General features: G+C 45.0%; 1 protein-coding gene across 5 annotated transcripts; it reads right to left on the bottom strand.

Annotated features, from left to right (window-relative positions):
• Window positions 1-69977: 69977 nt before the first annotated feature.
• TSC22D3 (TSC22 domain family member 3) lies at window positions 69978-132058 on the bottom strand. 5 transcript variants are annotated; one of them, XM_059679814.1, is made up of 4 exons: window positions 131914-132058; window positions 130893-131309; window positions 72641-72692; window positions 69978-71500 (listed from the first exon to the last, which is right to left on the bottom strand). In XM_059679814.1, exons 2-4 carry the CDS (start codon window positions 131201-131203, stop codon window positions 71270-71272), a joined length of 594 nt encoding a protein of 197 aa, XP_059535797.1. In that variant the 5' UTR covers window positions 131204-131309; window positions 131914-132058; the 3' UTR covers window positions 69978-71269. The 5 variants fall into 5 exon arrangements, with proteins under 5 accessions (XP_059535797.1, XP_059535796.1, XP_059535795.1 ...); XM_059679813.1 differs by lacking the exon at window positions 131914-132058 and adding an exon at window positions 131662-131818 and having other exon boundaries at window positions 130893-131312; XM_059679812.1 differs by lacking the exon at window positions 131914-132058 and adding an exon at window positions 131662-131817.
• Window positions 132059-141046: the final 8988 nt, after the last annotated feature.

Below are 141046 nucleotides of genomic sequence, written 5' to 3'. Positions count from 1 at the left end.
TAAAACTGGCCCTGGCCAGGTAGTTCAGTTTGTTAGAGTGTCATCCTGATATGCCAAATTGTGGATTCAATCCCTGGCCAGGGCACATACAAGAATCAACTAAGGAATGCATAAGTAAATGGAACAATAAATCTCTCTCCTTGTTCTCTCTAAAATCAATTTAAAAAGAATAAAACTCCTATGAACATTGATATACAGATTTTTGTGTGAACATAAGTTTTGACTTCTCTAAGATAAACACCAAAAAATGCAGTTGAGTCATATGGTAGATGCATGCTTAGTTATTTTAAGAAACTGCCAAACTGATTTTCACAGTGGCTGTACTATTTTACATTACTACCAGCAGTGAATTAATGGTCCAGTTTCTCCTCATCTTCACTAGCCTTTGGTGGGGTTGCTGTTTTGTTTTGTTTTAGTTTTTGTTACGCCATTCTGATAGGTATATTGCAATCTCATTATAGTTTATTTGTATTTCCTTAATAGCTGATGATGAACATTTTTTTCATGTGTTTATTTGCCATCCTTTCTACCCTCTTGGATAAAATGTCTGTCAAATGTTTTTGGATATTATTTAAGCCTTTTGTTTTAGCTGGTTCCCTCTGACACCACTCCAGCAAGGGAAGGAGGGGTGGGGCAACACCTGATATGCCAAATTGTGACTACCAGCTTGGGGTCCAAAATTAAAGGTCCCCACTCAGCCCCCATTGACAACTAAGTTAGGAACCTCCCTGTTACTGCTAGGAGAGGATGGGAGTCCCAGACTCCACTAAGCCTCAACTGATACTTCCTGTCTGGGAGGGGTAGAAGTTCCTCATTACTGCTCTCCACATGGCCTCCCCTGACACCACAGGGTGAGGAGAGTACGGCTCCATTACTGCTGGGTGATGATGAAAGTCATAGCTCCCCACTAGATCTGACACCACCCAGCCAGGAAGGGAAAAGTCACCTTGTAACTGCCTAGTGGGGGTGGAAGTCCGAGCTTGCCATGTGGTCTCCAATGACACCCCTGTGGGAGGCCTTGAGACCACTCAGCAGGGATGAAAGTCCCAGCTCTCTACTAGGCCTGCTCTAACATTCCCTGGTAGAGGACACAGGTAGGGAGCTTGGGGGCAGGGTGTCCTTTCAGCCTGAAAATGAAGTATCTGCTCCCCAATAGCAACTTTGCTGGCAGGGGTGGGACCATAGTTTTTCCTGTGGTGTTTAAGTTACGGTAGAGAAATTAGTATCTACAGTTTTCTGACTTCCTAGGCTGCCCCTTTTCTAGAGAGAGAGAGACGACTTTTGCTGGAGCTTTTTTCTGTCTGCATTCATTGGCATTTCCAGATTGTCAGCTTCTTCAACCAAGTCTGGAATATATGAGGCAAGAAGGAAACCCAGGGAACTCACCATCATATTATTCCTTGAGTCTGCAACCCCTAGTCAGTCTGCTTTCTCTCTACTTTTTAGAGCCTTCTATGGTTGTTTCATATATACTGTCCAGAGTTTTCTGTGGTACTTAGCAGAAGGAAAAGGCAAAAGTATGACTTACTCCATCTTCCCAGACTCAATATGCTTTTGAAAAAAACACAAAACTTTTTATTGACATAAAACACACAAGAAAGTGCATATTTGATAATTATATAGCTCAATAAATTTTCACAAACTGAACATGCCTAGACTCAGATCCAAAAACAATATTATCAGCACCCCAGAAGTCCTTTTTTACTCCTTTCAGCCACAACTCTCCACACTAGAGTAGTTTCTCCCTCTTAGAAGAAGGGCATCGAAAGCTTGCAACCTATTCTGACTGGCCTAAAACTCTCTCCAGTGTGTGTGTGTGTGTGTGTGTGTGTGTGTGTGTGTGTGTCTGCACGTCTGTGCGTGCGCATGCAAGCAAGCTTGTGTGCACATACACCCTTGAGCATAGGCCTGTGATTGTTGGCAAAAAACTATCAATTTGATTTCCTTGCCTAGGCACCTTAGGCTTGAAAGTTCTGGACATCCAAGTTCAAATTTCGGTTCCATTGTTTACCAAAAGTACACTGTAGTGACTGAGAGCATGGGCTTTGGAGTCAAACCTAGTTAAAATTCCAGTTCTATCATTTTTCGCTATGTAGCCTAGGAAAAGGTGACAATAGTACCAACCTTGTGGTGTTGTCATGAAGATTAAATTAACAACTCGTGAACTTTTTTTGTTTGATTTGCTATTTTTATTAAATCTTCCTTTAAATTCAGGTGATTCTCTCTTTTTTAATAAGTGTGTTTTTTAACTGATTTTTTAGAGAGGAAGGGATAAGGATAGAGAGCTAGAGACAATCTGCTTCCTCCTACAAGCCCCCAACAGGGGATCAAGCCCACAACCCAGCATGTGCCCTGACCAGAAATTGAACCGGGAGCCTTTTGGTTCCTGGGTCAATGCTCAACCGTTGAGCTACACCATCCGGGCTCATGTGAGTTGTTTAAATGGTGCTGAATACACAAGCCAACCCTCAATCAATGGTAGGAATTGCTGTTACTAGTATTACGACTCTTGTGAATATTAAGTGATATAAATTATGTAAAGTACCTGATACAGCTCCTGGCACTCAATCTTTTTTAAAAAATAATTCTTTATTGTTGAAAGTATTACATATGTCCCCCTTTTCCCCCATTGACTCCCTCCAGCCTGCCCCTGCCCTCTCCACCTTCCCCACACCCCAAGCCTTCAGCACTCTATTGTCTGTGTCCATGGGTTATGCATATATGCATACAAGGTTTTTGGTCAATTACCTCCCACCTAGCCATCCTCCCCCACCTTCCCTCTGAGATTCCCCACTCTCTTCCATGCTTCCATGTCTCTGGATCCACTTCGTTCATTAGTTTATTTTGTTACTTAGATTCCACATATGAGCACGATCATGTGATACTTGTTTTTCTTTGACGTATTTCACTTAGCATGATACTCTCTAGGTCCCTCCATGCTGTCTCAAAGGGTAAGAAATTCTTCTTTTTTGCCACTGCATAGTATTGCATTGTGTAAATGTTCCTGTGGGGGGGGCTGTTTCTCTCTTTTCCATGTCCCGCATGGAAAAGGAAACAGTCCATTTGCTGAGTGGAGGAGCTGGGGATTAAGAAATTAAAGAAAGACCAAGACGCAGAAATAGAGTTTAAGCTGGGGCCAGGTGGGCGCCATCCTCTCTGATGGAGAGGCGGCAAAAAGCGGGCTGAGCCACACAGCAGGTTTATTTTAAAGGCCTAGATTTACATATCTAGTTCCGCCCCTGCCTGATTAACATGTCCACCCTTATTGGGGAAGCATGTTCCCAGGGCGTGGCTCTGCCTATGCTCTGAGTTCAGCTGACAATAATTATAAGAAAATACCTAGGTGCCTCCCAGGCAGCCCTCTACATGTTCCAAAGCTTCTTTTTCCATTCATCTACTCATGGGCACATGGGGTTTCCAGATCTTAGCTATTGTAAATTGCCCTGGCACTCAGTCTTTGTTCTCTTCTTTCCTACCTGCAGGGGAACAAGAGGTTTTACCAATTGTAACTTTAGCCTATGGATTGGAGGGACGTCGAGAAAAGCTTCAGTGGGGAGAGTAGCTGTGCTTTAGTGTCCTTCTCAGGGCCTTCTGGGAATCTGCAATGTGCTTCCTTTTGAGAGATTCCCTTCCCTTGCTCAGGAACAAGGTCAGCTCCCATTGTCTTCATTTATGCCCCTACTGAGGACTCTTATTAGTGAAGGACTACATAGAGCAGAAAGCAATGCTGATAGGAAAGCCAGCTTCTCTTCATGGCCAGTAGCTCTAATACTATTCTACTTTCCTCTTAGTTTGGTGAAGTAAAATTCCTGGAGAGTCCTAGGCTAATATAACTTCATGTCCTAGCTTGGCCTCTATGAATCCTTTCCTCTCTCTGGCAAATGGTATCAGCTGCCTTTGCCCAGGCCTGCCTCAGTGAAACCCGAAGGTGGCTCCCAGTACCCTAATTTAGGGATTAAGGAGAGAGTTTGTCACTAAATATCCAAAATGTGATTTGATATCACCTTCATTTTTATTTATTTTTTTAAAAAAATACATTTTATTGAGTTTTTACAGAGAGGGAGAGGGATAGAGAGTTAGAAACATCGATGAGAGAGAAACATCGATCAGCTGCCTCCTGCACACCCCCTAACTGGGGATGTGCCCGCAACCAAGGTACATGCCCCCGATCGGAATCGAACCTGGGACCCTTGAGTCCGCAGGCCGATGCTCTATCCACTGAGCCAAACCAGTTAGGGCAATCACCTTCATTTTTAAACTATGTTACCACACATTATTGTGAGGAGAGCAGGAAATAGTATCGTAAAGATAAAAACAATTAAGGCATCATAGCTCCCCAAAGTTTGGGGGTTGGCTAGCTACTCTCATGTTAGAATGTAATTTATGAACTCCCAACCACCTTGTGCTGCTGAGAAATTTGCTATAACCTCTAGATTTAAGGTGTTGCCCTTCTCTCTGCAGACAGCAGAGGGCCTCATTAGAACAAACTCAATGTCACTGGCAAATACATGGGAAGGGAAGTTTGCCAAGGTTCTAGAAGCTCAATAAAATTTTGATTAACAGAAATGTGTAAGCAAATTGGTTATTCAGCTTAATTCCCTTAAAATTTTTCTGAGTTAATAGAGGTTACACAGAACCTTCTAAGTGCTCCACTCCTTGTGGTTGAACATTCATCCAAAATTCCCAAGTCATCTTCACTGCCTGAACTCGTAATAGGAATCCTGAGTAGGGTTACCAAATTTAGGAAAGAAAAATACAGGGTATCACTCAAAACCATAAAAATCCCAGAAGAAAACATAGGCAGTAAAATCTTGGACATTTCTCATAGCAATATTTTTTTCTGATATATTTCCTCAAGCAAGAGGAAACAAAAGAAACAATAAATAAATGGGACTACATCAAACTAGGATGTTTTTGCACAGCAAAGGAAACCATCAACAAAATGGAAAGACAACTCACTGAATGGAAGAACATATTTGTCAATAATACATCTGATAAGGGGTTAATATCCAAAATTCATAAAAAACTTATAAAACTAAACACACACACACACACACACACACACACACAAATCCAATTAAAATATGGGCAAAAGACCTGAATAGACACTTCTCCAAAGAAGACATACAGATGGCTAATAGACACATGAAAGAGGCTCAATGTCACTAGTCATCAAAGAAATGCAAATTAAAGCTATAATGATTGGGCAAAGATGGCGACTGGCAAAAAGGTAGGGAGGGAGAGTGTGTGAGAGAGTAAGGGAGCGATAGAGGAGTGTGTGGACGTGTGGGGTGTGTGTGTGTGTGTGTGTGTGTGTGTATGTGTGTATGTGTGTGTGAGAGAGAGAGCTAGGGACAGTTAGATCCTGCATGACTTCCAAGGGGCTGCCAAACCTGGCAGCCATAGATGGCGAAACTCCATTGCCACCATGGATACTCCGGGAGCCGACAGCGTGGGCACAGAGACCACACCATCTTGAAAAACAGAACTGCTTGAGACTAGGATCCTAGCCTCACCACCATCCAATCTGGTCTCAGACACAAACCAGAACCCTATAGCCACTAGGGACAAAGACCTGAGACCACAGCTACAGACCCACAGACACCAAGAATCCAGACATCCTGGCCGCAGATTTCTGTTAGTAACAGAGCCCATCCCCCTCCCCGCAGGCTCGCTGCAGTGCCATAAGAACTGCTAGACCCACCCTGTGCCAGCAGGCCTCCTGCCCTCAAAGGGCAGCTCCAATACTGGAATTTGAGCATGGGCGTGCGGACATTGGAAGGCTACTTCCCGCAGAGGGCACTCTCGCGACCAAACCCCAGGCCCACACAGGGCGGCTCTGCTTCCTGAATTTGAGCCTGGGCATGCGGACATTGGGAATCTGTTTCTCACAGCGCCCAATAGCATGACCAGACCCCACACCCACACAGGGTGGCTTTGCTTCCTGAATTTACGTCTGGGTGTCCGAATACTGGGAGGCTGTTTCCCGCAGTGTGCACTCACGCAACCAGACCCCACTCCCACACAGGGTGGCCGTGCCACCTGACTTTGATTCTGGGCAAGCGCACACGGAAGTCTGTTTTCCATAGCACAGGAGTGGACCTCCTGCCGACACAAGGTGGCTGTGCAACCTGGTCCCCGAAGCAGACTGGAGACCCTGATTCTTCACACGAGAGGTAGCACTGAGCACCTGTGACTAGACTTTGTTTCTCATCGCACCTGCCTGGGATCTCTGACTCCCAGTGCACGCACACTAAAAGCCAGTGACTCCAATTCTTTGGGCATGAGCACACAGAGATCCTGATTCTCAGCATGAGGCCACACCAAGCAACATAGACTCTGATATTCGATTCTCAGCACAGGCACAGGGGGACTCTGACTCCTGGCATGTGCTAGGGGATTCTGATTTTTGGCACACACCAGTGGGGGTCTCATTTTCAGCATGGCACAGGCAGAGTCCCAGATTCTAGTGCACACACGAGGCTGCATGGAGCACTAGTGACTCTGATCCTGGGTGAGCGTGGCTTCCACCAACCCATGGCAGCCACATGTCTTGGTGTTGAAATATATATATATATATATATTTGATTTTTTTTCAGAGAGGAAGGGAGAGGAATAGAGAGTTAGAAACATAGATGAAAGAGAAACATTGATCAGCTGCCTCCTGCACACTCCCTATTGGGGATGTGCCCGCAACCAAGGTACATGCCCTTGACAGGAATCGAACCTGGGACCCTTCAGTCTGCAGGCCGACGCTCTATCCACTGAGCCAAACCAGTTAGGGCATGGTGTTGGAGCTCTTTAGTGACACTCGGGTGGCACGAAGCTCCCACTGTACACAGCCCAGGCCCCCGCAACTCAGCGTTTGAACCTTCTGGTGATAGTTAGAATGGGGAGACAATGAAACAATCCCCAGAGGAAAGAAAAATAGGAATCACCAAGAAAGGAAATAAGTGTAACAGAGGCATGCAACATGGCAGAAAAAGAATTCAGAGTAATGGTTGTACAGTTCATAAACCAGATGGATGAGAAAATCAAAAACCTATGCAAAAATCAGGAAGAAATCAAAAGTGATATAGCTATAATCAAAAACGCCATGGAAGGTTTCAGCAGTAGACTAGAAGAAGCAGAGGACCGAATTAGTGAGTTAGAAGGTAAGGTAGAGAAACAAACCCAATCTGAACATCAACTAGAGAAAAAAATTAAAAGGAGGAGAACCTAAGGGAGCTTTGGGACAATGGAAAATGAAGTAACATATGTATAATAGGGCTGCCAGAAGGACAAGAAGAGCAGCAAGGACTAGAAAATATATTTGAAGAAATAATGACAGAAAAGATCCCTGATATGGGGAAGATAAAAGTTACACAACTACAGAGAGTCCCAAGCAAGATATCCCAAGAGAACCACACCAAAACAGGTCAAAATTACAATGACAAATGTTAGCAAGAAAGAGAGAATCTTAAAGGCTGAGAGAGAGAGATACCTACAAAGGATCCCCCATCAGATTATCAAATTATTTCTCAACAGAAACACATAAAGTTAGAAGGGAATAGAAGGAAGTATACAAAGTGATGCAAAGCAAAGAACTGATTCCAAGAATACTCTATCCAGCAAGACTATTAATCAAAATTGAAGGGGAAATAAGGAGCTTTGCAGACAAAAAAAAGTTAAGGGAGTTTATCACTACCAAGCCAGCAATGCAAGAAATGCTAAAGGGAATGCTGTAAAAAGAAGAAATAGAAAGGAAGGAAGGAACACAGGCATAAAGTACAGAAATGGCTACAAACAAGTACCTATCAATAATAACATTAAACGTAAATGGATTAAATGCTCCAATCAAAAGACATCGCATGACTGAATGGATAAGAAAAACATGACCCATATATATGCTAACTACAGGAGACCCACCTCAGAACAAGAGACTCACACAGACTGAAAGTGAAGGGATGGAAAAATATCTACCAGGCAAATGGAAAAAAAAAAAAAAGCTGGGGTAGCAATACTTATATTTGACAAAATAGACCTCAAAGTGAAGACCATAACAAGAGACAAGAAAGGCCACTTCATAATTCTAAAGGGATCTATACAACAAGAGGATATAACTCTGGTAAACATTTATGCACTCAACGTGGGAGTACCCAAATATACATAAAAACTTCTGTAAGATATCAGGGGAGAGATTGACAACCATAGTAGGAGACTTTAATACCCCATTAAAAAAACTGGATAAATCCTCTAGACAAAAAATTAGCAACAACAACAACAACAACAAATCAATCCTAAAGGACTCCTTAGACAGATGGACTTAATTGACATCTTTATTTTTTTTTTAAATATATTTTATTGATTTTTTACAGAGAAGAAGGGAGAGGGACAGAGAGTTAGAAACATCGATGAGAGCGAAACATCAATTAGCTGCCTCCTGCACGCCCCCCACTGGGGAAGTGCCTGCAACCAAGGTACATGCCCTTGACTGGAATCGAACCTGGGACCGTTGAGTCCGCAGGCTGACGCTCTATCCACTGAGCCAAACCGGTTCGGCTTAATTGACATCTTTAGAACATTCCACCCCCAAACTACAGACTATACATTCTTCTCAAGCGCACATGGGACATTTTCAAAGATAGACGACATATTGGGACACAGGCAAAATCTATCCAAATTCAAGAGGATTGAAATCAAATCAAGCATCTTCTCAGATCACATTGGCATAAAATTAGAAATCAACTACAGTAAAAACAATCTCAAAAATTCAAACACTTGGAGGCTGAATAACATACTATTAAACAATGAGTGGGTTACTGAAGAAATGAAAATACAAAGAAGAAATAAGAAAACATCCTGGAAAAAAATGACAATGAAAACACAACAATCTGAAATCTTTGTGACACAGTGAAAGCAATCCTGAGAGGGAAGTTCATAGCATTACAGGCCTACCTCAAAAAACAAGAAAAACTGGCAACAAACCATCTAACTATGCAGCTTGAAGAATTAGAAAGAGAGCAACAAGAAAAGCCCTGTGTGAGCAGAAGGAAGGAAATAATAAAAATCAGAGTAGAAAAATGACAGAGACCAAAAAAACAATACAAAAGATCAACAAAACCAAGAGCTGATTCTTTGAAAGGATAAACAAGATTTATGAAACTCTAGCCAGGCTCACCAAGAAGCGAAGAGAGAGGACCCAAATAAACAAAATCAGAAAGAGGTGAAATAACAACAGACCCCACAGAAATACGAAGAATTGTTAAAAAAAAATACTATGAGCAACTCTACTCCAACAAACTGGTCAATCTAGAAGAAATTGACATATTCCTAGAAAAATATGGCCTTCCAAAACTCAACCAGGAGGAATAAAAAAATCTGAATAGGCTGATAACTATGGAGGAAATTGAAGCAGTCATCAAAAAACTTCCAACCAACAAAAGCCCTGGACCAGACATCTTCACAGAGGAGTTTTATCAAACATTCAAAGAAATAAAACCTATCTTCCTCAGACTATTCCAAAAAATTCAAGAGGAATGAGCATTCCCAAGCTCTTTCTGTGAAGCCAGCATTACCCTAATCCCAAAACAAGATAAAGACAATACAAAGAAAGAGAATTATAGGCCAATGTCCCTCATGAAGATAGACACCAAAATCCTCAACAAAATTCTAGTAAATTGAATCCAGAACTACATTAGAAAGATCATACACTATGACCAAGTGGTATTTATTCTGGGGATGCAAGGATGGTACAATATCTGCAAATCAATAAATGTGATACACCACATAAAGAAACTGAGAGATAAAAACCATATAATCATATCCATTGATGCAGAAAAAGCATTTGACAAAATCCAACACCCTTTCTTTTTTTTTTTTTAAATATATTTTATTGAGTTTTTACAGAGAGGAAAGGAGAGAGATAGTCAGAAACATCGATGAGAGAGAAACATCGACCAGCTGCCTCCTTCACACTCCCCACTGGGGATGTGCCCGCAACCCAGGTACATGCCCTTGACCGGAATCGAACCTGGGACCTTTCAGTCCGCAGCCGACGCTCCATCCACTGAGCCAAGCCGGTTTCGGCCAACACCCTTTCTTGACAAAAACTCTCAGCAAGGTGGAAATAGAAGGATCATACCTCAACATAATAAAAGCCATATATGACAAACCTACAGCCAACATCATACTCAATGTGCAGAAACTAAAACCATTTCCCCTAAGAACAGGAACAAGACAGGGATGCCCACTCTCACCACTCCTGTTTGACATAGTACTAGAAGTACTAGTCATTACAATCAGACAAGAAGGAGAAATAAAAGGCATCTAAATTGGAAAAGAAGTAAAACTGTCCTTATTCACAAATGACATGATATTGTACATAGAAAACCCCAAAGACTCCATCAAAAAACTACTAGACTTAATAAATGAATTTGGCAATGTAGCAGGATACAAAATTAACACCCAGAAGTCTATGGCTTTCCTATACACCAATAATGAACTCACAGAAACAGAAATTTAAAAAACAATCCCATTTACCATTGCACCAAAAAAATTAAGATACCTAGGAACAAACTTAACCAAGGAGACCAAGGACCTGTACTCAGAAAATGTCAGGACGCTAAAAAAAGAGATAGAGGAAGATATGGAACAAATGGAAGAATACACCTTGTTCATGGATTGTTAGAATTAACATCATTAAAATGTTCATACTACCCAAAGCAATCTATAAATTCAATGCAATTCCCATTAAAATACCAATGGCATACTTCAAATGACTAGAACAAATTCTCCAAAAATTCATCTGGAATAAAAAAAAAGACCCCCGATAGCTGCAGCAATGTTAAGAAAGAAGAAAAATATTGGAAGGATCACAATACCAGATATCAAGCTATTCTACAAAGCCACTGTTCTCAAAACTGCTTGGTACTGGCACAAGAGCAGACATATAGACCAATGGAACAGATCAGAGAACCTAGAAATCAACACAAGCCAGTATGCTGAATTAATATTTGACAAGGGAGGCAAGACCATACAATGGAGACAAGACAGTCTCTTCAATAAGTGGTCTTGGGAAAACTGGACAGATACTTGCAAAAAAATGAAACTACCAACTTACACCATACACAAAAATAAACTCAAAATGGATAAAGGACTTAAACATAAGATGGGAAACCATAAAAATCTTAGAAAAAGCCATAGGCAGCAAAATAGCAGACATTTGTCATAGCAATATCTTTATTGATACAGCTCCTAGGGCAATGGAAACTAAAGAGAAAATAAACAAATGGGACTACATCAAATTAAAAAGCTTCTTCATAGCAAAAGAAGCCATCAACAAAACGATAAGAAAGCCCACTGCACGAGAGAACATATTTGCCAATGTTATCTCCAAGAAGGGTTTAATCTCCAACATTTACAGGGAGCGCATACAACTTAACAAAAGGAAGGTAAACAATCCAATAAAAAAAAAAAAAGTGGGCAGAGGAAAACCAAGATGGCGGCATAGGTAAACACTGGAGATTGCTGCCTCACACAACCACTTCAAAAATACAACTAAAAGACGGAATGGACATCATCCAGAACCACAGGAAGGCTGGCTGAGTGGAAATTCTACAACTAGAAAGAAAGAGAAAAGCATACCAAGACTCAGAGGAGGTGCGGTGCAGAAGTAAAATAGAAAAGGTACAGAAGTGCATGCGGAGAGGGTTGGCGGCTGAGGACAAGGTTGTCTTTTTCAATCGGGAGGGAGTCTCAAGCTCTGAGCTCCAGTTCCAGGCAAGTCTCTGGGGACCCAGACTCATATGGGAGAAACTGGGCTGTCTGGCATCGGTCGGAACTCAAGGGCAACTTTCTCTCGGGGGTGCTTGCAATGATTGCCGGGACACTGAGAAGCAGGGCATCTGAGGGCAGTAATGAGAGCAGTCATAACTGCTCGCTCCACCCTGTTGATCCCCTGGGACCCCGCCCCACCCTGCCCAAGCCATGAGGCTTTTGCATATGAAAGGCCTGGCCCTTTGCAATCTGATAATTACCTAATAAACTGCAGCTGGCCCAAGGCCCCAGGGCAACTTGCATTGCATCACAGCTGGCTCCTGCTGGATAGCCTCAGGCAGAGGCTAGATTAGCACCTCCTTAGAGATCCAGGATCCAGTGTGCCTGGTGGTCGGAGTGGGACCATCCAGATTGCAGCTCCTTGGATTCATAAAGGACACACTCAGGGGGCAGACTCAGTGAGCACCAAAGCCCCATTGAAGCAAGTCTTGCCCTGGAGGGGTGTCTCCAGCACAGAAGTTCTCCCACTGCAGACACAGCTGATTCTCACAGACAATTGGCCTGGAGGTCAATCCCTCCCAGAGTTACCTACAACAATCAAGGCTTAACTACAACAAGACTGTGCACACAGCCTACAAAGGGGTGCACCAAGAGTGTCCACCTCAGGTAATTGGGGAGGCTGAGCCACTGGGCCCTATAGGACACCTAGCACAGAAGGCCACTCTATCGACACAGCGAAGCATAAAAAAATGCGGAGACAAAGAAACAGTACACAAATGACAGAAATGGAGGAAAGCAAACTACTGGATATAGAGTTCAAAACCACACTTTTAAGGTTTTTCAAGAATTTTCTAGAAACTGCCGATAAACTTAATGAGACCCTCAAGAAATCTAATGAGATCCTCGAGGTTGTGATAAAGGACCAACTAGAAATTAAGCATACACTGACTGAAATAAAGACTATTATACAGACCCCCAACAGCAGACTAGAGGATCGCAAGAATCAAGTCAAAGATTTGAAATACGAAGAAGGAAAAAACACCCAACCAGAAAAAAAAAAAGAAAAAAGAATCCAAAAATATGAAGATAGTGTAAGGAGTCTGTGGGACAACTTCAAGCGTACCAACATCCAAATTATGGGGGTGCCAGAAGAAGAGAGAGAGCAAGATATTGAAAACCTATTTGAAGAAATAATGACAGAAAACTTCCCCCACCTGATGAAAGAAATAGACTTACAAGTCCAGGAAGCGCAGAGAACCCCAAACAAAAGGAATCCGAAGAGGACCACACCAAGACACATCATAATTAAAATGCCAAGAGAAAAAGACAAAGAGAGAATCTTAAAAGCAGCAAGAGAAAAAAGTCAGTTACCTACAAGGGAGTACCCATATGACTGTCAGCTGATTTCTCAACAGAAACTTTGCAGGCCAGAAGGGAGTGGCAAGAAATATTCAAAGTGATGAATACCAAGAACCTACAACCAAGATTACTTTATCCAGCAAAGCTATCATTCAGAATTGAAGGTCCGATAAAGAGCTTCACAGATAAGGAAAAGCTAAAGGAGTTCATCACCACCAAACCAGTATTATATGAAATGCTGAAAGGTATCCTTTAAGAAGAGGAGGAAGAAGAAAAAGGTAAAGATACAAATTATGAACAACAAATACATATCTATCAACAAGTGAATCTAAAAATCAAGTGAATAAATAATCTGATGAACAGAATAAACTGGTGATTATAATAGAATCAGGGGCATAGAAAGGGAGTGGACTGACTATTCTTGGGGGGGGGGGAAGGGTTTGGGGGATGTAGGAAGAGACTGAACAAAAATCGTGCACCTATGGATGAAGACAGTGGGGTGGTGGTTCGGGCGGAGGGTGGGCTGAGAACCGGGTGGAGGGGAGCTATGGGGCGGGGGGGAAAGAGGAACAACTGTAATAATCTGAACAATAAAGATTTAATTAAAAAAAAAAAGTGGGCAGCCCTAACCTGTTTGGCTCAGTGGATAGAGCATCGGTCTGTGGACTGAAGGGTCCCAGGTTCGATTCTGGTCAAGGGCATGTGCCTTGGTTGCGGGCACATCCCCGGGGGGGGGGGTGAGGGAGGCAGCTGATCGATGTTTCTCTCTCATTGGTATTTCTAGCTTCTATCCCTCTCCCTTACTCTCTGTAAAAAAATCAATAAAATATATATTTTTTAAAAAGTGGGCAAAGGACCTAAATAGACACTTTTTGAAAGAGGACATTCAGAAAGCCAAGAAACATATGAAAACATGCTCAAAATCACTAATCATCCAAGAGATGCAAATCAAAACAGCAATGTGATACCACCTCACACCTGTCAGAATGGGTATCATCAAGAAATCAACAAACCACAAGTGCTGGTGCAGATGCACAGAAAAAGGAACCCTGCTTCACTGCTGGTGGGAATGTAGAGTGGTGCAGCCACTGTGGAAAACAGTATGGCGTTTCCTCAAAAATTTAAAAAATGGAACTGCCATTTGACCCAGTAATACCACTTCTGGGAATATATCCCAAGAAAATTAGAAACACCAGTCAGAAAGGATATATGCACCCCCTATGTTCATAGCAGCACAATTTACAATAGCTAAGATTTGGAAACAGCCTAAATGCCCATCTGCAGATGAAAGGATTAGAAGACTGTGGTACATCTACACAATGGAATACTACACTGCTGTAAAAACAAAGGAATTCTTACCATTTGCAACAGCATGGATGGAACTGGAGAGCATTATGCTTAGTGAAATTAGCCAGTCAGTGAAAGATAAATATCACATGATCTCACTCATTTGTGGAATATAAAGAACATTGTAAACTGTTGAACAAAAATAGAGGCAAAGAAGCATCGAACAGACTGTCAAACTACAGCAGGAAGGTAGGGGAGGGTGGGGGGTGTTTAAGAGATCAACCGAAGGACTTGTATGCATGCATATAAGCACAACCAACAGACACAAGACACTGCAGGGGGGGGGGCAAATACGGGGAGCGGGGGGGGGGTAAGGGAGGTCAGAGAGAAGTCAATGGGGGGGAAAAAGGAGACATATGTACTACTATTTGTAATATCTTAAACAATAAAAACGTAATAAATAAAAAATAAATAAAATAAAAAGGAGAAAAAAATCTATAATGAAATATCATCTCATACCTGCCAGAATGGCTATCATTGATAAATCAACAAACAAGATGTGCTGGCGAGTATGTGGAGAAAAGGGAACCCTAGTGCACTGTTGGTGGGAATGCAGACTGGTGTAGCCACTATGGAAAACAGTATGAAATTTCCTCAAAAAATTAAAAATGGAACTGCTGTTTGACCCAGTGATTCCCACTTCTAAGAATATATCCTGAAAACCCCCAAACACCAATTGGAATATATACGCCTCTATGTTTATAGCAGCGTTATTTATACTAGCTAATATTTGGAAACAGTGAAAGTGCCCATCTGTAGATGAATAGATAAAAAAAAGCTGTGGTTCATTTACACAATGGAATACTATACAGCTGTGAAAAAGTAGGATCTCTTACCCTTTGAGCCAGCGTGGATGGACTTGGAGATTATGATCTTAAGTTAAATAAGCCAATCAGAGAAAGACAAATATCACATTATCTCACTTATCTGTGTAATCTAATGAATAAGATGAATTGACCAACAAAATAAGTTCTGAAGCTTGGAGGCATGGAACAGACTGACGTATCTCAGAGTGGTGGTTGGAGGGACGAGAAGAGATAAACCAAAGAACTTATATACTTACTAGTGACCTGGTGCACAAATTCGTGCACATCGAAAGGAAACTAGAAGAAATATTTTAACTTCGCTACTTGTCCTTTCTCTATAACAGAAGTGTCAACCAAATTCACAATCGACAATGACAGATCAAAACACACGCGTGCGATTGGCACCAGTGAGAGCTTTATATGTATCGCACATATGTGAGTCAACAGCCTTTTATAGATACAGAACAAACTTGCTTAATTAGACCTGTTTTCTAATTTAGCTAAACTTTTTCCAGCCCAGTGAAGTGCCCCAACTTCTCTTTCAGGCAGTTGTCAGCAACACAGCAGGAAATATCAACACGAAGCAGATTATTATTGTAGATCACATAGGGAGAACAAAGGGTAAATATTTAACTGTAGCAGTGTTTGCACAGTGAAAAAACCTGAAGTCACTGTCAAGGTCCACCATTTCTTACTTATTTTCAGTTGTGTCAAGTTTCTAAACTTTCTAAATCTCCATTTTCTGGCTAATGAAAAGAAAATAGGATTCTACTGAGTCTCCTATCTACCTACTCCAGGACTTCTGTGAGGATCAAATGAGATGAGGCATGTAAAAATGCTTCACAAACATTTGGTTAAATTGTAAAATGTTTATACCTGGCTATAAAGCAAGTCATGTTCCTGGGCTGAAGAAACACCAAGGAGGCTAGTCTCTAGGGAGAGGAAGCTGGGCATTGCTATATGATGTCATTACTTGGCTGGCTGGGCTTTGGGCCAAATTTTGCACCATGGAATCTTGGCAGCGTTGGCTGTGATTTGGTGGGCTGTTGCTCTGGGGTGGTGGCAGGGCCTGCGTCTCACTTGGGGGAAGCCGAGGGTCTGTCAGCACCAAGTCTGCGATGCAAATGGCCAGTGCGCATCACGGCAGTTCCTGCATTGAGCATCTGCCTCCTGGTGGTCAGTGCACATCATTGCGACTGGTCAGAGGGACGCTTAGCATATTAGCCTTTTAGATAGATAGATAGATAGATAGATAGATAGATAGATAGATAGATAGATATGCATAGCCCATGGACACATACAATAATGTGGTGAAGGCCTGGGTGGATAGGGGTTGGACAGAGGGGGATAGAGGGGAAGAAATGGGGGACATCTGTAATACTGTCAACACACATGTATCTATCTATCTATATACAATAAATCAACAAATAGCAATTTTTGGAAAGAATGTGGAGAAAGGGGAACTCTCACTGTTGGTGGGAATGCAGAATGGTGTAGCCATTGTGGAAAGCACTATAGAGTTTCCTCAAAAAATTTAAAATTGAGCTGCCTTATGACCCAGAGATTCCACTTCTGGGAATTTATCTGAAGAAACCCAAAACACTAATGTGAAAGAATATATGCCCCCCTATGTTCATTGCAGTGTTATTTACAATAGCCAAGATTTTGAAGCAGCCCAAATGTCCATCAGTAGATGAGTGGATAAAACAGCTATAGTACATTCACGTAATAGAATACTGCTCTGCCATAAAAAGGAAGAAAATTTTACCCTTTGTGATAGAATGGATGGACCTGGAGAATATTATGCTAAGTGAAATAAGTGAGTCAGAGAAAGATAAGTATCACATTAGCTCACTCATATGTGAAATCTAATTAACAAACTGAACTAAAAAGCAAAATAGAGACAGACTCATAGAGAGCAGGCTGATAGCTCTGGTGAGGGTAGTGGGGGGATTTAGCAAAAAAGAAAATAAAGAACTCATGGACACGAGCAACAGTGTGGTGATTGTGGGAGAAAGGGTGGAGGTGGAGGAGGGTTTAGGGAGGATAAATGGTGATGAAAAAATGATACATGGTGTCAAATAACAACACTGCACATTATATCTTTTTAAAAATAAGATAGATGGAGTGAGGAAGGCAGACCAGCTAGGGTTCTAAGGACCTGAGAAACAGCATAGCAGTGAGTTCCCTGGATTTTCTTTTTTCCTTATAAATCCTGGACTGGGTGCTAGAAAGACAGGCCACCCAGGAATGCCAATGGGCACAGACAAAAAGGCCCTAACAAAATCCACCTCTCTCTAGGTAAGGGAGCAGTAAAAAGACAGCTTAAGATGACAGAAAACATATAGACAATAATCATTCTATGACAACCAAACACCATAAAGAAAGCCTGCCCTGCCTGCCCCATGCCAGCAAAGACCTAGTGGGAAGCCAAGATGTCCACTCTCACCAGGCTGTAAGGAGGTTCCAAGAATCCCCACTAGAGTGGATTCAGAAAAAGCCAACATAGGGCTGGGGCTTTCATTACTAATAGGTGGTAAAGAGGCCTCTCACCCCATAGTGTCAGTGGAGGCACATCCCATCCCTCTCAGTAGGGGCCTGATGGGGAGCCCGAACTCTCACCCTTGCTCGACCTCTGGGTGTCAACCAAGACTGAGTGGGGACTCTGGACTTCCATCTCATATGGCTGTTATGAGACCATGCCCCTTTCTTCCACCAGCAGTGTGTCTGAGGAGGCTGGCTAAAACAGAAGGTTTAAAGAAGATCCAGATTCTCATATACCCCAAATGTCCAAGCTGCAAAAAAAAAAAAATATATATATATATATATATATATATATATATATATATATATATATATATATATTTTTCCCAAGAGCCAGGGAGATCTCAAATTGATTGGAAAAAAGATCATCAATAGATGCCAACACCAGGATAACAGATGTTAGAATTATCTGACAAAGATTTTAAAGCAGCCATCATCATAAGAATGTGTCAGTGAACAAATATGAACATACATGAAACAAATGGGAAAAATAAAAAGTCTTAGCAAAGAATAAAGGTATAAAGAGACAAAGAGACAATTGGAAATTTTAGAACTGAAAAATGCAAAAACTCAATGGATGAGCTAAACATCAGAGTGGAGGGTCCAGAGGAAAGTGTCAGTGAACTCAAAGATAAAACAATAGACATGACCGATATGACCCATTCTGAACATTAAAAGTAGATGGGAAGTGTAAAAAGGAACAGAACCTTGGGGACTTGCATGACTATAACAAAGGGAGGAGAGGGGAAAGAGGATGAGGCTAAAAAATGTACCAGAAGAAATAATGGCTAAAAACTTTCTAAATTTGGCAGAAGACATAAATGAACAGTTTCAAGAAGCTGAGTAAACCCCAAATAGAATAAAACCAAATATAATCCACACTAAAACACACCACAGTCATACTTCTAAAAACCAAGGATAAAAAGTCTTAAAAGCAGGGAGAGAGAAACAATACCTTACCTATAGAGGAAACACAATTCAAATGACAACAGATTTCTCATTAGAACCTTGGGGGTCAGAAGGGAGTGCTGAAAGGAAAGTACTGTCAATCTAGAATCTAGTGAATATATCCTTCAGGAATGAAGAGGGCGGGGATAATAAAGACATTCTTAGATGAAGGAAAATTTAAAACTATTTGTCATCAGCATATCTACTCTGGAAGAATAGCTAAAGGAAATTCTCTATATAGAAAAGAATTGTTAAAAGAAGGAATCACATCTCAGAATATCAGAAAAGAGGAAAGAACATGGTTAGCAAAAATATGGGTAAATACAATAGGTTTTCTAAATTATGTTTGATGGTTGAAACAAAACTCATAGCCCTGTCTGATGTGGTTCTCAATGTTTGTAGGAATAATATTTAATACAATTATATATGTGTCAATTATACCTAAATAAAGTTGGAAAAAAATTAGAATATAAGAAAAAAGTATATTATAATTGAGGAGAGTAAAGGGACCTAAAGGGAGATACGATTTCTACACTTTACTCAAACTGGTAAAATGTCAACACCATTAGTCTGTGATAAATTATGTATATACTAGAGGCCTGGTGCACGAATTAGTGCACTGGTGGGGTCCCTCAGCCTGGTCTGCGCGGATCGGGCCAAAACCAGCAGTCCGACATCCCTTGAGGGGTCCCAGATTGCGAGAGGGTGCAGGCCAGGTTGAGGGACCACACCAGTGCATGAATCCATGCACTGGGCCTCTAGTATGCATATAAGAACTTTGGTTAATCTCTACCCACCCTCTCCTCTCCCCTCTTCCCTCTGAGTTTCATCAGTCTGTTCCATGTTTCCATGCTTGTCTGTGTTGAGTGTCTGCCCCTGGTGGTCAGTGCATGTCATAGCTACTGGTTGAACAGTCAAACAGTTGCTTAGGCTTTTATATATAGAGATTACATATTGTCTAGAGCAACCACTAAAAAAGTTATGCAAACACCCCAAAGCAATATAGGTAATTAAAATCCTATCTAATAAAGAGCTAATATGCAAATGGTCATCACACCCTCGCTCCCTCACACCCTTGCACCAGGGCCGGGGGACCTGAGGCTATGCTGGGGAACCTGAGGCTGCGCCCCCCACCCAGGCTGGGGGATCTGAGGCCACGCCCCCAACCCTGTGGGGTTTGACGGGGGTGGGGCCAGCCGGGTCTGGGTCTCATGAGACTTCAAGGTGCATGCGGGTGGGCAGGGACTTGACTCTGGGTCCCATGGCATGCCCCAGACTCTGACAGGGGGGAGATTTTCATATACATTTTACTAATTTTCTTTCATCTCTGACACTTCTATTACAGAGAAAGGGCAAATAGCAATATTAAAGTATTTCCTCTAATTAATTCCCTTTTAATGTGCACGAATTTTGTGTACTGGGCCACTAGTAAAATTATAAAAAACAGTACAAGTAACCCACAGGAAGTTAGGAAAAAGAGAACAAAGAAACAAAAAAGAGAACAAATAGGAAAAAAAACAATGAAATGGTGGTCTTGATCACAAGCATATCTACTAAATAATTATATTTGATGAATAGGATATAAATACAGCAATTAAAAGTCGTAGATTGGCATAGTGGATTAAAAAACATGAAAAAATACTGGCTGGATGTTAACTAGACTTATTGAGGTGATTATTTCACAATATATACATACATTGAATGATTATACTATACACTTGAAACTAATATAATGTCATATGTTCATTATATCTCAATTTTTAAAAAGTTAAAAACTGGACATCCAGCTAAATTCGAATTTCAGATAAACGATGAGAATTTTTTTTAATATAAGTACGTCCCATACAAGTGCTATCTTAAATTCCCCATGACTGCTTCTTTTCTTCCCAATTGCTTATTTCTCCTAAAAATCAGTAGCAGGAAGAAAAATAAGCAGTTATTTAATACATGTGTCTTCTTCAAGGAAACTGAGTTGATTGTCTATGAGGTAGATTTCTCTCACAGGATTATTGTGTAGATTAAATGAGCTAATAGAAATGACAGCCCTTAGTACCCAGGAGTTGCTCAATAACTGTTACTCTCCTTTTTTCCTAAACATCAAGGAGAACGTTCAAACATCCACAGCCTATCTGTAGCTCAGAGATAAAACCCAGCTCACCCCCTTGAACTTGGAATGTCATTATCATTTTAGTAACTAATGCTTTTATTGAAAGTATAAGATATGGTTAACAAAAACTGAGGCAGTACGAAATGGTGTATGATGAAAAGGAAGTCTCTCTCCTATCTCAGGCCACAGTCCTCCACTTCCTCTCCCTGGAGGCAACTGCTGTTACCAATTTATTCTTCCAGAGGAGTTAGATGCATATGGATGCCTATATATAACTCTCATTTTTCCCACCAATGCAAACATACTGTACACACTATTTTTAGCTCCTAATTGCCTGGCTGCAGTGGGATACAGGCAGTTGATCCTGAGAGTACTTATGAAAAACAGTCCTTTGAAACTTGTTGCTACCGCTATGTAAGGATGTTGTCAAGGATGTAGTTCATTGTGTCCCACAGCATCCTCTCTGAGGACCCCCAGGGAGGAATTCCTGTCTGATCTTACTACTAAGAACAGTTGCCTTTCTGAGCAATGTGTTTGTTTTTATCTCCTGAACATTGTGAATTGCATAATAACAAGGTTTCCCCTTTCCTGTTGGCTGCTAGAAAGCTTAGAGTCAACTTTTGGGTCCACCCTTAGTGGAACAAGAGGTTGTTGTTTTTAAAATATTTTTATTGATTTTTTTTAGGGAGAGGGAGAGGAAGAGAGTGATAGAAACATCTATGAGAGAGAAACATCAACATTGATCAGCTACCTCCTGCATGCCTCCTGCTGGGGATTGAGCCAGAAACGAGGCATGTGCCCTGACCCGGGGAATAAAACTGGCAACCTCCTGGTGCATGGGTCGATGCTCAACCACTGAGCAATACCAGCTGGGCAGAATAGGTTTTTATGATATGCATTTCTATCCTTATTCTTGTTTTTCTACCTTTAATTTATGCTACCTTGACTTAGCTTATGTATCCTTGTAAGCTACCTGATTTTTTTCTTTAGAAAGGTAAAGTTAGAATATTAAATAACTGCCTGGCTTTACTCACTCACTGCCTCCAGTCTCCACCCCTGTTCACCCCCATCATATTCTTTCAGTGGCTTCCTGGTACACCCCTCTGGCCTGCTTGGCAATTATTCTCCCGCCAACAATTTATCTCAGTCACACTTTATTGCTTTGGGGCCTTAGGGGGGCTCTCTTGCTGGTCTTTGCCTCACCTTCACCCCTTGCCACAGTCCTCACCTTCATATGCATTGTGGGCTGCCTTTCAATGCTTGATTTGATCATTATAGGACTGAAGATTCTGGTTCCTAGCCACATAGTAGACCATTGTCTATCTACCTAAGGTTTGAACTTGTACCCCTGACAGCCAAGCCTGCATTTGGTAATGTGAGTAGTGGGTGCTGTCTTTTTCAAGAACAGAGTTTTCACAGGCTCATGTTACCTCTCTGGACCACTCTGGGCAAAGCTTCAAGGGAGGGCCCCAGAGAAGAGATGAAAAATTTAAAATATATTTTTATTGATGTCAGAGAGGAAGGAAAAGGGAGAGCTAGAAACATCAATGATGAGAGAGAATCATTGATCAGCTGCCTCCTGCATGCCCCGCCCCCACCCCGGGGATTGAGCCCACAACCTGGGCATGTGCCCTGACCAGAAATTGAACTATGACCTCCTGGTTCAAAGGTTGACACTCAACCATGAAGCCATGCCAGCCAGGCAAGAGATGAATTTTTTAAAAAGTTATTTTCAGAAAGACAGGAAGTGGGGGAGATACACACACACACACACACACACACACACACACACACACACACGAACACACACAGAGATGTTCCACTGATTTATACATTTATTACTTGATTCTTGTATGTGTCCTGATCAAGGACCAAACCCACAACCTTGGGGTATCAGGACAATGCTCTAACTAACTGAGGTTCTGAGCCAGGGTGAGAAGAGATGGATTTTGAAGGGCACTACATACCAGGGCAGCTAACCTTGTTTCCCAGGTGAAGGGTTTGAAGGGCCAGGAAGGCAGAGTGGTCCCTGGAAAAGAGCACAAAGACCCTACAGGCTCTAGCCAGTTTGGCTCAGTGGATAGAGTGTTTACCTGAGGACTGAAGGGTCCCAGGTTTAATTCCAGTCAAGGGCACATACCTCAGTTACAGGTTTCTCCCTGGCCCAGGCCCTGGTCAAGGCTCGTGCAGGAGGCAACCAATCAATGTGTTTCTCTCACATCAATATTTCTCTGTCTTTCCCTATCTCTTCCACTCCCTCTGAAAAAATACCCTCGGGTGAGGATTTTTTTTTTTTAAAAAATGACCCTACAGAAAAATTAGGAACCATGAGTTCTCTTTCCATACCTGCCACCAAGTGGTTAGTAAATGATGGATAAGTTCTATCCCCTCCCTGGGTCCTGGTTTCTTAACCCATAAAGATAAAAAGATTAGATGATTTCTAAGGGCCTTTCCAGCTTTGTCAGTTCATGGTTATATGCTTCCTACCATTCTTTTTATGGTCTCTACTAGAGGCTCGGTGCACAAAAATTTGTGCACTTGGGGGGGGGGTTCCTCAGCCTGGCCTATGCCCTCTTGCAGTCTGGGACCCCTCGGGGGATGTCCACCTGCTGGATTAGGCCTGCTCCCCAGGGGATCGGGCGTAAGCTGGCAGTCAGACATCCCTCTGGCAGCCCAGGAGCCCTCGGGGGATGTCCACTTGCCAGCAGGGAGCAGGCCTAAGCTGCAGCCGGACATCCTTAGTGCTGCTGAGAAGGCGGGAGAGGGTCCCGCCACCACCCCTGTGCTGAAAGTAGTCAGCCTGGCTTGTGGCTGAGCAAAGCTCCCCCTGTGGGAGCACACTGACCACCAAGGGGCAGCTCCTGCATTGTACGTCTGCTCCCTGGTGGTCAGTATGTGTCATAGTGAACAGTCATTCCCAGTCGTTCTGCTGTTAGGGTCAATTTGCACATTAGTCTTTTATTATATAGGATAGAGGCCTGGTGCATGGGTGGGGGCCGGCTGGTTTGCCCTGAAGGGTGTCCTGGATCAGGGTGGGCATCCTGGTGGGGTGCCTGGCCAGTCTGGGTGAGGGCCTGAGGGCCGTTTTCAGGCTGGCCACACCCCCTTCAGGGAGGAGGGTCCTACTGGGGTGCCTGGCCAGCCTATGAGTGGCTGATGGCTGTTTATAGGCTGGCCACAGCCCCTTCAGGGTGGGGGTCCCCGCTGGAGTGCCTGGCCAGCCTGGGTGAGGGGCTGATGGCTGTTTGCAGGTTGACCAAGCCCCCCAGTGGGGACCCTCACCCCATGGGGATGTGGCCAGCCTGGGTGAGGGGCTAAGGGCCATTTTCATGCTGGCCACGCCCCCCAGTAACCCAAGTTCCCAGCCTCTTCTTTTGAGCTGGAAGCAGGTATCTGGGATTTATTTATCTTCTATAATTGAAACTTTGTAGCCTTGAGCAGAGCCCAGGGCTGGCCAGGGCAGGCGGGAAGTTTGACTTCCTCCATCACCAAGGGGCAACCCAAGCCTCCTGCTCACTCCAGCTCAGTGGCTGCCGCCATCCTAGTTGGGTTAATTTGCATACTCACTCCTGATTGGCTGGTGGGAGTGGCTTGTGGGTGTAGCAGAGTGACAGAGTGATGGTTAATTTGCATGTTTCTCTTTTATTAGTGTAGATTCCCTCCCCTGGGAATTTTCCAGCCTTTGTTAACCAGTCTACATATCTAAGCTGGTTTGCCCCCATTTGAAGAATATGCTCATTCCCTCTGGTTTGCTGCCAGTTGGCCTACACTGGGCTTGCTCATAAGATACTTCTACTCCTTGGCCATAGAAGAGAGGTTCCTGCAATTACCAATCTTCTACCATGGCAGAAATGCTCCTATAGACTAAGTAGTCTGAGTTTTAGTTTTATATAGTAAGACGTTCAAGGGAAGCCAAGCTGGAAAATCTGATGGGTTCACTGCTTAGCTAGTTGCATTTTCTTTCAAAGCATCTACAGTATTTTCCATTTTGTACTGTAGCATTGCAGTTGGTAGATTGTGTGGATCATAGTGAGTGTCATTTCACTGTGCTACTAATTAGAACAGTGATCGCTCTTATCAGAGCTAAAATTGCTCAGAAGTTAATAGCTGTCTTTTTCCATGGAGTAGAAATATATATTTCTTAAATTCAGAAACTTCTAATATACAGAAAAATAAAGAAACAATAATAGTTGATTCTAATAATTCATTTTTACGGATCAACTCATTCTTCACAACAATCCATTTAAATTGGTACCACTACAATAAACACCTATGTAGCCATAACTCTAATTTAACAAATGTTTACTTTTTTGCTATATTTACCTTAGATTATGTAAACAAAAAAAGAAAACATTCCAGAAGCAGTTAACATTTTCCCTATTCCATTCCTCTTCTACTCACCCAGTTGGCAACCATTATTCTAAAGTTGGTGGTTGGTGAGGAGCTATTTATGTTTTTATACTTTATCACATAGTGTATATCTATAAACATTCTGTAGTATTGACTTCTTGGGGTTGTGGGCTCGATCCCCAGTGGGGGGTGTGCAGGAGGCAGCCAATCAGTGATTCTCTCTCATCATTGATGTTTCTATCTCTTCCTCTCCCTTCCTCTCTCTGAAATCAATAAAAAATATATTAAAAAAATAAAAACTAGGTGCCCATGGCATACAGAGGTAAGTAGAGTAAGATCTCTTCCCTCAAGGCACCCAGGCCAAGAAAATGCAAGGCTTGAAGAAGGCCTCCCTAAATAGTAGGCTCTAGATCCTTTAATGTTTACCCATGGCCCTATCTATCACCAATTTGAATAATTGGTGACATCATGCACATTTCCTTTTGAAACTTGAGTGGTTAATTTTATACTTCGTTATACTGGACAACCTTGTTCACGAAGTTTCCAGATCATAAAATGTCAACAATTAGGGTCCATCTAGACTCCCTTTTGCCATAGAACTCCTAATTCCCTCACAGCCTTGGGTTTCAAGAGGTCTTCCATGAAGTAGGTTTATGCCCTTGACAATAGGACCAATCTAACTTCCAAACTGACCCCACCAAATGGTCTGTATCTTTATTCACCACCATAACCCTTTTTTTCCAATCCCCAGAATTTCTATGAATGCCTCACAAATCTGTATACAGATCCCCAGGACCATATATCCATCTGCCTAACTGGACACTCTGGATATCTTGAAGGCACCTCAGATTCAAATTGCCTGAAATAAAAGTATGTCCACCCTCCTCTGTAACAAAAGCACAACTTTTTTTTTTAAAAAAAATCTTCACCCAAAAATATGTTTATTGGCAGAAAGAGGAGAGAGAGAGAGAGAGAGAGAGAGAGAGAGAGAGAGAGAGAGAGAGAGAGAGAGAAAGACCCTGGGAATGAATCCACAAAGTAGGTATGTGCCCTGACCTGCAATTGAACCCACTGCCTTTTGGTGTATGGGATGATGCTTCAACCAACTGATCCATCTGACCAGGGCCAAAGCATAACTCTTGAAAGAATTGTCTACACACAGTTTCAATGTCGTACTTCCTACTCACTCGTCTTTTTAAATTTAATAACTTTTCAACGTATTTCCATCTAGCTTCCATCCCCACCACTTCATGAAAACTGTTCTTGTCAAGGTCCCTGGTTCTCTCCAAGTTATCAACATGAATGCTCAATTGTCTGTCCTCAACTTACTAGTTCTCTCAGTACTAGTTGTCTCATCGATCACTCACTCCTCCTTGAAACTCTTTCTTCATTTTGTTTTTTGGGATTCTTCCACACTTCCCTGGTTTTCCTATCTCACTTCTTACTTCTTAGTCTGCTTTGAAGGGCCCCTCTCATGGTTGTGATCTCTAAACACTGGCATTCCCAGGACTTAGTCCTCAGAGCTCTTTTCTCTACCTGCATTCATTCATCCTCATTCAGTCTCTTTGCTGATGAACCCTGAATTTGCAGCCCCACCTTTCCTCTGTACATCCTACATACATCCAACCATTTACAAGGCATTTCTGCTTGGGTGTTTCATAGATAGTCCTAACCAATGTAGTTGAAACTGAGCTTAAGTAGTTGCTCAAAGAAGACTTCTCCACCTCAGGACATAGACTTAAGCAGAAACCTAGAAGTGATTCTTAACATCTTCTCCCCAACTTCCCACACCCTATCTATCACCAAAACCTGCATATTTTTCTTCCTAAACTTAGACCTATTCCCACCAACTCTCACCACTTCTACAGCTTCCACCCCAGCCTGAGCCACCATATTCTCTTTCTTGGGCTTCTAATTGGTGTCTCTATATCTGACCCTGCCCTCCTATAAACCATTCTCCACACATAAGAAGATATTAAAACTATTAAATATTTGAAAACCACTCTAGGCTCTAGATCCTTTAATGTTTACCCATTGTCCACAACAGTAGCTTTCAAACTTATGTGTCAGTGATGTTTTGTCTAAAACAGTGGAACTCTTTGTTTTGTAAAATCAAGCAAAACTTTTTAACACAGGTAAAAGTGGAGCTATTCCGGTTGGAGAGGGGCAGAGATCTTACAGCCCCATCTACTCAGTGTCCTCCTTGCCTCTTCCTCTCCTCTCACCTCCAGCAGCTACTTGGATAGCTCCAAATAGGCCTCTTTGCGGAACTTTAGTACTCCAGGAAATACCGTTGGAAAACCTGCAGGATAAAGTCCAAACTCTTACAAAACAGAAACCACCAACAACAGAAAGTACTTCTTCATGCTCTGGGTCATGCTCCCCTGCCTGAGTTTCTTGTCTTGCCACCCTACCTTGCTCCTCATGTTTTGGCCACAGCCATGGCATGGCCCTCAGCACAACCGGCACTTTCAGCCCTTAGTACACAAAGGTCCTGTCCCTGGGGAATGCTCTGACCTTCCTGCCATGCCTCAGTCTGACAAACTTCTCTTTTAAATGTCAACACAAACATCAGTGCTGCCTCTGCAATGTCTTGCCTCACTCCTTCAGGAAGATTTAGGGAGGCCTTCTTCAAGCCTTGCATTTTCTTGGCCTGGGTGCCTTGAGGGAAGAGATCTTACTCTACTTACCTCTGTATGCCATGGGCACCTAGTTTTTATTTTTTAATATATTTTTTATTGATTTCAGAGAGAGGAAGGGAGAGGAAGAGATAGAAACATCAATGATGAGAGAGAACCACTGATTGGCTGCCTCCTGCACACCCCCCACTGGGGATCGAGCCCACAACCCGGGCATGCGCCCTTGACCGGAATCAAACCTGAAACCCTTCAGTCCACAGGCTGAAGCTCCATCCATGGAGCCAAACCAACTAGGGCAAGCACACCCAGTTTTTAATAGGTGAATTGGAGAATGGCCAAGTAGACTGAAATGATGGTCTTGCCCCTATTAATAGACCCTGTTGATATGTTGCTTTAACCAACAGGACTAACTAGATAGGGATATCTTATAAGCATAAAATACACTGAGCCTGGTTTCTTCTCTTCTAGCCTGGACTCCATAAACAATGTATGTACCCAGTCTGTCACATGTTCCTGAAGGGAAAGAGGTTTCTTAGAGCCAGCTGCTGTTGGCAGCTTTCCTGAGCCATATTTGGCCTGAATAGAAGCCCAACTGGACCTCCAGGTTATCATGCACACAATGGCTACAATATGCTGGGTTGCAGGAGTGAAGAGAACAATCTCTATAGTCTCTATATTGTTTACACTAACTTAACAAAAGCATTTCACACAAGTGGAGGAGTGCCAGACTGAGAAGCCTATCAACACAGGGAAGCAGTGGGGAATGGTGAAGAGGGAAGTCTATCAATTCAACACCAACTCTCCCCAGAAGACATACTGAGGTGGCTCCCACTATTGCCAGGATGTGTGTTTTTCCAAAGAGTCAATGAAGGGGAGAAAGGAAACTTACAAATAATAGCTCCCATTTATTTATCATTTACTATGCACCAGGCATTTCACTTATGGCTTTCTGTATGTTATATCATTTAATTCCTCATAATCCCTTGAGATATGTATTATTATTGTCCTCATTTTACAGATGCTGAAACCAAGGCATGGTGGGGTCAACTAGCTTGCCCAAGTTTACACAAGGACTAAGCCAGGATTCAAACATCAGCGGTTTGGTCCCAAAGCCCTTAACTACTGCACCACACTGTCTCTCACTGCTTATACAAAGGACATTTTGGGTAGCTGAAAAAGAGGGCAACCAAAGACTGACATGATCTTCAAGGGAGAGACTATGACCAGACATACATAGGGCAGAAAAGGAAAATGAAGTCCAGAGAGGCTAACCAGTCAGAGTTGGTGCTGGGGATTATTGGCAACAGGGTGGGAGTAGTGTGGGGTGAGTAAGGAGCTTTCCCTAGAGTGAGGGCAAAAGGCTGCACAGGCAAGTTTACTTGGAAGAAGGTCAGGCCACTAGCCTGCCACGAGGAATGGGCAAACATCCCCAAACTCCACTCCAAGGTACTTATACCCAAAAAGTGAAAACAGAGACTCAAACAGACACCTGTACATCCATACTCACAGCAGCACTATTTACAATAGCCAAAAGGTGAAAACCCAAATGTATATCAATAGATGAATAGATAAACAAATAATGGTATACTAGTATAGACTCAGTGGAATATTATTCAGCCTTAAAGAAGAATGAAATTCTGACACATGCTACAACTTGAATGAACTTTGATGACATTAGGCTAAGTGAATGAAACCAGACACAAAGGGATAAATACTGTATGAGTCCACTGATATGAGGCAGCGGGAATAATCAAATTCATACAGACAGAAGGTAACATAGTGGTAACCAGGGACTGGGGAGGAGTGGGGAATGTTTAATGGTTATTGAGTTTCAGTTTAGGATGATGAAAAAGTTCTGGAGATGGGTAGTGGTAATAGTTGCACAATAATGTGAACATACTTAATGCCACTGAATTTGTACACTTAAAAATGATTGAACTGGTAAAAAAGAAAGTAAAAGCAGGCCCAGCAGCAGCCTTCTCCACTGAGCTTACAGTCCACAGGGAATGGTGGTGGGTTTTGAGGTCCAGGAACAAAGCCTCAGATGGCAGAAACCCCATGACAGTGAGTGTGCATTGCCTGAAGAGGGTGCCAGAGAGCTCCCGGATGGTGAGTTTGTTCAGGCACCTCCTTTGCTCACCCCACCCAACCTCTGGGTTAATGTGTGAGTGTCTGTACAAACACACACATACACACCCACCCAACTACCCCACTATAAAGCAGACATTGCCTGCCAGCCCAGCAGAAGCAGCAGTTGGGTGTGGTCTGACTCCCAGGGAGTCCTGTGGAATCCCTATAATACTGAGCAAAGTGTGTGCCTGCTTCTCCCAGCTTCTCCAGTCAGCTGTCCTTTTCTCTGAGGCCTGAGCCAGCTTATTCTCTAGCGAAAATGTCGCTAAGAGGTGCTGCACGTCCACTCCTCAGGATTGTCGTGGGGGGGAAAGGAGGGAGTCCAGTGGAAGGATCATGGATTCTGGAGTGCACCAGTCTTGGGTTCAAATCCTGATTCCTACCACTTGGTAGTATAGGACCTTGGGCACAGTATTTAACCTCTCTGTGTCTTAGTTTCCTTTTCTATAAAATGTGGTTAATGATAGTACAAGCATTTATCTTACAACTGATGCGAGAATTAATGAAATATGACAAGTGCTTACAGTAGTACCTACACATAGTGAGTGTGTCTGTGATGGTTAAATAGGAAAGGTTGAAAGCACCCAAACCATACGGGCATTCAAGTTGTGGTAGCTAATAATAATAATAATAATAATAATAATAATAATAATGTTAATAACAGAGATCCAGGACCTTGGGCAATCAGAATCATGGCTGGAGGAATATGGAGATGCTTAATGCTGCTAGAGAAAGGAAAGCCATGATTTCTGGTCTCCTGGGAAGACAGTGATAGCCAGTACCCAAAGAGTTTACCATGCACCTCCCTTCCCCCTCCCCCCCACCCCCGCCGCATGATTGTATAGTGGCTATTTAAGAATGCATGGGGAGGGAATAAAAGAAACGGCAGTAGAAACTTTTGGCCTTCCCTGCATGGGATGCCTTCAGGGAAGGGGAAAGGAGTGGGTCCATCTGGAGTCTTCAGGGACCAGCTGTACAGTAACAGCATCTTTTTCGATTCCTCCCCTCTTGGTGTCTAAGCTTGTTTTTGTGGCTGGAGAGCAAAGACATGGGCGGGGCTCTGCTGTACTGCACCAGGAACCACAAACCCGCCCCCAGAGTAAGGGTACAGAATGTACCCAGACAGCAAACCACACCCTGTGGCTTGGGGAGGCCCCTGGGGCGGGCTGGGGAACTGTCACACTACATTGTTTGAGAGCCCTGTGCCTAGCAACTGGCCTGGGATTCCGTAGAACTAAGACAATAAGATGTCTCAAGGGGCCAGGGCTGAGTTTAAAAACTTCCTGCCAAAGGGTATCCTAGAACCAAGGATCCCTCTGGGCTAAAGAGCAGTCCACAGAGCCCTGGCACTCTACTGGGGCCAAATTAGGTCTGGAGCTGGCCTAGGAGAGTTTCCAGCCTGAGGCCACCATAAGGGGACACTCCCACCCACAGCCAGACCCTCCTCCACTCTCAAAAAAATTTAGGGGTATAGATTTGGCCTCCCTCCTGTCTGCACCATTCCCCAGGAGCTTCTTGAGGGTTCCCAAGGCAGTGAGAGGAGGGAGAGAGATGGGACACTTGCAGAATGTGGAAACAGTTTCCCCAGGTCTGAAGTGACTTAAAAATGAAAGAAGTTTGGGAGGTGGCCTACCCCACAGGAGATGGAGGAAGAACTTCAAGTTGGATGTTTTGGAGGAAGAAGGTGCTGCAAAACCAGGATGAAATTCAGTGGGAACAAGCACAAGAGGTCTGTTAGTGACAAAACCTAACAACATAATTTGGCTCAATACAAAGAAACAAGCACAACACCAAGTGAAAGAGGAAACTGACCACAAGTTGAATATGAATCAGCCTCAAAATAGAGCAGTGCTCACTTATGTTGGCCATATTTTCCATACCAAAGGTTAGGACATATCTGACAAGGATGGATGTAGTAATTATGGAGAAACTAGAGGCCCGGTGTATGGATTCATGCACATTGAAAGGAAATTAATTAGAAGATGGCTGGTGGCGCGGGACTGGGTGAGATGGACTGGACACGCCCTGGAGCCAACCTCCCACGGTCCCTCCCCTGTCAGCCACACCTGGGGCAGCGCCTGGGCTCAAAGGGTGTCTGTGGAGTGAGCGGGGTCTCTCCAGCAGGTGGGGTCCCTTGGCCTGGCCTGCACGGATCGGGCCGAAACCGGCAGTCCAACATCGCCCAAGGGGTCCGGGAATGTGAGAGGGCACTCTGCAAAGTTGCTGTCACTCGGCAGCTCCTATGTTGAGTGTCTGTCCCCTAGTGGTCAGTGTGCATCATAGCGACTGGTTGTTCTGCAGTTCATTTGATTGGCATATTAGGGTTTTAGTATCCTATACTAGAGGCCCGGTGCACAAAATTTGTGCACGAAGAAGGGGGGGGTCCCTAAGCCCGGCCTGCACCCTCTCACAGTCCAGGACCGCAGGCTCCAAACTGCTTGCCTGCCTGCCTGATTGTCCCTAACTCCTCTGCCTGCATGCCTGATCACCCCTAACCACCTCTGCCTGCTTGATTGCCCCTAACCACCTCTGCCTGGCTGCCTGATCACCCCTAACTGCTCTGCTGCAGGCCTGATCACCCCTAACTGCTCCCCTGCCTGCCTAATCACCCATTACCACATCTGCCTGCCTGATTTCCCATAACCACATCTGCCTGCCTGCCTGATTATTCCTAACTGCTCCACTGCCGGCCTGATCGTCCCTAACTGCTCCCCTGCCAGCCTGATCAACCCTAACCTCCTTTGCCTTGGCCCCCACACTTAGGACCCAGGATTCCTTCCTCTGGCCAGCCGCAGGCACCTGTGACCCAGGCTGGCTTTGCCCAGGCTGGCCACAGGCGCCCAGGACTGGGGGCAGCTTCACCTGGCTGGCCACAGCTGCAGGCACCTGGGACCACGGGTAGCTTCACCCAGGCCCAGCTTTGCCAGGAAGGACATCCGGAAGGTCGTCTACAAGACATATGGTCTAATTAGCATATTACCCTTTTATTAGTATAGATAATAAAAGGGTAATATGCAAATTGACCCTAATGGCAGAACGACTGGGAACGACCGGTCGCGATGATGTGCACTGACCACCAGGGGGCAGACACTCAATGCAGGAGCTGACCCCTGGTGGTCAGTGCACACCCACAGGGGGAGCTCTGCTCAGCCACAGGCTGGGCTGATGGTTATGAGCTGCGAGCATGGTGGCAGTGGCAGGGAGCAGGCCATAGCTGGCAGGTGGACATCCCCCGAGGGCTCCTGGCCTGCCAGAGGGATGTCTGACTGCCAGCTTAGGCCCGATCCTCCAGGGAGTGGGCCTAAGCCAGCAGGTGGACATCCCTGGAGGGGTTCCGGGCTGTGAGAGGGCACAGGCCAGGCTGAGGGACCCCCCTGAATGCACAAATTTTCGTGCACTGGGCCTCTAGTCCTATATAATCCTATATAATAAAGAGCTAATGTGCAAATGATCATCACATCCTCATGCTGTCATGCCATAACAGCTCAGACACTCAACACTGGGGAGAGAGGATGGGGACCAGCCAGGCACAAATGAGCTCACAAGAGAGGAATGGGGACCAGCCAGGCTGTGGCTTGGGAGAGGGACAAGCCGCACACTCTGCGGTCCTGGGCACCAGCGGCTGTGTCTGTGCCTGCAGCCCAAGAGAGGGACAATCTGCATGCCCTATGGTCCCCATGGCCCAAGGCACCAGCGGCTGTGCCTGTGGCCCGGGAGAGGGACAAGCCGCCCACCCCATGGTCCCAGGCGCCTGCGGCCCAGATGAAGCTGGCCTGGGTCCTGGGTGCCTGTAGTTGGCCAGAGGGAGGGAAGCCTAGGTCCTGGGTACCTGTGACCAGCTGGAGGAGGGAATCCTGGGTCCCGGGTGTGGGGTGAGGCAGAAGCGGTTAGGGGCGATCAGGCCTGCAGGGGAGCAGTTAGGGGTGATCAGGCCAGTAGGGTAGCAGTTAGGGGCGATCAGGCAGGCAGGCAGAGGGGTTAGGGGCGATCAGGCAGGCAGGCAAGGGAGCAGTTAGGAGCCAGCGGTCCCAGATTACGAGATGCAGCTGTACATCCCCTGCAGGGTCCCGGATTGGAGAGGGTGCAGGCCAGGCTGAGGGACCCCCCCGCCATGCACAAATTTCATGCACTGGGCCTCTAGTATAGGATAAGCCTGGAACTGAAACTCTTTCCCAGATAACTTAGTACCTAGGCTCTCTGAGGCCATGCTCTGTGGCAGTTTAGTCTTCGCCAGAGAGATATGGCCATAATCTGGAGGAAATGAAGAAAATTCAGAAGAAAAAAGAGATGAAAATGGGGCCTCTTGGCAATGACCAGTAAAGTGGAGGCTCCGTGATGGGGTGGAAAGAGCTTAGGCCCCAATGTCCAGGAGTTGGACACAGCCACTGTGCAACATCAGGAAAGTTACTTAACCTCTCTGTGCTACAGTTTTCTTGTCTTTAAAACTAGGATAATAATACCTGTCATAAAGATTGTTGTGCCCTCACACCTGTCAGACTGGCTATCATCAACAAATCAACAAACGACAAGTGCTGGAGAGGATGTGGAGAAAAAGGAACACTTGTGCACTGCTGGTGGGAATGCAGACTGGTGCAGCCACTATGGAAGACAGTATGGAGTTTCCTTAAAAAACTGAAAATGGAACTCCCATTTGACCCTGTGATCCCACTTCTAGGAATATATCCCAAGAAACCAGAAACACCAATCAGAAAGGATATATGCACCCCTATGTTCATAGCAGCACAATTCACCATAGCTAAGATCTGGAAACAGCCTAAGTGCCCATCAGTAGATGAATGGATTAGAAAACTGTGGTACATCTACACGATGGAATACTATGCTGCTGTAAAAAGGAAGGAACTCTTACCATTTGCAACGTCATGGATGGAACTGGAGAGCATTATGCTAAGTGAAATAAGCCAGTCAATAAAGGAAAAATACCACATGATCTCACTCATTCATGGACAATAGAGACCATTATAAACTTTTGAACAATAATAGATACAGAGGCAGAGCTGCCTCAAACAGATTGTCGAGCTGCAGCGGGAAGGCCGGGGAGGGTTGGGGGGCAGGAGGTAGGGGGGTAAGAGATCAACTAAAGGACTTGTATGCATGCATATAAGCATAACCAATGGACATAAGACACTGGGTGATAGGGGAGGCTAGGGGACTGTCTAGGGCGGGGGGATAAAATGGATACATATGTAATACCCTTTGTAATACTTAAAGCAATAAAAAAAAAAATTTAAAAAAAAAAAAAAAAAAAAGAAAGAAAATTTATGGCCTGCAAAGCCAGAAATATTAAAAAAAAAAAAAAAAAAAAAAAAAAAAAGATTGTTGTGCCCTAGCCAGTTTGGCTCAGTGGATAGAGTGTTGGCCTGCAGACTGAAGAGTCCCAGATTCGATTCCTGTCAAGGGCACATCCCCAGGTTGCGGGCTCAATCCCCAGTAGGGGGTGTGCAGGAGGCAGCCCATCCATGATTCTCTCTCATTATTGATGTTTCTATCTTTCCCTCCCTCTCTGAAATCAATAAAAATATGTTTTTTAAAAAAGATTGTTGCCAAAACCGGTTTGGCTCAGTGGATAGAGCGTCGGCCTGCGGACTGAAGGGTCCCAGGTTCGATTCCGGTCAAGGGCATGTACCTGGGTTGCGGGCACATCCCCAGTGGGAGATGTGCAGGAGGCAGCTGATCGATGTTTCTCTCTCATCGATGTTTCTAACTTTCTATCTCTCTCCCTTCCTCTCTGTGAAAAATCAATAAAATATATTTTTTTAAAAAAAAGATTGTTGTAAAGATTTAAGTAATTCCAAAATTGTGAAGCACCATCATAAGTCCCCAGTAAATGTATAGTTATTGGTTTGGAAAAGGGAAGAATAAGACTTGAGAGGATTTTATGAGGTGGCTACTAAGTACTTGTTTCTCAACCTCCATGGGACCTGGAACAAAGAGAAATGGACTCCAGTTGGAATAGGAAGGATTTCTGAGGGCATGGGTGAGAACCTGGTGACCATCAGGAGTTGCAAACTGGTAGCTAACAGGCTGAATCCAGCCCTCTGGCATGTTTTGTTTGGCCCAAACAGTGTTTTCCAAAAATTTGAATTAATTGCCAACCTTTTAAAAAGTGGAATATTTCACATAAAAATCCAGATTTCTGGCTTCTCTTGAAAAAGCAGGAAATCTAGCAGCCCTGGACCCATGTGTCTGCATGACAAGGATGTGGGAGGGAGCAAGGGCTGCTTCTTTTAGAAGGTCTCTTACATTGGTGCTTCTCAAACTGTAATGTGCAGGGGAGTCACCTGGGAATTAACATACAGAATAGGCAAATACATGGAGACAGAAAGTATAATAGTGGTTGCCCATGGCTGCAAGGAGGAGGGAATGGGGCGTGAGATTGCTAATGGACATGGGGTTTCTTTGGGGGATGATAAAAATAGAACCAGGTAGATCAAGGTGGTGGTTACGTAGAATTGTGAGTATACTAAAAAAACACAACACTGAATGTACACTTTAAAGGGTTGCATTTTGTGGTATGTGAATGATATCTTATGAAAGCTGTTACTTAAAAAAATTCAGGTGCTGTTTAGTGGGGCTGAGGTAGAGATGGAGATTCTGCTTTTTAAACAAGCTCCCAGGTGTCAAGGCTGGTAGTCCCGGACCAGCTCTAAGGAGCTCTTACACCACTGCCTTTCAACCTCTGCTGCCCATTGGAACCACATGGAGATTTTTAAAAACTGCTCAAGTATGCCCCCTCTCTTCCCCCTCCCTGGGATTCTGATAACCGTGGTCTGGGGTGAGGCCCCTGCATCAAGAGTTTGAAAGTTCCCCCAGGTGATTCTAATTTTCAGCCAAATTTGAGAACCATGATCTTACATTACACCCTGGCCAATTTCCCCATCCCCTGACCTGCAGGCTTGGACCCCTGATCTGCAGAGCTCAAAGCTTGGCTTCCCAGGAGCTGCCCACGCCCTTCATCCCATCCTAGTGCTGGGATTCTGAGCCAAATATTTCCTCTCCCTCCTCCTTCCTCAAGCCCTTTGTTAGTGTAGTTTGTTTTGTTTTATTGATGGGTTTGGGTAAGGACCTTTGTTAGGGGCTTTTGGAAAATCTCAAGAACTCCGATCTCCTCAGTACTTCTAGTAAGTAACCCGGACTCTCCAGGAGCTGCCGCCCTGCCCCCTGCCACGCCCTCGACTAGCGGTCTGGAGGCTGCGTGGCGGTGCACATGTCCTCCGGCGTCCCCCACCCCACCCCTGGGGCGGAGGCGGAAGCATGGGATAACATGTGCTCAGAGAGGCGGGTGAGCTTGAGTTCTGGGTCTGCCTGGGCTTGGAAGCCGCCTAAGCACCAACCACAATGAGTCTTCAAGTGGGAGGAGGACAGTGGGAGGGGAAGAAAGGGGGCGGGGCGGGGGAAAGGGACCTTGCACTGAGGCTGAATTTAGTGTATTGCGTGAGAGCTTCCTAGAGCGGCAGCCCTGAGCAAGGTCCAGACTCTGGCAAGTCATTCCAAGTTAAAAGAGGTTATAACCACAAAAAGACAGAACATTTCGTTCTATCTGAGTGGGAGGAAGACAGCTGGGCAAAGCCAATGGAAAGCCCCCCTCTGCTCCCCCAGCCTTGCTTTCACAGGCATGATAGTACTTCCCAGATGTTTTAAGCATAACATCTCTTTTTTCCCCCACTGCCTACTTATTTTTTCTGTGCAGTCAGCTTGAATGCAGCTATTCGTGTATTCTGTTTGTAAAGTGTTTACTTTCCTCTTTTCCTAGAGATTGGAAAGGATTTAATGAGATTCTACCTAGAAGGTGCAGTAAAAGCTGGGGGAAAGCTGGTGTTATATCACAGGCTTGATTGCTAAGGTGATGATAATAATTTAGCACTAGGGACATTTTCACACTTGGTCTTGATAAGTCCCTTGAAGTGCAGGGGCACATAAATGCATTTTCGAGGAATACAGCTTGGAGAGCAAACAAAGACCTTTGGTGGCAAGTCACTGCCTGGCTCTCCAGGACACCCTGTCTTTTCAAGACTTGCTTTGTCCCATGGGTTTTCAGCATGTGTTGTGAATCAGGGCACATGAGTGCCTGCGGCAAGGGCAATGGAGGATGACAGCCCCCGGGCTAGGCTGAGGGGCTGCCAGAAGGGCTATGTGGGAGGTAAGCTTTGGAGCTATTTGAGCTTCCTGTTCCTTCTTTCCCTCCAAGAGATCAGAAATCCTGCTGGGTAGAGGGCAGAGGCCCCAGAGCAGGCCTGACTGGGCCAGAAGCAGGGTGGCACATTCTCAGAAAGCTCAGTTCCCTCAGCAGCCACACTGAAAAAACACCGACAGGGCAGTCTCTCAGCATCTCCTCTGCCCCACCTGGCATAGCCAGCCTGCTCTCTGCCCCTGCCTTTTGTCCTCATCTCTGGCTCCTTCTCCAGCAATGGTACAAGAGATAAAAGGCAAAAGACTAAGTTATAGAGGGCAAGTAGCTGTTAATTAAGATGAGAGACCACAGGAGACCCACCATCTGTGGAGCAAGGAAGGAGTTCCTCAAAGAAGTATCCTTGGGGAGGGCTCTATGGCCAGGCAATGGTGGATAGTTCTGAGCTGTGACCTTGGGAAAAAGAATCTGATGAGGTGTGAGGTAGAACACAGAGGCAATGGTAATGAACGAGGATGATTGCACTAGCTAGCATTTATTGAATGCTTACTAAGTTCCAGACGTAGGGCAAAATGCTTTATTAGTACATGGGCAATCTCATTTAATTCTCTCAACTACCCTAAATTACCATGGTTTTTCACACTGGTAGTAGAAATTCAGGCTTAGAGGTTGAGTAACTTGTCCAAGGCTCACAGCTCATAAGGGGAGAGTGAGACCTAGAACTCAGCTCCATCTGAGGTTAGAATCGCTGCCCTTAACTAGGAAGTCTCCCACTGATGGCATAATAGCCTCAGAGGTTACCAAAGAAGGTGCTGGCCACTCCATCACAGGCCCTGCAGGACCAGTGCATCCCACAGATCCTAGGGCAAGACGGCAGCTTTAATAGGAAAATTCTCACTCCACCCTCTGTACCCACTTTTGCAGCCTGTAGAGAAGAGCCCTTCCCTGCTGTCACAGCTTCTAGTCCCTGCCAGAGCCACGTGTAGATCCACATGCAGCTAGGAGGATCATGGGATAGGGGCGGGATCTGAGGTTGGCGCAAGTGCCTGGATTAGAGCGGAACAAATTAACACACAAGCAGACTCTGCCTTCTTGGCTCTTGCATCCCCAAGGAGTGCAAGGCCTGAGCTAAGAAATATTCTAGATGTTGCTGGCCAGCAAGGCAAGATGGGACATCTTTTCATCAGCTGTGCTAAAAATCGCTCCATAAAAGGCCAACACTCTTTTGACACCTGTTGTTTTCTTCCATGTGAACCTTTCCGTAAGGATTTTCACTGGGGACCCTTTAGAATGTTCTTTGGGGTTGCCTGGTCCATGCTGCAGCAGGCAGGCCCTTCTGGCCAGAGACTATGAATCACCCAGCCCAGAATGTGTGCATCTGCTTGGGAGAACACTGAGTGCTCTGGACTGGTGCCAGAGCCAGAGGGGAAAGGGAAATGTGCAGGACTGACCAGCCAGGGGAAAGACAGGGAGAGGTTTCTGCTATGGCAGCTGCTCAGGCTCCTCCACCTAAGCTTCACCAGAGCCTGCCTCACCTCCTTTCTTTGGGTAGCAGGAGGTTGTGGGAGAAATCACGTGATTCTCAGCCCAGCCACAAATTAGAAGCTACTCCCCTACGGGCCCTGGGCTTTGAATCTCAACCCCCATATCTTACTCCCCAAATGTGTACTTATTACTAATGTGGCACTGTCTGATTTAAGCTGGGTTGCTCCTAAACTCCAACCTCTTCACTATGCCCACAACCTATGTCATGACTCAGGCCTTGATCCTTGATCCTCTGTCACCTGAATTGCTGTCACAGCCCTCAGCCACCCCCCTCCCCATCCATTCTTTTCACAACTCCCTGAGCCATCTTTCTAAAAGGCACAACTGACCATGTCATTTCTACAGTTAAAATCCTTCAGCGGCTCCTCATTACCATCAGGGCATAAGGTAATCATTTCAGCATAGCATTCAATACTTTTATGGTTTGGCCCAATCTTGCTGTCCACCACCATAGGGATGCTCAGTAAATGTGAATTTCAGATACCCAACAAATAATTTTTTGTTTAAGTATGTCCCTTGTATTGTGTCCTTTATTTTTATTTGTTGAATCTGGAAATCCTACTCTAGCCACATAGCCATTCCTACTGATATAGCTGTACTTCAGGCTCTTATCATCACTGTCTTTTATGAAGTCACCAGTGTCCAAACTGATTCCATGCTCCCCTCTGCCCAAGATGTTGCTCAGACCATTCCATCACTGCCATTGAAGAATGTTCTTTATGCTTCCATTCCTGTCCAAATCCTTCCCCATCCTCAAGTTCCTCATGATGCTCTAAGAGTTCCAACAATAGTTTTACTTCCCTCTCTTCTGGGCTCTTGATGCACCCCACTGTCCCACCTAACATTTGATCATGTCATGTTTTGTATTGCAACCTGCTCATTTGTGGAGAGTGTATCTTCTTGACTTGATTGTAAGCTCAAAGATGGCAGGCATCATGCTTCGTCCTTTTGATTATCTCCCTTCTCTCACCATCATGTAGTGGGGCCTCAGTAAATGTAGGTTGGTTGATCAATGGCTTATTTACTCTCTGACAAGACTGTGAGATCCTCAAGGGAAGTTTTTGGACTGAGTCTCATGCAGTTCTGTTTTGCTTAACATTTTTTGAGTGCTCATTCCGAGCCAGGATCTATTCCGGATGTGCCCTCAAGAAACTAGGGAATTACAATGTGTATGGATACTTATAAGGCAACATGAGTTATGTAATGAATAAAGCATATGCAAGGTGCAAAATGCTTACAGAGGTGGAAGCGATGAACAGAAATTAAGAAATGGGATGTTGGAGGGAGCCCCCTTGTAGTTGCTAGATTCATGAATCTTTTAATAAAGCCAATAAAAAAGAAATGTGATGTTAGAGACATTATAGCAGAGGTTAGGCCTCTTTATGGGGAAGGTAAGGGCATTCTAGGCAGGGGAACCAAGGACACAAAGATATAGAGCCAAGAAACAGCATGGTGTGTTAAGGAACCATAAGATGTTCAAGAGCAGGGTCAGGTATGAAGGACCTTGAAAAGAAACAAGAGATGTTTAGATGGAGGATGATGGGGAGTTGTTCAAGGGTTTTATTCCCCCAGTTTTATTGATATATAATTGACATAATATTGTATAAGTTTAAGGTATACAACCTGATGATTTGAAATATGTATATACAGGGGTGGGCATATGTAGGTAAATTACCAGCCATAATTACATAAAAGATAAATCATAAGTAAGGATATGAAACAATAATAATAAGACAGGTAATACAAATACATAAACCTTGTTTTGCATACTCACAACTGTAAACCCACTTTTGCTCACTGGTATTGCAAAATGATTACCACAATAAGATTAGTTAACACATTCACCTACTAGTTAACATTTTGTTCAAGGGTTTTTATTAAGCAAAATTCTGTTTTAAGACAGGCAATTAAAGGTAAAAAATACCACATGGTGCATGATTCCATTTATATGAAATACCCAGAAAATGCAAATCCATAGAGACAGAAAGTAGATTAGTGGTTGTCTGAGGCTGGGAGTGGGAACAGGAAGTGACTGCTAATGGGCATGAGGGATCTTTGCAGGGTGATGAAAGGTTCTAAAATTGTATTGTAGTGGTTACTCAACACTGAATATACAAAAATCATTGGACTATACACTTAAAACAGGTGAATTTTATGGTATGTAAACTATACCTTGACTAAGCTGTTTGAAAATAAGAGACCATCAGTCTGGTAGCAGTGTGGGAAATGGATTGGAGTTAGACAAACCTGGCTGTGATGACAAACCTGGCTGTGATGAGATCAGTAAAGAAACCTCTGCAAGATCCAGGCAAGAGTTAGTGAGATCTGGAATTAAGGCAGTGATAGAGTGGCTAAGGAGGAAGGTTGGAGTCAACAGACATTTAGGAGATTGAATCAATGAAGTTTGGTAAACAGATTGCCTGGAGGGAATAAGTAAGAGAGGCAGAAGAATCTAGGATGACACTATGGTTTCTGATTTTGACAGGTGGGCAGATGGTGGTACCACCAAATGTCACAGCACTTAGCACTTAGTACAGTGCCTGGTCCTCAGCACACATGTATAAATAACTGAAAGAGTGAATGAAGTACATTCATATCTTCTCTTCCTACTCTTTTGCTCCCTATCACTAATGCACTTGTTTCCACCACTGCCCATTTGGAGGCATGGGGTGGCTTGGAGATTATGCTGTTCCTGGGTTCAACTCTAGAAAAACCCTCGTTTTTTCCCTTCTGGCCCAGAAATGTCCTGGGCACACCAGAGATCCCTAGCCTGTGGCAGGCAGAACACTCAGGAATGGATGGCCACCAAGGGTCCAAGGACTCTTGTTTTTAATATATTTTTATTGATCTCAGAGAGGCAGTGAGAGGGAGACAGAGATAGAAACATCAATGATGAGAGAGAATCATTGTTCGGCTGCCTCCTGCACACCCCACACTGGGGATTGAGCCCATAACCCGGGCATATGCCCTTGACCAGAATCAAACCTGGGACTCTTTAGTCCACAGGCTGACGCTCTATCCACTGAGCCAAATTGGCTAGGGCAGGCCCAAGGACTCTTATCATGGGCTCAGGACTCCACTCTTATACCATTAATGCCACTCTCACTCAGACTCTGCCACTAACCCACAAACTGCCTCCCTCCCTCCATCAATCAGTGGTATACCCCAAGATCTCAAGATACACTGCAGTCCTCGGCTTCCACTTAAGTTCCCACTTGCATTTATCACCTGCCAGTCCACCTGAACAATTTTCCTCGGGGTGTTCTCTTAGAACTAACAGCCTCAGAACATGCAGATGGCTGGATCCCATGCCTGACACACTCAATCAGAATCTACAGGCTGGATCAGAGGAAGGAGTGGGTTCTGCATGTTTCAGAAGTTCCCTGAGTGGTTCTGAGACCCAGTAATGTGAGAGTTGCTGTGGTTGAGTGTGTGAGCGTGGGTTGGATGTGCTTATGGGCCTGCAACCCCAGCACACAATGCCTAGTGGCCACTCAATGGACAGAGAGCCTTCCCCAACATGGGCCTTCTTCTTCTTCTTCTTCTTCTTCTTCTTCTTCTTCTTCTTCTTCTTCTTCTTCTTCTTCTTCTTCTTCTTCTTCTTCTTCTTCTCCTCCTCCTCCTCCTCCTCCTCCTCCTCCTCCTCCTCCTCCTCCTCCTCCTCCTCCTTCTTCTTCTTCTTCTTCTTCTTCTTCTTCTTCTTCTTCTTCTTCTTCTTCTTCTTCTTCTTCTTCTTCTTCTTCTCCTCTTCCTCCTCCTCCTCCTCCTTCTCCTTTTCCTTCTTCTTCTTCTTCCCTTCTTTTTTTTTTTTTTTAAAATTCTCAGACAGACAGGTGTACTTTATTTGATACATGGTGCTACTAGGTCACATAAATAAACATGAACACATAAATTAATGTAAAGGTTATATAGACACAAGTTATTAAACAGAACATATACTTAGGTGCTTATATATTTTTCAAGTATCCAATTTAATGCTTACTATGCAATGTCCAGCATATATATTCAACTATATGATGGTTGTATCCATGCATTTTGATTCAAGTTCTCTTTGAACTAACTAGAAGACAGCGACCAAAACATTTCAAGGGCAAGAAAACTCTTTTGTGGGTAAGCCCCTCCACAAATGGACTAATTCAGTCAGGTATTTAGTCTCTCTGAGCTTTGAGTAAGCTGTGGGGTTGGGTTAGAGGGAAAGAGCTGGGGAAAACAGAACTGGAAAATTGTTACATCCGAAGATCTAGCCAGCTTTACATCACTTTGAGTTGTTCTCATGGATGGCCATGCTCTCTAGGCAGATAGGTAGCAAGTGTGGAAGCATAGATCAGAGAGGAGGAAAGAAACGGAAATAAATTGATAATTTTCATGACACTCACTTATCTACTTCCAGTAACATTCTCTTTTGGTATTGAAAAGGCACTGAGTCAATGGAAAGACTTTTTAAATAATATTATTTGAAAACAAGATAATTTCCAAACAAAACAAATTTAGAAGACTAAATAACCACTTGTGCATTCAGGACTGGTACTTATTTTTTAAAGGAAAGAACCAAAAAGCTGTTTGCATCCAAAGGAAGAATTAGTAAATCAGATTCATCCCTCCATGCAGGGAACATTTATTTCTAAACTTAGTTTTCAATTCAATTCTAAAATTTATTTTCTTCCTGGACCCAAGGAAAACCCTTCCTTCTCACATTCCCTCCTCCATTTCTCTCTCTGGTGCATTGTGGGTGGCAACTGACTTCTTTTTCCTTTGAAATTTTAGAACAAGTACATTAGGATCATGCCAAAAAAATAACAATAATAGGTATTTACTGATCTTTTAGAAAGTGCCAGGCACTATGCTTAAGTAGATTAGGTCATCATCTCATCTAAATCTTCTCAACACCACTCCAAGGCTTATGCTATCTCCCATTTGATGGGTGGGAACCAGGCGTAGTAAGACTTATAGATCATGGAGACCATTCTTTTTAAAATTGCTGACACTATTACAGATGTCCCTCGTTTTCCCTCCATTTGTCCCCCTCTACCCAGCCTCCACCGCCAGGCCTTTGCCACTTTATTATCTGTCCATGGCCTATGCATATATGTATATATGTATATATGTTCTTTGGTTAATCTCTTCCTGCTCCCACACCCCTCACCTCTGAGTTCTGTCAGCCTATTTCTTTTTTTCCCCAGTTCAATTAGTTGGCGTTTTTATTTTTTATTTATTTTTATTTATTTATTTTAAATTAAATCTTTATTGTTCAGATTATTACAGTTGTTCCCCTCTTTTCCCCTTATAACTCCCCTCCACCCGGTTCTCACCCCACCCTCTGCCCTTACCCCCCCTCACTGTCCTCGTCCATAGGTGTACGATTATTTTTGTCCAGTCTCTTCCCGCACCCCCCACACCCCTTTCTCCTCCAAGAATAGTCAGTCCACTCCCTTTCTATGCCCCTGATTCTACTATATTCACCAGTTTATTCTGTTCATCAGATTATTTATTCACTTGATTTTTAGATTCACTTGTTGATAGATGTGTATTTGTTGTTCATAATTTGTATCTTTACCTTTTTCTTCTTCCTCCTCTTCTTAAAGGATACCTTTCAGCATTTCATATAATGCTGGTTTGGTGGTGATGAACTCCTTTAGCTTTTTCTTGTCTGTGAAGCTCTTTATCTGACCTTCAATTCTGAATGATAGGTTTGCTGGGTAAAATAATCTTGGTTGTAGGTTCTTGGTATTCATCACTTTGAATATTTCTTGCCACTTCCTTCTGGCCTGCATGGTTTCTGTTGAGAAATCAGCTGACAGTCATATGGGTACTCCCTTGTAGGTAACTGACTTTTTTTCTCTTGCTGCTTTTAAGATTCTCTCTTTGTCTTTTTCTCTTGGCATTTTAATTATGATGTGTCTTGGTGTGGTCCTCTTTGGATTCCTTTTGTTTGAGGTTCTCTGCGCTTCCTGGACTTGTAAGTCTATTTCTTTCATCAGGTGGGGGAAGTTTTCTGTCATTATTTCTTCAAATAGGTTTTCAATATCTTGCTCTCTCTCTTCTTCTGGCACCCCCATAATTCGGATGTTGGTACACTTGAAGCTGTCCCAGAGACTCCTTACACTATCTTCGTATTTTTGGATTCTTTTTTCTTTTCTTTTTTCTGGTTGGGTGTTTTTTGCTTCTTCGTATTTCAAATCTTTGACTTGATTTTTGGATCCTCTAGTCTGCTGTTGGGACTCTGTATAATATTCTTTATTTCAGTCAGTGTATGCTTAATTTCTATTTGGTCCTTTTTCATAACATCGAGGGTCTCACTAGATTTCTTGAGGGTCTCACTAAATTTATCAGCGGTTTCTGAAAAACCTTAGAAATGTGGTTTTGAACTCTATATCTAGTACTTTGATTTCCTCCATTTCTGTCATTTGTGACCTGCTTCTTTGTCTCCACATTTTTTATGCTTCCCTGTGTTGATGAGTGGCTTTCTGTGCTAGGTGTCCTATAGGGCCCAGTGGCTCAGCCTCCCCAATTACCTGAGGTGGACACTCTTGGTGCACCCCTTTGTGGGCTTTGTGCACAGTCTTGTTGTAGTTAAGCCTTGATTGTTGTAGGATCACTGGGAGGAATTGACCTCCAGGCCAATTGGCTGTGAGAATCAGCTGTGTCTGCAGTGTGAGAACTTCTGTGCTGGAGACACCCTTCTGGGGCAAGACTTGCTTCACTGGGGCTTTGGTGCTCACTGAGTCTGCCCCTGAGTGTGTCCCTTATGGATATGAGGAGTTGTAATCTGGATGGTCCTACTCTGACCACTGGGTACACTGGCTCTTGGATCTCTAAGGAGATGCTAATTTAGCCTCTGCCTGAGGCTACCCAGCAGGAGCTATGGAGAGATCTGCAGATTCCTCTTATTTGTTTGGGGTTTGGAGGTGCCCAGATGAGGCCCAGCTGTGAAGCAATGCAAGCTGCTGTGGGGCCTTGGGCCTTCTTTTGGATGTTCTGGGTCTCTCTGACATAGCTGCAGTTTGTTAGGTAATTTTCAGATTGCAAAGGGCCAGGCCATTCATATGCAAAAGCCTCTGCACACAGCTTGGGTGGGGCAGGGCCTCAGGGGATCAACAGGGCAGAGCAAGTAGCTATGGCTGCTCCTCAGCACTGCCCTAAGAGGCCCTGCATCTCAGTGTCCCAGTAATCGCTGCAAGCATCTCTGAGAGAAAGCAGCCCTCGAGTTCTGACCAATGCCAGACAGTCCAGTTTCTCCCTGTATGAGTCTGGGTCACCAGAGACTCGCCCAGAACTGGAGCTCAGAGCAGTTGGGAGCTTGAGACTCCCTCCCCATTGAAAAAGACAACTGTGTCCTCAGTTGCCAGCCATTTCCACATGTGCCTCTGTACCTCTGCACTTTACTTCCGCACATCCTCTGAGTCTCAGTGTGCTTTTCTCTTTCCTTCTAGTTGTAGAATTTCCACTCAGTCAGCCTTCCTGTGGTTCTGGATGATGTCTGTTTTGTCTTTTAGTTGTATTTTTGAAGTGGTTGTGCAAGGCAGCAATTTCCGGTGTTTACCTATGCCGCCATCTTGGTTTCTCCCTGTCAGTCTGTTTCATGTATCCATGTCTCTGGTCCTATTTTGTTCATCAGTTTATTTTATTCATTATATTCCACATATAACTGAGATCATGTGATACTTGTCTTTCTCTGACTGCCTTATTTCGCTTAGCATAATAATCACAGAGAACACTTCTTTATTTTAGGATTGGGGTGTCTTGAGCAATGTCAGCTAGCTAGGAAGTGGCAGAGCTAAGATTAAAATGCAGATCTTCTGCCACCCTACCAGATATCCTTCTTTTACACCAAGGTTGCCCCTAGAAGATTCTCCAAGGGGGGAATGGGCCAGCACCTCTTCCCTCCTGCAGCTCCAGTTTTGCAGTCCCTCCATCAGCAGATCCTTCCACTGCCTCTGGGGGAAGCATCAGCCTCCAGACTCTGGTCCCTTGGAATTTTGGGCCTCCTTCTTTGATGTTCATCTTTCCATCAGGAAAGGACCATCTGTTCCTCAACTAATTGGATTACCCTCTTGCACAATCATCTTCCCCTCCTCCTTCACCACTAAACGTCCACAGGACAATCAATGCTCAATTGCTCTTTCCTGCTCTGTCCTCCCGGCACTTAGCATAGGCCAGTGGTCGGCAAACTCATTAGTCAACAGAGACAAATATCAACAGTACAACGATTGAAATTTCTTTTGAGAGCCAAATTTTTTAAACTTAAACTATATAGGTAGGTACATTATTATTAACTTAATTAGGGTACTCCTAAGGCTTAGGAAGAGCCACAATCAAGGGGCCAAAGAGCCGCATGTGGCTCGCGAGCCGCAGTTTGCTGACCACGGGCATAGGCTGATGTGAATGAGAATTGGTGTTTACATATGAACTTTCAAAGAACCCAGACCAAGTCTTTAGACTAGCAGCATCTAGGACAGGCCAGGTATACAGTAGGTGCCTAATAGATACTTGGGGGATCAAATCACTAATGCAAGGAACCAGGGCATTAATAACATAAACCAAAGTCTTTTGTTTTGGGCTTTAGGAGTGACCCCATTCAGAGTCTTCCAACAACAAGTCTGCCATCATGGCTTATCTGAAAGTGAGGTCAATAGGTCAATGTGTTAGAGCCTCAGAAAGGGCGGAGCACAGTAGCAGGCTAAGGAGCTGTGGGGCTGGCACTTTGGGCTGGCCAGACTGGCAAGGCACTTCATTCATTCAACCAATTTTTAGTGAGCTTAGAGTTTAGTGGGGGAGACAGACATTAGGAAATCTAGTTGTGAGAGTGCTATAAAGAAAAAGAACAGAGTCCAGTGAAAGTGTGTATCACAGGAGAACCTGAATGAGCCTGGCGGGAATGGAGACGGGGTGGGAGATGCTGTTCATGTAGGTTTACCCAAGGAAGTGACCTTGAGTCAAGACCATAACCAGGAATTCAATAGGCAAAAAAAAAACACAAAACAAAAACCTGAAGGAGGGCATCTCAGGCAGAGGGTACATGAAGACCTGAGGCAGTTAAAAGCTTGGCATGTTTGTGGAATATGCCAAAGGACTGGTATAGCTGGAACAGAGGGAATGAGGGGGTGGGAAGCAGGAGATGAGACTAGCCAGCTACATAGGCCTCATGGATCTTAGCAAGGAGTTTGCATTTTATTTAAAGCTGGGGTGTAATACGATCTAATTTGTATTTTAAAGAGTCCCCTAGCTACCATGTTGGTAGTGGATTGAAGGGGGACAGGAGTGAAAGCAGAGCGACAAATCAGGAGGTTTTTTTTTATGGTTACCTGGCCTAGAGTGACAACTGTGGAAACCTCAGTGAAGGAGTTCAGCTCACACATTTTACAGATTAGGAAACTGAGGCCTAGAGAAGGGGAATAACTTGGTCAAGGTCACGCTGTCTCTTAGTCCTGTTCTCCCACAAGAGAGAGGTTAATAGAGAACCAAGCAGAGAAGGCAAAGTGAGTTTTCGAAGCTGACGCAGATGCTCAGAGTGGGAAGGAAATGAAGTGACTCTGGTATCCATTATTTGGGGTGCTCTGGAGTTCCACTGCCTGGGGGTGTAGTGAAGCCAGCAGTAGCCCTCAGTTGCATATCCCAACCCTGTTTAGTCTGGCCATTGTTCAGCCAGGACCTAAGTACTTACTGGCCAGTTCCTTCCTTCCTCCATAATGTAACCAAGTGCTGAGCTGGGCAGAACTCCCAGTGCTCCTGGGTCTCAGAGCAAGCAAGCAACAATCTCATGCAGGGCCACGTGAGGTCAGGGGGAGGGGCCTCACGCCTGAGCTTGCATGGAATTGGCTGCTCTTGGACACACCACTTCTATGGAATGCCAATAACTAGAGCCACAGCATCCTTGCTCTTTTCCCCCCCTCTCTGCACTTGTCCTTAGGAAAGCCACAGAACTTCCCGCCACAAAGTGAGCTGGAAAGAGAAGTTCCTTCCATTCCCAGCCCCACACCCAGCCCATAAAGTCTTTGGGAGAAGCACCTGGCTCACAGCCCAAGGAGGATGAATGATCTGCTTCCCAAAGTGAAACATTTGCTTTTTGGGGATATCTCAGTTGACAACAAATTAAGGAGAAGTGACAGCAAATGGATGGTAAACCAAGGCTTTGCTGAAATAGATAATCATGAAAATAATCCTAGAGAGGAAAATTCTCATAGGATTAGTGCCAATTTATACTGCACCAGTCAAAGTGGAATTTGCTATTTCCCCACCCTGGGCTCCAGCAGGTCATTCCTTGCTTAACCACTTACCCATCTACTTTGGGAGTACTGTTCTTTGGGCAAGAGTGGCACCATAGCAGATTGAAAAGAGTTAGGGAAACTTTTCTAATCTTGGCTATTTCGTTTTCAAGTTGGAAAACCTCCCTCTACATTTCCTCATCTAGAAAGTAAGGAGTCCAAGTAAATGTCTCCAAGGTCACTTCTAGTTGTGACATGCTAGCAGCCTCATAGCTGCTATGCACAGAGGCCAAGGTAAGCGTTTTACATTCCTCACCTCATTTAATCCCCACAATAACTCCTGTGAGGTAGATACTATTATTCTTCTCCTCCCTCATTAGGAAAATGAAGCTCAGAGAGGTTAAGTGACTTACCCCAGATCACACAGCAAAGGGCAGAGCCCAGGATCTGAATTCAGGTCTGTTTGATCCCACACCTCACACTCATAATTGCTTCCCTAAGCAGTGAGTTTATAGCTCTACACTATCTAAATTAGTCTTGAAGCCCTGACATTCTGGGAATGCCCCAAAGAGAAAATGACCATGCCTCCCCATTTTACACTTGGAGTGACAGCCTGACATATTGGTAGATAGAAGCAGGTGGTCACTATGCTGCTATAAGCTAAGGAGTCAAGAAAAGGCCTTTTTTCAGTTGGCTTGTGATAATGGTGCCATGGTGGGGGGTCCTGGGCACCTAGGAAGAAACAGGAGGGTAATGGCAGCTGGGAAAGTTGACAGGAGTGACTCATGAGAGCATTACCTGCTTTATAACCTCAGATCCTTTCCTTGTATTCCGGGATGTCTGACAAATACTGGATAGGTTCTCAGGTTCTATAATGATATTAATGAGGGCAGGGGAGCCTAGTGAAAATTTAATAGACAAGTATAAAAAGTTTCACAGACTCTGTCTGCAGAAATTCTTTTGAAGGTCTGCACAAAGCCGCAAGGGCTGCTTGGTACTCTCCATCCAAGAAAATGATTAACCTTCCTCATTTCTGGAGAACGAGGCAATCTGTTTATTAAATGCCTAAATTAAAGGGAGAGGATATAGTGCAGTTGGGGGTTTTCCACCATAATTCATCTGAGGCTCTCGGTCAGGGAAATTTGAGCCTGGGGCAGACTCAGCTTCCTGACCACTTCCTGCTCCCAGGCTTCTTCCAACCCTGTGCTTCTAATAAGTTCAGGTTGTTCAGAGTTCAGCTCTCATTAACCCTTTGAAGTCTGGGTGGATAAATCACAGTTAAAGTCCATGAACCACTTAATGTACATCAAAGATTGGTCAGGGAAGCAGTTGTTCCAGCATGGATGCTTCTGTTGTAAGGATCAAATGAGACAGTATGTGTGTGAAAGCACTTTGTGATCCTTAAAGCATCATAAATTACTTTTATTGTTATTTTTCTCAATAAGATGGTTTGTTTATTTACAAGATGGATGCCTGTCCTCATTAGGGGCCTTTGAACAAACCAAATTGGTACTTGGTGAGCATGGAAAAGTATTAAACTTTCCTTGTACTTCTCTTGTGTTCCTCAAGCTAACTGACCCTTGATGAAGAACCTTCAGCTAGCTGTGGCCTTGCACAATTGGAGCCAGTATAATTTGCTTATTGTTTCTCCTCGACCAAAAAAAAATGTGAAAGGCACAAGATGCAGGGGTATTGCCAGCAATGTAGGACTTGGTTTTGTCCATGCTCCTTATGTGATGGGACTTCTCAAGGGACAGGATTATGTGTTGAGTGGCTGAGGGACCTTAATGTGCAATGGGCTGGATCAGTCACAAAGACAGGTCAGCTGGGAAATGTTGCTAGTTAATGTCCTGAGAAAAACGACTTCCAAAAATGCCTGAAGTGATTCTCATATATTACTGGTGGAAAAGAAAATTGATACAACCTTTTGGAGGGGCATTTGACAATATATCACAAAATTATATATGTGTTTACCTGTTGATTCACCAATCCCATTTCTAGGGTTTTACCTTCATGGTGCATTGCCAATAATATGGAAATGTATATGCACAAGGTTATTCATATAACATTATTTTTATAATTGCAAAATATTTTAAACTATCTAAATGTCCATAAAAAGGGGAGTGATTGAATAGAATGTGGTACAGCCACAGAATAGAGCACTATGCTGCAGTAAAAAAGAATGAAGGCACTTCCTATGAATTGATAGGGAGTGATTTTCAGGGTATGTTGAAAAGTTAAAAAAAAAAGCAAAGCACAAAAAGTTTCTTTAATATGCTACCTTTTGTGGCCCTAGCAGGTGTGATTCAGTTGGTTGGCTATCATCCCATGCACCGAAAGGTTTCTGGTTTGATTCCTGGTCAAGGCACATGCCTGGGTTGTGGGCTCCATCCCCAGTGGATATTTTGCTGTCATGTCAATGTGCCTCTCTCCCTCTCTCTCTTCCTTCGTCTCTCTCTCCAAAAACAAATAAATAATGCTACCTTTTGTGTAAGAAGGAAAGGAAGTAAGAAAATATAGATGCATCTGTTCATTTGTACAAAAAGAAACACAAGAAGAATAAACCAGAAACTAATAGAATTGGTTACCTATAAGAGTGGGTGGGAGCAGTACACAATAAGTGCTCAATAGGCATTTCCTGTCAATGACTTACAGATGCTATAGATGACCGTATACATTCAGCTTGGGAATATCCGGAAATTTCTATTGCTGTCTTGAAAGATGAGTTATGTGGTCACCAGATTGGTTGGTCATAATGTGGAGATTATCCCAAGCATAGGGCACAGTTACCAGCCAAGGTCCAGAAGCGGGTGTGGGGGGTACTATTGTGTGAGAAAGCTGGATAGGGCAGGCAGAATGTGGACTTCCTTTCCTGAATTAGTAGGGAGTTTGAATTTATTTTATTCTAAGTGAGATGAGAAGCCATTTTGAGCAGAGGTATGATATAGGCATTTTATACTATATCAGTCCCTCTGGCTGTAATGTGGGGTGTGCACAGAAGGGAACAGAGTGGAAGCAGGGGGACAAGTAAGGAGGCTGCTACAGCCATCTAGGTGAGAGGATAGTGGCTTGAACTAGGAAAGTGGTAGTAGAGGTGAAAAGGAGTAGTCATGTTCTCGATATATTTTGAAGGAACAGCTGGTGGAACAAATTGGTGGATTGGATGTAGAGGAGGGTGAAGGAGAAAGGAATCAGGGATAATTTCCATATTTCTGGCTTAATTGATTGGGTGTCTGATGAAGCCATTCAGCAAGATGGGGAACACAGTAGAAAGAGAAAAATTTATGAGGAAAAGTGATGAATCATTTTGGATGTGTCAAGTGTGAGGTGACAGTGCGACATCAGCAGTTGGATGTATAGGCTTGGGGCTCAGGGGAGAAGTCTGGGCTGGAGCCATATATGTGGGACCATACAGATTGAGGTTGAAAAGATGAGGCCAGAATGTGAGAGTGTATTGTTATAAGAAGAGAAGAGGTCAGGGTACAGAGTCCAGGGGAACAGTAACATAAAAGAGGGGCAGAAGATGAAGACCACGTCAGGTAGGTAAAAAGCAATTGTAATAGAAATAGGAGAACTAAGGGAGAAGAGGACCACAAAGGCCCAATGGGAGAGAAAGTTTCAAGGGGAGTGTGCTTAGCAGTGCCCAGGGCTGCAGAGGGGTCCCTAAATTAGGAGCTGCAAAATGTCCATTGGGTCTGGCTTCACTTCTGGTCTTTGAGCAGATGGGGGAGGGGAGAGATAAAGGCAAACCATAAGTACTGCTGAGTGTGCAAGAAGTGAGGAAGTGCAGTCACTGAAGGGGGCTCTCCTTCAAAGACCTTTGACTATGAAGGGAAGGAATGAAGTGGGATGGCAGGTGGGAGAAGGGAGGGTGAAGGGTTAGAGAGTCATTATCTAAGGATGAGACAAGCAGGCCCATTTTAGCCATAGAGAAAGTCAGTAGACATGCAAGATTGAAACCCAGAACAAAAAGTATTAGTTAGTGAAGTCATGTTGGGATGGGAGTGGGGACCTAGATAGCATGGAGAGATCAAGGAGAAGGGGTAGGGTTGAATAGGAAAAGGCAGACTTCTCTCTGAAAGGTTACTTCTCATGAAATTATTTTCAATGGGAAGGAAGTAGCGAAGATCAAATTATCCATGCATGCACTGGGGCTCTTTGCAAACTTGGAGAGTGCAGGTATAATCATATGTTAATTCAAATACTTGGTCCTGGGTCATAGGCATCTGGAGAGGATATTTCTGACACAGGCGCTGGTGAGAGTGTATTTCCTACTGCCAACTGGAAACAGTGCACACTTCAGATGTTTTGTATAGACTGAAACACAGTTTAATGTACGCATGGGAGCCTATGATATTAATCAAGGTAAAAAGTCTTTAAAACAAATTATGAGATTTTACAATGAATAGTACCTAATTAATGGGTTTGCCAGTTGTTCTTTCCTTCTCCTTTCCTATTTTCACCTCTGAGGCTACCCCTAGCTCTGAGGGTTCAGCAGAACTCAGGGCAGAAGTGAGGACTGGGTGTGACAGCAGGCTGATCTTTTACGAATCAGTGTGTATTATTGCCCAGAATAGAGTCTGTCTTGGTGAACGATCCATTTAATCTTTTTTTCAAAATATATTTTTTATTGATTCCATAGAGGAAGGGAGAGAGAAACATCAATGATGAGAGAATCATTGATTGGCTGCTTCCTGCACACCTCACACTGGGGATCGAGCCCTGATTAGGAATCAAACCGTGATCTCCTAGTTCATAGGTCGACACTCAACCACTGAACTATGCAGGCCTGAGTTGATCCATGTAATCTTGAAAAGAATGTGTAATCTGCTGTTGTTGGATGAAATAGTCTATAGATGTCAATTACATCCAGTTAATTGATGGTGTTGTTGAGTTCAACTATGTCCTTTCTGATTTTCTGACTTGCTGAATCTGTCCATTTCTGAGAGAGATATTAAAGACTTCAACTATAATAGCGGATTCATCTATTTTTCCTCACAGTTCTTTCAGTTTTTTTGTGATGCATTTTGCCACTATATTGTTGGGTGTATATGCATGAAGGATTATTATGCCTTCTAGGACAACTGAATCTTTTATCACTATGTGATCCCCTTCTTTATCTCTGATAACTTTACTTACTCTGATTTTTGCGTTGTCTGAAATTATACCTACTCCCACTTTCTGTTGATTTGTGTTAGCATGGTATATTTCTATCTATCCCTTTACCTTTGTTTTTCACTTTTAATCTATATGTCTTTATATTTAAACTGAATTTCCGGTAGAGAACATATAGTTGGGTCTTATTTTTTTATTCACTCTGACAATCTGTCTTTTAAGCAGTGCATTTAGGCCATTGATATTTAAAGTATTTATTGATATAGTTGGATTAATGTCTACCATATTTGTTATTGTTTTCTATTTGTTTTCCCTATACCACTTGATGCATAGTGCAGTACCTTACTAGTAAAACAACAAAATATTTCTAATCCTCTCTCCTATCTCTTGTATCACTGCTATCATTCATTTACTTATACATAAGCACACATAATCAAATGTACTATTGCTATTATTTCAAACAAAGTGTTACATGTTATATCAATTAAGAATAATAAAAATAAGTTTTTATTTTACCTTTATATATTTATTCTCTGATGCTCTTTCTTTCTTCATGTAGATTTGAGTTTCTGACCTATATCATTTTTCTTGTTACTGAAGAACTTCTTTTAACATTTCTTTTAACGTAGATCTGCTGGTAGAAAATTTCCTCAATATTTGTTTGTCTGAGAAAGTCTTTAATTCTCCTTTTTGAAAATTTGCAGGATACAGCATTCTATGTTGGTGCCTTTTTTTCTCTTTAACTATTTTATTCCATTCTCCTCTTGCATGCATGATTCTGAGGAAAAGTCAGATTAAATACTTACTTTTGCTCATTTATAAGTAAGGTGTTTTTAACTCTGGCTTCTTCTAGATTTTTCTTTCTTTTTTTCTTTTCTTTTTTTTCCCTAAAGTTTGAATACAACATGCCCATGTGTAGTTTCTTTGGCATTTATCCTGCTTGCTGTTTTCTGAGCTTCCTGGATCTGTAGGCTGGTGTCTGACATTAATTTAGGAAATTCCCAATCATATTAGTTCAAACATTTCTTTTCTCTCTCTCTCTCTCTCTCTCTCTCTCTCTCTCTCTCTCTCTCTCTCTCTCTCTCCTTGTCATTTTCTTCTGATATTTCCATTACAAATATGTTACACCTTTATAATTTCCCCACAGTTCTTGGATATTCTGTTCTGGATTTTGTTTGTTTTTGCTTTTCAGTTTTGGAAGTTTCTATTGCCATATCCTCAAACTCAGTCTTTCCTTAGCTATTTTCAGTCTATGAATGAGTCCATTAAAGGCATTCTTCATTTCTGTTAGTGTGTTTGATGTCTAATATTTCCTTTTTATTCTTTCTTAGACTTTCCTTCTCTCTGTTTACATTATCCATCTGTTCTTGCATATTGTCTACTTTATTTATCAAAGCCCTTTAGCATATTAATCATAGTTTTAAGAAATTCCTGGTCTGGTGCTCTCCCTCCAGGGAGCACTCCTGTGCCATTCCCTTCCCCCTCTCCTTCCTCCACAGGCACATGCCCCCTAACCTCTAAGGGACCCTGTGAGATTTGCAACCAGGGGAACAATGGGCAGGGACAGCTCATCCTGGGCTAACCTCCTGAACCTGTCTCCAAGGCTCCCTATTCTCTGACTTCCCCGTGAGCTAAGGCAGCCCAGCCTAGGCTCTCCTGTTGCTTCTTCTATGTCCTTCCTTGTTTATTTTTGCTGTGATCAATAAATTCTTGCTTGCTTTTCTAAAAAAAAATCCTGGTGTGATAATTCCAACATTCCTGTGTTCAGTCTCTTTAAACTATGTTGTTTTTTTCCTTTTAGTATGCTTTATACTTTTTTGTTGAAATGTGAATATGATGTACTGGGTAAAAGGAACTGTGGTAAATAGGCCTTTGGTAATGTGGTAGTAAGGCCTGGGGGGAGGGAAAGCATTTTATAATCCTATGATTAGGTCTCAGTCTTTTGCGATGCTGAAATTAATTTGGTTTTTCATTGGAATTTTAACTTTGGATATTGGAGCCCCAGATTTTGACATGGAGCTGCCTATTTTAGGGACCACTTACCCTTTTGCCTCCATAAAAACATTTAAGAGGATAGTCTGGGCTCCCAATTTCTAGAATCTTACCGATGAGAGGCCTCTTGGGTCACCTCCTGAGTTTTTCCCCTTAGTTGGGACAAGATGGCTAGAGTGGTCTGAAGTTGGGTATTTCCCTTTGTTCACATAGATGCTAGAGACAGCTAGAGTCAAACATTTCCTTCCCATAGGTCAGTTAGGCTCTGATAAAACTCCAGGATTCTAGGTGCTGGTAAATTGGTTTCTCCAAAGGGCAGGTCTTTTAAAGAATAGAATGGCCTAGTCCATTGAAATGGACCGCCCCTTGCCAGAAGCACAAGGGAGTCTTTCTAGTATTCAATCAGAGGACCTGGTTGACCTCCTGGAGATAATATTGACAAAAATTATATAGGTTTCAGATATACGATTCTATAATACATCATCTGTATATTGTATTGTGTGTTTACCACCCCTAGTCAAGTTGGATCTAAACTTTTAAATTATTGTTTGATGGAGTGGTAACTTCTAAGCTCCTCACAAGCCAGACTGGAAACCAGAAATCTCTATGGTTTTTTCTGTGTTTATTTAGTTTGTCTCCCTTACTATCATTTTAGCTCTGTGAGAACAGGAATCTTGTCTGTCTTATTTACCTTACTAGGAGCCTGGTGAATGAAATTCATGCACTGGGGGGGGGGTGATCCCTCAGCCCAGTCTGCCCCCTCTCACATACTGGGACCCCTCAGGGGATGTCCTACTGATGGCTTAGGCCCGCTCCCTGCTCCCTTTGGGGAGCAGGCCTAAGCCTCAGTCTGGCCTCCCTTTGTGGGAGGCAACCCGGCTGATCAGGGGAAGGCACCAGCCCCCATCACCCTGCTGCTGCAGCCACTGCCAGTCACCACAGCCACCAAGGTGTTTTCATCAACACGGACTCCAGTCCCTTCACCATGAAAAAATGACAACTTTCTTTAGGCATTTTCAAGATGTGTCTTTCATAGGATATGACATTTCTTTATTTTTTTTTTTATCCTCACCTGAGGATATGTTTCCATTGATTTTTAGAGAATGTGGAAGAGAAAGGGAAAGACACAGAGAAACATCAAAGTGAGAGAGGAACACTTTGATTGGTTGCCTCCTGCATGAGCGCTGACCTGGGCCCAGGCCAGGGAGGAGCCTGCAACCTAGGTATATGCCCTTGGTCAGAATTGAACCCAGACCCTGTGGTAGGCAGGCTGAGGCATTATCTACTGAGCCAAACCAGCTAGGGCAGGATATGATATTTCTTAGCCCCTCCAGCAGCAGACCTTCGTTTTTTCTCCAGGAGTGAGGTGGAAAAACCCTACATCACCTTCTTGGATTCTTATTACCCAAGTTACTAAGAATATTACCAGTGGCATACAGGGAGCTTAGCCAATGAGAGCTCAGAAAAGGTGTTTCCTCTGTAGTTCACACTGATCCCCGGCTCAGCCCCTGCCCAGGCCTAAGGCCTTAGGTCCGGCATTAGGCCTGGGCAGGGGAGCCCAGTCTGCTCCGATCACCTAAGACCTCTGGCCAGGGCCTTAGGCCTGGGCAGGGGAACCCAAGCCCGCACCGATCGCAGGCTCTGCCCCTGCCCAGGCCTCAGGCCTCTGGCCAGAGCATTAGGCCTGGACAGGGGACCCCAGCCCATTCCGATCGCCTACCTAGGCCTCAGGCCTCTGGCTGGGCATTAGGCCTGGGCAGGGGACCCCCAACTCGCTCCGATTGCAGGCTCTTCCCCTGCCCAGGCCTCAGGCTTCTGGCCAGGGCGATTGCCAACTCCACCTCCCCGGGTGGCATCTAGCGCTGCCCGCCCCGCCTCCCCAGTCCCCAATCTGCAGCCCAGATCCTGTGACATCTGGAGCTGCCCGCCCCACATGAAGTATGAAAATTTAATGGCCATCTTTGTTGGGTTAATTTGCATACTCTTCTGATTGGCTGGTGGGCAGTAGCAAAGGTACGGTCAATTAGCATCTTTGTCTTTTATTAGTGTAGATATCCTCATTGCCAAATGCTGTGCCTGACGCATTCATGTGCTCAATGTCCTATCTAATAATAGACAAACATGATAATTGACCATACCTTCGCTACGCCTCCCATTGGCTAATCAGCAAGATATGCAAATTAACCCAACCAAGATGGCGGCCGGCAGCCATGCAGTGTAAGCGAGCAGGAGGCTTGCTTGCTCCAGTGATGGAGGAAACCAAGGTTCCCAGCCTGCCACGGCCCGGCTCTGAGCTCCGAAAGCAACAAAGTTTCAATTAGAGAAGCTAAACAAACCCCAGATACCTGCTTTTAGCAGGCCGTGGCCACAGAGCTGGAGTGAGCAGGAGCCCGGCTCTCAGCTCCAGTGATGGCAACAAAGTTTCAATTATAAAAGGTAAATAAATCCCAGAATAAAAAAAAAAAGAAAAAAAGGAGAGGCTGGGAGCTTCAGTCGCCCACCAGCCTGAAAACAGCCCTCAGTCCCTCACCCAGACTGGCCAGGCACCCAAGTGGGGACCCCCACCCTGAAAGGGGTGTGACCAGCTGCAAACAGCCATCAGCCCCTCACCCAGGCTGGCCAGGCACCCTAGCGGGACCCCCACCCTGATCCAGGACACCCTTCAGGGTAAACCAGCTGGCCCCCACCCATGCACCAGGCCTCTATCCTATATAGTAAAAGGGTAATATGCAAACTGACCCTAACAGCAGAAAGACTGGGAATGACTGGTCACTATGACACACACTGACCACCAGGGGGCAGACACTTAATGCAGGAGCTGCCCTCTGGTGGTCAGTGTACTCCCACATGGGGGAGCTCTGCTCAGCCTCAAGCCAGGCTGATGGCTGCCAGTACAGCAGTGGTGGTGTGAGCCTCACCTGCCTCCTCAGCAGCTCTAAGGATGTCCGACTGCAGCTTAGGTCTGCTCCCCGCTGGCAAGTGGACATCCCCCGAGGGCTGCCAGGCTGTCAGAGGGATGTCTGATTGCCAGCTTAGGCCCAATACCCCGGGGAGCAGGCCTAAGCCAGCAGGTGGTCATCTCCCGAGGGGTCCCAGACTGCGAGAGGGCACAGGCTGGGTTGAGGGACCCACCCCCCCACCAAGTGCACAAATTTTTGTGCATGGGGCTTCTAGTTTAATATATATTTAATGAAAAAATGGGGGAACTAGGTGTCTGATGACCTGGATTGTGTTATCATGGGCAAGTCCCTTACTCTCTCTATGTCTCAGCTTCCTCGCTATCTGATGTGATTCTTGTTTGTTTATTTGTTGTATATCTCCTTTTACTAGGATGTAGGCTCCATGATATTAGGAACCTCATCAATCAGACAGCCTGGCACATAATAGTTTCTCTATTAATATTTGTTGAATGAACAAATGACTGAATCAAACAGATGACTGAATGACTGAATCTTACAAAAGGAGGGGTTTGGCTTTGGTAATGTGATGGTAGGAACTTTGTCTTTCCCATACCCTGATGGGGTGTCTGTCTGGGCTAGTTATATGTGCTCCTAAGAGAGCTTAATGTCTCTCTAGGAGAGGAATGCAAATAGGTCACATGGGTTAAGATGATCAGAAGTGTATGGAAAAACAACTTGCTGAACTTTGGAACTCAACAGTTTCCCTTCATGTCAGCCAGAACGCAGGCTTTGTTCCAACAAATGTGTCTGACAACAATTGAAAGCTTGACACTGAGCCCTTCAAAACCACATAGACTTAGGTCATGTAACCCAATCCCTTGATTTTTCCAAGAAGGGGGTGTGCAACTGACAGAAGAGAATGCAGTTATTTACCAGTTTCTTCCTAAGGGCAAAAAAACAGAATGTTCAGCATTCGTGGGCGGGGCAGGAGTTCTGTTCAGCCTGAGGGATTCTTGCTCACTGGATGGGCAAGGTCAGGTGATAAACTTTCAAAGGTAGGGAACTGGGTGTTATTGGATAATTTTACCCCCCAAAGTCTTTTAACTCTGCAACAAAGGTACATTCCCATAGAAAATAATCCCCTCAAATGAATATCTTCTCAACACAGCCTGTCTCTCTTGAGCGTTAGGTTGAAGGGTGGAAGACACTGGTGATTGGTGGGATTAGACTGGACTGGATGATTTGCAAGGCCTCTTGCATCCCCAAGATTTAAAGATTCTGTGCTGATGTTCCTTTTACAGCCACCAAAAACTAAGAAGGTCTTCTCTGGAATTTTAACTTTGGGTATTGGAGCCCTAGATTTTGACCTGGAACTGACTATTTTAGGGACCACTTTCCCTTTTGCCTCCATAAAAATATTTAAGAGGATAGTTTGGGCTCCCCATTTCTGAAATATTATTGGTGAGAGAACTCTTGGATCACCTCCCAAGGCCCCGTTGGTTGGGCAATTCTGGGAAAACAGTTCTACAGCAGCAGAGACACCCCCTCTCCACAAGGGTCTTGTCTGATTGCTGTTTCCAGAGCATATGACCACACTTGCCAGCCATCTATGGCCCACTGGAGTAGTCAATGGTCATGGCTCTTTTATGGTGGGCTTTTCTATGCTCTCTTCCTTTTTTCTTCTTCATCCTTCTCATCTTCAATATATCCAAACACCGAAAGAACAAACTGCTGGTTGATTACTCCAACATCCATTCTTCTCTTCCTTAAAAACAGAAACTTGAACTTGTTTAGGGATGGTAATGTACCCAGTTAAAGAAAGCCTCCCTTAGGATGTAAGCAGAAGTATTGTATAGTCTTTCCAGGAAGCTTCTTCAAAAGGAAGGAGTGATTTTTCTTTCGGTTCCTCCTTCTGCTGTCTAGATTGTGGGTGCAGTGGCTGGAGCTTAAATAGCCATCATGGACAATTAGGCAACTTGGAAGAAGTTTGAATGTCTGGTGACTTTATAGAGTCACCCTATCAACTCTGTACTGTGTACATTCATACTTCTCTTATGGGAGAGATAAATAAACTTTTATCTTTTTAAAGCAACTGTTATAATTTTTTTCTGCTATTGCAACCAGAGCTAATCCTAACTAATACTATAACTCCTCCATAAAATGAGACTATAGCTAGACACGTAACTCCAGAAAATGAGGTAAAGTTTTATGGATTAAAATATGGATATGGAAAAAAAGTGAGCATTTAGAATATTTTAAGGGGTAACAGTGGGAATTTCCCCAGGCAAGAGGCATGGGAATACCTCTTGAATATTTGCAGTTTCCCTTCACAGTAAACCCCATGAGAATTCATGTCACATCTTTCAGTTTTGCCACAGTATCCTCAGTCCCTAGCCTAGTGCTTAACATTTAGGACAGTCTCAAATAACAATTATTGAAAGAATAAAGTTTGCTGCTTTCATAACTGACATAATATGCCAGTTTACTTTTGTGATTTGATAGACTTTGGGAAAGCTGCCATCCTGTCCCCATCCAGAAATTTCTCTGTTAACCTGCTGTCACCTGCCACAACATCTAAAACTCGCATACATTTACTGATCAGCCTGTGACAGGTACTCTATTCAGCTCTGAAGCTGTAGTGGAGAGTAGAACAGATAGGGGTTCTGCCCTCAGGGCGCTTCTGGTGCAGTGAGGCAGAAACAGTAAACAAAAATATGTGAACTAGTCGTTACAATGTGGGATAAATGCAAGGAGAGAAACAATAATGGGAGAAACTTATTTAGACAGGGGTATGGGTAAAAGCCTCTCAGAGGAAGGGATTTAGCTTAAGGATAGGAACAAACAACCATGCACTTGGTGGGGTAGCAGTGCTGGTGGGAGCATTCTGGATTGAGGGAATCACATGAACAAAGGCTTTGAGGTGTGTTTAAGGAATGAAAGAAGTACAGTGTGGAGAGCTGGGTAATAGTGGAGGAATGACGTGCAAATGGCCTGGAATGGTTATCAGAGGTCATGTCACATCATGTAGGCATCTGTAGACTGTGGAAGGAGTTTGGACTTTTTTCTAAGTGCAGAGATATGCCTTTGATAAGCTTAAAGTACAGGAACACCAGGATCTGTTTTTGCATTAAGAAAGTCAGTCTGGCTGCTGTGTGGAATTGGACAAGGTCCAGGGTACAAGCAGGGAGACCAAGGTGTGAGGAGGCTTTGTCTCCATCTGGGAGGGGAGGGTGGCTTTAGACCAGGTAGTGGCAATGAGGCTGGAAAGAAGTAGAGAGTCAAGTTGTGGGAGCTGAAGGGGAGGGAGAAATCAAGGGTCACTGAGGTGGGATGCACAGGGAGAGGCGGAAGTCAAGGGTTTGATTTTGACTATGCAGATATTGATGTACTTGCGAAACATACAAATAGAGCTATGGAGAAGACAGTTGAATATTTGGGCCTAGAGCTCAGGGGAATGCTTAGGACTAGAAATATAAATTTGGGAGTCATTAGCATGGTGATGTTACTTAAGACCTAAGAACAGATGGAAGCAATCAGAGAGAAAGAATAGAGAGGGTAGAGCTGAGCCCAGAGGCAATCCAGCACATAGATGAGGAGAAGCCTGCAAAGGCAACTGAAAAATAAGATTATTTGTATAATGCCTGTCATCCCCAACATAATGTTTTAGCACTTGAGGAGGTTGATTAATAGCATCTCTTGTCTTCTGTCTGAAATCAGAATCAATCGAGAGAGACACACACATGAGTCAGGCAGGAGATAAGTATATCACCTTTATTAATCATAAAGCTGCTTTGAGAAAGAGGAGAAAGAGTTGCCTCTGAAAAGGCCTGCTAATATGAGCAGCCTGTCTCACCTGCTCTCTACTTATGGAAACATGAAATGAGCCCGAGAAGCACAGAGCCCACGTCTGACCTGGTCTGTGCCTAGCAGAAAGTAGGTGCCAATGTTTGTTGAACAAGTGGTTCCAGATTTTAAGATGGGGACAGTCCTCACAGATCATCCAGGAATCATCTGGGAAGCTTAAAAATGCCTAAGCCCAGGTTACAATTCCAGACCAATTTTATTAACATTTCTGGGGACAGGATTCAGGCATTAATATTGCATTAAACTCTCGCCAAGTGATTCCAATGCAAAGAACTATTGCTCTGGTCCAATTCCTCATTTTACAGATGAAGACACTGAGGCCTAGAGAAAGAGGACTGTAACATTAGAGGGCTTGTCCTGGCCCTGCTGCTGACTGCATGAGAGTTTGGGACAAGCCTGTTTTCCTCTCTGGGTTTCGATATCCTCCTCTCAGAAGTAAGGAAGTTGGGGCAATTAATCTCTAGAGTCCCCATCCAACCCTAATGACATATTACTCTATTCTCTGATCCCAGTTGTGACTACACTCACTGGAACATCACTTGTGTCTCAAGATGTTTCTGCACTATGGTTAGATTAGTTTTTTTAAGTGACCAAGTTCTGTATTACAATGGACAGCAAAGAAGAGATGTTTGGGACAGTTAAGGACCCATAGAACCAGTCTGTGGTGAACAGTATGTTCTGTTTTCTCTTTGATGGTGGCAGCAGGAAGTTTACCAGTGAAACAGCAGCAAAACAGCAGAGGAGCCAGTTGAAGAAAGTCCAATGGTCTGGGGCACCCTTTCTGTTCACATTCCACCTCTTCTAGTTCTTGTTTATCTCTGCCCGCCCTTGAAGTCAGCTCTTTTTCATTCCTTTCCTGCATTCTCCGTTTATCTGCATCAGTCACAAGTCTTTCAAAGGTGAACCTGTTCCCTCTGCCTACCCAAGGTGGCCTGTGTGCAACCCACCCACCTCCCTCCCATCTGAGTTGGGTGACCCAGAGCTTGTAAGTGTGTTGTCACAATATAGGCAACCAGAAGTGGTTCATGAAATGAGCAAGGCTGGGAAATAAGACTGTAGGTGATTCCTTCATCTACAAAATGACATGGGGTATTGTGGTGCTCAGCCATGAATTGGTCTTTAAAAGTGGATCTTTCCTCAGAAACTTGATAGAACTCAATGAGGATGAAAAGAATCTGGGAGATGGAAGGGACAGTGAGGGCTCAAGCAAAGAGGTAACGTATTCAAGTTTCACAGCTAGAGGGGTCTTCTGGGCCCAGTTACTTACTAAGCACCTGGCTTAGAAATTTGAGTTCTGGAGACTTCAATGAGTTGCCCAAGGTCATATATCTTGTTAGCCAAAGACTAGGACTGCATTGCAGGGCTCCTGACTCTTCTTCCTAGAATATCTCAGCTGCTTCAGTCTTCACCAAAGTGACTTTTAGGGACTAATTTAATTTTATAAGATGGGGGAGGGGGGCGGGGGTGGTTGGTAAAGACTCTGAAGAGAAAAAGTAAAAAGGAAGAGACAAAAAGATAAAAACGGAGGGGAGATTACAAATCTCAGTGTTCCCTTGGGGTGTTTCCTATCTCTGTCTTTGACACCTCCCAAGCTGGCCTTTCCTCCTCCCTCGCATGGCCTCGTTGTGGGTGGCCTCCAAAGGGCATGCAAAAAGCTAGGCCTACTGTTTGGCCCTCTCTGCACCCACTTCCTGGGGCACGTGTCTTCTCACATTACTTTAGCTCCTGTGGCACACAGACACATCTATATCTGGTGCTCTAGTCCTGGATTTCACATTTCTTTCCATAACTGGTTCTGGGATATTTCCTTATGTGAACATGATTAGCTCAGTCGGAAATCAAAATTGGGATTCATCTTTTTTTTTTTTTTTCTGAAAATCTGAAGTTTTTCCCCTACACCTGATTCCTTCAGTACTTCTGTAGTCTCCCCATCCTCCAGAGTCAAACTTTCATGTCACCAGAGGCTGGGGTTGGGGGCGGTAGGAATGGGGAATTGGTGTTTAATGGGTATAGAGTTTCAGTTTGGGAAGATGAAAAAGTTCGGCAGATGGGTGATGATTATGGTTGCATAACAATGTGAATGTACTTAATGCCACTGGACCACTTTAAAAAGTAAAAGTGGTAAATTGTATGTTATATATATTTTACCACAATTTAAAAAACACAAAACAAAAACTCACGTTATCTTTGACCCATGGCTACTATGCTCTCTCCTCCCCAGCTCACCTTGTTACCAGGTCATGCTGATTTTTTACTTAGTTGAGGTTCCTCAAACTTTCACGTCCTCTAGAATCACCAGGGAAACTTGTTACAGTTATCAGTTTCCGAGCACCACTCCACTCTTTAGTCTGGGAGTTGGGCCTGGAATTTGCATTTATAGAAACCTAATGCAGACCAGCCACACTTGGAGAAATACCCTTTTGCTATCTTTTGACTTTGTCCCTTTGTCTCCTTTCCACCACCCCTCTCCCTGTCCTGGCTGCCTCTCATCACCTCCCACCTGGATTACAGCAACAGCTGGCCTGCCTTGAGCTAGCCTTTCTCTGCTACAGCCCCTCCAGCTCTCAGGAACCCCCAAGCTGGCCTTTGGGTTCTTTGGCATCACATCACTTTCCTGCTCAGAAGCCTACCATGACTCCCTCAGACTTATTAAATCCTATCTCAATTCATTTGGCGGGGATCCAACCCAGTTCACCCCCCCATTCTCCCTCTTTCTTCCTTCCTTGTTCACTGCCATCCCTCTAGGCCAGTGGTTCTCAACCTGTGGGTCGCGACCCCTTTGGGGGTCGAACGACCCTTTCACAGGGGTCGCCTAAGACCATCGAAAAACACATATATAATCACATATTGTTTTTGTGATTAATCACTATGTTTTAATTATGTTCAAGTTGTAACAATGAAATTGGTGGTCACCACAACATGAGGAACTGTATTAAAGGGTCGCGGCATTAGGAAGGTTGAGAACCACTGCTCTAGGCTCGTTGGCCATTTTAAATCTTGTCAGCCTCTCTGATAGTTTGGGGTGGTTTCCTTTCCACCCTTTCCTTCCTACCCCTGGAACACTTACCTAATCCAAGAGGAATTATGAAAACTATTGAGATTTTCCACCCCTTTTCTCAATGCATTTTCTCCATTCCCACAAGTCCTACTTCTTCTATTAACTAGCAGCATGACTTTGGGCAAATTGTTTCACCTCTCTGTGCCTTGGTGTTCTCATTTTCCCCTCTGTAAAATGAGGATCTTAATGGCATATCCTCATAGGTTTGTGGAGAACATTAAAAGAGGCAATAGATGTAAAAGGGCTTAGAACAGTGTCTGACACAAAATAAGTGCCATGTAACTGTTAGCTATTATTATTAATTATTGTTATTATGGCTTCTTCCAGTCAGCTCTTCTCTGGAAACCACTTCTGTTTGGAATAGTTAACTGATTGAGTTCTCTGTCAAACCTTGCCTGATCTAGGAGAGGTAGTTACATATTATTTGGGTTCCAACAAGCTTCTCTACATGAGACAACCTGAGGAACTGGGCTATCTACAATGTTTTAATTATGTCCATAAATTTCTTATCAACCAGGAGGAGATGAGGAGAGATTTGAAAGCAAGATCTTCCCTAGATAAGTAGGATGATATTGGGATAACTTCAAAATACCCTAAAGGACAGTGGGTTGTGTGCCTTCTTTTCTGTGGTCTTTCTAGAGTCCTCCTTACACCCCAGATTCTAGCGGCCCTTCTTCCTCATTTGCTCACTCCCTGGGTTCCTTATCAGACCCCAAGGGATCACCTTCCTCCACAGTAGTTTTAAGCCTGAGAGCCTTGCACCCTGTACTCCAGCAGTCCTTGTCTGTAAATCATCTATTGCCCACATTTCTGTTTTACTTTTCAAATCAACTTCTATGCTTTTGTGGCAAATGTAATACATTCCTTTTAAAAGCCCCCACTGGATTCAAAGTTACTGTTTGTCATTATGTGTTTTCTCTCAGTGAATAGGAAGTTCAAATACTATCAGGTTGGGGGAGATCTGAAGATATACTGGACATTTAAAACGGGTCCTTGTGGTCACCCAGGCTGGGGACCACTGTCCTGTGGGCTACAAGGGTACTGTGGGAGTAGCACCAAACTCTCTGGCTCTTAGTTTTCTTGTCTGTCAAATGGAGGTAAATCATAACTGCCTCTTTTTCTAAGGGCAGGAAACAAAATGTTCCTGTTCATAAGAAGGGGTGTGGAGCGGCGCTCTTGTGATTCTTGTTGACATGCGAGAAGGGCTGCTGTAAGGATCAGATGAGATAATAGATAGGAGGGGACAGGGAGAGGGGGCATGCCCAGGCAGGGGAACATTACTGCTGCTGTTGCTCTTGTTCTTTTCCTTGTTCTGGGTCCAGCTGGACCAGCTAAGCCCAGAAACCGTGAATCTCTTTCCAGGAGCACTGTGTTCTTTTGCCTTTCCCCACCCCTACTTGTTTTTCTGTGGGACGACAAAAAAAGAGAGCTGATTCTATATGTGACTAACAAACAGCCACAAAGTTCCTCTTATCTAGTCTAACAACTGCTATGGCCTCCTAAGTGGCAGTGTTTGTCTCTGTTTAGTTGGGGTTGCCTAGGAAACAAAGTTGTTCTCTCTTTCCCACTATGTGACTGTGGGCAAGTTTTTCCCCTTTCTTGTAGGGAAGGGCTGGATCACCAGAGATGGCTGTGTGTTTGCTGGGCCAGTTCCTGAGTTTTTTGGTTTTTTTTTTTTTCATCTTTTGGCTTTTATTTTGGCTTTTGTTTTTGAGAGGCCACCAAGCAGGGGTTTGTAAAGTTCTGAAGAAGAGTTTTGGTGATTAGGAATTGAATTTGGGAAGTCTACAGAGGAGCTAAAGAGTCAAAAGCTCCCGCAGCTCATCTTGAAAGGAGGACGGGTTTGGGAGTTAGTGGGGGCTGGGTAGAGTCCAGTCAAGGTTTGGGGTGACTGACTGGTCCAAAGTTTGTATCCATTTTAGCAGCCCCGAAATCTGCAAACCATGACCGAATTGTAGACAACGAAGTTAGCATCATGAACAGAGAGATTAGGAGCAGGTGGTGAAATTGGGATTTGAGAGGCCACCAAGCAGGGGTTTGTAAAGTTCTGAAGAAGAGTTTTGGTGATTAGAACAGAACAGGCCAACATGTATGAGCTTTATAGAAAAGGAAGCATGACATTTTGAATATATTTAGGCTATGATTGGCACAAAAGGAGGGGCCCAAGACCTCTTGGTATTTGAGGTTTGTGGTACAGGAAAATCAAGGAGTGTGGTCAATTTCAAGTGATAAATGAATAGGTATATATGCTATAGGACACTGAGATAGAATGGGTCGATCAAATAGGGGTGATAGCCTCTGCTGAAAACACGTTGGGCCTAGAACACAGCGCAGGGTCCTGGTGAGGATGTGGTAGACACCAAATGCTCACTGAAAGGCTATCAGAGAAATGGCAGGACTCTGAATGCCAGAGACATGGGGCCGGGGAAAAGGAGATGGGTGAGGATGAACTTCAAAGAGAGTCAGAGGAGGGAAGCTGGAGTCAGGATCCTTAGACTTCATCCTGCACATGCAACTCGTGAGTTGTGAGCAAACGTTCAGCAGTCACAAGTGAAGCAGCAGAGACAAGTGAAGCAGCAGGGACTGAGAGCACCTTTCCTTGGGGGAAAGGATGGGGTTTTGGCTACCACATGCATTGTTTCCTTTTCTAAGGTCCTGTTAGCTCTTCTGCCAATGTCAAGGGTCTCATGTGCATTGGTATTAAGGTGAATGCACTAAATGATCCTGATGTTTTCCGAAGAGGGAAGAAGCTCACTAATGTTTATTTGGTTCCTTTCTTCTTACTCACATGTATAACCTTCCCTTTTCTTTTAGGCCTTTTTAAGATATTCTCGCTCCAGGTTACCCCTCTAGCTGAGGTTGTGTGTTAGTCGTCACCTTGCTACTCACTTTGAAGATGTTATATGAAAGCAGGAGCAGGGAAGGGAGGGATGGATGTGGGGTTGAGTCCCAATTTTCCATAACAGCTGTGTGACTTTGGGCAAGGCACTTAAACTGGCTGAGTCTCAGCTTCCTCATCAATACAATGTGGGTATCATGTTAGTTACACAGGATCATAGGCCTGCCATTTAGGGGATACTCATGATGGTTAGTGAATCAGGAAAACAGTGCTCCCAACCACAAGGGGTCTTTACCACCCACTCCATTTATACTCAGACACCAGGTTTATTTTTAGAAAAAAGGAGCAAAGTTTATTGAAATTTCAAGCTACATCTGAGAAATCAAAATCCAAATCCTGGAGACATACATCAGGATAAGTTGTCAGAAAGTGGAAAGTATTCACTGCCACAGAACCTCCTAGAGACAAGCTCCCTGAGCACATCACCTAGGCACCATCACATCAAAGCCATTGCCTTGTTCATCCCTTGTCCATGAAGGACACCAGCAAGCCAATTGTTCTCTTCACTTGAAAGTTTTCCACAAACATTTAAAAAAGTTTTTGAATAACAATATGAAGTCCCAGCTGATCTTTTCTCAACCCCATTCTATGTAGTCAGCACCAGTGAATGGTGGGTTTGGCATTCAAAAGAGGACCTCACACGTCTTCAGAGGACAGACGCGGCAAAGATTGCAGCAGCAAGGCATCTGTGGCCGCATTCCGAGACTGGCCCACTCCCTGCTTTTACTTTTTAGTCTTACTTAACCTAAAGGACAAACTGGATCAATTTGGTAAATGAACATAGTCAAAGAATTAGCCTTAAGAGATAAGGAACTGGTCAATACTCCCAAAGCTGTTTAGACCCTTCAAAACGTAGGTGTATGTGTATATGTATACATCACTACACTAAGATATAGATCTAGCCCTATGGGTATATATACGCATGTATGGCTATATAGAAAAACTATGCCATTACTAACCAAACAGAACTTTGTAGGCAGTCATCCCAAAGCCGTAATCCCACACTGGGCTGTGCACAAAGCCATGCATTATACCATATTAACCGACAGAAGGCTGACTTGGCTCAATCTCTCCCATCTGTGGCCCTGCTTTGGCGAGGCAGGGGATAAGAGAGAGGGTGCCTCTGCTTCAAACACAAGTGGCTTCTTCATAGGAACAGTTGTTGTCAGGTGAAGCTGTTAAAGATGTCCATGGAAATGAAAAGCAGACCCCCTTAAACTTTCAGGAGCAAACTGGCATCACATGTCAAACTACCTTTCTCCTTTGCCAGTCACAGCAAAGTTGCCCGGGCCCTGGGAGCCCAAGGGCACGGTGGCATTAGAGGCTCACTGGCTTGGGGTGATGAGGCCCCATGCAACTCAGCCTCCAAAGACCTGCTCTTTGTCAGGGGTCTGTCACTGGAGTGGACCCAGGTGGCCATGTCCTTGGGACATCTCTTGGCACCAGCTATGCTAGGTGTAAAGTTCTCCACGTGAGATGACGCTTGGGGAGCCAAAAACAAACTGGGAAGAACTAGGTAGAGCAATTTTAGTGGCTCTGCCCACCCTGAGGGCAGAGCCACTTACACTGCAGAACCATCAGGGGCCTCAGGCGATTGTGAGGTTTCAGGAGCTGGCTCCTCAGGGCTCAGACGGGACTGGAACTTCTTCAGCTGCTCTGGGCTGGCCAGAGTCTTCAAGAGGGTGTTCTCACGCTCCAGCTGGGAGTTTTTCTCCACCAGCTCTCGGATTTGCTCCTTCAGGATCTCCACCTCCTCTCTCACAGCATACATCAGATGATTCTTCACCAGGTCCTGTCACAGAGGAAATCACAACAAAGCCATTCATTAGCCATCATGGCTCCTCCACAGCACTTTCATCTTGCCATCAAGGTGCCTATGCTGTCTCTTATGCCACCTACCTCCAACCTTCCTTCAGCAACCCCTCAGCATGCTGGCTCCACAGCCCTATTCTTCTTGCACCCTTCTCCAAAGCACCTAAATGCTTGCTTAGCAGAGCTGCATGGTCAAGGAAACACCTGAGTTGAGAGCCCAGTTTTGAGCTACACAGGATCCCCCCTGCAAGTTTCTAATGACTTTTAAAGCTGGCCACTTAGGAGCATTTTGGGTGAGAATTCTGCTGGTTGCTGGTGGTTGGCTATATCCCCATTTACACATAGGTTCCTGCTACTGGCCTAGATCCCAGGGAGGACCTTCAATGTACCCCACACTGTTATTGTTTGTTTGTTTTTTGCTTTATGCATCTTCTACAAGACAATAAAAGTGGCAATTTTGGAGTCTCCTCTCTCCACATGACCCAGCACACTGAATTGCAGTTGTCCAAAAGTCTGGTGTGACAAGACACTTGCCCTGGGGAAAAGTACCTGATTGCTGTATCCTCTCTGAATTTGATTACTGCACTGGGGTCCTGGAACTGTGTCATTAGGCTCCAGGGCACAGTTAAGTGGTTGCTAACTGCTGACTGCCTTAACCCCCTGAGAGGTGGAGCATGACCTCTACCTGGTAAAGGGAGGGGTTAGGAGTCCGGTGCTTTGTTTCCTGTTCCTTCCCGACTCCTGACCCCAGCCCAGGCTCTGCAGAGGCACTGCAGTGCGGCTGCAGCATCCAATGAGCTCTGGTTGCTGCCAAATGCGAGATGCAGACAAAGTGTCTCAGCTCATTGCCCTGCAATGGGCCTAGAAGGGAGCCAGAGGCTGCTGCCAAGAGCCAGGATGGGTGAGAGAGGAAGAAAGGAGGGGGCCCATCAAGGAGGGTAGACTGGAAATGCCCTCAAAGGTGCCTCGTAATGGGACTCTACTCAAGGCCTGCAAGGGGATAGAAAGCAGGCGGTTGGCTTCTTGGCTAATGGCTTTTGCATCCACCCCCTCAGTCATGCCCAGTTACATAAGCAGCAGCTAGGTCTGGGGATGGGAATGACACAGTGATGCCACTCACCATGGCCTGCTCAATCTTGTTGTCTAAGGCCACCACGCTGGCTCCAGAGGCACTGTCAAGACAAAAAGCAAAGCAGCCGTGTTAACCACCTCACTTCCACTCTGAGTACCTGGTAGCTGTGGCCAAAGTCCTCCATCTGCCCCAGCTCTTCTTCTGTCCCGCCTCCCTGGCCCGAATTTCCAGGCACTTTGTCCCCAGGTCCCATCTTGACCACTGCAGGAAGCTGCACCTCCCCACCCAGGCTGGCTCCCCGCCTCCACCGCCCAGAGCTGGCGTGCAGCGGCGCTCGGTCCTGGGGCGCGTGGACCAGCATGGCCTGTTCGCTAGCCTGGGAGCGGGCAAACAATGGGGCTTGCGACCCCGGAAGTTCCCCGCCCCAGGCCCTTTTGGGCTCTGGCCCAGAAGGTCCCAAGTAAACCTACCGAGCTCCGAAGCTAGCTAGGAATTCCTTCTGGGCTTGGAAGCTTCCAGGCCTGCTCCCCAGCAGCGCCCAGCGTACAGCCAGCCCCCCGCCCAGCCCTGCCCGCCGCCCCTCTGCCTCTGGCTGCCTCAGCCTGGGCTGCAGCAGCTGTTCTCACGGCGCAGGGGCCGCAGGGACGCTCCAAAGGCGGATCCCGGCGCGGCAGTGACAACCCCCCTCCGCGTACCCTACCCCCGCCCCTTCCCAGGATGCTGTACCGCCGGGAACCAGGACCAGCGGCGCGCCGCTAGCTCAAGAGGTCCCGCTCTCAGCTTAGGTTCTGCCTGTGCCCGCTAGGGAGCTTTGGCTAGTAGTTTACCTGTTATCCAGCTTAACGGAAACCACATCTCCTCCAAGCAGGGAAGAGAAGAAGGAGATGTTGAAATTGTGCAGCTGGTAGACAGCCACCTCCATGGGGGTCTGATACATTTCGGTGTTCATGGCTGGGCTGCCGGGGAGCTGGGGCGGGCTGGGCGGGCTGGGCTGTCAGCCGGGGCTGCTGGCGCGCTGCTCGGGGCTGGACTCTGGGCGTCCGACCCTGGGGCTAGGAGGGGGGCAAACGCTGCCGAGAGGACCTAAAGCCAGGCAAGCGCTCCGGACTTGAAGGGAAGTGGCTCGAGGGGTGTCACCTAGTGTGTCACAAACTCCACGGCCGCTAGTCCAACCCAGACTCAGAGATATTTCGGCTCCTGCTTCTTTATATAGGAGGAGCCGGCTGCGTCACATGGCGTCAGGAGTCATGCAAATGAGTTGTGTACGGGGCTTTGTGGCCCAGTGAAACCACATCCGCTCCCTGAACCTGAGGCTGGGACTGTAAACAGTTCAGCACTTTCTTGTGCCAACTGGCGTCTCCAAAGAGGGCTCTGGAGATCGGTAAAAACCAAACTGGAACTGATTTCTTAGAGAAATTAATACAAATGCCATAACAGTAGATAACGTGCAGTAGAGGGCGGTGCTGGTTTAAAAAAACCCTTCTTTAGGGGTCAGCCAATATATCCCTATGGATTTGCAATGCTATCACACACCACACTCCCTAGGCACCCAACCTAACCACGAGGAGCCTTGCCTTCTTCCCACTGCCTGCCTTCTCAGTCTCTCTCTTGCACAGTTTGTCACCCTCATGTCCCCTCACCCAACCAGTGGCTCGCTGACTTGCGCCAACGCTAGCACCTACCCACTCAGCTCCTCCTCTGGATATGCCTGTCTGTGTACCAACATGTGCACAGATCTGTGACATGCATGGGATGTGTGCACGCATCTGAGCAAATCTGTGCATGCCAATATGCCTGTGTGGAGGAGAGAGTGTCCAGGAGCTCAGATGAGTAGGGAAACATGTACAGGGAGCACCTGGCAGCCAGGTGGGTGACAGAGGATGTGAGAGGAAATGGTAGGGGAGTGGGCACTGGAATGACCACAGATGCCAGCTGTTTTCTCTTTGGTTTCCACACCCTATTCTGCATTCAACATTCAACATTATCCATGATTTCATGTTCATATTTTTCAAAACAATATTCTGTTACTTCCCTATAAACAGACAGCAAAACTACAAACCAAGACCTTATGTATAAACCATCCCAGGAAAACACCTGTGATAGGTCCAGCCATACATAGGATTAGAGGGTACTTCAGGCACAAACAAATTACAAGTCACAAGCTAAATGAGGTTTGTTGCCTATCAAGAGGTATATATGTTTCCATCAAACTATATTTTCACCTTTTCAGGCTCAAACTTAAAAAAAAAAAAAGACATCAGAGGCTTGAGGTCCTTTTCTACAGCTCTTTCCTAAGCGAGGCCACCTTGTGGGCACACAGAGAATTACAGCCAGAAGGAGTAACCCAGCCACAACAAGAACAGGTGATGCAACTGAAAGTATTATTTACAACAACTCAGGGCCATAAGGAGAACATTGGGTTCCACCACATATACAATAGTTTGGCTGAGGTTAGAGCCAATATTCATGTATCAGTTTGTGATTCAGGCTGTGGTCCAAGGAAATACCTTAATGCAATCTTGCTGTTGGAAAAATACTGGGAGACTCTTATCAGCAAAGAAGGTAATTATTATTTGCTTCACGATATTTCTCCTAAACAGGTGCCTGGCACTGACATCCTTGTCAAGGCCCCCCGGGAAGCCCAGTCTGAAGGCCTTTATTTTCTCCAGGCTGCCAGAGCAGTTATGTCACTAAACAGCCAATATAATTTACTATGACGTGGGGCTCCCATTGGACCCCACTGGTGGTATAGTATGTGTACAAGGGCCATTCTGTTTGCAAAAGGATTAGAAACAGAATTATTCAAGCAAACCTACTACACTAGCCAGGGGTGCTGTTTTTCTTCATCTCAGTTTAGGTGGGAGACAATCCCAATCTCAGGATGTTATGTTACATTTAGGTCACAAGCTGTCTGATCATGGTGTTTGCACTAAGAACCTTGTGTAGTAGGCAGAACAAAGTCCAGGTTATATTTATATGTCATTAAGAACATTAGCTAAGGGAAAAACCCTCTTAAATCTGGAGCTCAATTGATATTGGAATTAATTTTCTGATATATTAGCCTGTCTTCTGTGCTACATAGAGCTTTCTTAATCCAGAAAGAGTCTCTGAGTTGACTTTTCATCAGTTTGTAAATCTTCCCTAAACTAACTGTTGCTACTCACCCCAAGATTCCAAGGGAGATGATTAAAAGGGAGAGATAAATAAGCTATGTTGGCAGGAAAAAAAAAAAAACACCACCAGGAACAGGGCATAGGACAGAAGAAATAACAGCTCCTTTAGTGGGGAATCCCTTACATGGAGATGGAGGTAGAGAAATCCAGGTAGTTTGGGGAGAGAAAAGAAAAGACATTAAGTTTTCTAGCTAGGCTGTATTTGAAATGTACATTAATTATACTTCAATTAAAAATATGCTGAGTTTGAGACCCACTGATAATAACAGCTACTATTTTTTTTTATTGCTTAAAGTATTACAAAGGGTATTACATATGTATCCATTTTATCCCCCCGCCCTAGACAGTCCCCTAGCCTCCCCTATCACCCAGTGTCTTATGTCCATTGGTTATGCTTATATGCATGCATACAAGTCCTTTAGTTGATCTCTTACCCCCCTACCTCCTGCCCCCCAACCCTCCCCGGCCTTCCCGCTGCAGCTCGACAATCTGTTTGAGGCAGCTCTGCCTCTGTATCTATTATTGTTCAAAAGTTTATAATGGTCTCTATTGTCCACGAATGAGTGAGATCATGTGGTATTTTTCCTTTATTGACTGGCTTATTTCACTTAGCATAATGCTCTCCAGTTCCATCCATGACGTTGCAAATGGTAAGAGTTCCTTCCTTTTTACAGCAGCATAGTATTCCATCGTGTAGATGTACCACAGTTTTCTAATCCATTCATCTACTGATGGGCACTTAGGCTAATAACAGCTACTATTAACTGAGCATTATCGTCTATGGGCCAGACACTGTGCTGGATATGCCACAAACCCTGCAGAGTAGGCACTGTCACCATTTTACAATTAAAAGAAACTATGGCGATGAGGGTCCGAGAACCTTCCTTGCCCAAGATGGCACAGCTAGTAAATTTCAGAGCCCTGACCTACAGACCTTGTTCCTATTACACTTACTTGTCTTATGGGGCAGGGATAGGTTTGTTGAATGAGTAATGCCAGGTAGCTGGGGGTTGGTTTGGAGGTGCAAGGAAAGTGGTGAGATGTAAGAAAGGGTGAGGGACAGGAGAAGTGCCCCTGGGACTCCAGCAGCAGTATTAGAGAGAGTTCCAGAGGCTGACTTTGAGCTCTGTGAGCACAGCCGGCTTTTCTGACACTCGTGGCAGGAGACAGCAGTATCAGGGGATAGGAAGAATATCAAAAGTGCCCAATTTTTTTTTAAATACGAGGGCTGTGCTTATCCATATAATTTTGAAAGGCAGCCACACAGCCATCAAAGAAAGCTCTCTCTGTCTATGGAATTGAAAACATTAATCCAACCAGGTGGCTTGCAGAATGGAATATGCAGTCCTGGGGTATACAATATCCCAAATAAGGTGTGGTGTCTTGGAGTAATCTTCACAATTCAGTCTAACTTCCAGTTCCCAGGGCCCCATAAACTGGCACCCTAATTAACTCCCTTTATTTCTATTCCTGCTGTGCTCAGCTTTTAAGAGAACGAAGCCAATGACAAGAAAACAAGCTATTGTCAGGGACTTAGTTTAAAAATCAACTTTGAAAGGATGTCCCAGGTTCAGCCCACACTCAGCCAATTTCACATCCCCTCTACACCTTTGGTTTGCCAGCCACCAGCCAAGTGAGATGGCTCCTTGTAATCCTCCCTTATCAAACAGTGGCTGAATCCCAGGATCCCAGGGCTTGCTAAAGGAAGACAGACATAAGTGTCCCTGTAGAAAGATTTTCAAACAAGGGAAGGCGGGGGGATGGATGAGAAGTAGGAAGAACCCAAAAGGTTTTCTGCTGAACCCTCAGCACACCAGAAAATTCCTCTGCCCAGAATAGCTGTGTCAGACTTTGCAGTAAGTGGAAGCTTGCCCTGTATAAGAAAGATATCTATTATCTGATCTAACTTTTCTGAGTCAAGTGCTGATCCATGAGGCTCTCAGCAGTCCTTGTGTCCTGTGGGCTTTGAGGTAGGCCCCAGGCAGGAAATAGTGGATTATGAATTCAACAGCCCAACAACTTTATGTAAAAAGTTTCTAAAATCCCTTTCTCCCACCCTACATTTACGAGGTAGGCTGGACCCAGAACCAGCACAGCAAGAGCACTCAGCTTACGAGCCAGGTCCTCTGCTGGCTCTCAGTTATAGCCCTACAGCCATGAGATTCTGCAATTAAACAGATATAGCTGACCGTCCCTCTCTCAGGGACAGCCTTCTAGATGGAAGTTGGCATAATGAGAACGGAGAGGACTTCCTCCATTTCAGGAGGCCCTGCACGCCAACTTGTCCCCTTTGAGCTGGAAGAAGTGTCTCAGTATTCCCACTGGTCTGTTCCACTTCAAAAGCCAGACTCTCTAGGACAAGAGCCCTTCCTACTTCTGGTTCCCAGAGGACAGTGGGATGGAGACTGGACAGTCTGGACCGCAGAACCCGTGGGCAGGATCTCAGCAAGCTGCCAAGGGTTGGGGAGCAGACTCAGGGTGGGGGCAGTGGGTTGGGGGTGGCAATGAGGGGGAACATCTCACTTCCCTTTTTGTCACACTTGAAGCATTGTGTACCACGCAGCCTAAAGGAAACTATTTATAGGCAAGTCTTCCTTATTTTCTACAGGGAATGTTCCACCCAAAGATTCAGCAATGTTGCCAGCAAAACACAGGGTCTAGTGTCAGGAGAAGTGGAAAAAGACACGATGCAAGAGGTGCAGGACAAGCCACAAAGCAAATACTGGGTTAGGAACTGGAAAATGAAATTTAAAAAAAAGATATTGAGCACGGGAGCATTAGAACAGTTAATGGGACATGGGGCCGCTGCAAAACAGCCCTCCCATTTACTCTTCCACAGAGGCTCCCTTCCGGGGCCCATTCCGGAGGAAGGTCTACTTCTTTTTTTTTTTTTTAATTTTCTTTATTTATTAAGGTATTACATATGTATCCTTATCCACCCATTGCCCCCCACCCCCCACTCATGCCCTCACCACCCCCTGGTGTCTGTGTCCATTGGTTAGGCTTACATGCATGCATATAAGTCCTTTGGCTGATCTCTCCCCCCTTTCCCCCACCCTCCCTCCACCCTCCCCTACCTTCCCTCTGAGGTTTGATGGTCTGATAGATGCTTCTCTGTCTCTGGATCTGTTTTAAGTCTGTCTACTTCTAATTACTTACTTGTCCCCCCCCCCCCTTTTCTTTGAAGAGGCTGGGGGAACAAGAAGGATGAAATGACACCCTTAAATTTGTCCTTGCTTCTCTCTTTTCTTCTCTCTTCCCCTCTATTTCCATTCCAGTGTGGAAAACTATAGACAGGAAAGCTGCTGCCACTTACATTGTGACTTTGGCTTCATGGAAAATTCCCAGACTCCAGAAGGAGGGAAGCAAGAAGAAAAGAAAGTGACAGAGAAATTACCTTGTCCTCTGTGGATCATGTTAACATCCCAGCATGGCCATGGCCCAGAATCCCGACTTTTGGGGACAAGAAAATGGGGAGGAGGTTGCAGACACAGATGCTAAAGGCGATGGTAGGAGCCCAAGCAGAGTCCTCATGGAGATGGACACATGCTCTTGGAAAAGCAACTCTAGTACCCAATTTGGGCCAAACTCTGGCATTGAATGATGGCAGGAGCAATGAATTGTGCCTTTCAGCTCCCTCCTGGACAGGATCCCATTGAGTTTCACAATCTCTGAGTGACATTAGGGATGACAAGCAGAACCAAAGTCCATTTTGACAAGGTGTTCTACTCCACTTACCCTCAGTCAGAGAAATCCAAAAGTACTCTTGTCAAATCACCTTCATCACCCCAACTTTGGTAGCTAACTAACTATGGGTGGAACGGTTTGTCCTGGTGTCTCAGCTAGACTGGAGGTATTGACAATGTTATCCAGGAATGCAGTTTAGCTCAGTGGATCTTAAATTTCATGAACCTTGTGTCAATATTTATGCCTGTCTCCCTTCCTCTTATGTCTTGCAGCTGGTAAAATTTACCTCCACAATTTTTCCAAGCCCTCTCCTTTCTCATTTTCTACCCTCACCATTACCCATCTACAAGTATGAAATAGATATTCCTGAAAAAGAGATTGTAAAATTAACCTTGGTAAATGGAATATCTTTCTCCTCTCTGCTTCCCACACTAGTTGCCTTTACCATTCAATTCAGTTCAGTTCAATTTAATTCAATTCGAAGTTGCTTGAAAGCCTATTCAAAGTGCAAGCACATGTCAGCGAAATTTTTAAAAAACTGGTAGTACAAGTAAAAAATTGTGTTTCCTTCCAGAGTACCCTGGGCCTGTGGCAACTTCAAAAGTCTCCCTACTGTTAGGTCTCAATGAAATGTTTGCTTCAGGACAAAGCCCAGAGTTTGAGAGTGCTCAGGAGGGTACTATGGGTATAAGAAGGCCAACTCCACTGCCATCCTTGGGCATCACTTCATTCTCAGAATTGGGCATGCTTTTTTTTTTCTACTTCCCACCTGCCTTTTGGCCTGTGCCCATCTAGATGGGGATAACACAGCAGCCACAAAGCTTGGAGTTGCTCTGGGACTTAAGGCTCCTCTGACATTGTGGCCAACAATGCCACTTTGATTCCATTTCTTAACCCGTAGAATTTGTAAACGAAGGGAAGAAGGCACAGGTCTTTGTTCTCTGAGTTACCAGCTCCTTCCTTCTGAGAAGGGGTGTCTGTGATTAGTGTGGGGGTCACCTCTACCTGCCAACCTTCTTGGCCTTCCTTCTTTTGCCAGTTCCTCTCAGTCTTACCCTTGTTGCATCTTACACTCCCAGAGTGGCAAGCAACTTCAGATAGGCAAATAGTCCTCCTCATCATGGTCCACCCGCTGGGAATCCTGACCCACTGCATCTTCCCCAGCGGGTGGGAAAGAAAGCAGCAAGAACATGACCACACCATGCTTGTCTGCACCAGCCTTCCACTAGCTTATCTGAGCCTCTCTACATCTCTTCTACTCATTGGAGCAGTCCCAAGAGTCAAAATTCTAAACCATTTTTTTCTGGCAGTTGCCAAGGTTACTTTCAGTGGTATGTGAAGGACTCTGGGCCACTGGCAATACTTGGAAGACAAGAACCAGGAGGATCTTGTTGGGGATGTGAGGCCAGCAGACTAGGGGCCTATGAAGTGGCCAGGGACTCTGAGGTGGTACACCTGGCTCCACTGTGGGCCCCACTATAGAATGAGTGACCTTTGAAGTGGTACAGGTTCCTTGGGGAACAAAACCACAGTAATAATGCTAGCCTTTTCAGGCACTCAGCTCCTGGGCCATGATGGGTAAGCATTATGAGCCTCACTGGGCTCTCACATTGTATGCCTGAGGCCCTCACTTACCTCACAGAAGAGCTATTCACCATGGGCTCATTTAAGGTAGCTCCTTGATCCTCTGTTGTGGGACTCTGACTTGTGAAGAGAGGCTCTGCAATTGCAAAGGCCCCCTGATTCTTCAGCCACACACACCCCTCCCCACCTGGGGTTTCCTGGAAGAAGAGAAGGCAGTCTAGATGGTGGCAATGGCAGGAGAGGGCAGGGGACACACTACTCCCAGAACAAAAAGGAGAGAAACAAGGCAAACTTCTCTCTGGGCAGGTCCCCCCAGCCATGGGAACAGAGCCAGGGAACTCAAAGAAGTTCTGGGAGGGGTTAAGGAAGGCCTCTCAGCCAGTTTCAGAATTGCTGACAAGGAATACACACACCTTATCAGGAAGAAAGAGAAGTACGGAAGCACACACACACATTTATGCAAACACCCTCTCAGCCTTTTGCAAATTCTAATTCACAGAGATAGGCAAGCAGAAGGGCATAATTCATTCTCTCTCTCTCTCTCTCTCTCTCTCTCTCTCTCTCTCTCTGCCTCTGCCTCTGCCTCTCCCTCTCCTGTTGCCAGCTTCCCCATGATCCAAAGGGATAGTAAAGCAACAAGCATGGCAAGATTGCAAAGCAGGACTCCCTAAACAAGCCTATGATTATCAAAAGCCATAGCCTCTGCTCTCTCTGAGGTCCAGAGCTGCCTGTGTGCTGTGCAGGAGTCATAGGTGACAGGGTCTTAAGGAAAGCATGGAGTGGCAGTCAGGTGGATATAAGGAGAACCAACTTGTAGCCTTAAACTATATACCAGGAACAGGAAGTCCTGGTGCTGCCAGGTCCATAATTTTCAAAGATGTCTACTGTACATTAAAATGAAAGAGAAGTAAAAATAAGTACCATTTGTGCACAATGAATCAGGTGAACACCTAAGAAATGATTCCCACAGGCTCCTTGTGAGGACTACTAACTTGAGTCAGTCCATAGATGCCACGTGACTGGCTACCTGAGAAGTATTATTTGAAGGGCACTGTGATAAATTCTTCTTAGTCCAAGCTGTTTGCCCGACCTGACTATGACAGTGCCTACAAACATCACCATCCAAGATTCTAATGGAGTTCTTTATACTTTGAAAAATTAGAAAAGTTTTTTCCAATGCAAAAAGCCCTGGGAAAGTGCCACATTCTGCCACTATTATTTACAAACACTAAAGTATGAACTAAATTATCATATTACTTTCAAGAGTGATCAGGATTACAAAACTACTGGACTATGGAGGAAAAGAAATGAGTTTCTTAACATTAAGACCTACTAGTGGAGCTGGTGGAAAATACAGATGTCCTGGGCTCCAGCCCGAGAAATTTTGGTGGAATAGGTCTGTGGCTAGGGAAGGGTATTTTCAGATGATATAGATGCAGCTCTTCTGGTCTCAGTCCATGGAACTGCTTTTGGAACCACTGGTCTAAATGTGAGAATCACCAAGACCCACTTTGGATAACGCCCCATGATGGGGTTCAGCATATCCCAGGCCTAATATCTGTTCAGCCATCTCTTTTCCTATCACTCCTGAAAACTTGATCAGAACATGAATGAGAATTGCTTTTAGTAGGAAAATTCAAACCTGCTCTGATTTATAAATCAGTCTTTGGCAATATTTGCCTCTCTGTTATGAAGACCAGATTGCTTCTAAGATGTTTCACAGCTGTTGATTGGAACTCTTGGCCTGAGAGGTTGGGGACATGGGGGCAGACATCACAGGGAGGGTAGAAAGAAGAATCCGGGTACAGGGAGAGAACAGAGATGGGTTTGATTTTTCTCCAACTGCACAGTTTGGTCAATTAACCAGCCTTGTCTACCTTCTACAAACGCCAGCTCTCCTGCAGCCCTTGGCTGTCAGCATCCCACCAAACATTGGTCCATTCAGAGACTGACTGGAGGGGTGTGATTCATTCCCCCTCAGAAGCCTGTTGGAGCTGACTACAGAGACTTGCCAACATGCCCATCCCCACCCGGATCCATGCCTTGTGTTCCTCTCCCTTACCATCCTCACCCCATCCTATGACTCATGAGTGCCTCCCTGGCCAGGAAGCCCACTGCTCACAGACTCCCCTCTCCCAGGGGGAAAGCAGAAGAGAAATTCACTGTTCTGTGGTACGCATCCAGCCTATGTTTTGTTATTTTATTTTATTTTTATGTTTAATTTATACTGTCTGCTAGGTTTGGGCTAAATAAACAAAGTCTAAGGTTCCCCCAAGGCCTGGACTTCCTGATTGCTTGTCAGGAACAGACTGGCCCTTTTAACCTCTTCTCTTGCTCCTTGAGACAAGCCGTGTTGGGGGTGGGGTTTGGAAGGAGAAGACATTTTGGGTCAAAAGCATGAAAATTCTTAGTCCCAACCTAAAATATAGCCCCACCCCCGCTCTTTACAAAATGAATGTTAAGTCCTGAAGCCACCTTACCAAGTAGACTTCTTTTGAAGGCCACAGCAGGACTATAAGGGTAAAACACAAAAATGGAAAATTCAAAGTATTTGCACTGATTTTTTAAAAATTATACTTACAAAAATCTTTGTACCACCAAGCAAAGACAGAAGGTCCCAGGTCTTCATGGGCAGAGCTGTGGCGACACAGCAGCCTTAAAGGTATATAGACTGAACAGAGCGTGGTGAGCCTGCCTGAGAAAGGCTTCCTGACATACACCTTAAAAAATAAGAGGAACACTGGCCCCTATGTCCTGGGATAGAGCTCTAACAGCAAAGTAACGAACCCTGGTCAACAGTTCTGACATCCTGTTATTTGCTAAAACTAATTATACCGTGAAGTTTATTGACAGAATTGCAGAAGAGCTAAAGTAAATATGGAAACTAAGGAATGGCCAAGTATAAGCAGTTACTAGCTCAACAGTTGAGAAGAAGTGAGTTTCACAGATAATCCTTGGACATCTTAGAGTATTGGGGCCTGAGCACACTGGGGAGATAATTCAGAGGCATCTGCTATGTCACTAGGTGATATCTCTCCAACAATACACTGCTGCAGTAATGGGCTTGGCCCATGGGGCTGGTCCTGAGCCCTTATACAGAATGTACAGGTATACCTGGTTTTATTGCACTTCACAGATATTGCATTTTTACAAACCAGAGGATTATGGCAACCCTGCATCGAGCAAGTCTATTGGCACCATTTACCAACAGGCTCAGATGATGATTAATATTTTTTAGAAATGAAGTATTTTTAACTAAGGTACATACATTATTGTTTTAGATATAATGCTCTTCTACACTTAATGACTACAGTATAGTATAAACATAACTTTTGTATGCACTGAGAACCAAAAAATTTGTGACTCGCTTTATTGTGATATTCGCTTTACTGCGGTGGTCTGGCACTGAACCCACAATATTTCTGAGGTATACCTGTAAAGATAAGAATTGAGAGGGACTCCCTTAGTGCATATATCAGGGTGATGTACTCACTGAGAAACTCAGTTCTAGCACCCTTTCTAGATGGACTTGGTCAAGCACTAGCTGATTTGGCTCAGTGGACAGAGCAGCATCCTGTGGAATGAAGAGTCCCAGGTTTGATTCTGGTCAAGGGCACATGTTCAGGTGGCAGGCTTGATCTCCAGTGGGGGTTGTGCAGGAAGCAGCCAATCAATGATTCTCTCTCACCATTAATGTTTCTCTCTCTCTCTCTCTCTCTCTCTCTCTCTCTCTCTCTCTCCCCTCTCTCTCTCCTTCCTCTCTGAAATCAATAAAAATCTATTTTAAAACACACACAACCCCCCCCACAAATAAATAAATGAACTTGGTCAAGTGGAAAGAAAATATGTTCTTTTTCCACATTGACCAACTTGGGGATGCTTAGGTTTGTAAACCTCCTAAGCTGCCAACTCCTCATTTATGAAATGGGAATGATGCTTCCCTTCCCAACATATACATCATACAAGGTGTATATGTTTATGGACACTCACAAGTCTAGAAATAGAGATATAATATTTTTGTAGGCTGATAACATCCTTGACAATGATATATATATATTTGCTTATGTTTCCACACTTGGTAGACATCGTGTAGACAGCATAGCTGAGTTTTGGGAGAACAAGAGGGCTGGATGAACATTATATGCTTCATGATTAATAAGGGTCCCTTGGTCCCCAAACACTGCTTGCAAAATGGTTCAAAAAATTATCAGTCCTATCAGTGCTATTTCAAAGTCTAGCATTGCTAACTTTCTGTCCAGTTTCATTTGTAATTTCCATGGTTTCACAAGTTATTGATACTGCTTACAGGGAGGGATGCTCTGAAGGATTAATGTTAAAATGGAATCATCATTTAAATTTAGTCTCTTGAAGGTCTTAGCAATCCTTCTCTGAACTTAGGACCCATGACATACATTAGGTTTTGGTCTGGAGAGCCTTTTCTTTTTTTTTTTTTAAGGAGTTTTTTTTAAAATATATTTTATTGATTTTTTACAGAGAGGAAGGGAAAGGGATAGAGAGTTAGAAACATCGATGAGAGAGAAACATCGATCAGCTGCCACCTGAACACTCCCTACTGGGGATGTGCCCGCAACCAAGGTACATGCCCTTGACTGGAATCGAACCTGGAACCTTTCAGTCCGCAGGCCGACGCTCTATCCACTGAGCCAAACTGGTCAGGGTGGAGAGCCTTTTCAATAGCACAAGCAGTCAGTAACCAGCAGGCCCTCTAATCTTTCAAGTAGTACCAGAGGCACAGCCAGATAAGACCACAACTGAAAGGGGGCAGCACACAAGCTCTTAAGTGAGCATCAATGGGCTTCCTAGACTAGAATATAAGCTCTGTGAGGGCAGGGGCTTAACTTCTTCACCACCTTACCTTTAGGGTTTAGACCAGTGCTTGGCATACAGTCCCAATGTGGTAAATACGTGCTTAATAAATAAATAAAGATTTTTGATGTGTTAGAACTTTGCTAATAGTCCCTTTGGGGAAGAACTATAGGCAAATGCATGACTTTGCCTTGTGTTAACACTTTAATTTGGAGATGGTTATTGTCTAAGAGCACCTCTGCATTTAAAAACACAAAAGACCAGTGAAAATCAAACACACTTGGGAAATCTGACTCAAACACAATTTAATTGAATAAGTGGCCACAAATGACCTGGAATCAAGGCACAGTTTCTTCAATAAAAGAGATAATTCATCTGTGTGTGTGTGTGTGTGTGTGTGTCCACACGCACGCATGCTCCTGGTTCTCCACTAACACTATGACTTTGGTTTAGTTTCCATCTTTAGCTGGAGGGGCTGGGTCACTTGAGAACAGGACACCCACGAGGAGCAGTGGAGGGTGATGAAGCCCAGGGGCAGGGCAGTCCAGTCTCAGCTGGCAGCAACATCAAAGAGGGATTTCGGGCCAGCAGGCCTGATTCTAAGCAAGTGACAGCCATATAACTGGAACGAAGGGGGAGGTGGGGACAAAAAAACTGTCCTGACTAAAAATACTGATGCTAACCAAGATAAAGAACAGTTTCACCTTTAATGTCACCCTTGGGTTTGAAGTCTTGAGGACCCCTGTTAAAGTGAAAAGTCTTTCTTGAAAGGGGAACTGTTTCATTTTTCCTCAGGGAAGAAACATGATGATCTGTTCAGTGTGGCCTAAATAGTGGGGGGCTTCTGGGAGAAGTAACCCAGGCTCACTAAATAGAGACTGGTGGAGTGCTATCTGGGGCGGGGCCTCTCAATGGATCTTAGCTAACTGGCAGTCTTATGTTTTAGGGAACAGGCAAATGTTCCAAAATATTCCTGGACTCTCTGTCAAGAAACCAAACTGCCTGAGTGTCCAGGGTTTCTAATTTGCTCCTTCATCAAATGGGCAGCTCCTCCTCAAGTTCTACTTACTCATTTATAAGTTGGCATAGGTGAGAATTTGACCCCCAGGAAGATTCTGATAAGTGGTTGTTAGGGTCTTTTTTTTTTTTTTTAACCAAGAACCTCCTATTAACTCACAGGAATGAGTTTGAGTGGGGGGAATGCCAGGCAGAAGAGGGGAGTTGTTGCTGGGGGAGCTTTCTTTGGCCATTTTCCGTCACTCTCTGTTGGCAGTTCTCCTCTGCCTGTGCATCAGGCAGCCCTGGTGGCAGGCACAATAGTCACACAAGAGCTGGCCAGGACAGCCCTTGCTTCTCAGCACTCCTCCTTCTTACTCTTGTAAAACTTTGGTGCCCTGGAACTCGACTGTAGCTTGACCAGGTGATGGCAAATTGCCTGCCACAAGGCAGAGCTGGGCCAATGAAGAAAGCCTGGAGAGTAGGGCTGGGCAGTCCCCCACCATCCCCATGGCCCTGTTGTAAGGCACTGACAGCTGGGAGAGGACTTGAAACCAGTTAGCCTAGGGCTCCCAGCCAGCAGTGTATTTTCATCTTGTTTTGACTGGGACTGCCCTCCACTGTGTAAACACGTCCATGTCAGAGAGAAGAAAATGTAGAACAGCTTAAAATAGGTGGGTGGCATGCACCCCTCCCATGAATCACCAGCGCAGGGAATGCCCTGCAGGTGGGCCTTGCTTTAAGCAAACCTGACATAATGAAAACCTCGATGCAACAAGAGTGCTGGGATGGACTGCTGTTTGGTCTTGACCTATCACTGGGAGAACTCAAAGCCACATCTGGTCCCAATAATAATAATAATATCAGTAGCTCCCATGTACTGATTACTGAGCAGGCACTGTACCAAGAGCATTATATCCATTAGCATTTTGAACCTCATCAACAGTTGCATAGCTGAGAGTAGGAATTGGGTATCATGTTATCATTAGGTCCATTTTTAAGATGGAGAAACTGAGGCTCAGAGAAGTTAAGTGAGTTGTGTAGGGTCACCCCGTTAGTAAGAGGCAGAGGCCAGATGTGAACCCTTGGTGTCTGATTCCAAAGTTCCTGGCAGTTTCTAGCTGGGCATTGCACTTATATATTTATTTTTTTCATTTCACTTGGTTTTGAGATTTCCAGGTAGGACTGCATTCTAAGCACGAATGTCTCTTCCCACTGAACTCCCTTCGTCATACCTGCAGGGGAATTGGAAACAGGCCCTTATCAGGGTCAGGCAGGGAAGCCCTGCAATGGGGGCTATTCTTTCCATTCACTGAAGGATTTCCACTGCAATTTCCTGGACAGGGGGGAGCGCCTTCTAGCATGCCAAGATGGGACAGAACTGCATTTCAATTCAGGGACTGGCAGACTATTTAAGGACAACTATTGACCAGACTCCGGGAAGGCCCTCAGAAATCTAAGTACAAACTATTCAGTCACCAGGCTGTGGAAGAGACAAAAGACTCAGTATAATCCAGCATAAGGAAAGACCAAATGTAAACACCTATTTTGAAACAAAATGTCACTGAGCATCACTGTGTAGGTGCAGGGCTGGCCAGAAGACTACACTGTGAAGTAGGAATCTGTCTTCAGAACCTTCCTGCTTCCTTTTCAGGTACCTTCCTCCTGCCTGTCCCCTCAGGGAACCTCTGCCCTCTTGCTGCCTGGAGTAACATGGGCCCCTCACTACTATCTGGAGGGCTCCCTGACCTTCCCAGCCATGCCCCCTTTGAGGTGACTCACAGTGTACCTCCCCCAAGTCAACCACACCTGGCCTAAAGGACAAATCAGAGAAATGTTTTTGTGTAAATGGCAGGTAATGGCTTAACAGGTTTTGCTGTCAAACCACAGGGGTTTTAATCCAAAGATTTCAGTCAGTGGTATAATTTTAGGTATGGGTGGTGGGAAGGGAACAAGCTGAGGGGGGAGGTTGTTTATCAATGATCTTCAAATCTTGCCAATTAGGCCAGGTACTACTCTGACTGTAGGAAAGTCTGGCTCTACATAGAGGATAAATACTATGCCCTTATACTCATGCTGTATGCTTTCCAGAACATGGTGGAAAGAGCATTAGAATAATAGTCAGGAGACCTGGGTTCTAGCCTGATTTTGCCCCTGGCTACTTAGAACAACCTTGGAATATCAATAAATGTAATAATTGAATGAATGAGTGGCAAAAGTGACTTCTATGGTTGCTGCTAGTCCTAACAACCCCAGTCTTGATATTCTCAGATGCACCTATTTACAGCTGTGCCTTTGAGCTCGGTGAGGCCTTCAGGCCCTTACCCTTAGGACCATCACATGCAGGGGCAGCCTGCACTGTGGAGGGACAGCCCCTGGGATTAAAGGCAGCAGGCAAGAGTTTCCACCAGGCCCAAGAGGCTTGAAGGATGCTGTATGGGTGGTGGTAAGGGCTGTAGGGGGGCAGGGTCCATCAGGAGGAGTCCAGAGAGTAATTTTTTACACAGTTTTTTATAAAACGGGGAAGTCGAGATAAGAGACCTGATGGGTGTCTGGGCTGAGGTAGAAAAAGTGCCGAGTTGCATGGTAACTCAAGGTCAGGGGCTGGAATCGGGCCCAGAACTCTCAAGCCTCAGCTCACCCCCTTGGGACTGGCCCCTGGCTCCAGGCCAGCTCCCTGAATAGCTCCCACACCCCTGCCCACCCCTGCACAATTCCAGCTTCTTAGGCCAACCTGCTTCCTTGTCTACCAGCTGCAGCCGCCCTCCCCCACACTACCTGGAAGTCCTCCCTCAGCCTTCCTCCAAGGACTCCTGGTGCAGTCACCCATTAGAGCACTCCTAGGCCTGCCTCAGGCCAGATTTTCACCCCCCCTTCCCAGTGTCACCAGCATTCACTCTGACGCAATGCCTCCCTTTCTTACGCAAAAGGGGAAAGTTTGCCAGCTCTGCTTCCATCCTACTCCAGCCAGGGCCCTCTCCTAGGTACACTCCCAGGTGGTGAGATATTCTCCTGTGTCCCCACTCTTTCCTCCACATCTTAACAGTGGCCACAGTTTCTATCCAAAAGAATTAATCTCTAAGAGTGCAATTTCGGGTATTAGAGACCAGAGAGGAGAGATTGATATATATCTGGGGCAGGAGTCCTTCCCAGAATTCCTGAGAAAACACTATGGAGTTGGTTATCTCCATACTCTGGATGCTCCCCTAGGCCCGTGGTCATCAAACCGCGGCTCACGAGCCACATGCGGCTCTTTGGCCCCTTGAGTGTGGCTCTTCCACAAAATACCATGTGCGGGCGCGCACGTACAGTGCGATTGAAACTTTGTGGCCCATGCGCAGAAGTTGGTATTTTGTGGAAGAGTCGGTATTTTGAGGCCAATTCTGGCCTCATTGCCCTGAGAGTTGAGAGACCAAAGTTCTGGTTCCATCTCTACCATTAAAACTGTCTGTGTGACATTAGGCAAGTCAATCTCTCTGAGTCTCAGTTTTTTCATTTGTCAAATGGAAGTAATTACCATATGCCCTATCTACCTTGACAGGGATGTTATGAAAATTAAAAGACTGTGTGTGTGTGTGTGAGTGTGTGTGTGTGTGTGTGTGTGTGTGTGTGAGAGAGAGAGAGAGAGAGAGAGAGAGAGAGAGAGAGAGAGAGAGAGATCTAAATGGCAAGATCTGGGACAAATATCAGGGATTATTATGTTCCCCACCCTGCTGTGCTTGAAGGACTCATTCAGGTTACACGGTAGAGTCCTCTTTACAAAAAAAATGCCAATGTGCCTTTGGCCTGCCTTCTTCCTTTTTCTGATCCTCTGTGTCTTTCCAAGGCTTGGCCCTTAGCCAGATTTGGTCTCCTGTGTACCTCCACTCTGCTTAAAGAACATCTCCCACCCTACCCCTCTCACCCATCCTATCACCCTCAGGCCTTCCTTCACCATCCAAGGGCCTTTTGCCACATACACTCTCCAGGGCCATTGGTGTGCCAAATGACCCTGATTTCCCAGCTCTGACCTTAGCCACTCCTCATGGAAGCTTTTAAGAGGAAGGACTCTGGGGGGTGGAAGGGTGGTAATGACTGAACTTAATGATTTGCTACAGAAGCTGAACACAATGTGGAATAACCAGCATGTGCTCAAGAAACACATCATTGTTTGGTTACTTGTGCTGGGAGAAATTTGGGGATGGAGTCTGCTTTGGAGCCTGTGAAATCCTGCCAGATAGGCAGTTGCCTGCTCCACCTTTAGATTCACCAGGTCCACCTGCCTGTTCTTCCCACCCATCTCGTCATTCACCTCTCAACCCAGAGAATGGGATGGGCTTTCATCTCCATGACCTGAATGCTAGAAGGTTATTTTGGGCCTCTCTGGCCTAGTGCCACCAAATTTCTCTGATGACCCCACCTTACCCCCAGAGATGAGGCTGAGATCAGTTTGGGACACTCTGAATTTCCCAGCATAAGCAATCAGCTCCTTCCGAAGGTCTATAACCAGGAGTATTTTCACTGAGGATTTCCTCACCAGAATTAGGGGCCCCTGAGCTTTACCTAGGGGCTGGAAAATGACACCTACCTTGGGGAAGCATGGTTCTAACAGATCTGTTCCTATACTAGGGAACGGCAGTCCTCTTGGCTGTAATGTCTTTTGGCCTGGCAAATACTGCAGGGAAGCTTTCTCCTAATTTGTGGGGGCATAGCCCTTGCTTTCATCTGAGCTCCCTCAAGGCTTCAATCCTCCTCTCCCTAAAGGAGATTAGAGGAAAAAGATGACCTTGCTAGGCCCTGCCAGGGAACTAGTGACAGGGCGGCAATGCATGGCCTCATTTTGTTGGCCTCTGGCATCCGTCTCCCTCCCTCTGCCCGTTGCTGGGGCCCTATGTCAGCAGGCAGGTTGAGAGGAAGTGGGACTCTTTGGAGAAGCCACCTGAGAAAGTTGGTCCCATAATGGAGGTGACAAAGGTGGTCTCAGAGACCCAAGGCTCAGCAACTGAAGTGGTGGCAGGATTCTGAGGCAAGTAAGGGAAGAGGGAAGTTCACAGTGCAGAATGTAGGTCTTTGGTGGGGATGGGAGGTTGGTAAGAAAGATCACAAACTCTCACATTTGTTAAACCATTAAAGGTAATGGTAATGATAACAGCTACTGCTTATTGAAAGTTTATCATGCACCAGGCACTGGGCCAAGCACTTTTCATGCATTATTTCATTTATTTCTCACAACTCTATGTAACTTTTTCTTTAAAGGTGACAGATGAGAAAATAGAAGCTCAGGGAGTTGGTGACCAACCCAGGGTCACACAGCTGGAGCTGAGATTCAAGGATAAGTTGACTCCAGAACCCACACTCTTCACCCTACCCAGTCCTCACTGCTCTCTCCCCAAACATGGGCTCTGTGGCCAAATGGCTCACAGCACCTTCTAGCATGGTTCAGCCTCCCGAGACCCTGAGATCCTCAGTTACCTGGAATTGATTTCTCTTCTCTCTATTTTTTTCCTCAAGAGGCCAACAATTCCAACCAGGGATTTGCTTAAGAGCATACAATGGAGGGGGAAGTGGTAACCAAAAGAACTGGGCTCTGAATCAGGAGAGAGACCAACTCTCACTCCTGGTCCTGCCATGAAATTGTTATGTGACTCCAGGCAGGTTGAATCCCCTCTCTCAGGGCCTCAGTTTCCACATCTTCCCAAAGTCAATCTCAGGGTATGGGCAGGGATCAGTGATGTATAAAATCCAAGAGTATCAAATACTTAAGGATGGGCTCCTGACCACCCTCTCAACTCTGTGGAATGCCTGCCAATTGAAAAGTGTTCCAGCTACCCACCCTCCACTCCCAGCTTAGCTTTTGGTGAGGCTGCTGTAGCACTCACTACCACCCTCAGCATCTTGCTGAGACCCACTGAAGAGGCAGTGGCTCCTATCGGCAGGCCTTCCAACCAAGATCTCTTACATCAAACATGCTTTTGTGTCCCTTTCAATCAATTCTCTGAAATGACCTTGCCTTTTCTTTCCCCTTCTCCTTCCTCTCCTTCACCACTACTGCGCCACCCACCCTCAGTCCACTGTTACTCTGGGAACACCACCCTTCTTTTCTCCTGGCAAACTTGTCTGATCCACACTGGCTGGCTTCCTCCTTGAATGCGAAATTCTTCCCTTTAGCCTACTTGGCATCTTCTGGCCTCTTTTTTGTTGCATTTCGTTTCCCACATAATCACGGAGATGGTAGGAACCTTGAGGATCAACTAGTTCAATTCTCTACTTTTTAATTGTGAGTAAGGAAACTATAAGTTGGACAGAACAAATGACTTGCCCTGGGTTACATAACCAGGCAGGGCCAGAGCTAATAATTCCATCCAAGTCTGTCTAATTCTGGGACGGACTGCTGCTCCTCTTTACTATCCTCCCTTGACCTTTAGGTAAGGTGTTACCTAGCAGCCACCATCACCTGCCCCTTCTCCAAATGCACCTATTGTTGGTGTCACACCACTGAGCACTGAAATCTATTCCCATGTGTGTACGTACCTAGGTTTCCCAACAAGAAAAGAGTCGGGAGGTGGAGGTGGGGCAAAAAGCTAACTCATTCTTCCCACTTGAATGAGGTACAAAAAGGGGAAATCACCTGCCTAAGGTCAGGTAGCTCATTAATGGGAGAATTGGGAATATGATCTAGGCCTCCGGGCACTTCCACTCCACCATGATGCAGCACACCTCTTTCTCTCCCATTTTCCCACTTCTGCACTGAACTGGAATGTTACATTCTTGCTTCTTCCTCTATTCTTTATATCCTTCGCCAACTTCCTAACTTCCTCATTTTTTTTACAAATCTGCTGGAAGGGACCTCAGAGATTATTTAGTTCTACCGATCACTTAACAGATGAGAAAACTGAGACAAGAAGAAGGGAAGTCATTTGCTTGAAATCAGACAGCTAATCAGTGGCCCAGCTGGGATACAAGCCCAAGTCACCAACTCATAGTTCAGTGCTCTTTCAACCATCTTCTTCCTGTCTGAGCTTGATGTCTAGAGCCTTCTTGCTTGAAAAGCCCCCAACCCCCACTCCCCCCGGCACCATCCAGGTTCAGCGAGATCTGAGAGGGCTTGGGTCCGGGGTCATATAGTATCCCTAGGAAAATGTGGAAAGAACAGAGGCCTGTACCACCCACATCCTCCCATGTTCTACCCTGGGAGGTCCCTGCCTGGCCTTGCTGGGAGTGGTGACTATCAAGTATGTGTTGAGATAAAGCCATAGCCTCTTGGATTCTCAGTTCATGGCCTAGTAGCGTCAAAGCCCGAGCCAGCTGTAAAACCAGGTCAGCTCACTGTCCTCCCAATGGAAAAATCATGTAAAATCAATAGCACTTATAACGTCAACAGACCCAAAGACCTTTCCTCTGTTTGTTTTGTCCTCCTGGGCCACTCTTTCTCACCCACCCTGCTGTGAAGGCATAGACAGCACAGGAATCTGGCAAGTGACGCTGCAAAGGCTAGACCGCGGCTCCCAGACACCCTGAACCAAAGTGGGAGAGAGGGCACATTGAGATATGCGTGATTTAGGAAGACCCGGGCCAAGGTCCTCCTGGCTCCCTCAGGCAAAGCTAATCACATTCAAAGTCCTCTCTCTCAACTGGCACCTGGTTGGGAATAACCAGAAGCCATCCAAAAACTCCAGGAGAGATTCTGGAAGCTCAGCCCTACCCTAGCTTTGTCACAGGGCCTTCACTACCTAATAGAAAAACTAGAAAGCCAATTAGACACCACCATGGGGCCTTCCTGTGCTGGGAAGCGTCTGAGGCCTTCAGACTGAAGTGTATGTTGGCCCTTTTCCCAGACATCCTTCCCCCACCCTCAGTGGGTGTATCCTACCTTCCCTCCATGCATACAGAAGGTGGTGGCTCCTATGCTATTTTTTGCAGAGTCACAAAGAGGCTCCTTCCTCTTGCCCTTGAACTGGTCCTACTGTAGGCGCTAATGTTTCTACCATTAAATGCAATCTTTTATATGCAAGTATTGTGAATTTATTCCAGTCTGGATTTATTTGAACAGATATCTATTGAGCAGTTACTCTGTGTCAGACACTGGTAGCTTCTATCAACTGTGTTTTGTGCTATTGAGGACTGTTGAACCTCATGAGTCCTGATCGAGCATGTAGGGCAGAAACAGCTGATTTGTTGCTACCAGAGAGAGGACACTCAGGGATGAGATATGAAGGCAGGTCCTGAGAGTAAGCGAGGGTTTTGGTGTGGGTCTCTGAACATTAGGGATACTGAGGTATGGCTGCCTATGGTGGTGAGCTGAGAGATGCTTCCTCCATACAACCTTTTATGAATAGGGACAAACATCACACCCCAGAGAAGTTGTCCTGGGCAGCCATAAGAGGCTGAAGTGAAGACAATCACAGGGCCTTCCCCAGCTAAGGTACAACTGTGACCTCTGCCCTCAGCCCTCACAGCAGGTATTTAAAAGCAACAAGGTTGCTCTTCAGTAGAAAGTGTTTGTGGTTAAACACTACATCCCCACCTCCTGAAGGCATGAACTAGATTTTGCAGCTCTTCTTTTCCTAGGCAAGGTCTTGGCACTATGCCTGCTCCCCCAACCCTGCCCTCTGGGTGATCTTGCTCAAGGACGCCAAGGGAGTTGGTGGCAGGGCCTGGGAATGGAGCCCAGGTTTCCTGGATCCTGGCCTGGCACTCTTGTCACCAAACCCCACCGCCTCTCCCCCTCTTCCTTTGCCCTTTGTGCTCTGTCTGTACCCTCTGGAGGCATGTGCCCTGCACCCCATTAGGTTTCACTGGGCAAGATGTTTCTGTCCAACACCAGTCGGTAGTTCAGCTATATGGGGCATAGGGAATCTGGCTATCTGGCCTGGGTGGGCAAGGGGGAGGGAAGGCCACTTTGTTGGTGAGAGACCTACAGAACTGGTTCCCTAAGGCATTTTTTTTTGCCAGGGGCCCTAAGTGAAGCCCCTAAGCTTGGAATCCCAGAGCTAAGTCCAGGTCACTGTGGGGCTCCTACTCCCAGGCTTGTTGCTATGACATATGGTTCTACAAGTGTTGAGTGGCATTGTCAGGGCCGGATGCAAAAGGCACACAGCAGGGTCTAGCTGTGAGCCAGTTGGCCAGCTGACATTTCAGGGTCCAAAGAGCTTGTGTGTACTGGACAAGCTGTTTATTGTGGTCTTGGCACTGCCCGGCCCTCCAGACAGCAACAAATGCTCCCAAAGTGGGAAAGGAAAGGAAATAAGGAATCAACCGTAGCCAAAGAAGACCTGGAATCTCTTCTCTCACACCATTTGCTCCCTGCAGCTGACATGCTGCTGGTGCCAACTATCGGAAGTGCCCCCATGAGGAAACTGGAAGGGAAAAGCCCCACAAACCTCCATTTGTGAAGTCCTAGATCAGTGGTCGGCAAATTGCGGCTAGCGAGCCACATGCAGCTCTTTGGCCCCTTCAGTGTGGCTCTTCCACAAAATACCGGCTCTTCCACAAAATACTGACTTCTGCGCATGGGCCACAAAGTTTCAATCGCACTGTACGTGCGCGCCTGCACGTGGTTTTTTTGTGGAAGAGCCACACTCAAGGGGCCAAAGAGCCGCATGTGGCTCGTGAGCCACAGTTTGCCGACTATGGTCCTAGATCACAAATTATGTACATGTCCACATCAGCATCCTGTTGACTGCCCAGCTCTCAGAGGCTGCTGCTGAAGGATGGTTGAGCAGTTGGTATTTGGACTAAGAGTGAGAGATATTACTGTCACAAGGCTTAAACATGCAGAGAAATTGGTACCCCAAAGCTGTAGGCTCTAGACCAGTGATGGCGAACCTTTTGAGCTCGGTGTGTCAGCATTTTGAAAAACCCTAACTTAACTCTGGTGCCGTGTCACATATAGAAATTTTTTGATATTTGCAAACATAGTAAAACAAAGGTTTATATTTTGATATTTATTTTATATATTTAAATGCCATTTAACAAAGGAAAATCAACCAAAAAATGAGTTCGCGTGTCATAGGTTCGCCATCACTGCTCAAGACACACACAGACACACACTCAGAAATATGGTCATCAACAGGCCATTATAAATATGGTCCTTTTGAGTCCTGGGCTGGTCCTTTCAGATATACTCAGGGTTGACAACATTCTGGGAAAAAATGTGAGAAAGGCATATGTGTTAGAGCTTAGAGTGGGGTGGACAGGTGAGACAAAATGATCCCAAATTAAGGAAGCCAGGAAGCCAGAGTTCAGAGAAATTATAGGGAAGGTAGAGTTTCCCAGAAGACTTTTGTCCCCATCCATGCCTAGGGGTTAGTCTAGTCAGCCCTATGGCCTAAGTTACTTAGAAGGGACTGAATTAGAAATAAAGAAATAAAGAATTGAACTCTGCTTCAGGCTCTTGATTCCCATACCTTGTTCCACCCAGGACTGTGGCTGCCAGGGCTGGCAGTCAGAACTGCTGAAGTGTCTTCTGAGTATCCTAGTCAGGGCCTCTGATTTGTCTATGATTTAGCATGCAGTCAGTCCTATCAGCCCAGCTGCATGTAATAGCCATCTTCACACACAAACACACACACACACACACACACACACACACACACACACACACACACACACTGCAGCAGTATTGAACACCGGCAGTTTACTTTCATTGAGTGCCTATTTTGCACCAAGCATAGTTCAAAGAATAATATATATATTATCTCAATTGACCTTCCCCAATGTGCTCACTGTCCTATAGGGCTCATGTGACTAAGCATATAATGTGACCATCTATACCAGGGGTCCTCAAAGTTTTTAAACAGGGGGCCAGTTCACTGTCCCTCAGACCGTTGGAGGGCCGGACTATAGTTTAAAAAAAAACTATGAACAAATTCCTATGCACACTGCACATATCTTATTTTGAAGTAAAAAAACAAAACGGGAACAAATACAATATTTGTATTTGCATGTGGCCCGTGGGCCGTAGTTTGAGGACCCCTGATCTATACAAAAAGCTTCAGGGAAAGAAGGAAGAGGGGGTACGACAGAAGATTCAAGAGCTTGGCCTTGTGAGAACCACAATGGTGGGAGAGGTTGTGCAAGAGGAAGGATGAACAGCAGAATGCCCACCAGGTGCCAGAAGCCAAGATTACTTAAGTTTGTGGCCTCATTCCTGTTGGTAACCACTGCCCCCCCCCCATAGCCCTCAGCATTGTGCCTGCTCACTAGTAAAGAAGTAATAAGCCTAACATGGCATCCTTAGGGAATATACATAGACCAAGTTGCTGCCTCCCACTTGATAAGACACAAGCTTTAAAGTGGTTTCCTCAGAGGTCAGGTCACTAGACATTAGTTAAGCCCCAGCATGTGGCAGGCGTTGGGGGTATAGAGACAAACCCAATAGGAATCTTGCCCTTGAGATGTGGCCAGGCTGGAAGGGGAAATGTTGGATTTGCCTTGAGCCATCACCAGGTGTCCACTGGGGAAAGGGGTGCAGGCTGTGCACAGTTGGGGAATAGGAGAAAGCCCCTGGGCCTCCACAGGGACAGGGCTGCTGCCTTTAGTTCCACTCACAGAGCTAGGCAGCCCGGCTGCCACCAGTCTTCACTGGGTTGCTTCTACAAATGCAGCTCCAAGCTGCCTTTTAGGGCTTTGTTGGCCATTTTGACGGCAAATCAGGAGCCTGAAACGGTGAGGGCTGGGAGAAGGGGTGAAGCCATAGGATATTACCCTTAATTTCTCTCCTCACCATCTGCCTATGGGCCCTCACCCCCAGGAAAGGGAGAACCCCCTTCTTCAGAGCTCTCTCCCACCTGTACATCAACTCTTTCTTTCCTGGGAAGCCCAAGGCTTAGAGAAATGAGTCCAAGTAATTAACTAATTAATGAATTTGGACGGCAAAGTTGCTGAGGTTGCTGGAAAACACCCTGTTGCCGCCAAGACACACAGCCCAGCCAGGCACCGCCTCCCACCATGGGCAATAAAGAAGGCGACAGAGGGACTACTCAACTGCCTCCCCAAGGCTCCAGCTGCAGCAGAAGCTGCCACCCAGCAGCCTGTTGCCCAATGCCAGGAGACCTGAGTCTGGACAGCACATCCCTTCACAAAGACAGCCTCCCCTACTCTAGCTGGGGCTGTGATCTGTTTGGTTCCTCAGCGTCAAGGGTATTCTCTCTGTTCCAAGGAAGTCTGTCTGTGGGTTCTCCCAATGCAAAGTGCAAGACTGCAGGAGATGGATAGATGAAGATAGGAGAAGGGAGGGGAGAGAAAAGGAGAAGGAGAGACCGAGAGGCACACACAGCTGGCAGGAGCCCATCTCCAGCTGTTGGGCGGGCTGTTTCCTTTGATAAAGCACTTGGCAGTACTCCCAGTTCTGTAGTTTCTGGCCTACGAAAGCACACCCGGAGCACGAGCCTGCCTGTGGGAGGACTTCAGCCTTGCTTTGTTTTCTTTCTTTCTTTCCTTTTTTTAAGCTTTAGAAAATGCCTCTCCCCTTCCAAGGAACCTTGTTCCTCCCCCACACTTGGGCAAAGTGAAGTTGTACCAACAGGTGATATGGGCTGGGCCACTGGGGTGTTGTCACAGAAATTCAGTGCCACAAAGCCACACTTGAGGATCTGAGTATGCAGTGAGGCCTCGGCACATATGTGTGTGTGTGTGTGTGTGTGTGTGTGTGTGTGTGTGTGTGTGTGAGAGAGAGAGAGAGAGAGAGAGAGAGAGAGAGAGATGTTTGTCTGAGAGGCTGTGCTTGTTGTGGCTGACACTGCCTTCTGTGTGGCACGTCATCACCCTCCTCCCTGCCTAGGCTTCTTCCAGCTTACTGTTTCCCTGGAAAGGACTAGGAAATAGGGGTAGTCCCAGGATCACATGATCACACAGAACCACAAGCCCTCCCTCCAACTCCTGGTCTTGTGGAAGACTGCTTCCTCCCTCCCTCGTGAAATGAAGAGCCTGGCTTGAAAGCCTCCAAGGTCCCTTGGAGGAATCAGAGCATGATGTGTCACAGAGTCCCCTCCCCCCTCTTTCCCCCCAGGCTCATTTACAGCCTAATAGCAAACCACCCCTAGGTACACAGTTTGACCAGCCCGAAAGGGCCTCCATCAGTCCCAGTTTCCCAGATTCCTGAGGGGAACTTGATCCATCCCAGGGGCGGTCACAGGCTCTTCACATCATTCCCAGAAGTTCCCCCTCAGGAGCCCTAAGCACAGTGCCCACTCCCACCCCAACCAACCCCAAAGCACATAGCAGATGGGGCACTCAGATCAGCCCTCCCAGGGTCGGTTCATCAGGCTGCCACTGAGGGGAGGGTCCCTGCCCAGTCAGGCAGGAGACAGCGGCTCCAGCAGGAGTGACGAACTTCCTCTGAAGCCTGAGGGGGAGGTGGCTGTACTGTCTGGAACAACTCAGGATGGCCATGAACCACTGACCTGCCACCCTGCCATATTCACAGCCCAAACCAGAGTGACCACTGGCCCTTAGTGATGGGAAAAAGCAGTTGGAAAGAAGCAAAACAAACACAGCTTGGGAACTTTGGACCAGCTTCCAAACTGAAAGCCTTTTGTCCCCCCCCCCGCCGCCCCCCGCCCTTGTCCTAAAAGCGTTTACTCAAGAAAAAAGGGAGGACACTTAGGCTCCAGGATGACAGAGCCAGAAAGCACCTCAAGGATCATCTAGTCCAACCATTTCATCTTATATGTGGGGAAACTGAGGCCCAGAGTGAGGCAGATAAAGATTTCTGGGTCCTGGCCAAGGATGGAAGAAGATATACCAACCTGAGGCCCAAACAGGGATGTTGGGACCCAGAAGCTGTAGACTCAGCTCTAAGTTGAAGTGGGCAGTGTAGTCTGGTAAGCTGAGCTGAGGATGGCTACAAGGGGTGTGTGGGCTGTGAGCATTTTAAACCCATTTCACCTGTCAATAGATATGCCTGTTGACACTACTATACTAGTTGGGCATCACACCTGTGGCTCAATGTCAAGCCTGAGTTGGGTTGGGGACCTTTGCTCTTCCCTATTTTGACCCTTTCTAGAGTATTCTTCCTACTGAGGGCTCAAGCTCTGAAAGGGGGTATAAATTCAGCCCTAGTTTCTCCACTGGTAAGGGGGTGGGGAATGTGGAGAGCAAACCTAGGTATGTAACCATTGTACTCCTTTTGGATTTAAATACCACCTTGCTCCTTTCTAGCCCAGATATAATACTCCAGTTGTGAACAGGAAGAGGAAATGAATGTGGATGAGAGTGCCTACCAGCTTTGAAAAGGTGATAAGCCATGGATAGTTTTCTTAACCTTGAGCAAGCTCTGGGGCCAGACTGTAGACAGATGGGAAGGTTCACAAGGCTGACCCTGGCATGCTCAGGCCAAAATTAAATCAACTGGGTCTGTGATCAAGCCATGAGCTGGGTATGAAGCTGAGTTGACTCTGTCATCTCTGATATGCCCAACCCTACACTACTAAAAGCCACCAATCTTTCACTATGGCCAGCGTAGAAATAGCACATGCAGTTTTCTGAGACAGGGTAACCTGGATATGTGGGAGAAGCTCTATTAAAATAAAGAGTTCAGCATGGAAGACAATCATTCCCACTACTTTCAATACTTAAACACATGCTTTGAAGCCTGCTCCAACCACTTTATTCCTCTTGTTCTTGTGGTATCAAGAATATCAAAATTCCAGAGAGTCACAATTGTCATTTAATTTCACACATCATTTTACAGAGCCCATTATTTTATAGGACATTTTGGTATGCGTTATTTTGCATCTGTGGACATAAATCTTTATAATCATTCTTGAGCGATTTCTATGTATGTATTCTATATTCTTATCTTGACCCCAAACTCCTGAAGGGTGGAAATCAGGCTTTTAGTGGGTTTTTCTCCCCTCTTCCCTTCTCCTGTGGCACTCAGGACAGTGGTGTGGCCAAAAAGATAGTCTCAATAGTGCCTGTTCAACCCAGTGACAACAATTGGACAAGCCAGTATAATTTCTGAATTCATCTGCAAGTGTATCTAGTGATGACTGAAATCTGCAGCTGGATGTATCTGTTGCAGCAAAGAAAGAGCTATTCTTGAAGGGAGGGCCACCCAAAGCCAGCATGTCAGTTGACTTAACCACCCCCTCCCTGTCACATCTTGATGAAATAACAAATAAGCAGTTGGGACAAGGGTGGGGTGCCTTACACCAAGTGGCAGTTAAACCAGGGAGCTGAACATTCTATTTCCCAGCATCCTCTACTCTGTTTCACCCATCTCTTTGGCAACAGGGTGTTTGGCTGCTTTCTAGGTTTGTTTGAGAAGTGGCAATCTCCCTGAATTCAGCTGCGTGTCTACATTAGATCCAGAGTGAGTTATTGATAGGATGTTATTTGAAATTAGAGATCATGTTTATTCATTAATGGGTATTAAATATACCTTGTTTGTGAGTTTACCTAGTGGAAGATATAAGAGGACTGGTTTTGATGGTGGACACACATATATGGATGGGAACCCTGAGTATTTAGGAACACTTTTCTTAAACACTCATTCCAATCAGAACTGTCTCTAGCTTGTCCTCCTCTCCTGTTTTACAAATGGCCTTACAGACCCAGTAGTTAGAAATCTTTCATTACTAACAGGAAGAATACAAAGGTAACCTGGAGACCTATGTTATTATTAAGACTGAGAATTTAGCTAATAGCTCTAAAAAGTGAACTACTTACTATTAACTAAGTCATTAATTAAGGTTGTGTTTTCACTTCAATTGTCAGCCCCAAACATCTGTTTGTTTAAACGAGGTCACTTTCGTTTATTACAGTTATAGCCACTGGTGAGATAATCTGCTTAGATTTCACAAGCATGTGTGAATTGCCTACCTCAGCCCTTATTTTCACAGAATAAGAGTTCTCTTGAAGAGACAAGGTCAGACTAAAGATAATAAATGATTTTTCCTTCTCAATAGAACTAAAAACAAGGCTTTAATTAATTCACCAAAATTCTAGGATTGAATATCTATATTACATTTCTTAATGATGTTAATCTGCCCAAGGGTGACCCACAGGATTCCCATTGCTCCAAGAATAATCTTTAGGCAGACATTTCACTGGCTCAGAGATTGTTTCCCAATCACTTAGTATTGTTCTTCTCAATAGTGGAGTCACCCTCACTTTGTTGCTAGAGACTACAGGTGGCCTGGGAGAAGGGACAGTGGGGTGGGGGATGATAGAGATCATGAAATAGAGAAAGGGGGGATACATGCTAGAAAACATTTCCTTAAGGAGAAGGAAGCAGGGACAGAGGATTTAAGGAGGTCTGGGAGTGGAGAAAAAGGAATGTGGCCAGGCAAGCCCAAGACTCGAAGATAGTATATATATATACACCAAACAAACCCTCAAAACACACACACACACACACACACACACACACACACACACACAAATGACATGCTCGCACACGTGTTCACATACCTCCTTCATATATACCTTCCTCACCCTGACTCTCAAGTAAAAAATACAGGAATAGACTTAGATGGAGTTCCACAATATGTCTCTCTCACACAAGACCACCAACGCTCCCAGATGCCATCTTTCCAGTTACCCCTTCACAAACACAGGTATCACTCTCCCTCACATACAAATAAATATATTTACCATACATTTTGCCATACATTTTTAGACATGATTTAAACATGTTTATGTACATCCACATTACAACCCAAAGCCCCTCCACACACTCAAGTCCTGACATATGTACACAGCTAAACATACTCATGTACATACTTCTTCCCAACAAAGGCAAAAGGAATCTGCTCATAAATTCTAGTGTTTCTTCCTTGGTGGACAGGATTTAAAGGAGTGACTGGATAGCTAGGTGAATAAGAGAAGTACTTTTTTTAATGGTTCTTAGCATAGTGGAAAAGTTCATGAAGGACATTTGAAATCCCTCACAGAGTTCACTCCCTTGGCCTATAGACAAGACACCAGCGGTAACCTTTAGTGACTGCCAAAAGCTGCTAAGACTCTCTTAGTCCTGCTATGCTAGCTGACCTTTGCAAGGAATCTTGGGTATTTTGAACTAAGAACATTTAGTATAAGAAACAAAATAACAAAACAAAAACAAGTCCCTTCCCTGACATTTAAGAACAATACTAATGTGTCTACCCAAATTTACCTGGCAGGCTTGGCCTTTGGCCATGGTGAAGAAGGACAGGTTAATTTTAAAGTCCACCAGACCTAAATGTCCTCTTGGCGTCTGCTCCCTTCCCCCATTACCACACATGCCCTGGAACCTCATCTTGTCCCCTGCTGTTGGGCTGACTCTGTGTTGGCCAAAGAAGACTAAAATTGGGAAAAGGCTTTTGGATTTGACTAGAAGGAAGTCATGGGCAAGCTTAGAAGGAGCAGTGAGTCCATTAAATCTAAGATCCAAGTGGCAGGCACTGTGATCTCTACAGTGTCATCTGCATAGGAAATCTAGGGTCCATTGAGTTTTTACCCAAATCCTGCCAGCCTGCACATTAAAAAGTTCAAATGTGGCTTTGTGAAAAGCAATCAGATCTGTTGACACTGTTTCATTCTGAATAGTGTGGAGAACTAAAGGCTTTCTTTACTTAGTTCATTAGTTAGCTAACAAGCATTTTTCCAAGCACCTACTGTGCACAAAACACTGTCCCAGACACTCGGCTCTTGCCGTTGCTGCCACTGCTATTGAATTTCTGAATACAGGCTGTTGCCAGACATCCAATTTTCTGAGTGCTTGCTCTGACAGGGAACAATGACTAATGAACCAAACATCAGGGAGGGCCCTCTGATCTCCAGCAAAGAACATGCCCATAAAGGCAGAGTCTAATTTGTTCAGCAAGCAGCTGCCAATTCTCCTGGGATCTTAATTACCTGGAGCAGTTTATGTGGGTGAATCCCCTTGGGAGAGAAACCCTGAACCCTGTCTTTCTCACACCCTATCATACCCCAGGCCCCATAAATGGCTTTAAGCCTCAGCCATTGCACATGGATACAAAGTCCAGGCCACAGCAGTTCACTAGACAGGCATTCGGACACTACACACAGCCCTTCTTCACACCTCTATACACACTGAGAGAGAGAGAGAGAGAGAGAGAGAGAGAGAGAGAGCAGTGTTATAACAGAAAGCACTCTGGACTTCAAGTAGAGGGATCTGGGTATCACATCAACCCACCTCTGCCTCAGCTTCTTTGTGTAACTTTGGGCAAGACTTTTTCTGTCTTTAGGCATCTGTTTCCTTTTATAAAATGGTTACACAGCTCTCTACGGCCTTTCCAGTTCTAGGACTTAAATTCTGCTTCGTGAGCCTCAAGAGAGTTGTGTGACCAGGTCAGATTTATAAAATGGAGGTGAGACAAGGTGGGGGCAGTGACTGGCTCAGGAGCCCAAGCAATGACCATCATGGATAATGGAAAATCTCTCTGCCTCCTTGGGTCAGCCCTTCCCAAAGTTCATACTACTTCTGAAGAGTTTCACAAACCAGGCTGGTGGATCTGGTGGCACTGTGGATCTGTTATTCCCTTCTGCCTCATCTCCTTCACCTGTCACTGCTTTTATAGCCCTCGTTCCATCCAACTCTTGGTTTTTTTTAACCACCCTTCAGCTCAAACTGACTAGTTCCTTTTTAGCAGGCTCTACAGAGAAGCCAGTGAGTAAATGGTCTCAAGAGTCTCCTGAGTCTGTAAAATGTAAATAACAGTCCCAGCCCTGGCGGCCTTCACGGGCTTTCCAAAGGATCAAATAAGATAAAGTCTGTGAAAGTGCTTTGGGAATTGTCAAGTGCTATGCAAATTCAAGGGATTATTATTAATGATGGGTGGGGAGGCAGCCATGTGATATAAGGAGTAGAGTGCCAACTTGCCTGCTCTCCTCCCAATCTTCCCCAAGTGAAGTCACTGGCATTGCTAGCCAGCCTCTAGCCAGCTAACACATCAGTTGAAATGGTTATTTGATTAGTGTTACCCACTAGCAGTGTCCCCCAGCAGAGTTCAGAGGAAAGAAGATAAGAAAGGAGTAAGTCAGTTTGGGTATGGAGAGAGAAAGGCATAGTGATTAAAATAAAAGTGGACCCTTTCTTTCAAACAGTCTCACATGGTGAATCCAATTTATGAAACAGATGAAGTAGATGAAGCAGAGCTACTCTAAAGTTGGGGTAAGGGGCATAGAGCTCCACTGGCTGGGCCCTCCAGTTGCCCTTGAGATTAGTTTGGTTAATCCCTAAGATTCCAAAGGAGTACACTGAAAAAAAATCAGTAGAGCAGGAGCTCTTGCTTGGCACCTGGTACTCCAGGCATCCAGGAGGCAGCCACAGCCTGGGCATTGGAGGGATGGGGGTACAGGGCACAGAGAAAGGGGAGATGAGAGAATGCTATAGAAAGACAGACAGGGTTGGATGCAACATCTTTTGTCTACTCAGCAGCTTTATCTAAGATCCCAGGCTTGTATTTTCGGGTTACCCTAGGATGGTGTTTCAGCTTTGCGAATCAGTACTGGAAGGTCTATGAAAAATGTGGGTCAATGTGAGCAGTGCTCCTGCTTTCTCAGCTTTGAGGAGAAGGGAATTGTTCCTCAGGGTGAATCTGCTGAAGCAGCTCCTTCCAGTTTGTGGACTCACCATGAATGAGCATCCCTGACATGGCCATGGAGAAAAGACCAAAAGGAATTGGTCAGGGAGCTTTACTTGAGCTCAGTGGTCACGCAGGTATAAACCTACCACCAGCCCAGCGTTTGAGCAGAGGAGTAGAGCTGGAAGTGCTAGTTGCGCACAACAGCAAACCCTGCATTCCACATAGGGGGTATAGATCGGGGTCATGATTGGTGCCTAGAAGCTAGACACTTAAACAAGGAGAGAGAGAGCTAGGCAGTTGGGGGTGGAGAAACAGAGAACAGCTCTCTCCTGGAGCACTTGCTAAAGTCAACAACATCTCTCCCCTCCCCACCCAAACAGGCTCAGCCACAGGGTACTGCTGACTGACTAGGCAGAAACTGATCAGATACTGCAGGTACAAGCTTAATGTTCCAGGTTGGATAGGGCTATGTGTGTCCAAGACTTTCACAGGCAGGACATTGGTGGTTGCTAACTCCCTAAGGCAGATGGAACAGTGTCCAAGATTTTGTTAGAGTTGCTGCAATGGGAAGGATCCTAATATATACAAAGCCAGGGGCTGTCACAACCGAAACAACCGGACAGACGACCAAACAGCAGGCTGCGTGGGGTGACCAGGCCAGCAGGGGGGTTAGTGAGGGACGACCAAACGACTGAACAGCAGGCTGCGTGGGACGACCAGGCCGGCAGAGGGGGGCAGTTGGGGGAAACCAAGCTGGTGGGGGGCAGTTATGGGTGACCAGGCTGGCAGGGGGGCAGTAAGGGGCAACCAGGCTGGCAGGGGGGAAAGTTGTCAGCAACCAGGCTGGTGGGGGGCAGTTATGGGTGACCAGGCCGGCAGGGGGGGCAGTTGGGGGCAACCAGGCTGGCATGAGGGAGCAGTTGGGGGCGACCAGGCTGGCAGGGGGGCAGTAAGGGGCAATCAGGCTGGTGGGGGGGGCAGTAAGGGGCAACCAGGCTGGTGGAGGGCAGTTATGGATGACCAGGCCGGCAGTGGGGAGCAGTTGGGGGTGACCAGACTGGCAGGAGTTGGCAGTTGGGGGCAACCAGGCTGGCAGTGGGGGCAGTTAGTGGTGATCAGGCCAGCAGGGGGGCAGTTAGGGGCGATCTGGCAGGCAGGCAGGTGAGCAGTTAGAAGCTAGTGGTCCTGGATTGTGAGAGGATGTCCAACTGCTGATTTAGGCCCGATCCCTGGGATTGGGCCTAAACCGGCAGTTGGACATCCCCTGAAGGGTCCCAGATTAGAGAGGGTGCAGGCTGGGTTGAAGGGACCTCCCCCCCCCCCCCCCCGTGCATGAATTTCGTGCACTGGGCCTCTAGTATAATAATAATAATAATAATAATAATAATAATAACAACAACAACAACAACAATCACCTAGGAGTAAATAATGCTGGCATCCTAGAAACATCCAGTCCTGGTAAATCTATATTATTCAGGCCCTTTGCAAAAAGCCCAGCATCTTTCTCTAGGAGATTCTTATTCCACATGTGTCTTTCCCTGATTCCTTTTCCACATGTGGTGGCCCAGAGCTCCTTCTCAAATTACCCTGAGGTAGCTGCTACAGAGACACGTTTGCTGTGCCAGGGCTGAGCAGGAAATGGGTAACCCAGAGCAGAGGATCAGCAGCAAAAGCCATTTGTGCTAGAAGGAAACGAGAGCATTCGAAATTCCGGTGTGCTTGGGCGGAGGGGAAGTGGTCGTTACATGGGCTCAGACAGTCTTTGTCCCTGCTCTTCTGGAAGGGAGCAGTGGGACCATCTCGGAAAATGTGCTGGATGAGAGAATTACTTGGCTAGGGGTTACTTCCTCTGCATAAGCCTGTGAGCACAGACATTGGGAAGGAGGTGGAAGGGGGGCTCCTGAGGGGCCTGGAGAGGAACAGAATTCAAGGAGGAAAGAAGAGCAGAGGAGCCAAAAATAGCTTTGCAACAGAACCTTCAGAAGGACTGTAACCCTTGTTTTGTAAGTGGTAAGAGCTCCTCCTTTTAAGGGAGAATGGTTTTGCTATTACAAGTAATTCCCTCATTCTTGCTTTCTCAGATTTTTTTTTTTTTTTAGAAGTCAACTGAGTCAGGTACACATGAAGGGGAATTTCCAGTTTCCCCCTACATCTTCCAAAGTGCTTGCCTGACTGGTGGGGGTGTCGGGAGGCGGGGCACAGAGGCCTAGGCCGACTTCAGCTACCTGATCTGCAGGCTAAGGCTGGAACCTTCACCATGACACTCACCCCCTTGTGCCTGGGCATCTAAGACGCCCTTTGCTAAAGTCAACAACATTCCTCAGGATGGGCTTACACATATGTGGAGAGGGTGGCTGCCTGCTTGGTATGATTTGAGGGGCTAAAGGTCAGAGGAACCTTGCCCAAAAAGGTCAACTCCACTAGTAGAACACAGCTGAGCCTGTAGTTCTCACCTTGCTTATCACTTTCAGTAGAATTGTGACTTGGGAGGGGCAGGACATTCAGTTACTACCAGCTGTTTACACCTTAGCTGGATTAATTCTATCACATTAGTAGTGGCAGAAAGCAACCCCCCCCCCCTTTGGGAGATGGTTAAGGTTCCAGGAGATCAGGAAAGTTCTGGAACATGACCTATCACCTTGTATTTGAGAGCCCTGAGCAGCTGGGGATAGTTTGAGGGAGCTTGTACTAGAAGGTAGAATAGGGGAGAAATGAGTGTCAAAAACAAATCCTCACTATTTCACCAGTTTCTGAGAGATGACCTTGCTTCCTCTACTCCAACTGACAATGCTTTAGATTTGGCAAGTAGATTTACAAAAAAGGATATCCCATCTCCTCTACAGACTGAGGCCATTTCCTCATAATTCATTCTCTTCTACTCAGTGCAAGGACCAAGATGGTCCCTTTAGTTCAGGTTGAAGAGGGATGAGGTCTGGAGTGAGAGTGCCATTCACCTTCCCTACTGGGCTCACTCCTTGCTTCCTGAAAAGAAGAGCATGAAAACAGTTCTTAGTTCTTTGTCATGGGGGTTGGGGTGGAATTTGCTCCCTTGGCCAAGCCCCTGCCTGGAAACAAACAATGGGAAAGGAATGTACAAAGAGCTGCATCTGGAGGTGAGGACTGTATCTCCACTGATGCCAGGAACAGACCTGAGTGGAGTGGGTGCTCCCAAAGACAGCTGGGTTAGACTTTGCAGTTGGAGTCCCTTTGCACTGATGGAGGTTTTAAGCCATCTGGACAACTAGAGCCCTGAATATGGAGTACTGCTGCCCAGCTTAGAGTCCCCAGAGACACCACCACCCGAAAGCCTGATGAGGTTGCCAAGGGAGTGGGTCTGGAAGCCTCACAGCAGGGGAAGGGATATGGAACAAATACAGTCCCAGGCTCAGCAGAGGGCCCAGAGCCAAAATATGCACGGCAGGCAAAAATCAATTCACAAAGACAGAAACACTGAAGTCTAGATAGAGTCTGACTGAGTTCCCTGGCCTTTGTTGGCTATAGGCACTGGAGGAACCCCATCCACCCAGGCTGCCCCAGTAACACAGTGGAGACATGGCATCAGCTGCAAGCTGCTGTGGCTAGCTCAAGAGTCTGGGACCTGTTCCCTTGGCCTCTAACTGCCAAGCAAAAAGCAAGCCTCTGCCCTCCTTCCTTCACCTACAGCTTGGTCCCCGGCAGGGTGCATCTGGCCAGCTCTGCTCTGTTTTCTTAAGTGTTCACTGAGCCAGAAAGGAGCAAGTGAGGGAGGAAGAGAGTGAAGAGGGATAATGGACTCGAGGAAGGGACATGCCGGCCTCCTGAGGTAGCACAGATTCCAATGAATACACTACTGACTGTGAAAGGTGGCAGGGCTGCCTCTTCCAATTCTAGCACTTCTGGGAGTCATTTCTCAGCTCACATTTCCCTCCTGTGACAGATACATAAATCCTTGGCTGAAGAGGCTGCCATGCCCCTTCCTGTCTCAGACGTGATTTTCCTTAAATGAATTGCACCACCTCCTTCAGACTTGCATAGGTCAGATGACCAGACCAGGCCCAGTGACACAGCCATCAGGCTATGATGGTGAAGGAGAAGGGAACTATGATTTCCTATCAACTCCCTGGCCCTGTGTCTTTGCAAGTCAAAGTAGGTACTGGTGGACAGGCCCCTTAGACCAGTGATGGCGAACCTATGACACGCGTGTCAGAGGTGACACACGAACTCATTTTTTTGGTTGATTTTTCTTTGTTAAATGGCATTTACATATATAAAATAAATATCAAAAATATAAATCTTTGTTTTACTATGGTTGCAAATATCAAAAAATTTCTATATGTGACACGGCACCAGAGTTAAGTTAGGGTTTTTCAAAATGCTGACACGCTGAGCTCAAAAGGTTCACCATCACTGCCTTATACCTTCCTGGACAAATCCATGGCATACCTAGTAAACAAGCATATGACACACTTCATAGACATACAGAAAAGGCTTCTGTATAATTGAAAACCAACTCCAGGTATTTCTGGATGGCTTTTCCACTTGTGAAATGTTCCTGGCAATGCTTGGCCTCAACTTAGCTTCTCCTTGCATCCAGTTTTCCCTTCTAGTTTCTGTATACATGAGGAATGCAAGCCCATTTTTATATCAGCCAAAATTAAGAAGATAAAACTACTTGAAAAAATTGGAACCATAGTTGCAATTTCAAAGAGCTATACATGATTTTTTTCATATTATCTTCTATTTTGGATTATCCATCCAACATGACTGATGTTACCCCAGCCATGAGAAATTCAATTATCATTGTATTTGGAAATTGTGTGTGAGTGAATAATTTATTTTTTCAAAAAAACTTCTTTCTTTATGCTTGACTTGGACTGTTGTCAAAGTGACCCTGCATGCTTGAGTACCCAGAGACTAGCTAGAAAGAAGGGGAACCTGGGATTTAGTGACTGCTATGAATAATCCACAAAGTGAGTAATGAATATAGGAATAATCAAAATGTGATTCTACCTAGATACAAGAATGGACTATGTGGGTGGGTAGGGTGGCTAAAGACAGAGGCTGCAACAAAACTTTAGCACACAATTTGGTATCATTAAGGAACAAGCATGATCCTGGGTGCTCTAAATAGGAAAAAGGCATGCAGGAGCTATGAGGTCATCTTCCTTCTCTATTTCATGGCCATTGGCCACCAATGAAACACTACACTGCTCTAGTCTCCTATGGGACAGTTAGCTCAGGGGATTAGGGTAGGCGATTGAGTCCTCCGAGGTTCAGTTACTTTTGCTCCCTTCTTAACCTGCCATCTTGCAAATGTGTGTTACTGGTCAGAGGAGAGACTGGGGTGGTTGGCTAAAGGCAATGGTGTGCCTGCTACACTCTCAGTTGTTATAGAGGACAGAATGAAATCTCTAGTGGAGAATTTGAAAATTATGTAAAGGATGGAGAAAAAATACAAGCTAGTTCAAAATCTTTTTTATTTTAAAAAATAGATTTAGCTAATTTGGGAGAGAGGGCTGACAAGAGACATAATAAGTATCATTTAAGCATATTAAGTGGTGTACAAGAAGGCTGGAAGACAGAATTTATGAGGAATAGTCTCAGAAAGCAAAAGTTGTTAAACACTGGACTATACAATCAAAGGACGTTGATGTATTTCCTTTCTTAGAGGTGTTTGAAGCTCCACTGGATCCTTTTGCTAAAGACAGTTGCAGGGACCAGATAACATAGGAAAGTCACGCAAGGCTCCCGAGGCACAACCAAACCGGAAAGCAGGAGACCAGACCTTGATCACTTCTGCTTCCTTTCAGGGCTCACCCTTATAATCCGCAAGGTGAGCCCTGGGAAGAAGCAGGACTAATAATCATGTTCCTATCTCAGGGCAATAGAAGGAGAAAGTGGACCAAAGAGCCCATCACAAACTCCCGTTAGAAATGGGAACCCTCTTGTCCAGTGTGATTTTATACAAATTTCCCACCAAATCTTTTCCAAATCTGTCTAGAAATTGGCCCAAGTTCATGCAAAATTGCTGCAATGACATATTTCCTTTCCTTTTACTGTGGCTTTGTGCATTCAGAAAAAAGATTGCAACCTCTTTGACTTGTTTCCTGGAAATACCTCCTTACATTTGAGTTGAATATGCCCGTGAACAATGCTGAAAAGAAATCTGTAGAAACTGATGAGGACAACCCCAACAACCTTCCAGTGGCTGCTTCCCTGTGTGTGCAGGTGTGTGATAGAGACAGTGGTCTGGAGCAAAGAAAAGGCCTGCTGCTAATCTGGAGTGTTGAGTGTCACGGGCCAGAGCAGGACATAGTGGATATAAAAATAGCAGGGTGTTCTTACACTTGAAATAGGGCTGTCAGAGAGAGCCTTCAAGCTAGGTGTACATGGACAAGACAATCTCAAACCATACTGTATGGCTTTTATGACCCTTTGGCTTCTCTTACCCACCTCTGCTGACAGGGTGGTACGCAACCCCAAGTCCAGTGATTTGCCTACCACTGTCAAGATTTTAGCCATATTTAAGTATGTGCTGTTATTTCTTTCATATTTTCTCTAAAATAACTTTAAGCAGATTCACTTCTTAAAAATGCGTCCATCTTATAAATATTTTTAAATCATAAGGTGTATATATTAGATACATTACCCCTCAATACATGTTAAATAAATAAATAGCTATAAAAATAGAAAAACAAAGTTGGTCCACCTACCACACAAAATCATCTTGCACACGACCAGTGAATGCTTACCGGGATTGGGGAAACAGTGGTCTCTGTATAGTGCACGCAGATGGTCCCCACAGCCAACAAGCACGGCTTTATTTCTTTCTCCAATGTAAAGCCAGCAGGGCTTTAGACTGCCCGAATGGCCAGGATACCATCCTGAGCCTGCCTCCCTCGCCTTCCTCTGAGGGCTAGGGCCCTGGCCCTTATTATTTTCCTCCTTTCAGGTGCCAGCTTGAGCCAAGGCTGGAGTTTGTAACAGAACACAGGGCCTTTATTGTAAGTCAAGTGTTCCTTCCCTAGAGCTATTTCCCCTGCTGAAAATTCCACACTAGACCTCACTTAACTCAGACAGTGCCCTCTGTGGCATGGACTTCCTCCACTTTGGCCCCAGGGGTTGCTTTGGGTGGAGCGCCCCAAGCCCACATCAGTAGCCCAGAGCTCACACAAGTCCCAGCAACTTACGGCTGGGGGAGCTGGGAGCATATGGGTCCCCCTAGTTGTGACATGGTCTTCCCTGGGAAGCCAGTGACCCCACCTCTCCCTGAGCCTGCTTCCTGGGTGGTCAGGAGACAAAGGAGGCCCACAGCAAGAACATGAGGGTGGGGGCAAAGCATTCTGCTGAATTGAAAGATGTATGTTCAATAAATGCTAAACACAAAGACTATCAGGGCTGACCAACAAGGGAGCCAGCTTCAGTGTAGCTGCCTTCAAGCCAAGTGGGTATGCCCCCCCCCGCCCCCGCCCGGGGATGCTTTCCAAGAGATTCCTGTTTCCTCTGGAGAATTAAGGTCATTAGTGGCTTACAACTTTTTTTATTGTTAAACATCTCCAGCTTTCCTTCCCCAATCTAACCTGGACACTCTCAGGGTTTCTGGATACAAAGTCCTTAGAGGAGCAGAACTGCTCTGAGGGAAGTGGGGATGAGGCTGGGATCTCTATCAACCCAGTTCCCAGGGCTCCCAGAGCCCCCTAATTTCCACCACCCATGGGGAGACACTTTCTAGTTCAGGTTTCCCAGCTTGAAAACCTTCTGGTGAGGAAAAACATGCCAGGTGCGGACACAAACCCTGCAAACTTTAAAGGACACATGTAGATTCTTATTTATGACCTTGTTTGTTTGGAGGTGTAAACCTCTATTTAGTGAGAGCAGTGGCATAATCTATCTCCTCTACTTCTCTTTGTCCTTCTCTAAACTCTCTCCTTCCTCTCTCCCTTCTTCCCTCTGGTAGCCCCTACAGAGCCAAAGAGGACCACAAGGATTCTATATAATACAGCCTTATTCCCTGGGGGAATTCTAAGATCACTTTCAACCTAAGGAATCTATGATTGATTAACTGAGTAAGAAATGATTATAGAACAGACTGAGCCAAGAATGAAGTAGGGCTAGCAGGTAGGGAGCAGAGTGTGTAGTGGTGAAAGTAAGGGTGCTAGGGCACTGGGCAAGTGTCTAGATAGGTGGGGGGTTCCTATTTATTCATTCTCCTCACTGCAGTCTCCACCACAGTGGAGATGCTGGTGGGTACATGGTTGGCAGAGGACATTGAGATGATCTTCTATGTAGGAAGCTCTGAGCTCTTATGCTTGGGCCAGTAAGGAACTTTCTGGTTAGTGAAGTGTCACCTACTATGGCTTATAGACTCTTAGCATATAAACCAGAGAGGGATAACTAACTTTGAATAACTCAGAATACAGTGAAACACCAACAATATTAAACACCAACACTCACCAAACAGGTTGGTTTTTAGTAGCTCTTCCGTGCATTAGTGGGGGTAGAGTAGCTATATATAGCAGCCATCAAATTCTCAAAGGGTCCCCAATTGAGTCATGCTGCAGTGGGTCTGATGAGGGGCTTTAACCAAGAAAATAGGTTTCTAAGACAAGGTGCCAGTCTTATCCCTGTTCTTAGGCTCCGTTTTAGATCTGGATATAAACATGCAAGACCTGAAAATACCCCTAATTAAATTGAGAATTTCTGCAAAGACACACATGAAGAACTCAATAAATGTATTCTGGATTGAATACTTGAGTTTTGGAGCTGAAGGGGCCAATGGGAGACATTTGGTTGAGGGACTCACAAGCAATTGCACATTGACCGCATCCCCAACACCCTGGTTCTCATTACTAACACATTCTAAGTCCATCATCCTTCATTTTTGAAAATTGTCTCTAATGTTCTATTCAGCCTGGATTCCCTCTTAGAGTCATGACTTTTAACACATTTACCATGTTCTCCTCCCCTTTCCTTATTCATGTGAATCCCATCTCCACCACCCCCCTAATTCTAACATTCAGAGGTTCAATGACTTTTTCAAGCATCCATGCATCCCATCCACACATCAAGATTTTAGAGGCATGGTCTTCCAGAATATCTGGGTTGGAAGAGACCTTAGAGACCATCTTGTCTCTCACCTCCCTCATTTTGTAAGTAGGGAAAGCAGCCCTCAAAAGGGCAGGGAGTTACTTACTCAAGCTCAAGCATCAGGTTGGTGGCAAAGTCAGGACTCGAACCCAGGTCTTCTGGATCTAAATCTGACCCACTTTCCACCACCTCGAGCTGTAGCTCCTCCAGGAACTGTGCCTCCTCAAGTTCAGAGTCCTCCCCAAGCTGGGGCTTCTCCACAAGCTGGGGCTCCTCCAGCCTTTCCCCCTTCATCTCACCACTGGCCTAGGGAAGCATTGATTGCCTGGCTGGGGTTGATTCTTCCCTCTCCTTTCTCCTCTCTCCTCTCTATAGCTTTCAGGTTAGTGCAGGAGCAACTGAAAACACTCCCAGACTCAGGAGAAAAAGTGCTCAGGGAGCCTCAGGGCCAGCCTAGGCTGCCTTGGCTGTGGAGGCAGGAGAAGTTCCCTGCTCTGAATGCCTTGGGGGCTCCCAGGGTCTGAGGAAAGGCTGAAGCTCCTGGGGCGAGTGCTGCCCGCCAGATCTTCTGTCAAGGTTGGGCCAGCTTCCTAAGCTAACTCCCAGACTGAAGGGGAGGGCCGGATCCTGGGGAAGCGGGGGGGGGGGGGGGAGCCCAGACAGCGGCTCTGCCAGCCAGCCCCTGTGGTTGGAACTTTCAAAAAGACCAATGTTTCAGCAACTGATTTCTTTTCCAACCCGAACAGCAGGCCTTTCTGTCCCCCTTGCATGACTGTGGCTGTGGCATGCAGCCCCAGCCTGTGCAGAAGCAAGATTCCAAGGCTGGGGCTCCATAACACCCAAACCACTGGTCAATTCCATTAAATAGAATCAAATTTAAAAACACAGTTTTTGGCATCAGGTGGATCCAAAGCTGGTCTCTTGGCATGGAGAGCTTGTGTACCTACTGGGATGGGATGTGCACAGTCGTGTAGAGACGAGAAGTCGGAAGACCATTGGATCAGAAAATCAGGAGATATGGTTTCTCTTTTCAGCTGGTCACTTATTGGCTATTTGGTTTGGGGCAGGTACATCCCTCACTCTGGGCCTCAGTTTCCTCATCTGTAATTGGTGAGGGTCAGACCAAATTCTGCAAAAGCCCTATGAGTTCTGAGTATCTGTGTCTCTGCCTAAGATGCATGGGGAGGCAGAAGGTGCCTGCAGCCAAACCTGGGAAAGGAGAAGCTCATGGTCTTGAAGAAGCATTCCCTGCTAGCTCCACTATGTTCTGGAATCCTCCATTTGCTAGCTATGCCAGTAGAGTGACCGTATGCTTCTGTAAGTTTTGATCTCTGGTAAAAAATTCAAAGCTCCTGGCAGCTTTCCCTTCCCCATGCTGGAGGAAAACCTTCTCAGTCATTTATACCTGATTGTGAATGAAGAAAGTTCAGAGAGCAAGCCTTGACAGGGATAGAGCTTGCTAGACTGGGTTGCAGGTGTTAGCTGGGTCTAAGCAGGAGAGGGTGTGTGACTGACAGAGCAATGGGAGGGGTGAGTGAGCGGACTGGTGACAAAGTGAGGCAAGGCAAGTCAGGGAAGGTTTTATTCTGGTTCCACATATGACTTGCTTAATGATAAGAAAGATTTGCTTGACTGAGTGCTTCCTGGGAGCATCCTCTCATTTAACCTTCTCAACCACACTTTCCCCATATTCTAGATGAAGATGCTGAGGTCCAGAGAAGTTGACTAACCAAATCAGAGTCTGTCATTGGCAGTCTATCTAATGGGAAGGCCCTCTGCTTCATGAGTGCATAGTGGCTAATGTCCTCTGCTACTCAGTGGCCCCTCCAAGGCCTTTGAAGGGAAGAGGAGTCCATCCTAGCTCTCCCACAAGGACCAGCACCTCCCATTCTACTATAGGATCCTGGATCCCCGGGACTCAACAGCCCTAGGCACACCTTGCAGCTAATATTAGAATATACTAGCAAAGCCTCTCACATTTAAAAAAAAATATTTTTTTATTGATTTCAGAAAGGAAGGGAGAGGGAGAGAGAGATAGAAACATCAATGAGGAGAGAGAATGATTGATTGGCTGCCCCCTGCACACCTCACACTGGGGATCGAGCCTGCAACCCAGGCATATGCCCTGACTGGAAATTGAACCACGACCTTGTGGTTCATAGGTCAATGCTCAACTACCGTGTCATGCTAGCCAGGCAACCTCCCACATTTGAATAGGAGACTGAAGACTCGGCATTTTGGAGACATGGCCATTTCTGGGGTCCAGTTTCAAGAATAATTTTCAAGCATTAGTTCCTTATTTTCTTCACTGACTTTCAACTGTTCATCTGGCAAGTGATGAGCTCTTCAGTCTCCCTGGTCCTGATTTTCAGCTGATAGGCCATTATGGCTCTTAGAGAATCACTCTGCCTAACTCAAGGCTGCTTGATCTTGGCAATAAGAAAATTTCCTTGGGGGTCTGCTACTAACTGAGGTCCTTGGTGATCCAAAAGAGCTTCAAAATCCACATTTTGGGCATTAGCAGTGACTGGGTTTATTTTGCCTTTTCTGGACACTAATTTGGACACTGGGCAGGAATTCCTCACAGAGGGGCATATGAAGTGCCAAGGTTTTCCAAGGTGAATTTTCTTTTTGTGGATTTTCTAACCCTGAAGGAAGCCCTGTTAGCTTGTGTTCTTGCAGCTTCCTGCACTTTCCCCTCATTATGTTCAATTGTAATGATATGGTTATTTGTGTAATTATTATTTGATGTTTGTCTCTACCACTAGTTTGTAAGTTTCCTGTCACAGGATCATGCCTAGTTTTTTGGCTGTCACTGTAGCTAGCCTGTATCTAATCTTTGTTGTGCACGTGGAAGAAGAAATCCTCCTCCTCCTCAAGTACCTGGGGTGGACAGTCTTACTCCATTGCCCTTATGGGTGCTCCCCAAAATTGTTAGACTATGGAGGATGGGTGCCCCTACTGAGGCTAATTTAGCCAGGAAATAGAAGGCTGAGGATGTGGGAGTGGATTCTACTAGCTCCTTAATCTATTCCCCCATACCATTTCAATCCCAGTAGAGTATATGCTCTTTTAATAACTGATCTCTAATGGAATTTTTTTAATAAACATTTTTATTTTACCTATCACACATTCACTTTCTTTTTCCTTGGAAGCACCTGCTTCTGGCTTCTTGCTTTCCCCACCTGTCCCCTTCTGTCCATGGTACTTATAACCAGCCCTCACACTTTTATCCAGTTCTTTATCGTTACTGTCACCACCATCCCCATATTTATAAAATAATATAACATCCCATGGTAATTTCATCTAGCTTCTTTCATTGCTTGTAGTCAGGAAGTGCTTTCTGCTATCTAATCTCAATTCTTCATGCTACAGTAGAGGCCTGTTTCCTCTTGTTCTGTTCCTATTGTGGTTTGGAAACAGCTAGTCACCATCTCTGAGTTGTGACTTTTCTTGTATATGAAGATTAACCTCTTTTTTCTTTCTACCACCCTCCACCCCACCTCTTGGATCAATTACTTAATTCCTATAGCCTAACCTCATAGCCCCCTGAAGTCTCAGGTTTACCTCCTTTTGTCTAAGGAAGTCTTGTCAGCCTTATCTGGACCCTCTACAGTAAGACTCCCTTGGATCATACTGGGCTCTCAGCTGTCACCTGCCTTGTCATTGTGGTAGGGCCATCCCTCTCAAATGAAAGCTTTTTGGAGCTCCTTCATCAATTCCTTTGCCCTTCTTAGAGGTTTAGTCCCCCTACCCTTCTGCATTCAGGCTGTTTTTTTCCAAACAACTATCTGACATTTGGAGCCCAGAAAATAAGTGCAGCAATAAGTGCAGTCTGAAGCTCTGTGCCCCACTGCGTCTGTACAATGAGAAGCATTCATAACTTAGAAGGAGGCCTACAAAGGGAAAAGAAAACCTAGAAGACCCTCCCATTTCTTTTTTCTTTACAGTAAATAATTTACAAAAAAAATTCTCCTCACAGGCAATAACCACTTTATCATCAGTCCCCAGGGTCAGCCTTTATACATTTCTATACTGTCATGGACTATTTTTAGCAAAGGATGACATTAAGTACTAGTTGCCCTGTGGACTTCAAATTCATTTCTTCCTCGTGTCAGAATGTTGTCAGTCCTCTCCTTTTGGACCCGCTGGCATAACAATATTTCCAGGGGTGTGAGCAGCTACCTACATGGTATGACTTCAGGGGTTCCTTTGAGAATCCTATGCCTAAAAAATGTCTCATTTGGTCTGGATGATTAGAATATCAGCATTAGAGATTCATTTTGTTAGCTCAAGTATCACTTCCACAGGAAGTCTTGTTTGATCCTTTGTTATACTCTCTGACAGAAGCTTATTCTTTTTCTCTCTTCGCACTTAGTTTGAAATTCATTAGTGTGATTATTTGGTTAATGTCCCTCTCTCACACTCCACTGGCTATTCCATGATGGCTGTGACCATGCCTTTTGTGACTTTCCCATTATATTCCCAGTGCCTAACACTCAGCCTGGCACATGGAAGGTGTGCAAGAAATATTTGTTGCTGATTAAATCTGTTCATGAACTTAAGAAGTGTGAATTATCCAGAGCATTGGTGGGAAAGAGTGTGGGCATGGATGCTCAAGACACTACCTGGGGTAGAAGGCTCCAGAAAACCAGGGTGGAGTGCTGACCATAAGCAGCACCCTCCTTCACCAAGTGACCTGAGGATGGTTCCTTTTGCTATTCCAGCCTCTTCTCCTTTTCTATCTACTGATGCTTTCCTCCTTGCTCAGTCCTACCCCAGGGCCTTCATTTATAGGGTATCTGGGAAAAAGTGTTTGACCAATGTGAAAACAAGGCTAAAATGATACCCTATGAGTCCACCAACAATTTTTTCCCAGAGAGACTTGGGTGAATGAGACTATATATATTCTCATGAGAGCACCTTGACATCTCCTTGGTTCTGTTACCCACTTCAGAAGGTTCTGGTAGACACCAAGACTACAGGTGTGCAGATATGAAGCCACACTCCACAGGCTCCTCTGGTGCCCACCCTCAACTGCACTACCAAGCTCAGCCATCCTGGTTCCAGTGGGATTTCTCCAGGCATCAAAGGAAGTCCCTTCTTGCTCCAAGGCCCCAAAGGCCTCAATTCATCAAGGGCTAACCCAGGTCCCTGAGGAGAGCATTCTAGGAGCCAGCTTGCCCTGAGTCAGAGAGGGACAATGAGAAGTGGGCCACTGTGGGCCTTTTACTCATTCCTGAAACTTGGTGATTCTAGGTTCTGTCCCAAGAAGAATGGAAAGTTTTCCTCACCACTTCCCCACCCCCACCCAGGCCAGCACCTTCCTACCCATGAGCACTGCTGGCCTGGCAAGGTTCCTTTCCCCTTTCCCAACCAGAAAGCCCATAGCTGCTTCTTCCCACAATGCCATAAACAACACATTCTTTAAGGCCCTCCTGGAACCTGCCACCATAAAGAAACTCCCTCTTCCTAGTTTGTTTTGCCACTTCCCAAGCTCTGGACCTGCAGACCTAGGGCACCATAAGCTGAGGCCATTCTCTCAAGAAGCAGGAGATCCAGTGGGACTGCTTTGTTCCACACCAGTCTTGGATACAACTGCTTCAATCCCCTAGCTAAACTCTCAGCTCCCTACATCCCAGTCCTAGCCTCTACCACCTCCCATGTAGATAAACCTGTGGTAGGCGCTCAGTAAAGGGCAGATTGGGAGAAGAAAGAAGCTGGAAGCCTGAGGGGGGTCTCAAGAACGGGAAATTCTGCACCTCCACCTCAGGCTAGCCAATACTGACTGGATTCTGGCTGTCATGTGGGGGACTTGGGGTGCTCAGCTCTTCTAGGACCTGAGAGGGTGGTCTTGAATTTGTCTGAGGATTTATGTATCTGAACTTTGGATGCAATCATGCTTGCTAGTTATTCTCATACCACCTTCATAAAAAACATTATTTTTTTTTATAAAAAAACATTATTATTTTTTTCTTACTGGAGAGAAGTGTCCCAAACTACCCTCAGCTGGTGAGCCATTTACCCACTGGTAACACAATGGGACAGGCTAGTAAAGACAAGGGAAGAGAAAAAGAGGACCTATTGGTTTAGTCACAAACTTTGAGCCAATGGAATATTAGATTGATGGTGCTATTCTGTGTTGCAGATAGTCAAGTTAGCTTGTTAGAAAAACATGTCATACAATCTAGCCAGTTTGATTTCATAGGGCCCTCAATTGCACTATGCTAGTAATATAACTTACTGAATGGGCTAAGAAGAGAACTAAGAATCATTGTGAATTCGGGCCAGCCTAGAGACTTTGAGACTTTGTGGAGAATGGACTGGGAATGGGCTCTTTTAGGGCCATCCTTTAAATAGCTCCTCCAGCTCCAGTAAACCCTTCTGCCTGGAGTCCCCAGAACAATCCCTGAACCAACAAGCAGATACAAAAAGAAGAGCAACTTCTGAGATCTGTTCTGGGGCCCCTCTAGATGTACCCTCAGCAGTATACTGTCAGGTGATAGCAGAAACCTATCCCCGCCCCCACCACCACCACCACACCTGAAACCTCATTAAGCTCACAGGAACTCACCTGCCTGATGCTAAGTGTGGAAGTTCTGGAGGGATCACTTTTGCAGCCTGTTACTAGCCCAGTCTGAGCAGACTGCTGGCCTGACCTAGGGCTTTTCCTTTGGGAGTATGATGAGCTGGACTTAGATCCCCAGCAGGCTTCTGAATGCCTGGCCCCAGGGAGGCCTGCCACTGAGCAAGCAGAAGCTTGATGCCTCAGTAACTTATCTCTGTTACATAAGGCACTAGGCAAGAACATGCAAGATATGAGCCAGGGCCCTCTGGCTGGCCTAGGCCCAACCTAGTCTGTGAGTGAGACTAAATGGGAAGTGTGTGGGGGGTGGAGTGGGGGGGGGATGCAAACCAGGTAGGAGCCGCTGGAACCATTTCCCTTCCTCTCACTTCTCACACCCTTCTTACTCAGGGATAGCTGTAGCCAATCACTGGCCTAGAGAGCTTGGCAAGAATCCGAACCAGAACCTTAAACTGTGACAGCTGTTCTCCATCTCCCCTGAAGAGGAGACAAGAGGAAGCGGGTTGAATACCCAAGGCTATTTCATGAGTAAATTCTTTCGAGGAAGGATAGGGAAGGTCCCTGTAGGGCTCTGTCCACAGGCAAGGGCCTGATTTCAGGATGGGCCTATTTAAGGAAAGTGGCTCCCAGGGGAGGAAGGCTGATAGCCTGCCTAGGGCATGACTGACCAAACAGGCTTCCAGCTCTTGTTTCCCCTTGGGCTAGTGTCTGTACAATGGGAAGCTCCCATTCAGTCTCCGTGCTGGCTGTGATTTCACACCTCTTACACTGTTACCAAAAGAGCAATAGCTACTTTGGGGCAGGGATTTACAGCTAGAAGATAAAAGTGAATCTGCCTTGCCAGCTGATAAGATTCTCTTCTGCATGGATTAACATTTGGAAAAGCTTACTTTCTACTCTCACAGACCCCCATCTCATCCCCACTCTGACTCCTTAGCTAAATTAGATTGTGGCATGATTGACTATGACCTCTATAAGCCATTTTTTCCTGCCCCACTTCTTATCTAACCTGCTTCGAAGCTGGGATCTAACCTTCTGGCCTTCATGAGGTTCCCATTAGAAGCCCTCTAAGGAGGGCTTGCTGTACCAAAGCAATGGCCCCTCAGGGAAGCCCTAACACTGTCCCATTATTGCAAGCTTTGGGACAGCACAACATGTCCTTCCTGGGCTATTATTGTTCTCTTCATCTAAAAGGGAAATTTTGTCTTTTTGACCCCTGTGGTCATGGAAAGCTCTCCCTTGAGTGCACTGAGGCACACAGAGTGCCCCACCAAATGGGCCCAAACTTCATCCCACTCAGCATGTTGACTTCTCTGGGGCTCAAAAGGCAATATTTCATGACATCAACACTTTGTTATGTAAACCCAGCCAGCCCTGACAGATTATGGCTTTGTAGTTATCTTGAGGGATGTCTTACATAAGAGGAGAAAGTTCAGGTAGGAGCAGAATTGCGATGGGCAAACACAGTGCAACGGCCACCACCAGGTGCAGATACTACCAACCTCATTCCTTTCAAACAGCCACAAGGTGGGGAGAAGTGTTATGCCGGGCTCCATTGCTCAGGGGACCTGGAATCCCTGGCAGCCCTGGCCAAACACATCCATCTCCATTTACCCAGACTCTCTGGCCTTCAGGACTTTCTGGAAAGGAGCCGAGACTCTACCTGGAACTGAGAGCTTGTTAGTTCATGAGGAAGTGCAAATATAAGAAGGAATGTTAACCTCCTCTTTAGGCAGGAAAATAAGGTCACCCTGAGAAGAGGTATTTTCTGAGATGTGGACTCAAATGCATCCACTCCTGGCAACCTGGAGAAATAGGTAAATTCATGCTCTGTTCTTGCCACCTTTCTTTAAGATCATGAATCTTCCATCCAGTCCTCTTTAGCTCTCAAGCTATTCACAGCCCCATACTGTAGCAGGCCTTGTCTTCCTACCTTTCTTCTCTAAACTTGGCTTTCCCACATCTATTCCCAGAGAACCCTATTCCCTGTGAGCTGTCATCCTGAACAAAGTTCTAATAAACAAACGCTCACAAAGTAGTCAATGACGAGTAAAGATGTCACATGTTAGTCTTTTAAAAAGTAAACCCTGGGAAGTAAACCAGGGTAGACCCTGGCCATTCATGAGACAATAAAATTTTTGCTAGTTAGTCCCTTATTCATGAGAGCCCAGAAAGAATATCATTTCCCCCATAAAACTTGCATTTCCATCACTTTGTTAAACTTCTTAGCTTTCTTTTCATTATAATCACTAGCACTAGGAGCTTATCAGGGAGGGGGGCATTCTCCCCAAAGAAACAAACATTTGTTTATTTCATGAGAGTTACTTCATTTATATGAACTCTGATTAGAGGACCACAAAATTGGGTTGAAAAGGAGGGACTGAGCAACTGCACTCCTAGGTAGAGACTCAAAAGGTTTGAAAGAAGGAACTCAAAAAGATAATGGTACATCAATGTTCATAGCATCAGTCTTCACTAAAGCCAAAAGGTGGAAATAACCCAAGTGTCCATGGATAAACAAAATGTGATATATATATATATATATATATCAGTCATAAAAAGAAATAAAATACTGATATATGCTATGACATGGATGAACCCTGAAAACATCATGCTAAGTGAAACAAGTCAGACACAAAAGACCACATGTTATATGATTCTACTTATATGAAAACTCTAGAATAGGCAAATTTAGAGACAGAAAGTAGAATAGAGATTACCAGGGGATGGGGCAGGGGAGGAGAATGGGGAGTTACTCTTTAAGAGGTACAGAGTTTCTGTCTGGGGTGATGACAAAGTTCTGGAAATGGATAATGGTGATGGCTGTACACAGCATTATGAATGTACCTTATGCCACTGAATTGTACACTTAAAATGGTTAAAGTGGCAAATTTTGTTATATACAATTTACTGCTATATATGTAGCATGATATAGATATAGATATATATCTAGATAGATATAGAGATAGAGATAGAGATAGAGATAGAGATAGAGATAGAGATAGATATAAAAAGAGCCAGGGTCCATAACATCCAAAACGACCAAACGGACAACCAAACACCAGAAGTCAGTCCTGCAGTCAGTGCTGGGTTGCCGTGGCGACCCAGCACTGACTGCCAAGGGGGTTGCAGATCAAGCCCTGAGAGAGGCCTGGAGGGAGAAGCAGGGTCTGATCCGCAGCTGTTGATCAGCCCTTGCCTCTCTCTCTCTCCAGGCCTTGCCAGCAGCTGCAGGGGCTGTTGATCAGCTCCGCCTCTCTGATCAGGCCTGGAGATAAGCCCAAGACACTGAATGGCATAGAAACCAACCAATCAGAGCTTAATCTGGGTGAACTAGGAAGGCAGAACCTAAGGTAGGGGCTGAGGAGGGGTTTTAAGGGCAATAGCTGTTTGGTGTAAGGTGTAAGAAAGTGTTTCAATTTTTTAATGACCAGTTTGGCAGTATAGTGCATATGGCTGGCTATCAGTCCAGATATAAGGATTATGTACTTTTGTCCGCCAAGAGCATCTTCTCCTGCTGAAAAAGGCTCCCCCCGCCCCATTTAAGCAATCGTATCCTATATAATCTATCTATACTAATAAAAGGGTAATGTGCTAATTAGACCAGGTCGACCGGCCATCTTCCAGACGTCCAACTTCCTTCTGGACAAAGCCATGGTGGTGGGGGCCAAGGTAGAGGCAGTTAGGGGCGATCAGGCTGACAGAGGAGGGCAGTTGGTGTGAGATCAGGCCGACAGGGGGTTAGGGGCAATCAGGCTGGCAGGCAGAGGCAGTCAGGAGCAATCAGGCAGGCAGGCAGGTGAGTGGTTAGGAGCCAGCAGTCCCAGATTGTGAGAGGGATGTCCGACTGCCAGTTTAGGTCTGATCCCACAGGGGTCCCCGATTAGAGAGGGTGCAGGCTGGGCTGAGGGAAACTGCCCCCTCCCCCTTGCACCAGGCCACTAGTATATATATGTAGGGAATATATATATATATTTTTTTCATATATATATTATATATATATTTCATATATATTTCATATATATATTATATATATACACACATATATATGTATATACACATACACATACACATACATACATACATATATATTAGGTATGCTGGTAGAGCACTAGGGTCACTCATAGGCAAAAGCCTCTTAGCATGTGTGCCTCAGCAAGAAGACAGTTTATCTCCTATCAACTTTCTCTTGAAGTATTCAAACCATGAATGTTAAGTTGCAAATGCATTGTGTTTTTAATAGAAAATGCCTTAATCAGAGTGCCTATTCTTTGTTAGACCAGTAGGCGCTTACATTACATTACTTTGGGCTAGGGAAGAACTATCCAAGCTTGATACCAAAAGCAAAAATCACAAAGGCAAAGAATGGCAGGCTTAACCACATAGAAACCTCTCTACAGCAAAGAACTCCATCGTCGAAATCAAATGGCAAATTAGTTGACAAAGGTTGCGATCTCTAATTCAGAGTTTCTCATGGTGTGATCAGCATACCACTGTGCTATGGGAGAGGAGTTTTAGATGGTTCCTAGACAGAAAACTGTATCTTAGGCACTACAGCAGGCAGGCCCGGAGAATAGTTTGGCCCCTCAAATCACACCGTGTAAGTAGCTACATCCTTAGAAGTCAGATCCGGGAATATACACTTATGAAATCATGAACTCTGAGACTCACTTAGAGAAGCACAAATAATTTTTTGCATTTTTTCTTGGAAATCTGATCTCTCCCTTTACTACTATATATGAACTCAGTAAGGGAAGGTGAATGAATTAGAACATGTAAAGCAATTAGAAATATTCGCTATTGTCATTTTTCTGAGCCTGTAAGTGTGGGAACCAGCTGGTGACAGCTCAGAAGCTTAAAGGCAGGGTCCTAAGGCTTTTAAAGCCACAAGGGAACTCCAATTCAGAATATGTCAGACTACCCCGGGCAGGTATGTGTGCTCAGGAGCCAAAGGCAGCAAAATAGAGCTGATTAAGAAGTTTTGGATAAAGTCTTTGAAGTAAATCTGAATTACAGCAACAACAATAACAACAACAGAATATGGCAAAAGTTTCTATTTCAGGTTGCTACCCCTTATTGATCAAAGAATTAAGGCCCCTCAAACTTCAACTTTACCAGTTTTTTCATAGGCTACATTTAAATTGGAAATTTTAGCTGTTTGCCCAGCATATTCTACCTGCCTCCTAAATTTTCTAGTTTTAGAAGCATATTCAAATGATAAGGTTGAGTCCCCTCATAATAGGGTGACCAACCATTCCAGTTTCCCTGGGACTGTCCCAGTTTAAACATTGAAAGTCCCATGTCCCAGAAAGGTATGGTTGGTCACCCTACCTAATAAGGATATTTTAAACATTTGGTTAGTTTCTCAGCTAATATTTACCTCTGCTTAACAATTTTTTCTTAATAGACAATTATTTAGTGTCTGACTGATCTTAGGTGGAGTTTTCCTCTGCTTTTCATTGTGAAGCATCGGACAAGTTACTTAATTTCCCAAGCCTCAATTTTCTTTGTTATAAAATGAAGAAGGGTGATAGTACCCATTTCATGGGTTGGTATAAATATTAAATGAGATTAGGCAGATATAATGTTTAGTGCAAACTATAAATGCTCAATAAATGTTAGCTATTAATCTATTATAGTTATTAGTTACCTAACACAAGATTAAAGGGATGGTGTTTAAAACACACCTCTCAATAGTTTAGAGTAACCATTTACATACCAACAAACCACATGCCCATTACCACTGAGTTATGAGTATACATACAGCACTGTCCATCAGGACTTCTCCCAGACTATTAGAGTTACACACGTGGTTCAAACATAAAACAAACACAAAAATCACATTTAAACCTTAATAAGGATTTTCCAAGACTAGGTTAAAGTTGCTTTTTTACCTTTTACAATTGTTACACCAACACTTAAGCAGTCATCTAACCAAAAAAACCTTTATTGCATACGGGCTATATAACTAAGAAACTCAGGGAAAACCAAATGAGTGTAAAACACACCGCCTACCCTCAAACTGCTTATTTTCTTGTGTTCTAAGGACACCGGGAACTAAGCTAGGAACAAGGGAAGGGTCAAGGCAAATAACCAGACAGAAATCAAGAATGTGCCCCACCCCTCCCAAGAATAGAGGAACCCTTCCAGGAGGAAAATGGGCTGCAGGAGGAGGGGCAGGGAGAGTCTCTTCTCCAGGAGAGGTAGCCTTGAAAGTAGACAAATTAAAAGGGGAAAATACACCCCAACAGGAATTTGAAATATCAAAGCATTAAATGGAATAGAAGTAAAACTGATGACTTAAGTATAAATGTATTCCAGGGAATAAATGAAGTAAGAAAGAAAATTTTCACTCAGAAGAAGTCTTTCCAGCTCAGATATTGGAAAAGCCCCATGACCAGCAATAATGGTCTCCTACTTCTACTAATGAGCATGTGATTCTAGGTAAAACCTAAAGCAAATTCAGAATTCCTAACCTCAAATGTCTCAGTTATCAAGAAAAATGTAAGAACATCTTGTCCTGCTAGAACTAGAAGGCTGTTACCACAGGACCCTGTCACATTCCCTAGCCTTACAGAAAGAACAGCTTATCTGTTTTGGACACTGAATTGCTTTGATCCCAGGAGGCAAGGTGCTCAGATCCACAATTCGCTCGGCTCCCTCCACCAATGCCCTCAGTGCCCCTACACCCCTACCTGATATCATTTCTATGCTTTGCCAATAACCAAACCCCAATTTACAGGTGTCAATGGACTAGGTGACAAAGGAGGTCTTTCCATTGGAGAAACCCAGACAACCAGAAAGCCTCCCAAGGTGTGGTACAAGTGAACACTTTGATCTCAGGCTCTCAGTCTCACACCTCACTCACCTAGATCCAGCCCTCCTAGGCCCCAAGCCTAGTAACCCAACTGAGGATGTGTCCCCTCTTACACATCAATAAGGCCATTCTGGGGCAGTTTCTCTCCTAGTTGAAAGAGTACAAATGTGGCAGGAGCTCTTTCTAGGTATATCAGTCACCCCGCCCCCACTGCCACTCTCCTACCAAGTTGAGCTGGATTGTTAGGAGCCTGTTAGGGCTTTTGCTCGGTCGTGTTGCAGCATCTGTGGTCTGAATACACTTATACTAATCTTTCATCAGAAATGAAGACTCCCTAAAAACCCACTGAACAGGGCCTGGTTTTGTTGTTGTTTTTTTAAAACAATGAAATAAATTTATACCTAATGTGAAATAATAGATGAGGAAGAGCTTTGATGGGGGCGGAAAATGCCTGAGAAATACAACTTGTTATGATAATGCTAGCGAAGTCAGCAGCCCTGCTTGTTCCCTCCTGGAACTTCTGGGGTTGCAGCGGTAAACCTGGTCTGAACACTAAGTGAGGGTAGTTCCTGCCAATTTTGATTGCTTTTAAAATTCCCTCTTTGTGCCTCACTGGAAAACCACCCAGTTATTCAAATATTCTGTGGTGCTCACAATTGCTTATTACCTTGTCTGAGCACACCACCTGCCCATGATCTGGGCTCTCAGAACCAGAAGGTACATTAGAGACGAGAGAAGTCAGGTGACTTGCTCAGGCTCACACAGTGAGGCAGGGCTATAACTTCTATTACATATAACCCAGGTCTCCCACCATGGGGTTGTCTTTCATGCATTTAACCTCCATCATTGAGAAAAAAAAATAAAATGCACACCGTACACACACACACACACACACACACACACACACACACCTGTGCCCTGTTATCATGGTTCCCAAAACACCAAACCCACTGCAGTTGTGTCTTCTAAAGTTGCCTCCCCTGGCTCGAAATTGCCTCCGTTGTACCAAGACTGGCTCTGACCAGACTGTCTCAGACTAGAGGACTATAGACACCTTGGGGCTTCCCAATGTGTTTCTCTCCTCCCATTCTCTTCCTTTTACCCTTCAGCAGGATTTCTAGAAAGTCTGACCCTCACTCTCCACACTCCAACAAACATCTGCAATGACATGGATTCATCCACCCTCCCGTCTTAGGACTTTCTCTGGGGCTGCGTTTAGCCATCATTGGAAATTGAAGGATGTGACATGGAGGAGGTGGAAGTATCCCACCCAGAGTCTCAAGAAATTCTCAAGGTTCCATAATTTTTCTTATTCCCCACCTGCTGCACATCAGCAGCCTCTTAGTTTGTCTTGACATTTTCCCTGGCCTCACTGTCAGTCAGTGCCATTCAGTAATTTCAAAGCCCTCGAAGTTTCAATCTGAGTTTGCATATTTATAAATGGGCTTTTGTGAAGAGTGGAACTTAGATCCTAAGACAGTGATGGCGAACCTATGACACGCATACTCATTTTTTTGGTTGATTTTTCTTTGTTAAATGGCATTTAAATATATAAAATAAATATCAAAAATATGTCTTTGTTTTACTATGGTTGCAAATATCAAAACATTTCTATATGTGACACGGCACCAGAGTTAAGTTAGGGTTTTTTCAAAATGCTGACACGCCGAGCTCAAAAGGTTTGCCATCACTGTCCTAAGAGCAGCTCACAGCAGAATTTCCAAAGTGGCAGCGGAAATTATGCATTGGAGGAGGGGGTGCCCCCAGCTACTTCCAAACCATCTAGGGATCTAGCCACTTTCTAGGCTCCAGCACCTTCTTAGGAAAACCTCTGCAGGCACACTTCCAAACAGAGTCCCCCCCCTGCCAGAAGTCCCCTCCACCCCACAGGACTCCAGGTAGCCTCTGGGTTGGTCACAGCAGCCTGAGAGCCCAGCCTACTTAGTGCCCCCTCATGAACTTCCTGGTAGCCCCTTTTGTCCGAGGTGAGGGTACAGCAGCAGCTGGTGCGAGCCAGGACGCATGCCCACCCGTCTGCTCAGACACTCACCTGTGGAAGAAGAGCAGGATGGACAGCATGGTCTGGTCGATGTTGCGGTTGCAGATACCCTCGTTGAGCAAGTAGCAGGGGTCTCGCAGCACGGGTTCTAGCGAATCCTGCCGCATTATGTTGTTGAGCTTGTCGGTGTTGAGGTTCTCAAAGATCAGCTTCTCCTGAAACTGCCGAAAGTTGCTCACGGTGGGGCTGCCTGGGCTCTTGTTCTGCCCGCTGCTGTCTCCACTTCGGTGGGCCAGGTCCAGGCAGCAGTTGCAGCAGTCGAGACCAACAGGTGAGCGGCAGTCGGTCTTGGGCTGGGCCATCTTCTCAGGCTCGGGGGCCGCCTGGCCTGCCAGGTCTGGGGCGGCTGGCAGGTGCGCGTCCGCCGCGTTGGCCTGAGGAGACTCCAGGGTGTCTGGAAAAAGCAAGCTGCTAAGAGAAAAGTTGGAAATTAGTGCCTCCAGCTAACCACCCTCGAATTGGCCCCCTTCTGGCTGTGCCGCTCTGGGTTCGAATAGAAACAGCTGGACAAACAGCTCGGAGCGGATCCTTGGGGCTCACTTCCTTTTCTTCCTCCTCCTCCTCCCCCTCCGCTAGGAGGCCCGGGCCGCCCCCGAGGTGCCACTCGCTGCCCCAGCGCCGTCCCAAGTTTCCCAAGTGTGAGCCAGACTCGGGGTGGACCTGTGGCAGCAGGAAGGGCGGGCAGCAGGGCAGAAGGAGAGCCGGGGCGCGCCCTCGTTTTCCCCTCTTTGCTCCCTCCCTCCTCGACTCGCTGGCTCACCCGCTCTCCGGCTCCCCTGGGCTGTGCCGGCTGAACGGTGGCAGGAACCCAGCGCGAGTGAGTGAACTAGCGAGCTGCACGCCCAGGAGTCTGCACGGGCCGTGGCAGCAAGTAAATTACCCCCCGGGGGCCGACGGAGACCGCTCCAGCTTCCCTGGGCGGGCGCCGGCCCTAACCCGCTCGGTCCTGCCCCCAAACCCCCGCCCCGCCCCGCCGCACCCACGCGCCCTCACACCACACGGCGGCTCGCACCCTTGCCCGCTCAGTTGTGCCCAGCGCCTCAGCTCAGGCTCTCTCGCCCCTCACGGCGCATCCTCCGCCAGAAATCTATGAGTAGCCGAGCTGGGGGTGCCGCTGCACCCTGTTCTCCAGCTCAGTGGGAGGGCGAATATTCCTGATCCCACCGCGGACGGTTCCCCCTACAGGAGAGATGCGGCCCTCGAGAGCCCTACTAGTTAGAGCCGTACACCGCGGCGCTCCACAAACCTCTTTGGGGGCGGGGGTGTTACAAAGAGAAACGTTTGCTCCCACAGAAAGTCTGAGCGTGCGGGACACACTTCAGGACTACCCAATAAATGCCTTAAACAAAACTCACAGAAGCACGATCAAACTTCCCTCGGTTTTGTCCCTTTCTTCTCACTTCACTTATCTTTCCTTCTCTCCCCCCCACTAGCTGTCTCCTCTCTTCCCTAAGCCCCGCCGGAGGAGACCTCTGTCCTGGCTTCCGGGAATGCAAGCTCCCCGGCAGGCTCTTCTCCCTCTTTTTTTTTCCCCCCCTCTCCCCTCACCCCCTTCGGTCTTTCTGCGCTTTTTCTCCCAATTCTTTCTTTTTTCTCTTTCTTTATCCATTTCCGCTTTCTTACTTTCTCTTTTGCCCCTTTCTTTACTCATTTCTTTTTCTCCTTTTCTGTATTTCCTCATTTACCCCTTTCCGTCCCGGTTTTTCTTTTTCTGTCATGGACTTCTTTCTTCCCCTTCTTTTCCCTCATTTTATTTTACCTTTCCTTTCCTCACTTCAGCGCGCCCCCTCTTTCACCTCAATTTTGTCCCTTTCTCTTTTCTTCACTTTTCTTTCCCTACCTTTCGAACTTGCGCTCCCCCGTCTTTTTCCTCATCTGCCACGGTAGTTGACCTCTGCCCTTTCCCTTACCCTATTAAGACCTGTGGTGATTGGTTATTCCGGAGCACAGGGGCGTCCTGAAACTGCCAGCTGAGGGGTCCTCCGCTCTGAAGAGAAGGTTACTCCAGAACGTCTGACGTAAGGTGAAAGGGGAGATTTGTGGAGAGCAAGGCAGATTGGCACCCCAGCTTTGTGAGATGCAGGGATGTGTGCTGGTAGATTTCCAAGACTTGGAGACTTGGAATACTTTGACTATATAGCATTAAATAATTATTGGTTCCTCAAAAAATTCAAAATATTTATGATGTCCAGTTTTCACATAAAATTCAAATGGATTTCAATTTCAGTCAGCACTCCCCGCCCCCCCCCCCCCCCTTCAGCTCCCTTCACAAGTCCCGGCCCTTGCAATAGAGCAGTATATACTGCCATCTTGTGTTTGAACATTGAACATTTTCTGCCTGGGACACAGAGCTCTTTGGGAGAAGCCAGAGGTGCCTCCTAGTGGAATCCATACTGCATGGGTTCTGAGAATAGGAGGAAAGGGAAGACAGATACATTACACCAGTGGTTCCCAACCTTTTTTTGGCCATGCCCCACCTAAGCACATTTAAAATCCTGATGCCCTCTCTGTGACATATAATTCTTATTATTCAAAAGATGAACTCCTATTCACATGGAGGAAACCTAAAAGTCTATTAACTTGGTCTAAACAAGTTTCCAAAGAACATGGCATCCATGAAAGAGAAAAATAAAAGAACAAAAGGACAGTTAAGTACTGAGGAAGAAATCACTATGAAATTGTTTAAACAATAACAATAATATGAAAAAAATAGCAAATAAAGTTTCAGAACATATAATAGATATGTCACAATATATATTTATATACTGTATATGAGGCCCCTAGAACCATAAGAAATGCAAAATAATGACTGTTAATAACTCATTCTTGAATTGTCCCCCTTAAAAATCAAATTGCCCCCCCCCCGTGGGGCGTGTGCCCCACATTGGGAACCACTGCTTTACATTAAGAGGGCCCATGGCCAAGTGGTACACCTGGACACCAATCTGGGTAGAGCCATCTTCTTTCTAGTGGAGATACACTTGCCTGAGTCCCTTTAGATTGGACTTCCATAATTTGAAATTCCCTCCATGTGCCACAAGCATCAGCCCCGTGATCAAAATCAAAGGGCAGCCAATAACTCCTGTTTCCAACTGGTCTTATGTGGAGTCTATAAGGCCCTATGGATGTTATATATCCCCACAGTTTCCAGAAATGGAAGGAGGGTTTCTCTCTCTGCTGTAGTGACCAGAAAATCAGAAACAAGCTTTACCTCTGGCTCTTGACAGGATCTCAAGATCAGAGATGAAAGAGGCATTTGGAGTTCACTGTCCAGACCATCAGAGCTAAGAATATAGCACCTGTGTTCTCACAGACTGCTGAGGATTCTTTGGTTTGATCTCTCAAAAGCCAATCCTTTATGTATGTTAATTTTCCCCTTTCTCCTTTTTCAATGTATTTTCTTTTTAAATTATACATTAATTTTTCCTTTTCTTCTTTTTAATGTTCTTGGGTAAAAGCCAGAGGACATAGTTGAATATGAAATTTCATATGCATTGTGTAGGCTTATAGCCTACTGAATTGTTTTTTAATTACAGTTTTTATGAATTTCCCTCTTGTTTATAATTATTTAATGTTAAACTTTATAACAAAATATATTAGCTCCATAAATGTTTATTTAAGTTGTGTTGAAGAACTGGAGGGACTTTTTGTTTTTATATTTGCCTTAGCTATCTTATCTTAATGAATAACCTTGGGACGAGGCCCTGGTTTTCTTCTTGGCATTTGGCACCATTAAACTCAAGATTTTGTCCCCTTGACATTTCTCTTGTAGTCCTTGCTCTCAAATAGTATTGTTAATAATTCAGTACAACTTTGCATATTATATCCAGGTATTTGTATATAAAGGTGTGTGAAATGGCACTTTTTAAAAAATTTATATATTTATTGATTTCAGAGAGGAAGGGAGACAGAGAGAGAGAGAGAAAGAGAGAGAGAGAGAGACATCCATGATGAGAGAGAATCATTGATCGGCTGCCTCCTGTACGCCCCCACACTGGGGATCAACCCTGCAACCCAGGCATGTGCCCTCGGCCGAAATCGAACCTGGGACCCTTCAGTCCGCAGGCTGACGCTCTATCCACTGAGCCAAGCCGGCTAGGGCCTGAAATGGCACTTTTATCAGTGCCATTTTCTTAATCTTAGGTGAGGGCCACTTTACTTTTCCCCCATAAAGATTAATAAATGATTACCATTTAATAATTAAAAAAAACAGTAGTGGTAATAGTATAAGGCCCTGGTACTCAAGAATCTCTAATGTTTAGATCTTTAAGAACTGATTTATCTTACTATCATTTGGGTTCCCATCCTCCTATTACAACTTGGATTTACTATATTCAAAATTGACACATTTTTCTCTTGCTTAAATTCAAATACATTCCCCTGTGGGAGGATCCCAACTAAAAGTGTTGACAATGGTTACTTCTAAGGAGGGGGGGGGGGATTAAGTGTGGGAGGAAAGAAGTGAAAGAGGGATATTTTCTAGGTTTTGTAAAAATATATATATATATTTTTATTTTTAGAGAGAGAGGATGGGAGAAGGAAAGAGAGTGTGAGAAACATTGATATGATAGTGAAACATCTATCAACTGTCTCCTACATGCCATACACCAGGATTGAGCCTGCAACCCAGCATATGCCCTGACCAAGAATCTAACTAGCAACCTTTCAGTGCACAGGATGATGCCCAACCAACTGAGCCACATCAGCCAGGGTGGGACTTTCTAGTTTTATTATTTGCCAAAAATTAGTATGTTTTGCTTGCATAAACTAAATATTTTTATTATAAAAGTAATACAAGATTATTTTATAAAATTGCTAATGCAGGATGTTATTATTATTCTCTGAATTTTTAAGTCTTTATTCTAGACCAAACAACTTATAATATTGATAACAATAGTTAACATGAGTGAACCCTTACTATATGCAAGGCACTATGCTAAGAGGCTTTACAACTGTTTACCATTTATTCCTCATAGTAAGCCTATGAGTTGACCTTATTTTACAGTTTGTTTTATAGATAGATATTAAAGAAGTCTCAAAATTCACTAACAATTCTGCCATTCAAGAGAAACTTTTATTTTAGCATCTCTTTATATAACTGTTTCATAGAAGTAATATATTATTGCATCCTAACTTCTATAATGTTTTCTTCTGGAACTCATAGTCTGGTATTGGAGTATGTGTATATGTGTATTATGAGATACAAGTTGTGGTAGAAAGAAGCACAGGGTGGTGATGGGAGGAATGCAGAGTGGGCATACCTACCCCAGATTATAAGGGTCTAGGAAGGCTTCCTGGAAGAGGTGATGCTTAAACCGAGCCTTGAAAAATGAATTGGGAAGGCTGATCCTATTTTCTACTGCCTAGTAGGCATTAATCTAATGAGATAGTGGGCATAAGACACTTAGTGCCTAACAAATAATAGGGACTCAATAAATGATAAATATTATTATTACCTGCCACTTTCAAACAAATTTGAATGACATCTTGTGTTTGCTATGAGGAATAAATGTGATAATGTATGTAAAGTACTTAAGCTAGTGTCTGGCACATGATAAGTGTGCAGTAAATGGGGCAGTTGATGTGTTGGTGGTGGTTTTATTATTTTTAGGTTCTACTGCACTGAGATGGAATATTTTGTCCCTGATTTTCTGGGTTGTCTGACTCTGCAGTTTGTCCTGTTACATTATTTCAGATATGATGTCTCCAAGCATGCTTATGTTTGGAGCTTTTCCTTATAACAACCATTGGCCCAACCATCACTACCACTGTCACTGACCATGTGGTGTGCTCAAGTTGTAGTCTCCAAAAGTATATAGAAAATAGAAGAGCTGATGGTAGAAGAAATGAAGCAGAACCCTGGTTGCCTTAGAAAATACAGTTACAGTTTTTATGCATTCCTCTCTTGTTTATAATTATTTTATAAATAATTATAAAATTGTTTATAAATTAATACATTTATTAATGGGATAGACTCCGGTTTTCAGATCAGTACAGCCCCTGTATTGCTAAGCTGAAGGCAGCTAGTAGAAGTGAATCAAAAGTTTTCCCAATCTATTTTGGCACTTTCATTGTCTGGATCAGAGGGTATAGTGTATATAGACCACAAGTATGCTCCTTAGCCCAACCTCATCTCCCCATAAAAGCCAGCAGAAACTCCTTCCCCATTAGAAGTTGGCAGTCATTCCTCCCCCCGTCCCAGTTTCCCTAGCTAGTGCAACTCTACATTTTTTCAGAGCTTCATGGATATTTTAATGGGCATTTTAAATTGGCGAGAATTAGACATTGCTAGCTTCTTGCCCTATTAATCCAGAATTCCCCTGGATATAATTGATCTTCTCACTAAAGACTTCAGTGAGAAGGCACAAAAGTCTTTGGCTTTTCCATTGTCCTTTGTTACTACCTTTTCACCCCTTTCCATCTTGGGGATCTTGTTTTCATCAGTCATCACATTTTACCCAACACAGACGTCATCTTGCTTTTTGTAAGAAAAAAGAAAAACTGTGCTGTATTTTCCCAAAATCTTGATCTCCTCTGGAAAGAAGAAGGGTAAGGGCAGAGGGAAGCTGACTGAACCTGGGAGCTGGCTGTCAGGGTGTGGAGGTGAGGAGGATTGGGGGGGAGGGGTGGGAGTACTGCTTTCTGTCTTACTGTATAAGCTTAGAATTCATGCAAATTATAGAGGGCAGGGCAGGAGGAAGGCAACCATCTTGCAGAGATCTCTTGTAAGGTTTTTTAAAAATATATTTTATTGATTTTTTACAGAGAAGAAAGGAGAAGGATAGAGAGTTAGAAACATTGATGAGAGAGAAACATCGATCAGCTGCCTCCTGCACACCCCCTACTGGGGATGTGCCCGCAACCAAAGTACATACCCTTGACCGGAATCGAACCTGGGACCCTTGAGTCCACAGGCCGGCACTCTATCCACTGAGCCAAACCGGTTAGGGCTCTTGTAAGGTTTTGATATTGTTTGTACAGCCCCAACTGATTAGGGGGTCCCTTACCTAATAAAAATAAAAAATGGTTTGTGTTGTTTTTGTTTAATATACTTCCAGAGGTATCTCTCCCTTTTTGTATTAACTTTTGAAATCTTGACACAGAGCACTCAGATTGATCTATTTGCCCTCATTTCTATTCCTTGGAGCATTCTTGTTTACCTTTCTGTCACCTCTGGAATTCTGGACGTGGCTTATCTAGCCCTTTGTCACCACGCCAATATGTTGACATCAGGCAGCCTCCAACTTGTACACAGGGTGAGATCTCAAAGTTCATTCTGAAGTCAATTGTTTGGAAGGTGACATGCATTTTTCCATAAGAGAAAAAATATTATAAATGGTTGTTATATTTCCAGGTCAGCCCACAAAAGATTCTTTTTTTAGCTTTAATGTACTATAACTGTGGCCCATTTGCAATGAAAAAGTAGAAATCTTACTAATTCAGCAAAAAACAGAAGATGGGCCAATGGAATAAGAAATGCTTTAGCTTGACTGTTGGCTGGCCCTGGAACCAAGAAGGCAGAATTGGATGAGGTAGATGAGACTTTCATGGAGGCTCTCAAGGAATTTCGTGGATTTTGGAAGGCTGGAGAGGGTTGTATCACTAGTTCTTTATTTTTTCTGACTTTACTTCAAAACTGATGGCTTTCATTAATACTACTATATACTGAACACTTACTGTGTGTTAGACACTGTGTCAATTGACATACCTGATTCACAGTTCATCCTCACAACAGCACTATGAGGTAAATACTATAATAACCCTTATTTTACAGATGAGGAGACTGAAGTTCAGAAAGTTAAGGAACTTTATGACAGTTATATTCTGATAGCACAATTGGAAATGGAGTTAGTGGTTTCCCACTCGCCAAACCCTTGCTTTACAATATGTGCCCAGCCACCCTTTTCCTTATCTGAGTATCATGAGAACTATTCCTAGGACTATCAGCCATGATTAGAGTTGTTTATTATTTCACAAAGGAAACAAAGATCAGAGAAATCAAGAGCAGTAGAGGGAGGGAGAAAAGAAAGGAGGAACAAAAGGAGTTTTGCTAGGCAAAAGTTCAACTAAGAAACCAGGTACAGCAGTGCTTCTCAACTGTACTGTGCATACAAATCACCAGATGCTTGTAAAAATGCAGACTATTACTCAGCAGGTCTGGAGAGGGGCCTGAGATTCTGCATTCCTAATAAGCTCCCAGGTGATGTTGCTCCTGTTGGTTCATGGCTGACGTTTTTTGTTTGTTTGTTTTTGTTTTGTTTTGTTTTGTTTTGTTTTGGTGCCGAAACCCGGGAGCAAACCAATGTGGCTGACGTTTTGAATAGCAAGGCTATATGGTGCAAATAATACATAGACAAAAAAATTTAAGCATCATTAACACCTCATTTCTAATTTAATCAGGATCAGCTGTTACACTGAAGTCACCAAATATTCTCTTTTCTCCTGTAGGCTGTCCCCAGGCCATTGCCTCTGCTTTGGCTCTGCCTATCTGTTTCAACTTATACTCAACTGTGCTTTTAAATATAGATCCAGAGACAAATGTTTGGGGAGGGAGGGGTTAGAGCAGTGGTTCTCAACCTTCTGGCCCTTTAAATACAGTTCCTCATGTTGTGGCCCAACCATAAAATTATTTTCGTTGCTACTTCATAACTGTAATGTTGCTACTGTTATGAATCGTAATGTAAATATATGATATTCAGAATGGTCTTAGGCAACCCCTGTGAAAGGGTCTTTCAACCGCCAAAGGGGTCGCGACCCACAGGTTGAGAACCGCTGGGTTAGAGAGCAACCAAAGGACTTGTACGCATGCATATTAGCATAACCAATGGACACAGACACTGGGGCCGTGGGGGCTTGCCTGGGGTGGAAATGGCTGGGGGTGTCAATTGGAGGAAAGGAGACATATGTAAAATTTGAGACAATTAAAAAAGAGAGAGAGAGAAAATACAAAAAATAAAGTTTTTAAAAAGAAAAAAATAAATATAGGTGTTAAAGACATATGAGCATCTTCTACCACTCTGAGCTCTTAAGCAGTCTCAATCAGGCATTAGTTTCTCTTAGCACAAACTAAATCTCTGGCCACCAGATTCCAGGTCTCAACAGCTGTTCTCAGCTCTCTCTTTCTACTACTAGGAATATTCTTATGACATATAACACTGCTGTCCTAGCTCTTTTTAAAAAATACATATTTTTATTGATTTCAGGAAGGAAGGGAGTGGGAGAGATAGAAACATCAATGAGGAGAGAATCATTGATTGGCTGCCTCCTGCACAACCCCACAGGTGATCGTGCCCACAACCCAGGCATGTGCCCTTACCGGGAATTGAACCGATGACCTCTTGGTACATAGGTTCAGTGCTCAACCACTGAGCCAAGCCAGCTGGGCTCTTTTTAATTTCCTTTCTTAGAGCTACTTCCTTCATCTGCAGCAGGAAACAGCCTGGCATTTTAGAGACCAGATCCTTATTTTTTCTGCTTAGTTGAAATAATACCAAGCATTAGTTTAAGGCAGTCATTGAAAAGATTCTTTGCAGAGTCCTCCCACCAATTCCAGAAGGCCAGTAAAATTTGTTTCCTGGAAGGTTATTTGTTTTATCTTGCTACCTTCTTTTCTTCCTCTCCTTAAGATTTTGATTGTGATCATTTTGAGCCATTTAAGCTTTTCTTCTATTTTTAGATTCTCTGACTCATTCTTCCCCAATAACAAGAGTCAGGGAGGGCCTTCTATTCTAGCCAAGCTCTACTTTTAAAAGTAGGAAATAGTTCTCACAGTGTCTATAAATCAACTTGATGATCTGTAGTCCACAATGACTCAATTGCTTTTCCATTTTCTCTCTCTCTGTGGCCTTTCTAACTCCCTTCACAGGTAAGTGTTCATCCAGCCTCCACTTGAACACACTAGATAGGTTCACATTTCATCTGTAGATAAATAAAAAACTGTGCTGAAAAACACCTGTAATCTTCTTTTTGTAGCTTCTATCCATTAATCTAATTTTTAACATATGGAGCAGAGATAACCCTTCAAATGTTTCATGACAGCTGTCATATCCTCTTTTAACCATCTCTTTGCTAGATCAAACATGCCCAATTCTTAATAAGTACTTGGTAGTTTCTTGAGCCTTATCTAGATGCACTATAGTTTGTAA

This window comes from Myotis daubentonii, chromosome X (genome assembly GCF_963259705.1).
Source record: "Myotis daubentonii chromosome X, mMyoDau2.1, whole genome shotgun sequence".
Lineage (NCBI taxonomy): Eukaryota > Metazoa > Chordata > Mammalia > Chiroptera > Vespertilionidae > Myotis > Myotis daubentonii.
Note: the sequence above shows the minus strand (reverse complement) of the source record. Positions and strands in the feature narration are given on the sequence as shown.

What these genes read in the sequence shown, in the direction of transcription:
- TSC22D3 (XM_059679814.1), bottom strand. Translation starts at nt 131,203, where the DNA reads ATGGCCCAGCCCAAGACCGACTGCCGCTCACCTGTTGGTCTCGACTGC. An exon ending in ATCCTGCTCTTCTTCCACAG is followed by an intron (nt 72,693 to 130,892) that starts GTGAGTGTCTGA and finishes TTGTCTTGACAG; the next exon opens with TGCCTCTGGAGCCAGCGTGG. An exon ending in ACAAGATTGAGCAGGCCATG is followed by an intron (nt 71,501 to 72,640) that starts GTGAGTGGCATC and finishes CCTCTGTGACAG; the next exon opens with GACCTGGTGAAGAATCATCT.